The 104,059-nt window shown below is 53.4% G+C and overlaps 18 protein-coding genes across 18 annotated transcripts; 9 read left to right on the plus strand and 9 right to left on the minus strand.

Annotated features, from left to right (window-relative positions):
- Positions 1-10,271: 10,271 nt before the first annotated feature.
- Positions 10,272-16,003, plus strand: GLRG_03945 (uncharacterized protein; the record flags this gene model as incomplete). Its single annotated transcript, XM_008094630.1, has 2 exons — positions 10,272-10,763; positions 10,823-16,003. The coding sequence occupies 2 exons, from the start codon at positions 10,272-10,274 to the stop codon at positions 16,001-16,003; spliced, it is 5,673 nt and encodes a 1,890-aa protein (XP_008092821.1).
- Positions 16,004-19,576: 3,573 nt separating this feature from the next.
- GLRG_03946 (uncharacterized protein) lies at positions 19,577-21,665 on the plus strand (the record flags this gene model as incomplete). Its single annotated transcript, XM_008094631.1, has 2 exons — positions 19,577-20,068; positions 20,121-21,665. The coding sequence occupies 2 exons, from the start codon at positions 19,577-19,579 to the stop codon at positions 21,663-21,665; spliced, it is 2,037 nt and encodes a 678-aa protein (XP_008092822.1).
- A 2,472-nt stretch (positions 21,666-24,137) lies between these two features.
- Positions 24,138-24,904, plus strand: GLRG_03947 (riboflavin synthase; the record flags this gene model as incomplete). Its single annotated transcript, XM_008094632.1, has 2 exons — positions 24,138-24,168; positions 24,237-24,904. 2 exons carry the CDS (start codon positions 24,138-24,140, stop codon positions 24,902-24,904), a joined length of 699 nt encoding a protein of 232 aa, XP_008092823.1.
- Positions 24,905-25,038: 134 nt separating this feature from the next.
- GLRG_03948 (ERCC4 domain-containing protein) lies at positions 25,039-26,805 on the minus strand (the record flags this gene model as incomplete). The annotated part of the gene is made up of 1 exon (XM_008094633.1): positions 25,039-26,805. The coding sequence occupies one exon, from the start codon at positions 26,803-26,805 to the stop codon at positions 25,039-25,041; it is 1,767 nt and encodes a 588-aa protein (XP_008092824.1).
- Positions 26,806-27,671: 866 nt separating this feature from the next.
- On the plus strand, positions 27,672-29,347 carry GLRG_03949 (phosphoglucomutase/phosphomannomutase domain-containing protein; the record flags this gene model as incomplete). Its single annotated transcript, XM_008094634.1, has 2 exons — positions 27,672-28,433; positions 28,487-29,347. The coding sequence occupies 2 exons, from the start codon at positions 27,672-27,674 to the stop codon at positions 29,345-29,347; spliced, it is 1,623 nt and encodes a 540-aa protein (XP_008092825.1).
- A 1,361-nt stretch (positions 29,348-30,708) lies between these two features.
- GLRG_03950 (uncharacterized protein) lies at positions 30,709-34,083 on the minus strand (the record flags this gene model as incomplete). The annotated part of the gene is made up of 2 exons (XM_008094635.1): positions 30,709-33,526; positions 33,632-34,083. The coding sequence occupies 2 exons, from the start codon at positions 34,081-34,083 to the stop codon at positions 30,709-30,711; spliced, it is 3,270 nt and encodes a 1,089-aa protein (XP_008092826.1).
- A 6,770-nt stretch (positions 34,084-40,853) lies between these two features.
- GLRG_03951 (uncharacterized protein) lies at positions 40,854-42,299 on the plus strand (the record flags this gene model as incomplete). The annotated part of the gene is made up of 1 exon (XM_008094636.1): positions 40,854-42,299. One exon carries the CDS (start codon positions 40,854-40,856, stop codon positions 42,297-42,299), a length of 1,446 nt encoding a protein of 481 aa, XP_008092827.1.
- A 1,203-nt stretch (positions 42,300-43,502) lies between these two features.
- On the minus strand, positions 43,503-44,922 carry GLRG_03952 (histone-arginine methyltransferase CARM1; the record flags this gene model as incomplete). Its single annotated transcript, XM_008094637.1, has 6 exons — positions 43,503-43,981; positions 44,044-44,375; positions 44,451-44,560; positions 44,649-44,668; positions 44,743-44,756; positions 44,837-44,922. 6 exons carry the CDS (start codon positions 44,920-44,922, stop codon positions 43,503-43,505), a joined length of 1,041 nt encoding a protein of 346 aa, XP_008092828.1.
- Positions 44,923-45,831: 909 nt separating this feature from the next.
- On the minus strand, positions 45,832-48,291 carry GLRG_03953 (uncharacterized protein; the record flags this gene model as incomplete). The annotated part of the gene is made up of 1 exon (XM_008094638.1): positions 45,832-48,291. The coding sequence occupies one exon, from the start codon at positions 48,289-48,291 to the stop codon at positions 45,832-45,834; it is 2,460 nt and encodes an 819-aa protein (XP_008092829.1).
- A 1,226-nt stretch (positions 48,292-49,517) lies between these two features.
- GLRG_03954 (ammonium transporter) lies at positions 49,518-51,236 on the minus strand (the record flags this gene model as incomplete). The annotated part of the gene is made up of 4 exons (XM_008094639.1): positions 49,518-50,101; positions 50,164-50,924; positions 50,984-51,048; positions 51,123-51,236. 4 exons carry the CDS (start codon positions 51,234-51,236, stop codon positions 49,518-49,520), a joined length of 1,524 nt encoding a protein of 507 aa, XP_008092830.1.
- Positions 51,237-56,958: 5,722 nt separating this feature from the next.
- GLRG_03955 (RNA polymerase II Mediator complex subunit Sin4) lies at positions 56,959-60,226 on the minus strand (the record flags this gene model as incomplete). Its single annotated transcript, XM_008094640.1, has 8 exons — positions 56,959-58,199; positions 58,251-58,364; positions 58,415-58,534; positions 58,588-58,807; positions 58,856-59,295; positions 59,347-59,596; positions 59,647-60,001; positions 60,060-60,226. 8 exons carry the CDS (start codon positions 60,224-60,226, stop codon positions 56,959-56,961), a joined length of 2,907 nt encoding a protein of 968 aa, XP_008092831.1.
- Positions 60,227-62,809: 2,583 nt separating this feature from the next.
- GLRG_03956 (Sir2 family protein) lies at positions 62,810-64,897 on the plus strand (the record flags this gene model as incomplete). Its single annotated transcript, XM_008094641.1, has 1 exon — positions 62,810-64,897. The coding sequence occupies one exon, from the start codon at positions 62,810-62,812 to the stop codon at positions 64,895-64,897; it is 2,088 nt and encodes a 695-aa protein (XP_008092832.1).
- A 1,445-nt stretch (positions 64,898-66,342) lies between these two features.
- On the minus strand, positions 66,343-71,370 carry GLRG_03957 (SNF2 family domain-containing protein; the record flags this gene model as incomplete). Its single annotated transcript, XM_008094642.1, has 5 exons — positions 66,343-66,505; positions 66,554-70,661; positions 70,730-70,817; positions 70,875-70,901; positions 70,957-71,370. 5 exons carry the CDS (start codon positions 71,368-71,370, stop codon positions 66,343-66,345), a joined length of 4,800 nt encoding a protein of 1,599 aa, XP_008092833.1.
- A 2,718-nt stretch (positions 71,371-74,088) lies between these two features.
- GLRG_03958 (ABC transporter) lies at positions 74,089-76,027 on the plus strand (the record flags this gene model as incomplete). Its single annotated transcript, XM_008094643.1, has 3 exons — positions 74,089-74,548; positions 74,608-75,938; positions 75,992-76,027. The coding sequence occupies 3 exons, from the start codon at positions 74,089-74,091 to the stop codon at positions 76,025-76,027; spliced, it is 1,827 nt and encodes a 608-aa protein (XP_008092834.1).
- Positions 76,028-76,856: 829 nt separating this feature from the next.
- On the minus strand, positions 76,857-79,578 carry GLRG_03959 (FF domain-containing protein; the record flags this gene model as incomplete). The annotated part of the gene is made up of 6 exons (XM_008094644.1): positions 76,857-77,090; positions 77,152-77,910; positions 77,965-78,081; positions 78,142-79,186; positions 79,235-79,383; positions 79,438-79,578. 6 exons carry the CDS (start codon positions 79,576-79,578, stop codon positions 76,857-76,859), a joined length of 2,445 nt encoding a protein of 814 aa, XP_008092835.1.
- A 594-nt stretch (positions 79,579-80,172) lies between these two features.
- On the plus strand, positions 80,173-82,120 carry GLRG_03960 (uncharacterized protein; the record flags this gene model as incomplete). The annotated part of the gene is made up of 2 exons (XM_008094645.1): positions 80,173-80,350; positions 80,406-82,120. The coding sequence occupies 2 exons, from the start codon at positions 80,173-80,175 to the stop codon at positions 82,118-82,120; spliced, it is 1,893 nt and encodes a 630-aa protein (XP_008092836.1).
- A 280-nt stretch (positions 82,121-82,400) lies between these two features.
- GLRG_03961 (uncharacterized protein) lies at positions 82,401-85,218 on the minus strand (the record flags this gene model as incomplete). Its single annotated transcript, XM_008094646.1, has 5 exons — positions 82,401-82,981; positions 83,039-83,556; positions 83,605-84,326; positions 84,377-85,123; positions 85,183-85,218. 5 exons carry the CDS (start codon positions 85,216-85,218, stop codon positions 82,401-82,403), a joined length of 2,604 nt encoding a protein of 867 aa, XP_008092837.1.
- A 15,825-nt stretch (positions 85,219-101,043) lies between these two features.
- GLRG_03962 (uncharacterized protein) lies at positions 101,044-101,868 on the plus strand (the record flags this gene model as incomplete). Its single annotated transcript, XM_008094647.1, has 1 exon — positions 101,044-101,868. One exon carries the CDS (start codon positions 101,044-101,046, stop codon positions 101,866-101,868), a length of 825 nt encoding a protein of 274 aa, XP_008092838.1.
- Between the last annotated feature and the right edge of the window lie 2,191 nt (positions 101,869-104,059).

Genomic DNA, 104,059 nt, shown 5'->3' on the forward strand with positions numbered 1-104,059 from the left:
TAGTATAATAATAGTTAAATAAAAAGTTTATAGGCCTTAAGGGAGGTTAATAGTATAAGTAGTCCTATTACTAGTAATAAGGTAAAAAGGGCCTTACTAGCCTTTTTTCTTATACTAAATATAGACTATAGATTAAAGTAGAAAGGCTACTATTATAGTAGTATCTAGGCTATTATATATAGTTACTACCTTATTAACTTACCTTTTTATATAGATTTAGTAAATAGCCTTTATTACTTTTTTTACTACTTTAGCCTTTTTAAGTAAGGTTAGTAAAAGTAGTAATAAGTTAGAGATTTATAAGTAAGCACTAAAGACTAGTAGTATAAGTACTAAGCTATTTAGGCTAGCTATATTATTAATTACTTTAATAGCTAGCTAAAGGGTAACCTTAGGTGTATAGCCCTTACTATAGAGGATATTATATATATATTAAAGAGGTATATAGTATCTTTTAACCTTATTAATACTATTATAGGCTTTAATTAGTATTTCTTTAATATTAATATAAAGTAACCTTACTAACTACTTAAATTTACTAGTATAAAAGTTTAGGCTAGTATTAGTAATAATCTAGTTAGGTAGGCTAAGGTAGACGTTAATCTAGTATATCTAAAGTGCCTCTTATATATACTCTATAGTAATATTTTTAAGTAAATAGGCTACTTAAAAAGATATTATAGTATTAACTATATATAAGGCTAGGTAGTTACTATTAAGGTAGATAATATTAATAATAATCTTATAGTTAAAGTTATATTTATTATTACATAAAGTAAATTTAAAGTAACTAGGCGCCTTTATATTTATTTAGTAGTAGTAGTAGACCTTAGTTAATTTCTCTAAGGCTATAATCTTAACTTTATTACTAAATTATTAGAGGACGTAATAAAGCCTTTTAACTAATAGGTAGCTAAAGTAATAATAAATTTACTATAACTTAATATCTATAAGATAGTAGTAGGTAATACTTTACTTATGTTAATTAAGTAGTATCTATATATAGCCCTATTTATAAATAGTAAGTATAATAGTGTTACCTTAGATTAGCTTATTAGTAAGGTTATTAAATTTAATACTATACTAATCTATATTTATAAAGTAAAGTAGAAATAAGGTGTTTAATAGTATTATATAGAAGGTTAGCGTACTAAAGGGGGTTAGTATATTAATTACCCCTTATAATTTAAAGTAGTTACTACTACTAAAGCAGATTTTTACTTTACCTACTTATAACTTATCTATAGCTAGATTTCCTTTTATTTAGTAGTAAAAGGTAAGATACTACTTATATCTAGCTATTAAATATTTAGCTACACTAGAGTTAAGTATAATACTATAGAATAAGATAGATAAATATTACTTATTAAGGGTAAAGACGTCTATATTAGGTAGCTTATTATTATATAGATTCTTATATAAGGAGTTATCCTTTATAAGAAAATAGGTTATAAATTAGTTATATAGTAATAAAAAAAGAGTAGGCCTATTAATAGTAAATAAGTTAAAGAACGTTATTAACATATAAAACGTAGTGCCTAATTCTTTATCTTTATTACTTTTTATATAGTTACCTTCCTTATCTAAAGTAAATAGCTTATATCCCTTAAAGTTAGTTATAAAGTAGTTAAAGGCTTTAGGTAAAAAGTCTATTAGATACTACTTTTTATACTTATAGTAGGCTTATTACTTTTTATCTTTTAAGTGCCTTATTAACTAATAGTTAGTCTTACTATATATATAACACTTCTTTATAAATAATAATAAAGGTAAAAAAGGTGCTTATTACTATAGATTACTATTAAAAAGGCGCTATAGTGTAAAGTTACTATAGCTATAGTTATATTAGCTAAATTATTAGTAACTTTACTAGCTATTATAGATATAGTTAGTTTAGTATTAATTATTTACTTTTTTAGTTAGGTATTAATATATAGGTTAGTTAAATTATATTATATTACTAATTACTAATTAAAGCTAGCTATATACACTAGTAAACGTTAAAGATAAATTAAAAAAGGTAAGAGAGTATTTTTTTATCTTATAGCAGGAGTTAAGTAATTAGTTATAGAGGGCTACATTAGATAAAGTACTAATCCTTATAACTATTCTTATAAAGGTAGTTACTCTCTTAATAAGTAACTTTAGGCATTTAGCCTTACTTTTATCTAGATTATTTAAGATAGTCCTTATTAAATTAGTCCTTTATAGCTTAGTAAAGTAGGCCTAAAAGGTCTTTTTATTCTTAAAATTACCCCTTATTTATATAACTATAGTAATAAAGTTAGTCTAGTTATAAAAATAGTTAGTATAGTACTTTATAGCCTTACCTTTAAGTATAATAAAGAAGGCGCTTATAAAGTGCTTTTACTAGATCTTAGCCTTTATATAGTAGTTATAAAAGATTATAAGCTTTAATTTAAGTAACTTATATACCCCTTTACTATACTTTATCTTATTAAGGTATAATTTAATAAGGTTAGTAAGCTAGTAAGTTATAAGTAAGGTAGTAGTAACTAATATAACTAATAAGTAAAAGTAAGTATTACTTACTTACTTAAATAGTAAAAGAATAAAATTTAGGTTATTATATAATAAGGCTAGATTAATAGGCCTTTATTAACCTTTTTAAACTTAAGTAACTTATACTAAGGAGGTAATAATATAAAAAAGGCCTAGTTAATTTTATATTAATATTATTTCTAGTAGTAGGTCTATAATATCTTATATAAAGTTAGGTTTATTAATCTTTAAGTAAAAATCCTTACTCCTTTTTTTTTTCTTTAATATCCTTAAGTATCTACGCCTTTAGATTATTAGCCTTAAGAGTATAGTAAATTTATTTAGTAATAGTTAGTAACTTTACTATTAATACCTATACGCCCCTATATATTAAGTAGTCTTTAAATTTAATAATAGTTTTATAGGTAGTACCTTTAAAGGTATTAAGTAACTATTCTTTAAAGTCTTTAGTAGTATATCTTTATAGCTATTAACTATATAGCTATATAAAGCTATATTATATTATTTAAAGTATAATAATAGTACTTAAGGTATTATATTACTTAACTTAGGTAAGGCTATTAGGAATATTAGCTAAATTAGTTATACCCTATAGTTATATAATAATAAAGGGCTAGCTACACTCTAGGATAAGATATAAATCCTTAATATCCTATAGATAGATATACTCTTTTACCCTAGCTAGTACCTATAGTTTACTTTACTTTTTACTTAGTTTTTTTTTTACTATTATTATTCTTTATTAGCCTTACTAACCTCTTAATTATAAGCACTTACTTCTTACCTATAAGGTTAAAGGTAAATCTATATATTAAAGGAATTACTACTATTAGTATAAATAATAATAAAATAAGTAAATAAATAATATAATATAAGGAAGTATAAGTAAGAGATAAGGTAAATAAAGGGATAAAATAATAAATAAATAAATAGTAGCAGATAGCTCTAGGGAGGCCTTACGCTTTAGTAATATAAAGAGATAGCTCTAGAGAGGCCTTACGCTAGATCTTACTTAAAGAACAAGAGGAGATATATACAGACCTTACTTTTTAGTAAGTAGGATACTATAGTTAAAGATTTTTAAAAGAAGAAAAGTAAGGAGTTAAGGTTATATACCTTACTTAAGGGTAAATAATAAGTAGTCTTCTTAGATTAATTAAGATAGTAAAGTTAAGTAAAAGTTATATTAGTTACTAATAATTATACTTTACTTAAAAAAAAAGAGAAAGTAAGAAAGATAGTGTAGTTATTAATAGGTATTTAAAGGATAAAAAAAAGTAAGTAAATTAAGGTAATATAAGTAACTTCTACCTTTTTTACTTTACTTAAAGAATAAAAAAAGATATACTTACTAAAAGTAATAATTAGCTACTAACTATTTAGTTAAGAAAAAAAGTTATAATTACTATAGGCTACACCTAGCTAATAATATAATATTAAAAGTATATAAAGGTAAGGTTAGTAAAAGCTATTTATTTATAAATACTATATTAAAAGTAAATTACTTAAGTAGTTCTTACTTAACTACTTTATAGCTAGTCCTACTAGTAAGATCTTATTTAAATAAGAACTTATAGAAGTCTATTTACTTATAATCTTATATAGGCTATTACTACTATAGTAAGATAAAAACTTAGTAAGATAAAAATCTTAATAATTAAAGGAAAAAAAGGTTAAAAGATAAAAAAAAAAAGAACTTAAAGAAACTTAGGTATAAAAAAAAATAATTATACTAAATACTATAAAAGTTATTAGTAAGTAAGTAGTATATAAAAGAAAAAACTTCTCTAAAAGTAATAAAGTTAATAGTAGTAATAGTAGTTATTATATAGTAAATATAAGGCTTAAAGGGTTATTTACTAGGTATTATAAGATCCTAGGTACTAATAATCTTTAGGCTAGGTAGCACTTTAATACTTTAATTTAAGCTACTATAGTAAGTAAAGTATTATAGCCTCTTCTAATAATCCTTACTAATCTATAGTAGTAGTAACTATAAAGTTAACTACTAATTAGTGTTAGTATTATAGGGATTATAATTAATATAGCTATAATAGTATTAATTAACTATTAGTAGCTAGGTAAAGATAATAATAGAAAAGAGAAGAGGTTACTGCTGTAGGTATTTGTGGTGGTGTAAGTGAGCCGCTGGGGTGAGTCACGTGATGGTAAATCACGTGACCATGGATTGGCTCCACCATTGAACAGTTGAATATCCCGACAGTTGTCTAGGGTTGTAACAAAGAGGGGGCTAAGCCCGGCAGACGACTCTGAGCGCCAGAGCTTCTGGCATGCTCATGCTTTGGTTGGGATGAATGAAAGGCCGTGGAATGTCTCAACGAGCATACGATATTGATAACCCGCACTCGAGCTCTCTCAAGGCTCTAGAACCGCCGAGTTTGGACGAGACTGCGAGAAAGGGTGGGAAAGAGAGGGAAGGAGGGAGAGCGCTTGTGCCTGGGATGAACAAGTTGCCCAAAGCACCCGGCCTAGTCGAGACGGCGTCGATTGTTTGCAGGAAGACCTACTTTTCGATTGATCATCACCAACATCTGGGTGATCTGCCGACTAGAGAGCCGAAGGGATAATCAGTAGCCGGGTGAGACTGGGGGCTCGATTGGCCAGGCCTAACAAACCAGCTGTTTCGCAAGGCGTGAGACGGAGGATGCATGTTCCTTGGACGGGGCAGCTCGCGCGTGCGCAGTGGACAACCCAGTTTGAAGGAAGAACATCGATTCAGTGCCGCTACCTTGCCCGCGAAACTTTGAGGGCTGCTACCGAGCAATTCTGTCATATGTCGACCATTGCTTCAATGGGAAGAGAGGAAGGGACGCCAGCATTCTGGGAGCATGAGGCGTGTTCGAAAGGCAGGGATCATCGGGATGACGAAGAAGCTCGGATGGGCTAGGTAAGACAGCAAAGCAACCGTAACAAGAAATGTGTATTCCGTACCGGTCGACGAAACACAGAAAACAAGGCCAATAACACTGAATAACAGAAGAGACTAAAGCAAAGATGATGTAGGCAGGTGGCATGGGAGTGAGGATGTTGCGCTGCAGCACCCACCCCGCATGGAGAAACTGAGGTGATTCGGTGCTTGGGAATGGATGCACTCGTATGCACACTACCTACATGCTATGTATATCATTGCACTGTGAGAGAGATCCTTGCGGTTTGCCGCCGCCTATTGGATGGTTAGGCCAGGGATGACGGGATTGGCGACATCATGCGGGCGTTTGGAGAGGGGGGGCTTTGGGCTTGGAGTTGATCTCTCAACCTATGCAAATCTGAGTGGGATACACACACGGAGAGCAACTGGATGTGAGTGACGCCTCACTGCCCTGTATACGGTGAGCGTAGCATGGCGGTGGGTGGCCATGACAGATGCGTTTGTCACACCTCACATGGACGGCGTGGGATGGGGGTGCCAGCGGGCTGCTGTCTGCCGTTGCAGTCGAAACGGTTCTCGACGCCTTCAATCGTGCTTTTGGCTAGCTTCAACTCCAGCCTGTCTCGCCCAAGTCTCTCCTGTGGATCATTATCACCCGGAACGGCGTATGGAGCACGTTTTCCTTACCATTGTCCTGGAGGCTTCGGGACCATGATGCCCATCCCCCCCCCTTTTGCTCCGCTGACAACTCACATACCGTTCCACGACATGCAAGGCGTTCTCGATGACACCCTTGAGCTTACATAGCAGTCGTCGACGGCCGGCTGCGTTTCCGCGCGGTACTACGAAGCACATGCCATCATCTCTGGCACCCTAGACTATGGCTTGTGACTTACGCATATGTGGGAAGGTCCCTGTTCAACTCACTGCAAAGAGTGGGCAGAGTCAGTAGGCAGAATACCGGTGAACAGATGCAGGAGAGAATGCAGCTGCAGGCCGGAGCATGTTACATAAAAAGTTGTACGGGAGGGTTGCTAAGCCGCTGTCCTGTGGTTATATTAGCCATGAAGCAATAATGTACCCATGATGTTGTGTGTGGTATCCGTATGCGGTGGTGTATGCATCTATCGACAAGCTAACTAGCAGCGAGAAAACGCAAGCCTTCGCTGAGGCTTGCGAGTCCCTCCAAAGCCGGCGAGAGGTTGAATGAACGATACAAGTGACATGAAGGAATCAACCAAGAAGGCATGATACTATTTATACATCACGAAGCGATTCTCGGCTTGTCAAGAGGCTTAGCCAATGCCGGTTGACGTAAGTTGGGTGACTGACCAAGGGTAGCGGGTGAGTCTCGTTTCCAAAGATCTTGAACCTCGGGCCCGGCGCGTGTGTCTTTGGTTGACAACTGACAATCGAAAGGTACGCGTTGAACCCCACACTCGCCCTCAGCTCTGTCGGAGCCAGTCTGGCCAATTGGTTATACTCTAGGACGCGCCTCCAACATCTCTGCCGCCTTTTCTTTAATAAACGAGACCTTTCGGTCTCGGACTGAGGAGGCCGGCTCAATGCAGATCAACGCAGTGCTTAGTGGCCGCCTGAGCCAAGTCGTTTGCATTCTCGAAGGGACCGGTCTGGGATGATCCCATCGGCGATCTGCCCATCCCTCACAGGGATCCGCAGCCCTCCGCAAGACGAAGGAGGGGGTGCCGACTTGGACGTGGGCGGCGGTGATCCAGGAGCAGGAGCCCCGCGGGCTGCATGCACTACATTTACGTTGACTGAACGCGTAGCCTGCTAGCAGGTACTGTGGATATCTTTCTGGCTTCATCCTTAGGTCGGGCCCAACAGGCAGAGGTGCCGTTGTGCCGCGGATGCGACAGTATATTTCGAGTAGGGCGCACGAAGAGGCCGTTGTGTGTTGCGATAGGGCCAGAGCAAAGCCACATACCCAGGTTGCGTTGCGGCCAGGGTGGTGGGTGTCGAGAGGAGAGCCCCCCCTGACCACAGAAGAACGGCCTTGGATTGGGAGACCACCTGATGGTGTCTTACTACGGGAGGACCCAATGCAAGTGTCACCTAGCCGGCATGTTAGTTAGTCCTCTTGGGGACTGGGCTGGCATGCAGCGCCTCAACATGCTGCTGCCCCAGCTGGTGCTCAGGTAGGTCTCGTAGGGGAGACTTGGATAATACAGATGGCGGCTAGGTGGATTGACGACAGGCAAGCGATCGATCCATGGCAGACGAGGAGCCGTGGATGGTTTTTCTTTGTCGGTCTAGAGGGCTGGTCTTGACTCTGTGTGTGTGTGTGCGTGTGTGTGAAAGAGGAAGATAGAGGAGGCCTACGTTTTTGAGAAGAAGCTGTTGTCAACTCTGGAGGCGTAAAGGAATGTGACCTTGGCTTTGGCGTCGGCAGACCGGATTGAAGTGGTTGAAGTGCATGAGCCCAAGGATAGGATATCCGTGTTTGCAGAATGGCATTTGGCATCTGGACCCTTGAAGAGGGCCCAGTTATGTAGTCAAGTGAATCTCCGAGCCCGCAGCGAGCGGGCACGGATGGTATTTTGCAGGTAGCAGGCATGTTGAACTAGCACGACTGAGGCGAAGGGGCAAAGTTTCCCATGTGGCCGTGTCAAACTTTGTGGTGTTGTTTCTGCTTTTCTCCCTTGGCGTCAAGACACTGGGGTCGCCCGCATTTGATTATGTACCGCGTATGTATCATGCGTTAGATGTAAAGGCAAAGCCGAAGCACCTGGGAGACGAAAACATTCGATTGCCCATTATATGTACTGTATGTATGTATCGGTTGTGTGCCGATTGTTGGTATGAGCGACGGAAAAGGGGGGAGTGGAACGAATGGCACGAGAAAGCAAGAAAGCAAGACCGGACCCGAGGCAAATACAAAAGGTATGAGCCCAGATGAGGCAATGGTGGTGAGGAAAGGGACCGGATGCATGATTGTGCGTCCCTGACGCACGATTTCTTGCGTGGTCGTTGTTGATCTACGTCCTGTTCCTTGGAAAGTAAGAGACAGAACCTCGTTTGTTTGCTGTTGTCGTTTTCTTCTTCCTTCCATCCCCTCCCGTGCAGTGTTTGCCTGAAACGTTAGGTATCCAGACAAATAAGGCGGGCTCTTGAGGAAGGGAAGTGAATTCATACCACCTACCTACCTAAGCAATAGTGATATGTAATAGTATGTATCCGTACTATGACCTACCTAGTTACCTTAGGTAATGTATGTCTATGTAGGTACCTAGACAGCACCATCCATACCAAAAGACGTGCCGCCGGTTTGAATAAACAGGTAAAGACGGAAGATAAAAAGTACAGAAAGGAGTCCAGATCGAAGCAAGCAATGGCTTGGCAGCTTTTGCCTAGTCGGCGGTCTAGGTGGTATGTTTCCACGGACAAAAAACCTCCGAGTGGCCCCATGATTAGCTGCCTACTAGCAAGTCCCTTTCAGCAAGGCGTGATCAAATGCCCCCAAGTGCCCCCCCCCCCCAAGCGGGATGGCCAGTGTCCAGTCCGTCCCGTCTCATCCAATATTCAATGTGCTACCTGGTACAGATACTGCCTTGAATGTTGATGGGACTGGCTGCTTGAAGCCCCTCTCCGCTTTCTCCTTCTCCTTGCTCTTTCCCCTCTGGACTGCCGCCTCTCCTCCCCCCCTCTCCTCTCCCTCCCAAAAAAACAAACAAAGTCACACCCAACTCCCAGACTTCTCGCTCGTGTTTTAGCGAGCAACCTAACTCCGAAAGGGCACTAGACTGCTTTGAGTGTAGGTACGCTGCCTTGCACCCAGATTTGGCGTGTCATGCATGTATATAGACTAGGTCCCTCCTAGCGAATCCTTGCATGATTGGTCATAGAGGACCCCTTCCCCGCTTAATCCGTCCACCACGACCGCTCAAGTGCGCTGGGTGTCCCATAATTAGTAGGACGCGACCACTGCTCAATCGTGGATGCTTTTCCTCTCTGCTATGGGCGGGCCGCCGACGACTACTAACTCTTGCTCTGTACCTTCCAAGTACCTACCTTAGCGTCGCTCTGATAGCAGTGGTGCTGAGTGCTAACGCAGAAGGCAGAGGGCAAGGACGGTAATGTGTGACTGACACCATCATCACAAAGGGCCACCCTGCGCCGTGAACTTTGCCTGTGCTGTTCCCTTGGCTCTCTATTTTTTTTCCGTTTCTCTCTCTCTCTCTCTCCTTTTCTCTCCTCTCTCTTTCCTGTTTGTCTGACGACGATACGCAAGGTCCCAGGACGGCCATCGAAAACGGAATCGCGAGCTCCTGTTCCAAACGGACACGCCAATCCTCGCGTGCGCTCTCCCCTATCGTCGACCCCTTCCTGTCACGTTCCAGCTTCGACTAGACACGGAGGCTGTCAAGCGTCCGACCCAGGTTGGCAGCACTATCTGCACTCGATCACTCCTTTCCAGGTCACCTCGAGTGCGCCGCCTTTCCGAAACCCCGTACTCTCCTGTTCGACTCAAACGCCTCACTCGCTCGCTGCCAAACACCTTGGACGTCGTCTTCCGAACCTCCACAGCACAGTGGGCGGCGCCTTGTGGTCGATCACCAGGGCCCTCTCACTTGCCTTTCGCACTTCGAAAACAGCCGACTTAAGTACCCGTCATGTCTGGTGGTTTGGCTTGCCTGTAGTCTTGGCCCTTTGCCAGACAACCTGGCTTCCGCTCGGTTTTCTCCCGAGCTGAACCAATTCGCGACTTGCACAAGCCGCAACATTCTTGCGTGCGAACCCGAACAAACGCCATTCAGACAGTCCTCGCTCGCCGAGACGAATCACGTCGGCCAATGGTATCGCCACAACCGGGGATTTCACCCGCCTTCCTCCCACAATGGAACCACCACAACCCAACATGTTGGCGCCCCCGGCCGTGACCGCCCTTCGGACACAGGCCGGCGTCATGGAGCGTTCTCTAAGCGAAGATATCCGAGAAGAAAGAGAAGAATTGCGAGAGGCTGCCGAGCAGACGCTGAATGTCATTGTCGATCTCAATCTCGACGGCACCATCCGCTGGGTCAGCCCGTCGTGGGCCGATGTGATTGGCACTCAGCCCGATTCTGTGAAAGGTACTGCGATAGCCGACCTGATTGTCAGCGACAACAAGACGGTTTTTGCCGATACCGTGGAATCGATGAAGACAGACGACTCCCGGAGCCAGAGAGTCCGCTTCGCAGTAGCGATGGGCCCATTGTCCAGGTTATTGCCCATCGACATTGTTCAGGACGAGGATCTCGATGGAGCCGAGAAGCCCGCCCTCGAGGCTATCGATCTGGAAGCCCAGGGTATCATGGTCTACGACGGAGTCTCGGGAGGAGAGAGCCACGTAAGTGCAGATGCCATTATTCGTAACCGTGTCCGTTTGCTAAATGTTGGACGTATCAGACAATGTGGATGATTCGGCCCTATATCGCGCCTAGAGAGATCAAGATTGACCTTCCCGCTGTCATTGTTGACTCTCTTGGGTCTGGCGCCGAAGTCCTTGCGAGCTACCTTACGCAGCTGGCCGAGTCCGGCATCGACGATCCCCAAAACCACCCTCCGCCACTGCCCGTCTTGTGCCGAATTTGCGAGCGGCAAATCTCGCCTTGGTGGTTTGAAAAGCACACCGATTTGTGTCTGCAGGAGCACAGGGCGGAGATGGATGTGCAGATGGCACAAGACAGTTTGACCGATCACCGACACTCCATTGTCAAGGTTCTCGATGCCCTCGAAGCAAGAAAAAGCAGACCACTGCCAGGGGATCAGCTCTCCGGCCCAGCTGCCGAGTACAAGGGCCTGCCGATCGGCCCACCCCTATCGGCCCAATCATCTCCCGGGAACTCGGTGTCACAGTCTCGGGAAAGGTCAGGCGGTTTCGGACACTCACGAGCTCGTTCTTTTGCCATTCGACGTCCCCAGGCAAGAATTGTGGAGTTGCTCCTTGACCTCTGTGATACTGCGATTGAGATTAGTACCCCGGCGGTGAAGGAGGTTTCTTCGCAGAACCCTGGCGAGATCAGGACCCAATCTCCCCAGTCCGAGTCTCGCATCTCACAGGTTATGCAATGGCAGTCACCTAGCACTAACACGCTGGAACAGGAGCAGGGTCTTGCTCTGCTATGCGCTGACACCGAAAAAGCCGCCAAGACGAAGGTGGAAGCTGTCTTCAGACATCGCAAGATCATTGAATATGCTGAGCGCATCAGGATCGAGTTCGCCGTCATCGTTCAGGATTGCATCGATGAGGCAATGCGGAAAGCGGCTCGGATTGCTGCCGGACGTCTTAGCGACTCCACCGAGGAGGAGGAGGAGGAGGAAGAAGAAGACGAGGAGGCCACGCCCGCACACGAGGAACTGTTCTTCCAGGGTTCCTTCGATAACCCTTCGGCCCTCGCAGTTGCGCTACAGAATGTCGGTCTCAACGATACCACGGACAGAATCCGGCCCACCTCTTTTGTGGGATCGGCACGGTCGAGCAGCCCGAGAGAGTGCCTGACGCCGAGATCTAATTTGGGTGGCATCAACCCAGCGGCGCCTGCTCGTGAGTCCAGGCGAGAATCGTTACTCTTCGAGAGTGACAATGGAGATAGCGATGGAAGTATCCGTTCATCTTCCGTAACCTCGCGCCAGCCACCCCGTACTGATTCCCCGATATCCGAGTTTGGTGACCTCCGCCGAGCGGCAAGCTCCAGACAACACCATCGTCGGAGCATCATCTTGCCCGGTGCATCATCGCCCCGAAGGCAAGAATCGCCCTCGCGCCTCAACCAGCCATCATCTCCACTCCGTATCATCAAGCCGCGCAACTTCCCGTTCCCCCAAGACGGCGTCACGTCTCCTGAAGCATCGCCGCTGCTACCCGGAAGCGACTTCAGCTCGCCAGCTCATTTGCCGGTGAGCCACCACCGCCGACAGTCCTCGACAGCGATGTCTGAGTTCGTGATGAAGGGCCCCCCATCCCCAAGAATGGTAGCCCACCAGCCTCCGCCGCAAGCACGACCGTCGCCTCCGTCGATCAAGGATTTCGAGATCATCAAGCCGATTAGCAAAGGAGCCTTTGGCAGTGTTTACCTATCAAAGAAGAAGTCCACGGGAGAGTATTTTGCTATCAAGGTCCTGAAAAAGGCCGACATGGTTGCCAAGAACCAGGTTGGTAATGTCAAGGCTGAACGCGCCATCATGATGTGGCAAGGCCAGAGCGAATTTGTCGCCAAGCTTTATTGGACTTTCTCCAGCAAGGATTACCTCTATCTCGTCATGGAATACCTCAATGGCGGCGACTGTGCATCCCTCATCAAGGTGCTCGGCGGTCTTCCGGAAGAGTGGGTTAAGAAATACCTAGGGGAAGTGGTTCTCGGCGTGGAACATCTTCATAGCCGGGGCATCATCCATCGCGACTTGAAGCCAGATAACTTGCTCATCGATCAGAAAGGCCACTTGAAGCTTACTGATTTCGGCTTGTCACGCATGGGCTTGGTCGGAAGACAAAAGCGGGCGCTTGACAGCCAAAACTTGGATCCCACGCCTGATCTTCTCAAGCAGGGCCCATTCGCACGTTCGTCGTCGTTGGCATCATCCCGCTCCACCTCGCTGGATCTTCACGGCCATGCCCACTCGCCTAGCACGACGCCGCAGATGACACCTGATACTGGCTCCAGTGGCGGGCAGCCCTCATACTTCGCCCTGGGAGGTCCGGAGGCCCGACGTCTCTCGAGCCATCGTAGCGATAGTGGCGGCAGCGAGACCCTTGCGCGCATGCTCAACAACTTTTCGCTGAACGACCAAGAGCACAACCCGCCAACCCAAAGTTCGCACCCAGTCCCGGAAGATGCAAATGACAGCGCTGGCCAGGCCTCTCCAGATATGGCGGTACTCCATCACGCCAGTACCCAATCCAGCGTCGACTTCCTGGGCAAGAGCACACCTCCTCAGTCATCCATGATGCCGCCTCCGATGGCTCTATTCAATCCGGAAGACACCAACCGCCGTTTCGTTGGAACACCTGACTACTTGGCCCCCGAGACAATCAAGGGCGAAAAGCAGGATGAGACGAGCGATTGGTGGTCTGTTGGATGCATCATGTTTGAGTTCCTCTACGGCTTTCCGCCCTTCCACGCCGATGAAGCAGAAGAAGTATTTGAGAACATTCTCGCACGCAAGATCCAGTGGCCCGATGAGAATGAGTGCGAACCCATCTCCGACGAGGCAAAGGATCTCATCAACAAATTGCTCTGCATGGAACCCCAGTCACGACTTGGGGCCAACCGAGAGGATAAGTTCCCCTGCGGCGGTGATGAGATCCGCAGTCACCCTTGGTTCGAGGCTATCAACTGGGAGACTTTGCTCCAGGACGAAGCGCAGTTCGTGCCACAGCTCGAGCACCCTGAAGACACCGAATATTTCGATGCCCGCGGAGCCGTCCTGCAGTCCTTTGCCGAAGAGATGGAAGATCAGCTGTCGCCGCCTGTTTCTGGTACAGGCTCCGACTACCACGATCGACCGCACGATGCTCTATCTCGTGTCCGATCCCAGGTCAACTCGATCAAACGCAACCTGATGCCACTTCACATCCCTCCGCACGTAAGGGACTTGAAGAGCAGGCGGCTCAGTGAGCCAGTCGTAGCAGATGACTTCGGCAGTTTCACATTCAAGAATCTTCCAGTGCTGGAGAAGGCCAACAAGGATGTGATTCAAAAACTCCGCGCAGAAGCGTTGGCGTCCCAGAACAAGCCGACCGTCATCAGCCCCGGCGGGAGCGTCACCTCGCCCGGTGCCAACCTTGAGGGCAGCCCAGTGCTGTCTAATCCGGTCCAGCGTACGATTTCGAATGCGAAAAACCGGCCACAATCACCTTCTGGGTTGAGCCACGCCAACTCGTCCCCTAGCAGGGCTTCTCAACCCTCGTCACCCTTGCTCGTCTCCTTTGTTGCTGGCCAAGGCAGTGAAGGAAGACGCAAGGTATCCAGCAACTCCTCGAGTCTCTCGCAACAATCCGGTGTGTCTCATCAGCCTACGTCCCTTGACATACCGCGGGTTCCACCCAGCTTGCAGAAGGCGGCGACGAGTGCGGCTGCTTCTCCGGTAAAGGGGCGTGGCTCAGGGCCTCCGCCGCCGTTGGCCCTTTCGCCTCAGAAATTGGTATCGACACCCAGACAAGCATCGAGCAGTCGATCAAGGTCCTTGACTGTGGGTTCCCAAGAAGGCAGCCCAATCGCTTCGGATGTGCTCTCGCACCACCGCAATCGTCGTAGCCAGGTATTTGACATGTCTCCTTCTTCATCCGATAACGAGGGCGACAAACATAATGCGCTTCTTCGGGTGCAGCGGCGCCGCCAGAGCTCGCGCCGCCTCTCTCAAATCGCCTTTGACGGCGGCCCAATGTTCCGGCCATTGGACGTTTTGATCTGTGAGGACCATCCGGTGTCTCGCATGGTCATGGAAAAACTGCTTGAGAAGTTGCGTTGTCGGACAATTTCAGTGGCCAATGGGTCCGAGGCCGTAAGATACGCTATGAGCGAGATCAAATTCGACATCATCTTCTTGGAGTATAGGTTGCCTCAGATCAACGGCGCTGATGTGGCTCGGATGATTCGGGAGACCAAGAACACTAATTCCCATACGCCAATTGTCGCTATCACGGCCTACCTGAAAGAGCTGCAAGCACCTCATTACTTCGACTCCCTGGTTGAGAAGCCGATCTCGAGTTCTAAGTTGACCGAGGTACTTAAGAATCTCTGCCAGTGGAAACCAGAGTCGCCCGGCATCAACTACTCGATGTCCTTGGGGCACTCACAACCCGTTCCATCCGGTCTTCGTCAGACTAGTTGTCGAGCGGACGACAGCCCGACTTCAAGCTCGTCTTTGTACGCTGGACGGCCGGGCAGCAGTCTGGTAACTTCGAGCAGAGAGGACTCTATCAGCTCCAGCCTTTTCGGAGACTCTGAGTCGGTGTCAACTGATGATGTGCCGGTGGTCATCAGTCGAAAGGCCACCGGCGACTGGAACGAAGGTGGACTGGGCATTACCCAGGACGAGAGCGCGCCCCCAGTGAAGTCACCCAAGTCTCTGCCACCACTTGTCACACAGCAGTCCGCACCGGGACAACTGGAGCACACCCGGAGATCAGTACCGCAGCACTCTGTGGAAAAGCTGAAGGCAAGGAAAGAGCACATAGAGAAGCGCCTCGCCGAGGGAACAGATTCGGCCGACGATGAGGACGAAGAGCTCGGCCTCGGTCGAGATAAGCTATTCCGGGGCAAGCCGCTCCTGCCTAGTTCAAAGCTTGGAATTGAGATGATGAGGGCCGATAGCCACGACAGTGTCACGATTGGATCGGAAAGCACTCCGGAGCCCATTACTCAAGTTGTCACACCCTCGAAGGAAATTGACATGCCTTCGTACGAGACGTTACGGGATGCATCCACGCGGACGCCTCCGGACAGCGGTGTCAACGCGGAAGAAAAGTCTAATGCCCCTGACGTCGACGAGACGCCGAGACCGCAACCGACCAACCGAGAAGATGTTGCGGATGAGGAGCCAACACCGCGGCCCTTGGAAAGGTCAGGCTTGTTGGGGTACCAGTAGAACGAGATTGCACGGGGCCGAGCGCCGCCGAAGCCCACGACGGTTAGGGCGTTTCCAAAACAAGATGGATCATTGTCTTTTCCCCTTCTTTGTCCTTTATTTTTTATTTTTTTTATCCAGTTGTTTTCCCGACAGCGAGGCGTTTAGCGGGGACAACAGCGACACGCAGACTGCATCGTTTCCTTGAGTTTTAGTTCGAAAGGGTTTGGCGTTTATGGGTTCAACTGGAATGGCTCAGCCCGGAGGCCCTCGGGGGAAGGGGGTAGAGTCACACGACGGGGGGAGGGGGGGTTCTATTTCAGTGTTTGCATTTTGCGACGTTGGGCAGACGCGAGGATGTTGCCTTGCCTTGCGTGTGCCGACTTTCATTCTTCTGCACACAATTTTTTCTTCGCTTGGCGATGACCTTGCTCACACACAACCACCACACCACTCTGGAACCTTTTTTCGCCTTTTCCTTATCTATATTGTTCTGTGTCTACACAATTTAGGCTCTTTCTTACAAACTGCATCTGGGTCATGAAAAGGAATGGGCAGGATCAGGGGGTCCTTGGCGCGGCGGGGTAGAGTTACAGCAACTTAACCTTTTGATACACAAGATGCAAACTGAGCAAGTATGGCTTAGTTGACAAGCATCTCGAAGTAGTATCATTGCGCCGAGCAAAAGGAGGGCCCCTGAGCCGATTTTTTTGCGTTTAGTCATTTGTACTTTGGTCCGACGAAGTGACGGCTAAAAAAGTCGGGGAGGTCATGGCTGATACGGAAAAAGAAACGGAAAAAAAAGGCCCTAGAAAACAAGACTGAATACAATCATTCTCAGATTGCACAAAGTATGGCTTGAGCAGGAATTCAAATGCCTTGGCGATGATGATGACGATGGAGTCGCTGCCAGTCACTGGGTCTGACGTTTGACGTCTTGTCTCTGTCCCGACGCATTATGCCAAGAGGTCATCACAAGTTCCCAGTGAGGCGACGCATACTTGGCGACGGTTTGATATGTTGTCTCGATTCCAGCTGCTCCACGCCCGCGAAGTCACCCACACGCAGCAGCGGGAGGCTACGGATGATGGATCAAAACGCACGGGCGATGACGGTAACGTTGATATGAGCTGTCTCATGGCTGGGTAACGTCACGGGTCAAAAAAAAAAAGAAAAAAGGCCCTCGGACCGTCGAGGTCGGCCGGCGGCGGCGACGAATGCTCGCCCGCAGCTGGCAAGTGGCAATACACAGGCGCGGGTGTAGTTTGTCGCCGTAACAAGGTTCGCTCAACGAGGATGGAATATAATAATAGTTGGGAGCAGGCACGTACAATAGGCATAGGTAAGTCGGCATTGAGTGTGGTTGACATCTTGGACCAGGTTGGTTTTTAGTTGAAGATGGGACTCCGTGATTGCCTTATTATTTGGATGATGAAAAGGAAGGGCAAGGAGTACGTAGGGTTAATGGTGGTAGTAATAGTAGCGCTATTGTCGGGAGTAGAAGCGCGGAGGTACGGTCGGTTCACCCGCCCACGCACGCATTGGTTCGGATGGCGACGACGAAGAAAGGACATTGCTCTATCTATAAGTTGACCATGTGACTTGAAATACGAGTGCTCCTTGCCCCTTTCGTTTGGTTTTTTCGAGGACAATAAAAATGTATTCAATTGATCAAAATGATTGAATCATGATTTATAACGGTGGAAGCTTGGTCTTTCCAGGAGCCAGTCTTGAGAGGATAAGTGCAAAGAAGCTTTGCCAATGTGCGTGGCAGGCATGGGGCGGTATGGACTTGGCAGCTTGGCGACGCAAATATGAAGGGAGGGCACGAGGGCGACGAGAGGAAGGGGAAGGCGAGCACACGAGCAGTTTCTTGAAGGCGGCTAGCACACGATGGTAAGGAGACGATGGAGGCTTGGCGAGGCATGCGGGGGGGAATAGACCACCAAGTTACCGTACGATTGTCCATCTGGCACCGAGAATTTTCTGCGCTCCCGTCCCGGGTGGTAATGATAAGAGGAGCGCCGTGCATAAAAAAGAGGAGCCATGCCGAAAGTGCGGGTTTGCCGGGAGTCAATCGATCTGGCACGTTTTCCTTTGCGGGCATATGATTGGTCCATCTGTGCAGGTCTCGGTTCGGCGGGTTCCTGGGACGTCATTCCATTAAGCTCGTCGGCCGCGGCGTGCATGGAAGGCGGAGGATGGGCTTAGCAGCGGTGTCTTCTTTTTTTTTCTCTTTTTTTTTTTTTTTTTTTTTTTTTTTTACTATGGGGAACGGGGCGGATGAGAGGCGGGAAGGCGAGATTGGTCCGACGATCTATCCGTACAAGTACATACATAGTATCTGTCTGTTCCACCAACTGTCGCCTTCTTCTTCGTCCTCCCCCTGTCGATTTCCTCTCCATTTGCTCGCCCTTCCTGCTGCAGGAAGGGCTCGCTCTGCATCGGCAAATGGCGGGGGCGAGTCAGCAGGGCATGAAGAAACGCCTCGACTTTCTATCTGCATATCTCCCTTTTCCCCACCACCTACATAGTGTACACTGCAGACAGGCAGAAGACGGCTTTCATAAGTCGACAATTTTGATCTCGGCCGAGAGGGGACTTGTTTGCACTGTAAAAGACATTTGGGGAAAATGTGGTGACGAGGGTGGGATTCTCCCCCCCAAAAAAAAAGGGTCAACTACATACCTGGTCCAAGTGGGCAGGGTGGCCACACACACACACACACACACATCGGCCCTAGTCTGCTAGCCGTCTTCTGGTTTGTCGCATCCGAGCCACACCGTGGACGTGCTCATACCGGCAGGTTTTACATCTCGTCATTTTGGTTACTGATTACTGCTTTGCCTCTGCTTGCTGCCCCGAACCATTGGTCCCTCAATTGTTTCGTCTTCCTAATCTCTTATCGTTAGCTTCCTTTTTGCCCTCAGTCTATCTGTGTGTGACCTTAAGAGAGACCGGGCCGCTCTGGATATGTACCTTTGATCACTCAACTCGGCAAAAGCTTCGAGACTATCCGTACCCTGTCTACGGATACACTAACCAGGGGACCGTTCCGCACATAGCAGAATCGTTGGCCCGCCGCTGAAGCAGCTCAGCCTGCCACGGGATTCAATCCTCGACTGGCACTGGTCCAGAGTCGACCTGGTTCAACGTCTCCACGCGCTTCGACCGATTCCACTTCCCTATCCCCCCAGTTTGCCCACTCGAGCCATCCACCACCACCCCATCCCAGTATTAACTTTGCTTATATCTGCTCCCTTCCCTCTTGGCCTGATCGTGTCTCCTCTACTTTCACTTCTTTCCCCGTGGCCAACATCAAACCCTCCATCCTCCCTCACCTGCTCTCGCCAGGGTGAAAGTCAGGAACCGCATCATCGAGTGAACCTTGTCCTCGGGTACCGTCCGATCGTCCCAAGGTTCAGCTTTGGTCTCCCCACGGCACACCCGACGAGATATACTTCTAATCACCACCCGCCGCCCTCCCTTCGTCATCTACGCGCGGGCCACCCCAGGTGATCTTTGTTCGGTTTCCTTCTCCACTGACGACACGAGAAAGTTTTCCGCGCACCTTGGTCGACTTTTTTAAACACAATGGCGACCCATCGCCATTCTGCCCCCATCGGCGTCCTTCCCGTGCCTCACGGCCCCGAGACGGGCGATGACTACCCCACGGAGCATACCACCGAATACGAACGCCAGATTTTCGGCCATGTCACGCGCCCCGACGACTCGTATACCCCCGACGGCGTTTATTGGGCCGACCTGCCCTGGTGGAAACGCGTCAACTTCGTTAGCAAGGTCGACCGCGATGAGGCCCTCAAGGAGCTCAGGGCCACCGCAGCCATGATGAAGAAAGACCCTCTGTCGCCCGTCTCCTGGTATTTCCGCAACGCCGTTCTCCCTGGTGCCGGTCTCGGTCTCGAGGGCTACGTCTTGTTCTCCATCGGTAACTTGGAGCCGCTCTTCGCTGCCGTCTGGCCCGAATGCTGGGGAAAGTCGCACACCGTCTGTACCCAGAACTGGGTTGCCTCCGTTACCTACCTCGAGATTGTCGGTATCATGATTGGCCAAGCTGCCATTGGTGTAAGTGCTGGCATCACCCGCTGTGAGAGCACAGTTTCTGACCCTGTCGCAGGTTATCGGTGACTGGATTGGTCGTCGCTACGGTCTCATTCAGGACGCCGCCATCATGTTCATCGGTCTGCTGCTCTTGACCGGCAGCTGGGCCGCCTCCCTCCAGGGTTGGGTCATTTTCTACGCCTGGTCCCTCTTCTTCTACGGCTTTGGCGTCGGGGGCGAATATCCCATCACCGCCACCTCCTCCATGGAGAACGCGGTGGCGGCCGGCCGCATGTCTACGCGCGATGACCGCCTGCACCGCGGCCGCAAGGTCACCATGGCTTTCTTGATGCAGGGCTGGGGCCAGTTCGTCAACCAGGTCGTCCTCATCGTTCTGCTCGTCATCTTCAACCGCGGCTACGGCGACGGCCCGTACTCCGTCGCCGCCGCCCAGTACACCTTCCGCATCTCGTTCGCTCTGCCCGCCATTGGCACCCTGTGGCTCGTCTACTACCGTATCTGGAAGATGCCGCGCGCGAACCAGCAGCTCGCCCTTGCCAAGAAGAAGCAGGGCGTCACAGGCTACGACATCAACGCTCTCAAGTACTGCTGCCAGCACTTTGGCGGCCGTCTCCTCGCCACCGCCGGCACCTGGTTCTGCAACGACGTCTTCTTCTACGGCAACAAGCTTTTCCAGGGCCAGTTCATCTCCATCATCTCCAGCAACCCCGACTCCCTCCTGACCAAGTGGACCTGGAGTCTGATCAACGTCGTTGTCTCCCTTTGCGGCTACTACCTCGCCTCCATGCTCATCGACAACAAGCTCTACGGCCGCAAGATGATGCAGCAGGTTGGTTTTCTGATGTGCTTCATCATGTTCGTCATCCCGGCCTTCAACTTCGACTACTACGTCAGTCCCGCCGGCGTCCACGCTTTCCAGGCCATGTACTTCCTCAGCTCCTTCTTTAACCAGTTCGGCCCCAACTCGGTCACCTTCCTCGTCGCCGGCGAGGTTTTCCCAACCCCCATCCGCGCCACAGCCCATGGATTTTCCGCTTGTATTGGAAAGGCCGGTGCCCTCCTCGCCTCCGTCCTGTACAATTACATCGACACCCAGACCAAGTTCTACGTCGTTCCGTGGTTCGGTCTTGCCGGAATGCTCCTCACCTGGCTCTTCCTGCCCGACACCACTGGCCTGGACCTCAAGGAGCAAGAGCGCCGCTGGACCTACATCCGCAATGGCAAGGAGGCCGAGTACCACGGCGTCGCCGTACACCCCACCCATCTCAGCGTCTGGGAGCGTCTCCGCGGCGTCGGAAAATACTACGACGCCGAGAAGGACCACAAGGCGCAGATCGAGGACATGCGCAAGGAGTGGGAGGAGAGGCAGGCGATGCAGGGCGAGAAGGAGCCCGAGGTATGGGAGGACCCGGACATGTTCTCTGAGGCGATGCACGGCTACTTCAAGGACCAGTACAAGGGCAAGAGCTCCAACGGCGTCATGACCGACGCCGCCGAAGCGTCTTCGTCGTCGTCTGCAAGGGAGAAGGAGGCGGGTGACCAGATCCAGCCCAGCCCCGTCATTGAAGCGAGGACGGATGTGGATGAGAAGCGGGCCTAAAGGATGGATTGCACGGAAGTTTTGCATCATGGAGTACCAAAAATGGGTTTATAGTTTTTAATCAGGGTGAAGGCGGGCTGCCTTACATGAGACCACGAGGTTGTCTCCTCTTTTGAATGAATGGAAGATACCACAAGCATGGCGTAACCGCCTGAATTTATATTATATTACGATTGTCATTATCTATCCTCCACATTCCTCTTTGGGTGGATTCTACTCCTATATCGAGATCTCGCCATTCCTCGCGTTAACTCGTGGACCGGAAGCCGGACATATCCAAGACGAGGGTTCAATCTAGAGTGAGTTGATGCTGCATCATGACCTTGTAAACGTATTAGCAAGAAATATCAATAGCTGCCTGGGATGCGCTTGTTACCGAGAGGCCGACAGTAGAATCGTAAGCTCTTCGCTCTCGCCGGCACGTACACACTCACAAACACATACACAGTGCAAGCAGGAGGTATCTGCCACTCAGGGGCCTAAAGGGCATGGGGAAACCTTATCTGCAGCTCACATGTAGCTATGGGCAAAAGGAGGGGAGAGGGATAGTCGGCGCGGAGGCGGTATTCACGGCCATGCGCAACGATCCGGTTGGTCGGCGACTACATGCTCGCCCGGGGGGGGGCGCACCCCGTGGTACCGTAGTCTTGGCCTTTGTGTGCCGGCAGGCATCATTTACAAGGTCTGAATGTGTTGAGCAAGAAACGCAAGGTGGAGGACTCTGCTGGGAGAAGCAACGACCCATGGGCTACAAGTATCGTGGAACGTTGCTTCCGGCGTCTTGTCCGCGTGAGCCACGTGCGAACCGATTCACGGCCTGCATGGCTTCAACGTGCCGTTCTCAAAAGCTGACACGCCAAGTGGATTGGTTGTTAAAGTGTTTGAAACCCATGTCCCTGTACACAGGACGCAAAGACTTAGCTGGCATTCAACGGCCTGGTATGCATATTGTGAGTCAACAACCGTGCCGCCTACTTACGCCATGGCGTGTCTGCGTTGGACAACATCTCAGAATCCACGCCCCCGGCTTCACGGGTAGTCTACACAGAGAGCGGGCGGCCCGAAACAACAGGTGCCTATTCCACACTTCCGGACGGGGTATTCACTACCACTTTAGGACGGATCAGTTCAACTCGGATAGCTCTACCGTGGCACCGAAGAAGCGTTCATTCCGTAGAGATACCCACCCAAGTCCATCGAGATACGCAGAGCATCTTGGGCCCAGAGCGCGACAAGCAAGCCCCGAACGCATTCTCGAAGCACCGACTGGGCCGTCAGCTTATTGAGGCCGTTGTCAAAAGCACATCTCCGTTCCATTTGAGAGACCTTGGAAAGTGCCTAGTTAGCTTTCAGGCTGGCGACAGTCAGCCGATGGCAGGTTGTTGCTAAACTTGGAGACGTCTACGGCGAGTATAAGGTTGACCTCGTGCTGGTTCGTTTACTCGAAACCATCATTTTTTTACATGGGAACAATAGCTCCTACGCCATGTAATCTTGCACTCATCCTAGCCTTGTCATTGCTCTTTGCCCATCCCGTCCTTCAGTTCTACACGTTATGGACTGTTCGCGCCGCTGTTCAACTTTGAACACTTTGTTTGCCTCGGCATCCGCAGCAAAGAGAGACATAACCGCGATGTCCAAGGTCATGACTGGACCATGTCAGTAGGGTACACTTATAGCGAGCCGAGGCCTTATCAGAAATTATACCATTGGCGAAAACGTTGGCGGCAAACCAACCATATCACCGGGTGAACAAACGTTGACTTCAACGGGGGATGTCTTGGGCCTGCCAACAAGCGTTGGCAGGCATAACGAACTCGAACGGCACATGAACACGAGCCTCTTGGATCACAAGTAATACGCCCGTAATTCCGAGGTTCCGAGGAAGACTTGAGATTACGCGCATCGTGCAAGAGGGAAAAGGTCCCATCAACCATATTCCTTCCGAGTCCGTTGTCTGATGTGATGATGCTTACATATATCCCCTCCCCCCCCCCCACCCCAACCGATCCCTGAAGCGCTATCGACAGCGGCCAAACATGCTGACTAAACCGTGCTAAGCCATTTCGAATGCCCTGGAAGGATAGACGCCAGCGCGAGGTGACTGCCAGGAACGAACGAAGGAACCAGTCCACAGCGGGGGAAAGGCACCGCGATGCTCGGACAGAGCAAATGTGGCAGGGGAATTGCGAATTCCACGGGCAACAAGGCGGTGCACGGCTGGAATGTTACTGTTTCTTGTTAGTGGGCGTCGGCCATCTGTTCGTTGCAGAAAGTGGGGAGAGGGGTTAATTTTTTGGAGGGGTCACCGATCTGGTACCTATAGCTTCCGAAGGGCCTGGACGACCTCTCATCCCACTCACTCACTCTCTCACTCGGCCGCCCATCCTCCAGATCTTGATCTTTACAGCTCCAATATAATTGAGGAAATAAACACCATACCCTTAGCCAGGCAAGACACAAAAGACAGCCATGTTCACAGGCATCGTCGAAGACATTGGAGGTCCGATGCCCCATCAGCCCCCCCCCTGACTCACCTCGCCATCGCCACTCAACTAACACATTCCCTAGTCGTTTCCGAACTCAACCCCAACGATGAGACCGGCGGCACCTCCCTCACAATCACTCTGCCCGAGTCCTCCACGCTCCTCTCGGACTGCCACCTCGGCGACTCCATCGCCATCAACGGCGTCTGCCTCACCGTCACCCACTTCGAGACCTCCCCGCCGTCCTTCCGCGTAGGCGTCGCCCCGGAGACCCTTCGCATCACCAATCTGGGCTCCCTGTCCCAGGGCTCCCGCGTTAACCTCGAGCGCGCCGTCCGTGCCGACACCCGCATGGGCGGGCACTTTGTCCAGGGCCACGTCGACACCACCGCCGCCATCCTCGCCGTCACGCCCGACGGCAACGCGCTGACCTTCCGCTTCGCGCCGCGCGACAAAGCCGTTTTACGCTACGTCGTCTACAAGGGCTACGTCGCCCTTGACGGCACCAGTCTCACCGTCACCCAGGTCAACGACGACGAGGGCTGGTGGGAGGTCATGCTCATCAGCTACACCCAGGAGAAGGTGGTCGTCGCGGGGAAGAAGCCCGGCGACACGGTCAATGTCGAGGTCGACATGATGGCCAAGTACGCCGAGAAGAGCCTGACGAGCTATCTCGGCGGCGCGGGCAGTGCTCCGCTGGAGAAAATGGTGGAGCGCATCGTCGCTCAGGGGTTGGCCGGAAAGTCTTCGTAGCGCTCTGGGGATTTCTTTGTTCTCTTTGCCCCATCACACCTTTTGGTTTTGCATCTCAAGTTTGCTATAAAGTCGGTTTATCCTAATCTGCGTTGTTGGTATGACATGTCCCACGCCATCCGGATATCTCATGCTCAAGCATCGCCCCAGACTTCCGCCAGTCGCTGACTGACGGCCTTGGCAATCTTCTTGCGACCCACGAGGTTAGGCAAGCCATTGATAACCATCTCTCGTTTCCTCTTGAGCCCCTGCTCACCCGAGCCGCACTCTTGGTATGCTTTGATAAAGTCATGTGGTGTCTTCCACCGCTTCTGAATCTCCAATGCCTTCTCTCCTGTTATACCCCTCGTTGTCATGAGCATCTTGAGAAAAACGTCTCGCAACGTCATCATGTCCGACTTGGACGCCAACGATGCGAACGCCGGATAGGTGATGTAGTAGCCCGTCAACGGCTCTTTTTCTCGCAGGTGTTCCAACAGCGGCAGATAGTTCTGCGCCGTCAGAGCCGGCGTCGGGATAACGTGAAGAGGCTTGTTTTCATACATCTTCTTGAGCATAAACGTCATGCGCGCGAGGTACCGGATTGTGTCGTCCATTTTCTGGGTCTTCTTCAGGAAGTAGCCGTTAACTACTTGAGTGGAAGCGGTGGCCGACTGGATCATCTCCTCGATCTTGGAGTAGTAGCCCGAGTCCATCGAAATCTCTTCAACGATGTACACAACGTGTTTGACGCCGGATTTGCGAAGCCGGAACTTCTGCTCGTGAAAACGACCATCCTTGATACTGCTGACCAAGTCGTCAAGTCGTTTTCGCTCGACGATCCAGTCCAGGACGACTTCGTCTCCTTCTGCACCATGACGGGACAGGGCGGTGGAATCGTGGCATTTGGCGATCCACTGCGCGTCGCCGATTTCCAACGCCCGCATGAGGGGTTTGACCCCCTTTTTGGTGAGTTCATCTTGCATGTAATCGCGGTCTTTTACCGCTCGAACTTCGCGGATATCCAACGCGAGATGGACTGTGAACGACCCCGGCGCAAGCCGTATTGGAGTGAATGTTGGCAACGAAGCATCATCCGAGACTGTTGGGCCATTTGCGACGACGCCTTCGTATACCGACTTGGGCTTTGCCTGTTCCACGGGCTCGACTGACAATGAAGCGCTTCTTCCCAATGCTGCTGTGGCCGCATCCGGTCTCGTTTCAAGCTCAGGACGGGTGCTGGGGCCTGCCACGGAGGCATCGGCCCTTGAGCTCGATTCTGTTGTCTTCTTGATGCGCCTGGCAACCTCCCACCCTTCTTCCGTAAGCGAATAACGCCTCTGTGGGCGGCCCTTCTCGCAGACGAGATCTTTATCTATGAGAGTCTTCATCGAGTTCCAGGCCGTATAGAACTTGGTGGGGTCACTAGGCGCACTGAATGACGAGTCACAGTGTTCCTGTGCTAGCTCGATGAGATTGGCCTTTGTCATTCCCAGTTGCGCCTCCTCGTCCAATGCCGATAGAGCCAGCAGAAGGGCATAGGGGCCGGATCGATAGGTCGGAACATAGGGCTTTGCTTTCCGCGTCTTCTTAGGAGGTGGGGGTTCGTCATCTTCAGCGGCCCCACCGAGGAGTTGGCGACTTTCCTTGGATAAGCGCGGATTCGTAGGCATAGGCAGACCGTTGGCCTCGCAGTGTTCCTTCAGCTTATCTGTGAGGCGAGAGGAGAGCTTGTCTCCAAAACCTTTGAGCTGAGTGAGCTGGCGCGGGTGCTTGAAGGTGATGGGGCATGCTTTGAGAGACTCGTAGGCGTTTCTGTAGGTAGAGGCGCTTTTCATGTTACGCTCCCTCGCGGTGTCGAGCCACTCTTTGACCCAGTCAAGAAGCAAGGGGTTTGCGTATTGCTCATGTTCGCCAGCCATTGTGCTGACGTGATGCAGGTATTCTTGGCTGAGTCTTCAAAGTCATCACCAAGAGTGGCGTGCTGAAAATAGCATTTTTGCGAAGGAATTCGAGGCGCGGATGTTGAGCTGAAAACGACGTTGAAACAGCCATCGATCAACGCGTTGGCTCTCGGCGCAGGACTGGGGCCAAGAATCAGGATCGGAGAAAAGGCTAGGAGTCGAAAGGAAGGAGGCAACGAGACGCGCAGGACGCACAAAGCGACTTTTGGCCTGGGCTTCGAGTCCAATCACGAAACCACGTGACTCTTGTCTAGGGAAGCGTGCGAGCCATGGAGTGTTCTGAGAGCGCTAATTTAGCTGCTGGATGCCCCCCCCCCTCAGCAGGTGCGCTCAACTCGGCTGTGTTGGTGTGGAGGGGCTTTCCGGGACTGCGCCCCCACCCTCCTCTTTCCACTTGCGGTGAGGTGCCCTGCATCCATCTGACTTGCAGGATTGCATCACGGCCAGTGTCAGCTGGCGGGGCCCGCCGTGTTGAGGTTGGTTGCTGCTACTGCTGCTGCTATCACTACTAACGCTACTGCTGCTATTTTTGCACCAGGTGATAATTAACACTGGGGAGCTAGGAGGTAAGGTGAGTGAGTGGAGGAATAAGAAAAAGGAGGACACAGGAATGGCGGCCTCCACGCCCGTCCAGCAAGCCAACTGCCGCCCGCCATTTCCTCTCCACTGTTTTCTCGTAAACATCCCCAGATCTGCTTCTTCCTCCTTCTCTAACTTCCGCCCCGTCAATCGCTCTAGCTCGTAAAACCCCCCTTCCGAACTCTTTTGTGCCTCTGTCTACGAACACCCGCATCCCAAACTCGTCTTTTATACTAACGCCCGCCATGTCGGACGAGAAGATCATCGCCGCTTCCCAGAAGCACCCCATCGTGCCGAATCACATCTTCAAGTATGGCACTGCGGGGTTTCGGATGAAGGCCGATCTCCTCGACGGTGTCACTTTCCGTGTCGGTCTGCTCTCCGGCCTGCGTAGTCGCAAGCTCGGTGGCCAGGCCATTGGTGTTATGATCACGGCTAGCCACAACCCCGCTGTCGACAATGGCGTCAAGATTGTCGACCCCATGGGTGACATGCTCGAGCAGGAGTGGGAGTCGTACGCTACGAAGCTTGTCAACAGCTCCTCGGACCAGGAGCTCGTTGACAACTACAAGGCTTTGGCCTCCCAGCTCCGCATCGATCTCTCGGCCCCCGCCCGCGTCATTTACGGTCGAGACACCCGTCCTTCGGGCCACAAGCTCGTTGCAGCTCTTGCCGACTCCTTCGAGGCCACCGGTGTCGAGTACGTCGATTACAAGATCCTCACCACTCCCCAGCTGCACTACCTTACCCGATGCATCAACACCGAGGGCACCCCCCAGTCATACGGCAAGGTCAGCGAAACGGGCTATTACGAGAAGTTTGCCGATGCCTTCGTCAAGGCTCTCAAGGGTCGCAAAATCGAAGGCCAATTGACCGTCGACTGCTCCAACGGCGTCGGTGGCCCCAAGCTCACCGAGTTCCTGAAGCACGTCCCCAAGGACGTGACCGGCTTCGACGTCAAGGTCGTCAACGACGACGTCCTTCGCCCCGAGGTCCTCAACCTCGACGTAAGTTTTATTACATCACAGCCGTGTCGATTGCTCGAGCTGACAGTTACTAGTGCGGAGCAGACTTCGTCAAGACTAAGCAGCGTGCCCCTGCTTCTCCCAAGCCCATTCCTGGCGCCCGCTATTGTTCTTTTGACGGGGATGCCGACCGCCTGATCTACTACTACACCGACCCGGATACCGGCTTCTTCATGCTGGACGGCGACCGGATATCCACATTGGCTGCTTCCTTTATCGGTGACCTCGTCCGTTCCGCTGGCCTCGAGAATGACCTCCGTATCGGCGTTGTTCAGACAGCCTATGCTAACGGTGCAAGCACCAACTACATTGAGAAGCACCTCGGATTGCCCGTTGTGTGCACGCCTACCGGCGTCAAGCACTTGCACCACGCCGCCCTCAAGTTCGACATCGGCCCCTATTTCGAGGCCAACGGCCACGGCACCGTCCTATTCAGCCAGGACGCCATGCGTGCTTTCCGCGAGACGAAGCCCCAGTCCCCTGCCCAGAAGGACGCCCTCGAGACTCTTGCCGCAGTTGGCAACCTCGTCAACCAGACGGTCGGCGATGCCCTGTCGGACATGTTGATGGTCGAGGTGATCCTCGCCCACAAGGGCTGGACTCTCAAGGACTGGGCCTCGACATACTCGGACCTCCCCAACCGCCTTGTTCGCGTTGAGGTTGGCAACAAGGACGCTTTTCAGACAACTGACGCCGAACGCCGCCTCAGCCACCCTGAAGGTGCCCAGGACGAGATCGACCAGTGTGTTAGGAAGTACACCAGTGCTCGTTCGTTTGCTCGGGCCAGTGGTACAGAGAACGCGTGCCGCGTGTACGCCGAGGCAGCCACCCGTTCCGAGGCTGATGAGCTTGCGAACAAGGTTGCAGGGATCGTGAAGCGGTACGGTGGATTGTAAGGCCGAGTCACAGCTGGAACCCAAAGAATAACAGTGCAACACTTGGCTTGGACGATGAAGAGTGACGGGTGAGTCGTCTCACCGGGAGTCGCGACACGAAAATTACGGCGTTGTTTTAAAAGCTAGAGCGGATTTGGTTGTTGCAAGGAGGGGGACTTGCCCACCGAATTACGAGATGAACAAGACACGAGACATTTGATATCCATAACCGTTCCCCTCGGTGACAAGGTGCGCAGCGCACTGCACTGAACCTTGAAGAAGATTGGCAGAGGCAAGAGTTTCTCTTTATCCGTCCGTACCCATGGCTATACTCAGGGAAAGAATAACTGCGCCTATTCAAGGTCCCACATTGCTGTGCCGTGGAGGCCAGTGCAAATTTTGACAGTCATGCGAACGGCTGGTCAGGACCAGCCCTCCATCCTAGCAGACCCCTCCTCCCCGCGGCGGTCCAAAAGTGATTCTCGCGGCCCGCCGTTTGGGGCGCGGCGGGCCCGTGACGCCTCGACGAATCCAAGAAGTAGCCTAGTTGAACACAAAACCAGTCAATACTGGGTGGGTATCGTAGTTTTTCTCCAAGTGTGGTTCAAGTCATCAATTCTTCTAACATACACATCTTCCCTTTGGTCCTCCTCATCCGACGCTTGCCCACCCCGAGTCGAACCTTGACAACTTGGCCAGATCCCATATCTTTGCCTTTTCTTCCATCGCCTTTTCTCCTGCACATATGCCCCCTTTACCGTGCATGCTTCTTATTTGTACAACTCACGTCCCCTACAACTCGTCCTATGAACTTCCTACAACAGGAAGTTCTGAGGATAGCGGCGAGGGGGCGAATAACAACTAGATAACACATTATGCAAACACCTTCAGTGTTTGCCCGCCCACTAAGTATATATAAAGAGGTATAAGAGTCTGCAGACTAGCAGAAGACAGAAAATCATGTGCTGTAGGTAGTTTTTCCGGCCGTCCAAGGTGCTGTTTGTAACACCACAAAAGCCGATCTGTGGGGATCCGGGCACGCTGCCTTATCCCAAAAGTGGCAGAAATACTCCGATACCCAAAAAGAAAGAAAAAAACATTAATAGAAATCAGAAACAGTGATGGCATGCGCCCTTTGGTTTCCCAACGCATGGCTTGCCAGTGCAATGAACCAGCACCGCCACCTTCCTGGTGGATTTGAATGACAGAATCCCGATGGTGTGACTCCAAGTGAAGCGTGGACGTTGGTTGTCAAGGATGTGACCTGGCCCCAGTGCTCATCTTGAAACAAGGCGCGCCGCATGCTGATGACGGGGTATATGAGGTTGCGTTATGTCTTAGTGCAAGCGCCCCTATTCGAGCCAAAACGGTCGCTCTTTAAATCACTGATTAGTGCCGCCAAGCGACTTGAAGCGATCCTCGAAGGACTTCATTCTCTCATTCTCCAGCTCCTGCTGGAGACGTCTGGTCTCCCGCCTTGCGGCCTCACGCTCCTCCTGCAAGGTCAAGACTTCGATTTGCGCCGTACTCATGCGGGCAACGACGTCCTGCATTTCCGAGTCGGCGTTCGTGAGCGCCGTCTCCAGCTCGACGACTTTAGCGCGCAACATGTCGATCTGGATGTCGTCCTCAACAGACTGCTTCGGCATGGAGCGCGGCGATCGAGGGAACATGGGTGAGGGCATGGGGCTTAAACTGGGCTTGCGCGGAGAGCGGAAGCTGCCGCCGATGGGGGACGGGCTCATCCGAACGAGTTGAGCGCTCTGGGCGTCCTTCAGCTCCCTCAGCTGCTCCTCGTGCCGAGCGACACGCTCCTCGGAGGCGATCTGGGCAGATTGAAGCTGCTCTTCCAGGTGCTTGAGGCGGCTCTGCAACCGAGTGATGCGGTCGGCGTTTGCTTTGCGGTCGGCGTCCCCGCGAGCAATGGCGTCCGCGAGACGTTGGCGAAGTTCCGAGTTCACGGAGAGCTGTTTCTGAACCTGCGAGGCGAGTTCCTCGACGCGCTGGGCAGAAATGCGGAGTTCGTCGGCAAGCGCACGCTCGCTTTCCAGGTGAGCGACCTCACTGCCGGCAAGACTTTCCAGTTGGTCCTTGTAAGCCGAAGCCTCCTCTCTCGCTGCATCACGTTCATAGACGGCAGTCGTGAGAGATTGCTCAAGCCGCTGGAGGGCCAGCTGAGTGGCCTCATCTCCGGTAAGTACGGCACCGCGACTTTCCAACTCCTTGATCTTGAGCAGAGAGTCTTTGTAAGCAAGTTGGAGATCCTTGAAGGCGCCTTCGAGGGATTCTGAAGTGACGGGCACTGTTGAGGCTGGCTCGTACGTACTCGATCGTGCCATTGACGGGGGAATGAGGATATCCTTCTCCTTCAGCAGATCACGAAGGGCGGCGACTTCTCCCTCGGCACGGTCGAGGTCCATCTTAAGACCGGCAAGACCCTTCTCCACCTGCCACTTCTGTTCGGCCGCCTCATCGGCGCGTCGACGGAGCACATTGATCTCCACACGCAAGCTGGATATTTCTCTTTCGAAGCCGGCCTTGCGCGGGGAGGCCGACATCAGCCGCTCACGCTCCACCTCTAGAGCCGTGATCTTCTTCTCGTTCTCTCGGTTTTGGAACTCCTGCCTCTCGAGCAGGCTCTTCAACGCATTATGCAGGGCATCTCTCTGTGCCTCGACATCCTTTAGGCGCTCCGACAATTGCTCACGCGACTCAGTCACGCCAGACTTGACAGTGTTAGACCTGGTCAGCCCGAGCCCTGTGGGAGCCTTCTGCAGGACAAAGGGCGCAGCGGTGACGGAGCTGGATCGAGCGAGACGGGAAGTGGAGCTTCGGGGACGGGTCTCTGGCTGAGGCTGTTGTCCTGAAGCCTTGAGCGCTTGGTTTTCTTGCCTGAGGACTTCCAACTCCTGCTGCATCTTGGACGACTCGTAAGTGAGGTTGACGTACTCGGAAGCCTCGGCCTCGAGCCCATCAAGCTTTGCCTTGAGTTGCGGCACGATTTCATCGCGGAGGTTGTCGCGCTCATTGGTAGCGCTTTGGAGCTCGACCTTGAGGACGGACAGCAGGTCTTCGAAATTGGACCTGACCTGGACTTCCTCGCCCAGCCTCCGTCGTAGATCTTCGCAAGTATGTTCTAGGTCTCGGAGGCGGCTGTTGGCGTCGTCACTATTGATCTGCGCCACGTCGACTTGGGAAGCTTTCTCAGCCAGCTCCCTGATTTGCTGATCAAGCTCAGCTCTCCGTGATCGTTCCTCTTGGAGCTTGTTGGTCAACTCCAGGCGCATGGAGGCCTTCTCTTGCTCGGCACGGCGCTGAATCTTCTCAATCTCTTCTTTGTTCTGGTCGTACTCGCTGAACTTGGTAGAGCTGTAGCCCGAGTCGGAAAAGTAGTCACTGGTTCTCCTGCCGGACGCTTGGGGGTTGTTGATCTCGGACTGTAGTCTGTCGACAAGGTCCTCCAGGTCCATTTCACGACGAATGGACGAGGCCAGCTCGGAGCTGATGGCCTTGAGCTCGTCCTCCATCTCTTCGATTTGGAGTGATGGGGCTAGGGAGGAAGGCGGTGGCGTGTACAGGTTTGATTCGCAATATCCAAGAGCGTTTGTAGGTGTAGCATTCCCTTTTCTCGGTTCCGGCTGCAATGACGGTACTCCGGTCGTGAGAGGGGTGTCATCTGTCAGCGTGATGCGTCGTGGTGATCCTAGGGGTGAAGAGAGAGAGGAGAACTCTGTCGTCGAAGGCGACGGCGAAGATCCCCAGGAGAAGAAGTTGGCTATCTTGGAAGAGCCCGGTGACTTAGGCAGAGGCTTATCGAGGGAGGGCGTTTGTGTTGATGTACTCGGCGAAACGGCCTGACTGGCTTCCAATACGGTAGTGGTGGTTTGAGGTGATTCGTCTCGATGGCCGTTGAGGTTCAGATGAGGAGGAGTAGGTTTGGAGGTGGGTATGGACATGATAGAGTTCTCATTAGTGTTGTGACTGTAAGTCGAGTCGGAGTCAGAGTCTGTGTCCTCCTCAATGATGGGCTCAGGTGGCGGTTTCGGTAACCTAGGGGAGAAGGTTGGGGTGACGTCGGCAGGCCAGCAGGCAGATTCCAACAGGCCGTCTGAAGGTCCTGTTTGAGGGAAGACCAGGTTGGTGCTTGGTCTGTTTCGTGAGGAAGAGGCCGCGTCGTGCACGGCACCCGCGGGCGTGGGTCTGCTTGTGAGAAGAAGAATGACAGGTTAGCATTACCCTCTATGGAGTAGCCTTACTGCAAGGCGGGATCTCGCATGACAGATGTCGGGCAATGTTGGGACTCACTGGGAGTTGTTTTTCTGATGCGCAGCTGGTGGCGCGAACAGAGGGCGGACGCTGTTCTCGGGGTACTCGTAGAGAGTCGGGCTGTCGACAGAGTAGGACCTCGAGAAGCGCGTGTCGGGTGCAGCAAAGTCGGAAGGCGACAGAATAGAGGGAGTTGTCGGGCCGGAGCCGTAGCTGGCGGCCAACTGGGAGGCGGTGGAGGAGAGAGGCTTTCGCTTGATTGCCTTGGTGGTGTTGAAGGTAGGCGTTACCACGGGCAAGGTCTGCGATCTGCTATGTCCAGGCGAGGGCGAAGGGGAGGCTGCAGGGCGGTGGGAATTGCGGATGGGCGAACGGCCCCGGAGTACATCAGATGAAGCGTTAGGAGTCTCAGAAGAACATGGAGGGTCCTCGGGGGCTTCCGGTGGGTGATGGAGGTTGAGATGAGGTGGACGAGGGTCGCGGGCGGCCATGGTTAAAGACGGGATCTGGGCGGCGGTGGCTGTCTCTAATCATGCGGATCTGGGTCAGGAATGTCTCACCAAAGTGACAGCAGAACCAAGGTGCAATTCAAGACTCCAAGATGACGGTCCATTTAGAAGGAAATGGGAGGGCAAAAAAAAAGAGGAAAATGAGCCAGCGTTTGGAGGATTTTGGGAAGCGATTGATCAAAGTGGGATTGCAGACGGCGACTGGCCTGAAAGGGGCCATGCTCAAGGTCCCCCTGGAGAAGGAGGAGTGGAGGCAATGGTTGCAGTGTAGCGCTTCTGATTTGGGGCCGTTTCCCTTTTGGGCGCTTAGTGGTGGTTCCCCTAAGCAACCCCTGGGAGCCACTCACGTTGGAGCTGTGCCTGACACCCTTGATACGACACGACATGTGCGCCGGGGGTCGAGACTCGCGTCTCGTTGTCGATGGACCGAGAGCCGATCTGGAGGAAAAGCTTGAGGCAAGTTGGCGATGCGCTGGATGGATTGAGTTCTCATCTGTACGGATAACATTCCCGCTATAGGTAGGACGCTCGCTATGTGCGTGGCGTCCGGACGAAGGACTCTGACCACCTGGTCACTCCTTGGCATGACAACCCCCAAATGGCAACTCAAGGAGATCCGGGATTGCCTCCCTACCTAGGTAGCAAATGAACCTTCTACCCGCCGCAGTGAGATAAGGTAGGGAGGCACTGCTAGGTATGCTTAGGTAGGTGGAAGGTAAAGTAGTACGAAGGCATCCTGAGAAACAGAGGCCTCCTCCAATGAGAGTCATTGGTTGCCGGATTGTATTCCAACGTGGATGGGTGGGGGACAAAGAACAAGGGGCACGGTCGGTCGATTGTACCTTGCTCTAGTCGCATAGCGCCCCCTTCCTCCCCGCCCCTGACCGGCGGCAGGGGTGAGACAACCGTTTTTCGACAGATTTAAACAGGCGCAATCTTAACCTCCTGCCACAAGTCCCGCCCAATCAGGCGGGTAAATAAATACGTACCGATCTTGCCGCTGCCCTTTTCCACCTTCCAGTTCCTGTGGTATCCCCCACACACGCGCGCGCATACACGCCCGCACATACACACGCACGCACAAACCCAAGCCCACCCTTCCGGGCCAGACGAGGCTCTGCCACCCACACAACACCACATCGGGGCTTCTGCTCGCCTTGCCTCCCCTCTGCATGTCCTTGTCAGGTTACTCAGGGCGTCTGTCATCTTTCGACCACAAGGCCGCGTACCTCGCTGTTCCTGTGAGAACCTTCTTCTTTTCTTGCTTGCTTGCTTCCTTCCTTCTTCCTGTAACAGTTTTCGGGTAGCCGGTGTACCATGCAAATGACTGCCTACCGTGTCTTATTCATTGGGATGTTTCCTTCTCACATGTCGTATCATTGTCTTGATTGAGCCCCACCTGTACAATCACTTTGTCCTCACACCATAACTCGAGAGCATACCTACCTTGCGGATGGCTCCCTTTATACATCACTGCATCTAGAAAGCTCTCAGGTTTGGTCCATTGCGGGCGACCCGCGAGTTACCAAGGTGGCTTGATTCGAGCAGCCGACATGGACTGTCGACGGAATCCAAACTAATGGTGACAGAGACATTGATGTTTCTGGCCTTGTGCCCCCACCCCTGTTGATAGGTGAACTATCCATTCAGAGAGTACCTAGTAGTAGTTTACACTTCCTGATGTGACTACACAGACATACTCCGGTTATCCGGACACGTGCCACACCTCGCTTTCAGCTCCAGATAGCTTATATCGTATAATAGGTGGTCTACGGACACACCCAAACCACCTTTTTAAACAGTTGAGCCGACCTAAACTGCACCAGCGGCTTAGCAAGCTTTCCATCAATTACACCTTGGGTAAATATACTTTCAGCATGCCCCGCCCACCCCTCTTGAAATTAGAGACATCAAGGCGAGACGCCAGCACTTTGGCTGTGCACCTGGTGGGCCCTCACCCAACGTGCCGGCGTTACCATCCGGGCCGTGAAGCAATAGAAAAGCTGTTTCTACCCGTTCCGTCTACGCAAAGCTGCTATGCAAGGCAATGCAACTATGGCAAGTGCTAGTGGCCTGGTTATTATTTTTGGCCGTGTGGCTGCCGTATCAGTTCCGTGGAAGATCATGGTTAAAGAAAGCCCTATGGCATGTGCCGATACGATGCTGCAATAGGGTTTCGGACCGAAAGGCTCATTCCCCGAGCGGCTATGATTTCCATCTCGTTATTGGTCGTCTGTTCAAAAAGGAGCTACTTGGAAAACGGCCTGTCACCAGGGTCACACATCTGGACTACTGCGTAGTAGGGAATCAAATTATTTGCTTCCTCCCATTCTCCCATAAGAGGAAGGGGCGTGGTTGAAAAGGACCTAGGATGGCCAGCAGCGCTTCAAGAGGTATCAGCGGCACGCAAATGACCATTCGATGAGGGCCCTGTCGAGAGTGAATCCGGTCAGAGAAAGATACTCAGTCGCACGCTATTTTCGTTTCGACCGGTATTGCCGTCTCCCCTATTCGTATATACATGGAAAAGCATAAAGATGCTCCCAACTAGGTTCACTATTCTGCCTGGGCAAATTTCCCCGCAGAAGCAGGCGGCCAACGCTCCCTTGCCTAGGTGGCTATCCACCAAACCACCACTTTGCACAGACGAGGGACACCAACTTATTAATGGTAAAGTGCCCTGTAGATCGCGTTCTTGACAGCAAGGGGGATACTGCTACTCAGTGCCCACGACGGTTGGTCAAGGATAGGTATGTTTTCTTCAGTCGAAGATCACCGGGCCTCTTTCCTTTCGTGCTACCTACTGAAGGCCGAGTGGTAGATCAGGCGATACTAATATTCCCCGCTCCAACTTACATTTCCGGTGTGGCGGGGGACAAAATGAACCCCAGATAACCCTCGAAACGTCGTCCATTGACTACTGTTTCCACCGCAATCTTGGCAACTTTGTACGCTTGTCTCGATGTCGCGCGCATCCTGGACGCTACCGCTTTGGATACAATGCGCAGCTCGAAGCCTACCTAATCCGTTAAATGACATGCAATGCATGCCTGTTTCGCCAGCCAATATTGAGGTGGGAGGCACTGCCTCACTGGACCCTCCATGCCGGAGATGGTCTGAAATTGCGACCCGGATTCCCAACCTAAATACGCACCACTGCATACGAGGCATGAAAGGAAATGGGCTCGGACTGGACACGGAAGAAGCAGTCTTCATCTCGCACCCGTCCGTATTACTCCGGACGACACGGCCGACGTCCAGGCGTGCTGAATTGACTCTGTCCGACAATGTCCCTGTTTCATGCCACAGGCCTGGATCGACCCACGGGGTTCAGACGCTGTCGCTCACAGCATGTGGGGGTCATCGCTTTCGACGAAGCCTCGGACCGAGCCTGCTTCTGGCTTACCCGGTACGGCGGCTGGGGACGCCATCAAGCAAATATCGAGGAGGCGTATGTGGTCGCCTGCTGATTTCCATGTCTCTGTCGGCCTGTTATTGGCCGAGAACCTGCTGAGTGCGGTAGGTCAGCTTTTACCTCGATTTTCAAGCCATGCTACTAGAACTTGCGAGTCTTGGGAGTTCGATCAAGCCGTGCGAGGAGGTTGAAGATCCGATGTGCTCCGGAAGCCCCCACTCTGAAAGCGACAGCTCCGTCGATTTGGGCTCATGGTTTATGCGATGCCAAACAACCTTTCGGGCCCAAGTTCTGCGGGTGGCGCCCTGTGTCCGGAAAGCTTTTCTTGTGTTTAGAGCCAAGTGCTTGGGACTCTAGATTTTCTGTGGATGGAACGGTCCCATGTGCGAGGGTTTCCGTACCCGCGGGCCGTCCGCACGGAAGAAGAATGCCCTGTACACGGATACGCATGCCACTTGAACAGAGGGACTGGACCGGCTTCGAGCAAAGAGTTTCGGAATAAACCGAGGTTCTCGCAAAACCAGGCTGGCCGCAGGTAGTTTTTAGAGGCGTCGCAGGATGGACCCGGGGGATGCAATAACCCCGGCCACAGCTGAAAGCAGACCAACAACCCGAAATCTAGCTGAAAATGTTGTCGACCTAAACAGAACGAGATCAGCGCAGCTTTGTTGCGGGATTGAAATCCAACGTCGAGACCACCACTACAAACAAACAGTGTTCTTTTATTCTAAACATAGTAATTCATACCACTGCGGCAACTCAGGTACTCGGACTGCATGGCTCTAAGCAGGGGCGGCTAGCGGTAACATGATCGCGGGGGTTTCGTTCCTTCAAGTGGTTAACGATGATCAATGGCGCCATAATCGCCGCCATTTTTTTTACGAACCAGCCAACTAGGTCTCGACAAGATCGGACTTGGGCCCCCTAGATATGGCTGCTGGGACATTTTGAGGTTGAATTTGGAATTCGGGTGGCCAGAGGCGCGTTAGTCAGCAGTCACACTCAGCACACTGCTGAAGACCCGACAGCAGATTTCTTGATTTTAATTCTGCTGCCTGTTCGTGCAAGCACTGCACTGCTTGTTCGCGGAGCGTCCTGCCTGGGCACCAGGGTGGAATACGAGATTGGCAGCGCGCGCGGCGTCGAAAAGCGAGAGTGGCGGCTGGCGACCGGGAAACGAGACTCGTCCTAGCTCGAATAGCCTCAACCATGCCACATTCCCCCGTGTTCAGTGAAGCCATGAACCGATTCGGCCTTGGTTGTCGCCGATGGTATCCACGCGATGTTGCTTGGTCACCGACAGGTCTGCCAACGACGTCAGCTTGCAGGATGCGAGGACAGTGAGAGGCACTGCGACGAGGGTTCCAGGTTGAGGAGATGCAGTGGACCAAGCCGTCGAGCCCCCCCCTCCTCCCCCTCTCTCCCATTCAGTCATCGCACGCCAGGTAGTTCCACAGTTCTTTCTGCAAGACACTATGAACCGACGGGGGCACTCGGGGGACAAAAAAGACCGCCGGTTTCCCCCTACACAACAGCCACCCTCACCACCAGTACTACAGCTCCTGCAATAGGCAATGCAGCTTTTTACATGCTAAAAATATACATTTGTGAGGACTCCTAAGACGAGAAAGTCTATAAAGTGTATGAAAGTATACATCTTACCTACATCGTACTTTCTGGTATCTAAAAGCAATAGCGCCATAAGATAAGGTTCTTCAAAACCAGCGGTCTTTTTTGTCCCCCGAGTGGGGGGAACAAGCAGGAGGCCCCTAATGATCTCCAAGATCATGCTTTCGTAAGGCTGAGAGTATCTAAGTGGTAAGACGGTTCCGGGGTGCTTACGGCATGCTTGAGGAAGGGTGACAGACTGATTATGTGACGCAATGGCTTGATTGTGTAATCCCGGGGAGAGCGCCAGACCGCACATCCACCCACGTCCGCAGACACGAGGTCTGCCCTCCCGTTCGCTGTGCCAGAGACTGGGGCTGCCATTTTGGTACTGGCGTCGGAGGAAAGTGGTGATGGATGCGTCTACTTCTAAGCATTTGTCTATGCCGATAAGCTGTGAGCAGTCACGAGGTGTTATGAGGCAAAGCGGAACAGCGGCACGCATCTGGGGCATCGTTAGGGACTATCTGGATGAATAATTGCCCATTTAGGAAAACAGTCCACGCACAGTACTCCGCACTGTCTTGTCTCTAGACCGTAGAGGCTATAGGGAGATCCTGTTTGGGAAGAGGCGTGACACCGGGGACAACGAGGAACGATGCAGAACAACTCAAATTCATCCACATGTCTCCATCGCCCCAGATCTTGCGTAACGGTACCACGGTATCCGTAGTTAGCTGACATAGCACCAGACCGAGCACCCAAATGCCACCCACTTGGCCAGGGTGGGCACTCTCTTGATTCAAGGGCAACTCGTCCCGCACACAAACAACGGTATCGGGCCGCCATTATCGATGTGTTACTTATTGTTTCTCTTCTGCCTCGTCAAGCCAGGGCATGTCCCATCTTCAGTCACTCCTTATGTGTACGCTTACTCACGGGCGACTCTGGATGACCTAACCAGCAAGACCAGGCCCTTGGTGCTAGCGTTCTGAACAACTGGTTACCTGGACTGGATCGGGCGACGATCGTGTCTTCTCGGTTCGTCCAGCTCAATCCACCCCCTCCCTTGGTGTGTGTCTCGTATGGGCGAAACCTCGTGAGGGAAAACGTTGCAGCCTGCTACCCATATAAAGGACGAGGCGCCGGCGCCGGCCCCAGGAGACATTGAGTTTACCTGATCATGTCCAACGGGCAACTACGGAGCACCGCCCAACCCGAAAAGAATAGACGGCCGATCGCTACTGTGCCACGCCCCTCGGAAAACCCAGCAACGCGGAAAGCCGTTGCCCGCAGCGGAGTTCCACTCACCCAAGGCGGAGAGCCGCAACCACTTCCGCTCCGTACCGGTGGTCACTACTCCGCCCACACGGCACCAGAAACTCCCATAGGGGAGCTGGTAAGGCCTTTGTACGCTTGTGTCGTCCGTGGCAAAGTCGGGCCAAGCAAGAGGGCGGACATCTTGGGCGGACTGCCCGCGCTGTTTCATTCCCCTTTACCGCTGTGAGCGTAGTTTGGTCTGCAAAGCTTGAGCATCCCGACGATACGGTCACACACACACACACACACACACGCACACACATACACACAATCACACTGTAGCCCGGACTTTCATACGGCCAACGCATACACTCCCACCCCCCCTTGGCGTCACCCTAGCCAGCAAGCCTAAAACCTCCTTAGAGGCATCACGCTACCAACCGCCCATCGGGCTGCGGACTCGACCAACATGTCGGCCCCGTCGAGCTCCTCGTCACCCCTCATATCGACTCGGCGCCGCGCCTGCACTGCGTGTCAGCAGGCGAAGCGTCGATGCGACCAGCGCCTGCCCCGATGCGGCCGGTGCACCCAGAAGGGGTTGGACGACTGCAACTACCCTTCGCTCGAGGCCGCCGTTGCTGCCGCCGACTTCAACTTCTTCACCGACGTCCTCAACGGCTCTGCGGGCACCCCGAACGACTCCCTCCACAACATCCTGCCCGTTCCCGTCGTGCCAGAGACGGAGACCTCGTGGTCCCTGTTCTACGGAAACGCCGGCGTCACCGGTGTGCCGACCCCCTCACCCGCCGTCATGGCAGCGCCTCCTACCAGCGAATCGATCCCGAGAGATGCGGTGCTCTACTGCAACGAGCAGTTTAAGTGCCTCCCGCGGCGCTGGGTGAGCCAGAACGGCGTCGCCCCTTTTATCCACCCGGCGCTCTACCTACCCACCACCAACGGCGCCGACGGCCTGCCCCCCGTGCTCCAGGACTGCTTCTGTGCGTGCGCGGCGTACGCGGCCAAGAACGAAGAGAACTCGGCGCTTGTCCTCGGCGTTGTGGAGGCCAAGGCCACGGCCCTGCTCTACGTGACCGAGCAGGCGACCTGGACCCTTCCGCAACAGGTCGCCGCCCTGCAAGCGTTGGTCATGTACCAAATCATTCGCTGGTTCGACGGCGACATCCGTCAGCGCGTGCTGGCCGACTCGGCTGAGCCCATTCTCGCGGCGTGGACGTCCGCCCTACAGTCCCGCGTAGGCGCCGCTGTCTTCGTCGAGGAGGCGATACCCCCCTCCACCATCGCGGAAGCGGCGACACACGTCCCGCCGCCGCAGCAGTCTTCATCGTCGGCGTCGTCTTACACGCAGCAGCACGACATGTCGCCGGACAACTCGCGCTCCAACACCCCAGGCGGCGGCGGCGGCGGCGGCGGCGGCCGACCGACGAAAGAGGAGCTCAAGGCCGCGTGGCGGCGGTGGCTGATGGCCGAATCAATCCGCCGCGTGCTCACCATGGCACACCTCGTTCGTGCCATCTACGCCGCGGCGAAGCAGGGCGCGGGGTACGGCAAGCTCGGGGGTAATGGAGCAGGAGGTGGTGGCGGTGGAGGTGTCGGGCAACACCACGGCGGCAGCGGAGGACACCCGCACCCGCATCATCATCACCACCACGCCCTAAGGCTCTCGGACATGTGCTTCACTGCGCAGACGCGGTTGTGGGCCGCCACAACGGCGGAGCGGTGGAACCGATCCCGCGAAGGGGACACGGCGTGGTGGGTCAGCCGGATGGACTTCTCGAGCTTGCTCGCGCTCGCGGACCCGAGGGAGGTGGACGAGTTCACCGTCATGCTCGGCGTCGTATTCCGGGGCAAGGACACGGTTGAGGATTGGATGACGCATGGGCCGGGGCAGATGTGAGCGGACGAGGCAAGGGAGAAAGGGGCGCCGGTTGTTTGACATATACCCTGAACGATTACAGTTCCTTTTTGGTCCCGACTGGAACCGAGGTACAAAAGCGGGGGGAAGACGACGAAGCGTATGGGAGGAAGACGGCGGGCTTGGGGAGTAGGCGGCCTTTACAGCCTATTCTCTTATTTTACGTTGCATCACGAGATATAAAGCATTAGCAAGGACTGGCGTTCAGGGCAGGAAAAGACAAGCGTGGGGCATTTTCAATCAGCATGGGCGGCAACGTTCGCGTGGACGCGGCAATAGGGAAGAAAAAGAAGGTGAGAAGAGGAGCGGGTCGGTCTTGTCTGCTTTTCCTCTTTTTTTCTTTCTTCTTTTTGGGCCCAAGGAAAACAAGTCGAGACGAGGACCAGTAGGAGAAGTACTGCGGGAAGGGCGGGGTGAATGAGAGTATAGATAGCATAGCGTTTACTTCAGACCGGCACGTGGGCAAGACGACTGACTAGATTTCACGGCCTTAGGAGACGAGGATGATAGACGAGAAGAGACGACTCAACATAGAATAATAAGAAACCATAGGTTCGGAGACGTCCCCCTTACGGGCCAACTGGTTCACGGCACGGAAGAAGCAAATATTCGGGAGGTTCATGTCTGATTCATTAGTCATGATCTATTGTAGCAGGTCGAAGACTGCGTTATGCCTTTTGGTTTCTATGTCTTCATCTTTCTCCCTCTCTCGTTTGTCTTCCGCTCTTCTCTTCCCCTCACGTTCCTTCTCCTCCGTCACGACATGCAAGCTCATGAGCGGCAAGACTTGTATCGTTTAAAACCAGAACAGGCCAAAAAACCAAAAAAAAGGAGGGGATATCTCGAAAATGGGAAGGAGGCCGCGCCATGCCCCCTCGCCGGCGCAGGTTACGCAGCCAGGCTGGATTCCCTCTCCTCTTTCTTTTTTAACAAAATAAAAAACTTGAACTTTTTGGGCGCAAACAAATAGCAGGCAGGCTCGTCCCCCGAGGGGAGCAGAAGCTGGATTATCTCGGCGGTTTTCCCCATCGTGATTTGACGGACAAGTCCGTTTCCTTGGGTAAAACACACTCCGCTTCTCGCGAAGCCTTGCTGTGGTTGGGTACTGGCCTCTCTTCCAAGGTCAACCGCCCAAGGGGCGGGAGAGGGGAGAGGGCACATGCCGGGTCCATGATATTGGTGCGCTTAGCACATCTTGTACTCGCAGACGCCCTCGGCGGCACGGGTAGGGTCCTCGGTCAGGAACTTGTACTCGATCTTGATGTCGAGGTCACGGCGGTTCCTATCATTGGGCTTAACGTGCAGGGTTGCGTCGACCTCCTCGCCGGCGGTCATGGTGAGCATGTCCTTAAGGTAGAAGACGGTCTGCTTCCAGTGGGTGTACTTGGTGTGGGGGCCGGTGGAGAAGCGGATGGGCTTGTGAGCGGCAGTGAAGTCAATATCGAACCAGGCGACGAGGGCGTGAATGAAGTCATCACGGCGGGCAGACAGGCGGAAGGGGGTGGTGAAGGCAAGGTCAGACACCTGGCACTTGTAGAGGTCCAGGGTCAGGACGGCGGTGGGGTCAGTAACGACAGCCTTGATCTCGACCGTGTCGACGAGAGGCTCGGACAGGGCCGTGGCCTTGAGCGGGCTATAGTCGAAGCCGTACACGTTGTCCCAGACTATTGGGTTAGGTCAGCGTCTGTTCAGGTGTGCCGGAGCAGGGGTGGCGATCAAAACTAACATCCAATCTTCTCGTCCTTGTAGTCGCCGTCCTCGATACCAGCAATGAAGATGGTGGCCTTGTCAGGGAAAATGAGACCGTCGGGGTTCAGGTAGCGGTCACGAGCGTACAGGACAGTGTCCAGCATGGACTCGTAAAGGAGGAAGTAACCCATCCACTCAGAGATGATGATGTCGACCTTGGGGAAGGGAAGCTCGACTTCCTCCATCTTGCCCTGAATCAGGGTGATCTTGTCGGACATGCCGTTCACCTTGACGATCTCACGCGCCTTGAAGATGATGGTGGACATGTCGACACCAATAACGTGCTTCGCACCGGCCTTGACAGCGAACCTGCGCAAGAGCAAACATGGTCAGTCCAACTGGCTCTCTCTGTTGTATTTGATACAGGGTGTGTGGTTTGCATACATGGAAAGGATGGCGGTGCCGCAGCCGACGTCGAGAACGACCTTGTCCTTAAACAGGTGCTTGTTCTGGACGATAGCATTCATGTAGGAGCGCGTGCGGACCTCGTCTTTCTGCGGAACGACATGGTTAGCAAGGCTATTCAGAGATGACAGTTGCGGGCAGACAGCTGCGTGCGCACAAGGGGGTGAGGCGACATACCAACATCTCCTCGTGGATACCTGATTCACATCTCACCCGGTTAGACATCAAGATTCTTCTATTGTACTCATTCGGATCGCGAGACGGCACTTACCATGGTGGTCATAACTAGACGCGGCAGCATTAGCAACGGATCTTGCTTCCTGCGAAGTTTCCTCCATATAAACTGGGAGGGATCTCCAACGTACCTCTTGAAGTAATGCTGCTCAGAGTGCTCCATGCCCTTGAGCTTCTGCTCGGCGGCGTCAACCTCCATATGCGTGTCGTTGCCCATGTTGAGTTTATTTATTGCTTCGCGACGAAACTTTTTTCGGCCGAGCTCTGCGTTGTGGACGGCGTTACAAGAAAGCAGGAGGAAGGAAGGTTTACGTAGTAGCGGATCGATTTCGAGAGACAGAACCAAAACACAAGGTTGAAGAAAAGGACGGACGAAATTTCTGGAGGGAGAAAAAACACAGATAAGTCAAGGCGGCGCGGTGAAGAAAGGGAAAAGGGTCGGCGGGGCTATGGGTGCAGGAAACTGGGGGACCTTTTCGACATGATCGGGCCCGGCAGAATTGGGGACCTGTCAGAGACTGGAGAGGAGGGGCGGCGGGACAGCACACGGCAAAAAAAATAAAATAAAAAAAATCAATCCTGATTGCGCCGTTCAATGCTCGTCACCGCCTGCACCCTGTACCGGCCGGAGCGCCCCGCTTCCACATCCCACTTTATTCCAGAACCAAGACACGTTCCTTCCCAAGCTGTAAGTTTTTTCCCCAATGGGAAGGAGTTTTTTCTCTCTCTCTCTCTGTACTTTGGGGGTAGCTACAGCTGGCAGACCCCTATTGTCGGCCCGTCGCACGCCACTACACTACGCTCACAGGTTTGCCGTACTGGGTCTCCGACATGGGGTCCTGCAGTATAAACTAGCCTCCCTGGATCGTGTGAGCACTAAATTGAGGGACTCTGCGTTTTCCCTTGCCGTTGACTAGGCAGTTGGAACTGTTTCAAAGGAGCAATCCACGTTGGTCCGGTGAGCTTCATAAGAGCTTCACAAAAAAGGGATGGAAGGGAAGCCAAGCTTTCTTGAATTGGAAACTTCGGAGGTAGTCAACAGGGAGGAGCACTAAAGCAACACAAAAGAGCTTATCCAACGCCACGCTATGCTAGGTACCAGTACAACAACATCTCTCGGCTTTTCTTAACACCACCTCTCATGGGGCTCTCTCCACTTGACCCCCAAGATCTCAAAGATCCTTCTCTCATCCTGTCCCTCGACCAACTCGCCCTCAGTCAGCTTCACGCGCCCAGGGCCCCTCATCACATCTTTGTAAAGACCCTTCTGATTGAGCCGCATCCCCTTCTTCGATGCCAGCAGCCGGATGCTCCGGTTGAAGATGTCGTTGCCCGTGAAGTAGATCAGCGCTGCGCCAATCTCGGTCTCCGGGACTACGAGGAAGTCCACACGTCGCCAGACACGACGATAGTTCTCGTCGTTGACGCCCCTGATCTTGGGCAAGACGCAGCATCCGTGCCACTTGCTGCCATCGGTCTCGTCTCTGGATCCAGCAAGCCTCGCGACGAGGAAGTTCTGAGTCTCGAGCGTCTTTACCAGCTTATGCAAGAATGGTGTAAGATCAGATGTTGCTCTTGCCCCCTTCTTGGTGATGATGAAATCAACATCGCCGCTGTCCAAGGCGCCGCGGCGATAACTGCCTCCAATGATAAGTTGAACTGATGGGTCTAGCTTCGCAGCCTCGGATCTGACCACTGCTCCTAGAAGCTTCACCTCGGAGCGAGGGATGCGCGTGTTTAGGTCGTCATAGTGATCGATGCCGATTCGCTGGTTCGGGGTGAGCTTCGCTTTCTCCTTTAGGTCCTCTAGCGTCCGGAACCCCTGCGAGACGAAATGGCTTGCTTGTACACTGCCCACGCCGTAGATGTTGAGAAACATCTGTAAAACCTTGTCCATTGGCTCTTGCTCCGCACTCTCCAGCCGTTGAAGCCGGTTCGTCGTGACGATTTCCTCAATCTTGTCAGCCAATCGTTGACCCACCCCAGGCAGCCGGATCGCCTCTTCGGCTGTAGATATCTTGCTTGGTTGTCGCTTTAGTTGCGTAATGGCTTTTCTGTAAGCAATGGGTCGCCAGGTATCGTTGACACGCTCATAGTAATTGCACATTTGCTGCAAAATCTCAATTGTACGGCCGTTCGGATTCGTTTGGCCGCCTCCGTTAGTACCCCCTCTGTGGCACGCGAACTTGTCTTCCCACGCCATGTCTTTGCGGCCCCGACTCCGGGTGGCCACTTTCTTCTTTCTCAGCCGCTCATCTTCGGAGCCTTCAACGTCAAAAGCTTCGTCCGGTGACTGCATCGAGACTGCCATGTCGTCGTCATCATGTTCCAGAGGCAGATCCCTAAACTCTTGCATCTGAGAAATGACATCCTCGAGTTCGTCCTCGAGACCAAGTGTCTGCTTCTCGATGGTCGCAGGCATTTCATCATCATCGTCGTCGTCGTCATCGATGCTTTGGCTACTGCCTCCAGGAATGCTTGATGGCAGCACAATCTCTGTGATGTCTCTAAGGGCCGATGGTGATGTGGCATTCGCGTCTTTTCCTTTTGTCATTCCAGAGGATCTCAGGCTTCTGAGTGGAGTCGATGGCTGTACGTAGTCTCGTTGCTTCGGATTTACCTGACGGGGCTCGAGTGGCGAATCTTGCGAGGTTGGTGCTAATGGTTGACCAACTTGGGACCCGATCTGGGGTTCGGCTGGGGCAGCAGATAGCTCTGGGGACCCAGGAACCCGATACTGCTTCTGATTTGCATTGAGTAGAGTTTTGAACTTCAGGCAGTCCAAAGGATACTCTTCGTTGAGAACCAGATAAGATGCTGCGCCATTCGTCGGGCGAACAATAGACTCGATGCTTTTCCAGTTTAGATTTCTGTCAACTATGACGTGACTTGCAGTTTTCAACGATCTTACCCAAGACGCGCCGAACTCTTGCGCCTTCCGGATACGAACCTTCCTTGCCGGCGCAATGTCGTCGTTGGGAATGAAGTAAAATCGTAGCCCGCGAAAGACCTGCTGCTCCTCAGGCACAGTTTTGATGGGAGGATCTCTCTTTCTCTTCTTCATCGCGGCGACAGAGGGGGAATTGTCAACCAGGCGGGGCAGTATGTGCTTGGTGGCGGGAAGAGGTGTAGTGACTCTTTTAGTAAGAGTCGAAATAGGCAGGAGCGGTGGCCTGATTGAAGAATCTGGAACGGGCGTGTCCTCAATGAAGCTGTCGGCAGCAGGAGCGTCCTTCCTTCCGGGACCCTTGATCTCGGCAAGAGGGGTCCGTTCAATGACTTTCTTCTGTCTAAGGTCTGTGAATGAGCTCGGGACTGGGACTGGAATCGACGACGTCCCTCTGAGGTCCGAAATCAGCTGTTGGGGAGTCGACGACTGCGACTGCAGCTGCGGCTCTTGTTGTGCCCTCTCTTGGAGTGTTTGACGGGGTTGCACCGCAGCTTGAAAGGCCTTCAGTTGTTGTCTGTGACGCAGCTCGGCATCTTGAAACTCGTCGCTGTCGATGTCATCATTTTGTCTCCCCAGCGATTCTAGCTGCCGGAAAAATCGCGCTTTGTCTCGAAAGGATGTGTTTGTATCGGCCATGGTGGTTTGCTGGTTGTCAAAGAGGCGTGCAGTAACCTTTTACTGATGTCGATCGAACCAACGTCATGGCGGTGGTTCGGTGGTGCCTGGAACCATGAGACGATGGTAACAGTGATGAAGGAGGATAAGATGCAAGTAAGGGTGCGCGAGTGTGGCATACACACAAGATGGTCAACGATGGTAAGTTGTCATTTGACAAGGTCGTCGATGGAAGGGATGGATACATTTGAGAGACCCCTGGAACAGAGATGCTCGATTCGGCTAGATCTGGTGCACATGCATGGGGAAGATACCATATTTGTGCTGTGGCTGCCTGCAAGACATCCAATCAAAGTTGCACTAAGCATTGACAGCTCCCCACTGGATGATAGGGCTTTGGAGCTACTAGTGCCCGATAGGCTCTTCCCAAGAGGTTGGCACCAGGTTGCATTGGATCGACAGAACCAAGGTGAGCGTTCTTCAGTAGCATCCGGGTGACAAAAATGATGGCCGGTTGCCATGCGGTCATAGTAAGGAAAAGCGGCCATCTTTTTTGTCACCCGGGTGAGTAGGTAGGTAGGACCTGGTCAGCATAGGTAGGGGCTCTTGTGATCGCGAGCTTCATCAAATTCTACTGGGCGTCAACGTCAGCTACCGCTACGTAGCATTATCCAGTTCCCTAGAGAACGATAATGAAAAGCAGCGTAAACGTTCGAATAACCCAGCAGAAAATACGTGTAAGGGGGTCAAGAAAAGAGAAGAGGGGGTCGGTCATTTGCACCACGACATTGACCCATCAAGTTGAACAAAGAAATTCCGTTTCTGGTCTATATTATCCAAAAGGAATGACCCTATGTCGTCAAGGGTCTTGCTTTTTTTATTTAATTACATATACAGCGGTCAGGAAGGGACTGATTTAATCTCCACTTTCCTTGCTATCACCGTAGACTTTTTGGGGTGGGGGAATCCAACTATGTTTACAAATCAAAGACGTTGCTCGTTTCCTCATTCTTCCACACCGAGAGGTCGGTATGATAGGTCATTGCATCCTACAGCTGCCCTCGGCTCGCATGTGTTGGTGACGACTCTTCCTAGTTGGGCCAGCGACAATGCCGTGCGCTGCATCTGGTATAGTAAATAAATAGCAGCCGATCATGTCGAACTAGAGGTCTGTCGCGGTTTCTCGGGAGCCCGAGATTTAGCTTCATGCACCAGGTTGTGCAATGGAAACCTCTGCCCCCTCTGCTTCACTGAGCGTGACCGAACTGTGGTTGGTATTGTGATGATCCAGCAAAGTTGCGGGCATCCATCAAGGGAATACTGTTGTTCTTCTCTATAGGCTGGAATGAGCCTATGTCATTCGAATACCGGCTGGCCGCCTCGTTATCCATGTCGTTGAGCACCTCTCTAGTGAGTTCCACATAGTCGTAGGCAAACTCGCCGATCTCGGCGTCATCAATACCAAGGATCTCAGCCTCCTCGGTGGCACGTAGGCGGAGACCAGGGATCATGTTCATAACGAAGAGGATGATACAGGTGCCAAAAAACGAGTACGCACCGCCGCTGAACGAATCGGCAAGCTGGTACCCAAGCTGGATCCAGTTGTGGTTAATCCAGCCGCCGTCAATCTCGGTAACACCATCAAGGCGAGCAATGTAGTTGGCGGCAAAAAAAGCAGTGCAGATATTGCCAACGAGACCGCCGATTCCGTGGACGGCGAAGATGTCAAGGGCGTCGTCGATTCTGAGGATGAACTTGAGCTTTGTGGCGTAGTTGGCAAACGCAGCCCCAAGAATGCCGAAAGGTACGGCAGCCCAAACGGGGACGTATCCTATGATGGGTCAGGCCACGGTTTCCCATAAATAGTGGGATCCGAGATGTTCAAGTACTTACCAGAACCAGGTGTGATGGAGACCAGGCCAGCAACAACCCCAGAACAGAAGCCGACGGTGGACCACTTGCGCTCTAGTCTGTAGTCCAACACGCACCAAGTTATACCGCCAACGCAGGCTGCCAAGTTAGTGACAACAGCGGCGATAACAGCACGCATATTGGCAGACAAAGCCGAACCGGCGTTGAAACCGAACCAACCGACCCAAAGGAAGACGGTGCCGATGACAATATGTGTCACGTTGTGTGGTCGGTAGTTGAGCTCGTGCGTGCCGTGGCCACGACGCTTGCCCAGCATCATCGAGTATGCTAGAGCAGCGGTGCCGGAGGCGATGTGCACTGGCGTTCCTCCCGCAAAATCGAGACCGCCCATCTTGTTGGACCAGCCACTGGTGTTCCATGTCCAACAAGCGATCGGGTCGTAGATGACGGTGGCCCAGATGAACATGAAGATTACGCAGGGCAGCATGCGTCCACGCTCAGCCACAGCACCTGTGGCGAGAGCGACTGTGATGCAGGAGAACATGCCCTGGTAGACAGCGAAAAGAAGATCGGGAAGGCGGTCAGAGCCAACGGACGGACGGGCGAGGACGTCCCTGAAGCCGAAATTCGAAAGATCGCCAATGAAGGCGCCAGCGGTGTGTGAAAATGTCAGAGAATAGCCCCAGAAGAACCATTGGAAGCTGGTGACGGCTGCCGACATGACCGAGAGCCAGATGAGAGACAGGGCCGATTTCCTCCTTGCTAATCCTGAGTAGAAGAAACTACAGAGGGGTTTGTCAGTGACCAGGCCCAGGTTCAACACTGCTTGAATATTACTCACCCGACACCGGGAACCATCAGCAATACTAACGCTGTGGCCGTGATCATCCAGCCTACGTCGCCAGTCTACAGGTCTCGGTATCAGCGTTCTGTACACATGACTCCAAGGCATGCAGTTGCGTGTCGAGTGACGGCCTTACCTCGTACCAAATGTTCAGATTCTCCGTCAGAGAGTCGCCCCCCGTGGGACCGGAGCCATTGTAAGGTACCAGCTGCACATAGTTGAGGTTGTCGAGGTTGAGAGGGGACGCCATTGTGTAGGGGGCTTTGTTATCTAATCGCCGAATGGGGCCAGGGCGCAAGCCAGGATATGTCGACGGCACTAGAGCCTCGATGACGGGAGTCGTCGATTGACAATTGATTAATTCAGAAGAGAAACAAAACAACAAGGGCCTGTCTGTCGGCAGAGCTCTTGGGTGAGCGAAGGCTCGTAGATGAGCGCGAAGGGCTGTCGCGGGGTCGTCGAAAGGGACAGCAATTGGGTGAGACGAACGAGAGCAGGCAGAACGGGCACGGGAGGCGCGATGCTTATGAATGCTGATGCCCCCGGCGCCCGGACAAGTCGTCAGAGAGTTCGTTGCGGGCGTTGCGGGCGACATGGCGACTAGCCCTGAAAGTGGCGGGCAAACTAGACGGGTACGGCAGGAGTCGCCCGACGGCTTCGGTGGCAGAAACAGAGGTAGCGGCCGCGGCAGCAGCAAACAGGCAGGCAGACCACACCAGTCGTTGGACAGAGTGATAGTCGCTTGCGGGTCGTAGCATTGCTGGGCTGTCCCACCTGGAGACCCCTGCCCTGGACTGACTGACTGTCCGCCCTGGAGCCAAGACCACACCGGCTAGGGATGAGGGAAGGTAGGGGCAGGGGCTGTGTGGCCAAGGTTTCTCGGGTTCTCGGGGATGTGTGTGGGATGCCGTGGGAGGCCTTGTGAGAATGAGGCAGGGGTTCCCACCACCTCGACCACGGCCAATCGGTATACACAAGGACGCTGGCCGCACTGTAAGTGCACTATCCGTAGGTACCTTGAGTGCCCAAGTAGGTACTATATAGGTAGGTTAGCAGGTTATGTAGTTTAGGTAGGGGTGGTAGCATGTGGGCGGAGGCTTTATCGGTTGCGCGACGCAGATCCATAGGTTGGTTAACTTATGTGCGCTGTTCACCGGGGTGGATGGCCTGACACTGTAACGGATATGGCACTTGCATATCCAACACACAAGTGCAGCTCGGGAAAAAGAAACAATGTCGGTGCGATGGAGAGACAACGGGAAACACCAAAGGTGAGTGAAAAAGTAAGAAGAGGGCCGGATTTCAATGCCTCTGACCAAAAGATGGCTGGGCGGGCTGATGAGACGGCCTCAAGACACAACGCCTATGAGAGGGGCTAGTGAGAAGTACGGATACTGTAGCAATAACTCACATGGTCCATTCTGTACTTTGGAATTATCCCCCGTTCCATTCCCAAACATTGCTGGCTTTTCTTGTTCGGTGTCCAGCTCGCTTCTGGACGGTGCACTCTGAGCGTAAGCCAATCACGTTGCTGGTGGTGCCCCAAGGTCCTCATCCATCTAGCATATCCGTACAGTTGTCAAAGTCATCTTTCTCCTTATCCACTTGGATGAAAGTCGCAACAGGAAAATGCCATGTGCCTATTTGCTCCGGCCACGCCCTCCCATGTCCTACCAGGGTGAACGGCGAAGGATGAACGGGGAAGAGAATCCGAGGGTCTCATAATTCGAACAGGAAGTTAGCGCGCCATGAGATAACGGTTGTAATTGACACCGCCACCAATTACCTCCTGCAACCATCAGGGAGGCCAAGGAACGGAAAGCACCATACGCATCTTGTCAAGATGACATTTTGGAGCGGCGGCACCCCCGGCTATGGTATCACTTGGTACTACACATCCGTACTTGGTGCTGGCACAATAAATGGATGAGTATAGCCTCCCCCAAGCATTACGGTCCGGACGCCAAGCGATTGCTCGTGAGCCATCGAGGCAGTCGGTCTGTTTCGCTGCTCAGTTCTCACCTCCTTTTGTCTCTAACTGGCTCATTGTTCCCAACATCCTGGCCTCTACGATCGATCCTCCGAGGATGCGAGAAACGACGGAACCCGCACAGCTCGAACTTCCGGAAGATTCAAGGGGTAACGGGCCGTCTTGATAGGGTCAAGGCAGTTTGCGTGATGCAGGTCACTCAGCAGAACGATCTAACCAGCAGAGCGCATAAGGTGGAAGCGGCCATGAAGCATGCCAGATGCCGCCAGGAACAGCCGCATGCATGCCGGCGACTGGCGGATGAAGCTCTTTGCAGGCGACAGTGCCGACTTTGTCATCGCACAATAATAACATAGGTCCCCGGCAGCGAAAGCGGGAATAAGTTCAAAATGTTTGTTATCCGACTGTGTAGGAGAGGCGTGGCAAATGCGCTTGTCATGTCGCGTCGGGTCTTGGTGCTAGGAAATGGTGGCCATGTAGCCGTCATCTTAGGTCTCGATGAAACGGACTGAATTTGAGCTGATGAATTCTTGCGACAGGACGAGCACTCAAATTGTGCACTGTCTGCGACGCTCAAGCAGATAGACTTTAGGAAAAAGCCCACACGGTTGGCGAGTTCCTTCCATCGAGCAAGATGAAGAAAGCAATAGGTACCATGTAGGTAACAGAACGGAGATGAATACGTACCTCATGCTTGGTTGCTTGCTCAAGCGGCTCGATCGGGCCTTTGCATTAAGGCAGTGTACATAGTACGTCGTCTCGTTGGCCGTGAGCTGTAATTACGATGATGATGGATGAGCCAGACGGCTTCGACGTGGACGGCAACATAAACGTATGCTCCCATCTCACAGAGCTTGGGGGCGGTATCAAACGCGACCAACACCGCATTGGGCAGGCAGTCCCGCCTCTACCATCCTTACCAGTTTATACGTACGTATGGGCAGGAAAAGGCAAGGGAGAGCCACCGAGTAACTGGCCTTGGTCACGATAAGCCTTTGCGTGATGATTGGCCGACCTTCCACCCTGGTGAGGCCAGAGCCTACCTATCTGTAGGTAGGTGGCTACTTTGGGCAGTCTATGTACCAAGGTACCTACCTACAGGTAGTGATGCAAGGTGGGGGCGCAGTTCGCATTTCGAACCTTCTTTGCTCTTTCTAGACGACCCCTGCTGCCAATCTCAATTCATCAACCCTCCTTTCCATCAGGGACCGCCGCCTTTTCAACGTCGTATCGTGTTCCACGGGCCAATACCGACTGTTAAATGGCCATTGCCGAGACGAGATCGTTGAGCTCAAATTACCTCTCGGTCTCTCGAATAATTTGACGGCCACTCGCCCAGCCAACTTCATATCCGTATATCAAGTGTATTGTTTCTTGAACCAATGAATACCCCCATGCGTAAGCCCTACAAGGGCTCGTCATCGAACCGAACCACCAGTACTTCATCTCGGGTCTGCAGGGTGGGAGGGACTCCGGCATGCCTTACCACTTAGCTCACATCAACTCATGGGCCATCGGCTGCACCAAGCCTTGCGGATGGCACCTAAGTCGGCTAATCAGTTTCATTCAAGAGCCGGCGTCTTGGCCAGCATGCCATGCCATCGGCTCGCCATCCTTTAGCAACAACCACTTTCTTTAGTGTATAGCGTCGTGCCTGGTAATTACCAGAACCGTTAAGATGTGGCGGTGGAGATGTGGCGCACCCATCTCAGGGACCCTTGGTTGGTTGGTGCCAGCTTATCCCTACGCCGACGGTCAGTGTTTCTATCTTCACAGCGGTTGACAAGGCAGTGGAATCATTCACAGCCCCATGGCCAGGGATGTTGAGCGGTTTCCAGCCCTGAAGAATACTTATTGCTACACGAATCATCTTCCAGGATACAAACCTCCCCCGGATTAAAAGGGGTTCAAATGGCACACTCCAGGAATCACGTCCGACCTACGCGTCACGTCATTCGTTCATGGCCCATATGATCCGCGCCAGGACATATACTTGAGCTCCGCCTCCATGCTGTTTGGCTACCTAAACCCGTCTGCGGGTTATTTCACCTATGGGACCGGCGCTTAGGCATCTTGCCAGCAATGATGTTGCCGACGGGGACTGTACGAATCCATGCATCCACAGCTCTTTGGCCAGGAACGACTGTGTCTGCTATCTGTGGAGGTTGTGTTACGGACGTCGAAATATCCTTAGGAGGCTCACTACGGACTGGGCCTTTGGGGCAACGGCAGAGACAACACAGCCATTTCGATCTAGTGCCTAGCAAAAGCAAAGAAGTGTCTTGGGGGGGAAGGGGGGTGGATACTCAACGCTTTCTACACTGGCCGTGCTTAGAAGTCGCATGGACCACACGCCTGAACATGCGGCAGCAAGGCCTGCAGCACACGGTGAAGCCTTCAGGGAGGAAGCCTCACAACACCGACCCGCTGGCTATCTTTGACATAGGTGAGGTGACATGAGAAAGCAATCACCTTCTCGTTCGGGAGAAACAGGCATCCGCTTCTCGTCCCATGGCGAACCACTGGACAACGGTCACTTGGTACCGAGGGATCCTAGGCGTGGTTCATGGGCTGAAGATGCAGCCTGGCCATCTCCTTACCAACATTGATGACCACCGAATACCAGAAGTTTGCGATTGTTCCAGAAACGCCTCCTTGATCTTGCTTACATCTACCGATGCTCTCAACCCGGGATCTAGAACATTCTCAGAGATAAGGCATGTCGAGGCAATCTCTTTTATCGACAGATCAGTTCCCCCCCCCGAAGACTCGAACCAAATGACATGAGAGCCGATACGGACCAAAAAAACCCCTGGTCCTTTGACAGTCTGGACAGACCTTCCAAACCTACCATCGTGTAGTTTCTGGTTGTACCCTGTGACGATGGAAATGCCGATTCAAAGAAGCTGTACGCCTTCACAATCCTACACAATGGTGATGTGCCGACGACGTCGAGGGTTTTGATACTCTTATCACTCACCGCTGGGAATAGACCACGATGTCGAGCTCGGCCGCAAAGCCCAAGGCGTAGGCTCCATTGAATGCCCAAAGTATCACGAAACGGCACACGAACCAACAATGGGGAATGGCTGGTTCCAAGGGGTCTTCAAAGCCTCGAGTCAACGCTGAAACCGAGGAATCGCACTCACTGGCCAGAAATTCCCCTTTCATCCCCCCTTCCCCCTCCCCTCTTCTCCCTGCCCCCTTAGGCCCCCGATCCCGTTTTCTCCCGTCTGGGGGGAGCAACGCACAGTCTCCGACCAGGACTCCTATCACGAGCCTAGTCTCCAACGCTATTGCGAAGGCCTTCAGGCTTCGACGCGACTTCCGCCAGCTACCACAACCTCCCGCCGCGGCTTCCTGCTGCCGAAAGTCACCTTTCATTCGGGAAAACGTGAATGATGGTGGTCCGGCATAGACCTTAGCGCCCAACTCATAGCTGCTTCCAAAGAGAGGCCCCGCCATCGCCTGAGAGTACCACCAAGACCCGCCTCTCACTAGTTCGCCATGACCTTGGTGGGAGATGACTGTATTATATGCCTGTAGGCACGACCCGACTTTGCATTTGTGTGCACGGCGGCTAAGGGCAAAAATAAGATCGTGCTTGACACAAAACGGCCGACATTCTCTCGAGCAATTTCCTCAGCACGATCATGGCATTCCATGCTTCACTCAGCGCCAAATCACCCTTCAGCGGTTTGTCTTGTCGATCTGCTACTCTGCGTGTTCCTGTTAGTCGCAGTCCTTTTGTCTTTCACAGGCGTTGGAAAACTAGAAAGTTGTCGGACTTATGTCTGATTAAACCCGATAAATGGGTGTAAACATATCCAACTTGCGAATGGCGGGTCATCTTATACTTCTCTATTCACATGCCCTGGCTATAGCTGGGTTCAGTACCCCTAGTTCTCGAAATAATTACCCGAGGTCTTTCCAACAAATCTGTTCAATCCTCCTTGGTATCCTGCTACGTCTATCGACTGTTTCAGATTATGAGAGCTCCCTTGGGCAGGAGACCCCAGTGGCCACCGCAGGAGCACTTCCTCTGCTGAGCCAGGACGAATGTGAAGCCTGGCCTAGAGCCAAACACATCCTCCATGATCGCCGAGCACCGGACACACCGCCGCCATTGCGCCATTTTAGCCTCGTCGCCCTCCTTCGTGCCGCGGGCCGGCGGCGCGGCTAGCTCGATGCGCTTGAAGACGTCGATATACCGCCCCTTGGCCTTACGCGTCGCCAGCGTGCGGCGATCGTCGTCGATCTCGAGGAGGTCAAAGTCGGCGAAGAAGAGCTTGGAGGGATCGGCCTGGGCGCGGTACGCCTTGAGATCCGAGTTGAAGAACTTAAGGAGGACGTGATGAAAAGCCGGCGGCGGCGACGACGCGAGCAGCATGTTGAGCTCGCAGTGGATCTGGGCATTCTTAATTTGTGCGTCAATCGCTTTCTGACCGCCGGGGCCGGGGGGGTTCTTGGCCGCTAGGGATGCGAGTGAGCTCTGGTATGCGGAGCGGATGTCGTTGTTGAGAACCGTGAGGAGACGGTCAAACTCTTGCACCTTGATCAGGCTGCCCGAGGTGACGCGCTGCATCTTCTGGTAAGCCTTATAGAGGACGACATGCGGACCCTTGGCCTGTGCAGATGGGTCAGTGGCGTTCTGCATGGCGGCCCGGCGCTCGTAGAACTCAATGGCACGATTTGAGAGGATCTCGAGGTGTAAGATACGGCGGCATACGGCAGAGAGAAAGCCGCGTGTTGAGGAGCACAGGAGCAGGTGGAGGGAGACATCGGAGCGGGATTGTAGGTAGGTGCTCATTTCGGAGAAGCGCTGTGGCGTGAGGAGGGCAAGAAATTGCGGGTCATCGAGGAGGGCGAAGAGAGAATCTGTGAGCCAGGACAGAAGGTCGAGAGACCATTTTGCGCAGCCAGCGAGCGCTTCAACAACCTCGTGCTCGTCGAGAGGGCTGAGCTTTTCTCGGATGTTGACGGGGGTGTTGCTCGCGATTGTGATGAGAATGACGACGTTGCGCGCATTGAGCGCCAGCATAGCGAACTTGCTGCCAAAGGAACGAGGCTGGAACATGCCTTTGTAGCCAAGGTGGTTTAGGATGCTCAAGCACATCTGCAAAGAGCTGTTTCTAACGAGACTATCGTGGTGGGTATCCTCGGAGTAGTCGACGGGAACCTTGAGCATGCGCACGATCTCGTTGATCCAATCGAATGTGAAACCTACAAGGGGTCAGCTATCGCAGTCGATGAGCGCTAATCAAGCAAACGTACGCTTCTTGTCTGCGTATGGTCGGGCGACAGCCAGGATATCGTCGTAGTTTATGTTATTGAACGTTGCTGTCGAGGCAGCTACTGTCAATGCTGCCAATGTGGCGGCATATGGTGCTGTTCAATGTCAGCATGGTTACGGAGAGACTGGACAATCAAAATATTACCGTCTTGGCTGGAGTTGCCAATGTCACCCAAGGGATAATGTAGCTTGCTCCACTTGGCCTTGCCATCGTCCTGTATCTTGACAACGGAACAGTTGGTTGGGGAAAATGCCATCTGCAGACCTAAGCAGCCGGTGAGTCGAAGCACGAACGTAAAGCACCAAAGTTTGACATACAAGGCGATTCATCCTGGAAGGTGAAGCCCACCTGGTTCAGTGTCATGACTCTATCAAGATTGATCTCGTTGTAGATCTCCTGTAGGGTGAACCTGTCGCGGTATTCTACTGAACCATCACTGAAGGCTAAGCAAATGACCCTGCCAAACTGAAGAGTGTGAACGCCAATGATGACCTTGTTGACGATGACGGGGTCGTGCTTTTTGAGTCGGGATGTGGGCTTTGACTGTTAGACCCAACTCTTTGTCAACAGGATGGACTAACTTACAGCTGGGCCCGCACCTGTGCTGTTTCTGCGACTTCCCAATTGCTCGAACGCCGGATGAAGGCTCTGTGCTTGGTCATTGAGAACCTCCCACTTGTCGATAATGCTTTGTGTTTCCTGGTAGGGAGTGTTGGGTGTTGGCAAGTAAGTGCGAACTGCGAGGATGATGAGAGGAGCCCAGCCCTGGCCTGTGTGGTCCAGAGTTGACGGTAGGATCTCCAGGTGGGTTAGTTGGTTTGCGGCAGAGTCGATTGGTGTGGTAGACGAGCCACTGGGCAGCCAGCTAGTGATTGCAACATGCTTCTCTTGCAGGGTTGGGTTGAGCGCCTGGCTACCCGGGGGCGGCTTGTTGTCGGATTGAGACTGCGGCAAGCCCCAATTGATGCCAACTCGCACAAGGCGCAATTGTTTTGAGGTTGTCGCCAGGGCAATCCATAGGTTACCTAGAGCTTGTCAGAGAATCTCGCCACCAAAGGACCATACTTGGTGCCTACTCTTATCGCTGTGCAGCGCTGCATGCGTAATCAAATCATCCGAAGAATTGACACTTTCGAGTTCAAGCGTGGTTTCCTCAATCTTGTTGTTGTTCTGAGCCCAGAACATCTTGAGATGGCCGTTTGTGGTGACGCATAGGAGAGCGCTCTTGGAGGTATTAGGATGCCAGGGGCCGTAGGCATGCACGAAAGAGCTTTCGTACCGGTACTGGTTGCCATCCTTGACGGCCGGTCCATGGCTCACATAGTACTGAACAGTCAGTTGCGTGAAGGAGTGACGGGGGTCTGATGGGAGGTTACCTGTTTGGCCTGGGGTGCAAGTGGAAGCCAGTAGCTGCCGACAATGGCGTGGAGATCATCACTCGGATCATGATCCCACTTTCGCGTCGCAAAGGGGCGATTCAATGTGATGGAGTAAGTTAAGATGGCAACTCGACCAGTCGCATCGATGACGGCAAGCTCGGGGTTCGCTGTTGAAGCCCAAGCCAAGTGCACTATGGGGCTAGAGGCGTTGATGGAGATGAGGTCAACCTTTGTAGGTTCGCTGAGACCCCAATTACCATCATCGGGATGAGAGCGGAGAAACCTGGCTTCCAAGGTCTTTCCGTCAGGGGAAATGGAGGCGATGGCGCCGGATTTCGACCATGCTACTCCCCTATATAGGTAGTGTGAGTGAACGACAAGGTCCGCTGATGGAAGGAGTGGCTTCTCACTGGCAGCAACCGCGAGTCCGCAGCTCATCTATCCTCTGGCGTAAATGCTTGGTAGGAGGGCGGGCGGTATGGAGGGACAGACCAACGCCGTCGCCGAAGAGGTCATCGACGTCGAGCTGGTCGACCTGCATAGGCCCGTTCATGCCGCTTTCGAGAATGAGGGGCATCTTCGATTCGGCCATCGGCATCGATTCGGGGACTTGATGTCTATTGCGCGAGTGTATCCATAAGTGACCACCGCGGCGAATAGACGAGGCTAGAGTGATTGTTTCAAGGCAGCAGTTCTGACAGCCGGCAGAAGCTCATTTTAAGATCAGATTGAACGAAGTCTGTGACAGATCATGCGATGAGCCAGGCGCGGCACTTCTTACAGAACACTGCAACTACGAGATGATGTCGTTCTGGTGTGGTGGCCTTGATGAGGCTTGATGGCACGATGCGAGGATAATTGAAAGGTGATGCGAAGTGTGGCTGGAGTGTGGAAGGATGCATCCCATTCCAGACGTTAACATTGACTTGTTAGGTGGACCGCGAATCTTAACCAGGTGTAACGGACCAATGGAGACGGGGCTGAACAATGAAGGAGCCCCATTCGACCCACCTCTACCTCAGCCTCAACTTCGCCCAAGGCTCGAGGCGGGGTGGAGACTGACTCTTCCAAGCTAAGCCTAGTTTGGAGGGGGTCGGTGACAAGTTGAGCCACACTGAGGCTGGCTTGTGAGTACACTATCTTAGGTGCTGTGGTTGATGTAAGTTTGCAGGCGCAAGTTGTGTTCGTGGGGAAGGAAGGGACCTGTGACGTCCATCCGATGACCCCTGCATCTCAAGCCAAGCACCCCGTCGATTGTGACAGGGGTGGACGACAACACAACACTGAACAAATAGGGCAGAATCCGAGGTGTTTCCGGGCAACGGGTGAGTGTCCACTCCGTCCGACTCTTCCACCTTGTGACCCATGTGTTGTATGTGGTGTTTTTGTCACTTTTGGCCCCCGAGACTCTCGGCCGCCTTGCTTTGCCGTGGACCGACGCCATTGTTGACGGCAAAGACACCAGGATAAACAACAGACTTTTGCTCAAGCCTTCAATATCGAGCCACCTAGACGGGACAAAGGCACCCGCCCAGCTCGATAAAACCATCAATGCCCGATCTTAAGTCCCCCCCTTCTTCTTTTTCTGTTGGGGTGTCTTCAGCTCGTCCGCTTATTGACGTCGTGTTTGCCAACTCTGGTTTCTGTGGCGAGATGAGATGGTAGTTGCAGACCGCACGAGCCGTAACAGCGACGGCGATGGGTAACTGCAGTCGCACCCGACATTTGGCAGTCGTGGAGACGGGCCCCGCATGGAGACTTAAGGGCGAGTTGAATCGTTGCTGTCGTGTTGCATCTTACTGCAGCTCACCGCTGGATCGACAGGCCACACTCACCGTTGTTGGATGGATAGCCGCCGTAAGCTTATTCCAACCCGCAACTCGGCCATGTAGCCTTTGATCTTTGATCACCTTTTCCAGGCATTGCCTCCTGTTCAAGAACACAACTCCACCCCGAGGCATTGCAGTTCAAAACTCTGGGAACAATGTTTTTGTCTTTTGTCCAGACGCGGGGGGGACAGGGACTCGATGTAGGGTTTGGTCCGTGAAAATCATGTCCAGAAGACGGGCCAGGTGCGGGATAAAGGAACATTGTTCCCGAGGCACATGCCGAGTCATTTTCTTGTTAGTGTAGTAAAGTAACGGGCTGACCGTCATCACCCTAGAGGTTGCATGGCTCAAAGGACGAGAGAGAGAGAGAGAGAGAGAGAGAGAGAGAGAGAGAGAGAGACAGAGAGAGGGAGGGAGACGACGGGATGCATAGGGGAGTCGAAGAAGAGGGGAAATGGAAAGACAAGAAGATGAGGGGAGGCCAGAGAACAGACGGAAGGTCGGGGATCAATGTATCTTTTCTGCAAATTGAGGCGGACATGTACATTCAGTGGGGCTAACCCGTCAACTGTTAAAAGCTAGAACTCCCTACAGCCGAATAGGAGAGAAGAGAAACCCAAGACCTAACGTGAGATTAGGTGGGCGACTCTCTGCTTTGGAAAAGTCGGAACCAAAACACAGAGGAGCGCGTGCGCACGAACCCAGAAGTTAGCAGCATCAGCATCAGTACCAGCTCATCAGAGCGCGACAGCGAAGCACTAACCGCCGCCGCGTCCCCTACCCTTTCTTTCTTTCTTTCTCCCGTCTCTCTGTCTCTCTCCCTCTCTCCCTCCCACACCTACCCACCCACCACCCGCATTCTTTGCTGCCGCGCCGGCCCTGACAGGATCCATACCAATCTGATCTCGCACTGCTGCTGGTCGGGCTTATCCCGACTTGTGTTGACGGCACCTCAGGCTTTTCCACCCCGTCTCGCTTTTGGCGTGTGTTCCAAGTCACGTCCGCTCCCACATCCACCTTCCGCCCCCCATTCTTCCTCCGTGCTCCCCCCAATCCATGTACGTCTGCAAGCAAATGCTACGGTTATGTACTTGTTAAGGTACCCTCGCCCGTCCGCTCTCCACACTTCGTCTTTCTTCAACGACACTTCTTCTCACCTTCCTGCCAACAACGAAAACCCTTTCATACAATTTTCGGAGAAAGGACCTCACAACCCCGTAAAGCGTCGAACAATCGCCATGGTATAGGACGTTTCGCCGATGTACCTGCGCCTCGTCTCTTGGTTGTTTTGTTCGTCCTCCTCCCCTTCCTCCCCGACCGCTCACCTCAAAATGGACACAACGCCTTCCGCCTCCTCGGATATGGACGTCGACGCGCACCATCAGATCTCTTCTCCCTCGGGTTCCACTCTCTCCTCGCCCCTCTCAGTTCTGTCAAAGTCCCCATCAATACCCTCGTCGCCCGAAGTCGCTCTTGACGCGTCAAAACGATACCCCTCGCCCACGTCCTCCATGCCCTCCGGAGCCCAATCACCAATCAAGCTGGAGCTTGCTGACGACTCCGTGCCCGCCATCAAGCTCGACGACGCTGCCGATTCAATCAACGTCAACGCCGACGATGCCCCTGATGGCCAGCCTCCCCGAAAGCGGCGCAAGGTAACACCGCCCAAGGAGCGTACTACGGAGCATCTCAACCTGGATGAATGCGATGTGGATGACAGAAACCTGGCCCGCCTCGTCTCTGCCCTAAAGAAACGGAAGAAGATCGTCGTAATTGCGGGTGCTGGCATTTCTGTTTCTGCCGGCATTCCTGATTTTCGGTCCAAAACGGGCCTTTTCGCGACACTCCCTAATGAGCACAAAATGAAAGGCTCGGGCAAACACTTGTTCGACGCCTCAGTCTACAAGCACGACTCCTCCACCGAGAAATTCCACAAAATGATTTGCGACCTGGCTACCATGGTCAAGGCGGCCAAGCCCACCAAATTTCACCACCTACTGGCGTCGCTTGCCGCAGAGAACCGACTCCTACGCCTTTATAGCCAAAACGTCGACTGCATCGACACGAACATGGAGCCATTGAAGACCAATGTTCCCCTCAATGTCAAGGGCCCATGGCCCAAAACAATTCAGCTCCACGGGAGCGTCGAGCACATGGTCTGCTCGAAATGCACCGATATCCGACCGCTAAAGACGGAGCTTTTCGTGGGCCACGAGGCTCCGCTGTGTGAGGAGTGCAAAACAATCGACGAACTTCGAACCCAGTACGAGCAAAGACGGAGTCACGGCATTGGTCGCCTGCGCCCCAGGATGGTGCTCTACAATGAGTTCAATCCGGACGAAGAGGCCATTGGGAGAGTGTCGAGCGTGGACCTCAAGTCGCGTCCCGACGCGGTCATTGTTGTCGGAACAAGCTTGAAAATCCCAGGCGTTCGAAGGCTCGTAAAGGAGCTCTGCCAGGTCACGCGCAGTCGTCGGGACGGTTTCACCGCCTGGATCAACACGGATTCAGAACCGCAGCACAATGACTTCAAGGACTGCTGGGACCTCGTGGTTCGTGGAAAATGTGACGATGTTGCTCACTGGGCCGCTCTGCCTCGCTTCGACGAGCCTCGCGGTGACCAATCCGCGTACCTCAGCGAGGGAGAGGATCAGCGGCGCCGGGACAGACTTGTCAGGGACAACCTCGAAGTGCAGCTTATTTCACCCACGCCAGGCTCGCCTACCAAGTCTGATTCTAGCACTGCATCAGAGACAATGAAGCGCAAGCTTGTTGACCCCGTCCAGAGCATTCCAACGCCCACGGCAAGCCCCAAAATCAAGGCCGCAGAGGCCTCGAAGAAGGCCGCCAAGCCCAAGCAAAGTAAGCTTTCTTTTGTTGGCCAGGAAGCTTCGGTTGCTTCCGCAGGCGACGCGTCGGCAAAGAAACCCAAGAGGGCGCCCACCAAGAAGCCCCGAAAGACCAACAAGAAGCCAACTGAGCCGCCCAAGAACAGCGTCGCTCAGACGTTCAAGACCCAGAAGAACCGCGAGCTTGCCGATATGCCCCAGGAAACATTGGCTGGCAAGTTGGACAACCAGCATTACAAATACGTTGAAGACAAACTCGAGTCCCAGCTCCTCCCGCCTCTGCGACCCATCCAGAAGCCCATTCAAAGCTCCGTCTACAAGCGTGCTGAGAATATGGTCACCAAGGCGCAGGAGGATGACGCCTCCCTGCCTGCGAGACCTTTTGAAAAGATGTCAAAACCGTCTCTGTCGGAAAGGCCGAAATCATTACCGCACGCCAGTGTCACGATTGACGGAGGCAATAACAACAACGAAGGACGCCCCACAACGCCTATGCATGAAAGACGGCGGTCCGCTGAGACGATATCCCCTGGGTCAATTCCTCAAGGGATGGAGACCCTGATAGACTGAGCACGATTCAAAGAGGGGTTTTCGTTACGTGACTACTTGGCGTTTATCATTTTTTTTTTTTTTACCTAGGTATTCATAGAAAGGCATCGGCCTGCCGGGACCGAAGAGTTCGGGCCCCAAGTTTTGGTCTACAGGAGGTATTTCACGTACGGAGTTGGCCGGGATCACGTCGCATCAGTATCATGTATATAAATATCACCTGCCCTTCTGTATAAAACGGCCTCGTCCTGAATATGGAAACTCCATCACACGTCTCACAATGTAGGCTACCGCAAGCGAGGGCTTCATTACGCCGGGCACCACACGCGTGCGCGCGCACACACGCTGCCCCAGAAACGCCCGAGGGGGCTGGAGTGCTGACAGATAGAGGCGTCCCACGCCCTGACACGGAACGATCCATAGCGTTAATGTACCTACCTACAACTAATCGCAAGATGACATGGCAGTCTCAACTCGTCTGGCGTTCAACGTGATGTCGTCTTTCCGAGAGTTCGGGCCATAATTGTCCCAAAGACGGCCGGCTGCCAGGCGCCCTCGGTTAATACTCTGGCCCTTAGAATTTTGACAGGCTTTGACAGCGGATTCAGGCCCATGACACCGCCAGACATTCGCCCACCGTTTTTCTGCGACCTGCACCGGTATGTAAAACCCGGTATATGGCTTCAGGCACCAATGCAATCACGGGACAAGAAATATTGAATCGATAAGCAGAACGGTATATCTTCCGCAGCCTCTTCATGATGCTGTTTGCGCCGTGACATATCCGGTGGATGGGCTTTCTCTAGACCCTCCCTGCGCGCTCGCACCATGCTCATGAATCAGGCCTCTTCCCACCGGCCCCAAAACAAAACCTAGACACATGCAGGTTCCCGTTGTTTTTCAGTGTGTGCGCGCGCGTCAACTCCCTTCTCGCTGCTTGCAAATATTTAACATGAGTGACAGGGTCTCTCTCTCCACTAGGGGCGCTGAAACGCGACCCTCTCCCTTTCGCTGTTTGCCAGTACCGATGTGAGCCAACGCCGTGGGCATAGACGGTCCATGCCCACTTGCGTCGCGGCCGACAAGGCTACGCTCCTTGGGACATTCGCAAGGCTAACGTCATGTGACCGGCCGCTGCAATGCCGCAAGGCTTGCTTGCCGCCGCCATGTCAACCGTTAAAGTATGCCACACCAGCCTGACCTTCCTTATCTCCACAAGTCTCAACCGCAGGAGATGAAGACATGATGCTTTCGCAAAACTCCAAATCGGGTCGTCCTGTACCATGCAAGTCCGGGTATGTAGTTTATCTTTCATTCCCTCGCCTCGATAAAAAAATCGACTTCCCCTTTAATACCGAAACGCCAGGCCAATGCTGAAATTAGACACGTGTTGAGACTGAATCAAGACTGCGCAAAACAAATGGTCGTGCGTCTCTCCGTTGCTTTTATGATGTTAGACTTTACACCTAGGAGGTGGCTGCCGTGCCATTCGTTGGCGCCGCTGCCGGCTTGCCTCCGTTGTGCTTCTTCACCTCTCTGTCCCGCAGGACTCTATACATGGCGCTCAACCGCTCGCCCGTCACCTCATTACTGGTGCTGTCAACAGGCCATAGGTTCGCCAGGAACTCCCTATGGTCTGGTTAGCTTCTTATCGCCCACAGGATGAACAAGACCTACCAGAAGCGGTTCTTGAGCGCATCGTCTCGCTCTTGAACGAATTCGCGGTCTAGAAAGTTACCGATCACAACCAGCTCCTCGCCAAATATTCTAGCACGCTCTTTGCTGGATTTGATTCTCTCCTTCGTCGTGACAAGAATTGCCTCAAAATTCCCTCGGACGGGCTTCAGGAGATACCACAGCATGGCATCCGCATCCTTCTCTCTCTCCTCCTTGTTGTCTCCCATTTTGCGGAGTTGGTCAAGTCGGCGCAAGGCTTGATTCCGCCGTTCACTATCGGGTTGGCTGGCTCGCGGGGTATTGCTCAAACGACGACGATCGTCTCCATGTCGATGATCTTCCGGGCGGCGGTGCTTGTTGCTGCGCTCGCCTTCATCACGGTGCCGGGGTCGATCAGCCTTCGGAGAGTGCTGCTCATCGCCATTGCTCTTTGTGCGCCGCGTCTCGTCCATTCTCCGATGTTTGGGGATGCGGCCCTCGTCATGACCAGAGTGCTTTCTCTTTGAGTCTGGACGGGGCGTGCTTTTTTCATCGACGTTGCTACGGCTGCGATGATGGTCGGTGTGGCTGCGTTCTCTGTCTCGGTGTGAACCGCTCTTCTTAGGGACCATTGGAGCAGGAGATGCCGCGCCACTGCCAACGTCGTTGCGACGATGTCCGTTCGCCAGCCTCTTGTTATTACGATGGTGATTCTCGACGGCTCTGTGAGCTAGCGGGTCGCCTGAGTGCTTGGCCTGAAGAACAGAGAGCAGATACTCCGAACGACGAACGAGATGGACAGCACCAGGGGAGTTGACCACCTTTTCGGTTCCCTTATTTCGCTCCTCTTTCTTTTCGATACGGTGCTCTTCAAGGAAGAACTTGTCCGACATTTCCAGTTCGTCGTCATCCCGAATTTGTGCCCAAGCGCCGAACCCATACTTGTCGATACCGACAAGCAGCATCCCATCCTCTCGCGCCCCCCATTCACAAGAGTAATGCGCGGCCTTGGTCGCGTCAGCAAGGCGAAATGTCTTGAAATCATCATTCTTCCGAATGGTTTGTCTCAACAGGCGAAGCTGTCGCGGGCGTTCGACAGCTGTCTCGGCATTCATCTTCCGCACTTCACCGAAGTCGACCAGAACAGCTTTTTTATCCTTTTTCGTCAATGACTTTCCAAGTTTCCGTTCATCGTCCATAAGACGTGCGTTATTGTCGTTGAGTGCATCTTCGCAAGTCTTTACGAAGTCGTCTAGAATGGATTTGATGTAGTCACGATCGCGTTCGCCAAGTCGGGCTTCTTGGATAATTTCGTCACCGCGGTCCTCCATAGAACCGTAACGAAAAAAGGCTTTGAGAAGGTTCCGCGTTTCTTTCTCGTTCAGTGGGCGTCTAGGATCAGATAGCAGGGCACGTTGTTCTTCAGCTTCCCGGCGTTGCTGTTCCTCCCTCTGTCGCTTCTTCGCAAGGCGGTCGGATCTGTCCGTTTCGTTCCGATTCTTCATTGTCGCCCTACGTGGAGCGCTCTCAGCAGCAACCTTTGCTACGTACTCTTCATTCTTGCGTTGTTCTTCCTCGGCTTTGATGACAGCAAGTTCATCGGCAGGAATGATCTGGTCCCAGTCAAGTGCCAAGTCATCCACCTTGACATCGGTGTATTGCATGAAATTGTCCCAGTCAATGCCGCCACTGCTGAGGTTCATCTTGTCGTCGACCTTTGTCTTCGTGATTTCAGCATTCTCCAAGATTGAATCGATGTCGAGTTGTTCCAGTCGTTCCTGGTTGCCGCTTTGCTCAAACATCTTCTGCGAGCGCATCTTAAGGATCAACTGTATATCCTCGGCGGAGTTCGGTCCGTCGATCCTTAGGCCCTTCTTGTTCATTTCCTCGCGGAATGCCTTACCATCATCAGTAACGCCAGCTTGAATTGTTAGGTACTCAAGCAGAAGCTTGTTGCGAGCTCGCTCCAAAACCTCCTCTTCGACTGTTTCTTTCGACACCAATCGATAGATACTGACAGGCTTTTTCTGCCCGATACGGTGAGCACGTCCCATAGCCTGCAGATCAGCTTGTGGGTTCCAGTCGGAGTCGAAAATAACGACGGTATCGGCTGTCATCAAGTTGATACCCAAGCCACCTGCTCTGGTGGAAAGCAGGAAGCAGAAGTCGTCGCTGTCCTCGGCGTTGAAATGGTTGATTGCCATACGACGAGGGCCCGCAGCGATCGTGCCGTCAAGGCGCTGGAATTTGTAGCCCCTGAGAGCCATGTAGTCGCTGAGGATATCCAGCATCTTGACCATCTGACTGAAAACGAGGACCCTGTGGCCGTCTTTCTTGAGCTTTGTGAGCAGTTGATCGAGGAGCATCATCTTTCCACTGCTAGCAATCAGACCCTTGATTTGGTCCTCCCGACGGGTGCTACCAGCGAGCACTCTGTCTTCGGCACCGGGGAACATATAAGGGTGATTGCTGACTTTCTTCAGCTCCATCATGATGTTCAGCAATGAGTTCTTCTGGCCTGTGGCGTTGGACAGTGCGGCGTAATTCCTGGTGAGAATGTTCTTGTAGTATTCCAATTGAACATCCGAAAGCTCGACACGAATAATCTTCTCGGTCTTGGGTGGAAGATCGGACTCGACAGTCTCCTTTGTGCGACGCAAGATGTAAGGGGCAATTGACTTGTGCAGGTCCTGCAGCTTCTCTTGAGTGTCATTGCCAGCAAGATTCTCCAACTCTTCATCGATGACGACTTTGCCAGGATTGAGGAAGTCCATTAGTGCGGAAAGCTCAGCTAGGTTATTCTGAATGGGTGTGCCGGTGATCAAAATCTTGCAAGGCACACCGAAACTGACAAGTCTCGCATACAGTTGAGACTCCTTATTTTTCAAGCGATGGGCCTCGTCGACAAGCAGAGCCTGCCATTTGATTTGCTGAAGGAACTGCCAATCCTGGAGAATCATCTCGTAAGAGGTGATAAGGGCGTTGAATTTTGGCTTCTTGGGATTGCCATTGACCATCAGCTCGTTGTCACGAATGGTGCTGCGAGATGTCTCATTGCCGAGGTAGACGACATAGTTCATGTCAGGGGACCAGTTGTCGAAGGTATCGCCCCATGCAGGAATGACGCTGAGGGGCGCGACAATGAGGAAGGGGCCCTCCTGCTCGCGCTCGTTGCGCAGCCAACTGAGGAACGACACGCTTTGGACAGTTTTGCCGAGACCCATCTCATCAGCAAGAATGACATTGTTGGCACGAGTCCAGTTGAGACATAAGAAGTTGAGACCTCTGAGCTGGAAAGAGCGCAGTTCGCCGCCTTTGATGTAGTCGGGTTGCGCCTCAAGCTTGGTCATTCTTGTCCGCGTCTCCGGATTCGATTCCTTGCGGTCAGAAACCCATGAGCGTGAAGACCGATCCAAGAATTGGTCAATCTTGTCCTGAAAGTCCGAACTGATGGCAGATGCTGCTTCCCATGTACACTCGTCGTAGTAGCAGCCCTTCCACTTGACGAGGTATTCAGTCTCATCATCGCCATCGCGGACAGCGACGATCCTGTCCACCTTGGTATAGTCTTCCAATGCTTCCTCGGCTCGTTCGCGATCCAGGAAGAACTGTTCTTTGGTCTCGGGAGGGATATCCTCGCCAAAGCGAATCAGAAGCTCATTCTCCACGATGGTTCGAAAGTAGTTCTCGACTCTCCGGTAGCCTCGCATGCCACGCAGAGTGTCCGTCGTCTCCCATGTGTCGTGAAGATGTGACTTTCCTTGCCACTTGATATAGTACTCGAAATCGTTCCTCGTTGAACTCCAACTGAGCTCGAGATCATCCTTGAGCTTGTGTCTAAGAACTTTGTCAATGTATGGGGAGTCGTCAACAACGTCCGCTGCGTAGTAGTTGGGCGTGAGCTCGGATCCGTCTTCCTCGTCATCGACATCGCTCTCTTCGTAGGCACCCTGCTGTACTTGGGCGGCCCGCCTGCTCGACCAGCGTTTCTCGGTGAGAAGGTTCGGCTGGGCCTCACGCTGACGCCGTGCCTTCTTCTGGAGACTCTTTGCGCGGGCACCGCCGTAGTTATCGGAGTCGGAATCAGAATCCGTCGACGGTTGTCGTGCCGGCGTGCCTCGTTTCGAAGCTACAGAAATGGAAGTTAGCATTGATAAAGCCGCTCTCATCGAGTTGCCCAAAGGTGATGGAGCTTACATTGTCTGGGTGTCTCGACGCGTCTTCTTTTGACGGTTCTCCTATTGGTGGGAGCCGCGTCGGATTCGGATTCATCAGTTGAATCGACCTATTATTGCCATGTCATCAGCTATAGTCACTGATAGAAAAATCGAGTCCAACCAACCATTCTACGCTGTTGCGTCGGGCGGGACTACAGAGTGCTGTTAGCTAGTGCAGTAATGTAAGTGAGCGGGCAAAGACCGTACACTCCGTCTCAGTCCGTATAGCTCGGGGTTCGCCTTGATAAAGTCATCCTCTCTAGCGGCAGGTTTCCGCTTCGTGGGCTGCTGGGAGTCGTTGGAGCTGGATTGGACATCACCGGCTCCGTCGCTCTGGACAACGGACGCCACGTCTTCATCCATATCGAAGTCGGCGTCATCAGATGCGTTATTTTCGTCACCAGAGCTTTCCGTTTCAGCAAAGTCAGGGGCGCCATTCATGTAACCGGTCGAGTCGTTGGGGTCCGGCGACGGCGACGATGAAGCGAGACGTGTGGCATTCTCGCGCATATCTGAGAGATCGCTATCGCTCTGGTGCCCGGCAGCGACTATTGGGGAGGGGGAATCGCCCTCCGGCGACCGGTACCCGTTTGTGGGACCGGGTTCGAGGGGGCTAGACATGATGATGGTCTAAGTCAAGGCTGCCTGCTATGGATGACACGGCGTTAGCCCATCGCCTGATCGCTTGGGGGAAGAAGCGCAAAGAACGCGTGATGATTGAGGCCTGGCGACCGAGATAATCATAGAATATACAGTGTAATTCAAATAATAACCAAGTTATCGGCCTCGTCGCATCGCGGGGACGCGGTCGATGGAGACGAGGCTGAAAGTTGATGGCGATGCCATTGTGGCAGTCAGCCGAAGCCAGAAGGCCATGACGATTCACCAGACCATCAGAATCATCAAGCAAAGTCATCTCCATCGACGCGGCGCATCCCATGGATAGCCGAGGTCATACCCGATGGGGATATCAGGATGGGAGCGCGCCGCTACGAGGCTGGGCTTGATGGCTCGTGACGGGAAACTTGCTGACCCTTACAGGGCCAGTAACCAGAGGGCAGGAGAACAACTTACAAGTCATTAACAAATGGCCTCCAGGCAGCAAGTACCATTGATCTTGACCAGAGGAGGTATTGAAGAAAGGAAGTGGACAAGTGACGTGCTGGGTAGTCTAAAGGCCTGGCGGGTGAAGGGTGGTGGTGGATGGAAAATGCACTGGTGGAGAGGCAGGAAAGAATTGAGGTGGATGCACGGGTGAGGTACAGGTGGTTGTAGCGCTAGCCCATACTGAATCACCCCCAAAAAGGTTGAAATGCTGTGGCCTAAGGCAACAATAGACAGCCATACACAACTGTTCTGCTGTCGGTGGTAGGAGGTAGGCACGGGAAATGGACGAATAGGATAGTAGAGAACTGTGCAGAAAGTGGGTCCACTTGCCAGAGCGCACACACCCGCTGAACTCGCTGCGAGCAGGCATTATTTATTCACCGAGACTCGGAACCCCCCGCTGCTTTTGACAACGCAACTTCGAGAGCATCAAAGGGCCGTGTCTTTGGCCTTTACAGTTGCTTTTCATACCACATTCCAACCCACAACTGGATACCTCTGAATAGCTAATCGATACTTGGCTGGGATGGAAAGCTTCGTGAGATATTGCTCTGTTCGGAAGGCTTTGTAAAATTATCTCTAGTGGTGGGTGACATACGATGATGCCGGCGCCGAGACCCTCGCCATGATCTCTCAAGAGGCAAACTGGCGATGTTGAGTCTTGGGCGACTCTAGGATTAACTATTGTCCGCTTGCTGCACGGCGTGGTGTTTCCAAGGCAGTTTGCACCAATCAAAAGCGACAGTGGCTTGTTGATATATAGAGGACAAAGAGTTTATCGCTTGTTTGAAGCCTTTTGTTTTCACTGATGTGCATGGCGGTCAACATGTTTCTTGCTACACATCTTTGAGAAAATTCAGTACAGAGGACCTCAGTCAGGAAGGATTCAACATTGACTTTATAGTCCTAACCCAGCGGTCTGAGGTCAACAACCTTTAGCCTCTCGAAATGCTTGTAGGCGATCACAAACTACTCCTATTGCATCATAACACTGCGAATAGACTTAAACCAAACATTGGATTTACAATGGGGTTTGCCATGTGTTCAACTAGCTTTTGACCGAATGAGTGTGATACTACTTCTCCCAACATTACCTTCTCGTTGGTAACTGTCCTTGGTCACAACGTTGGAATGATACAGTCGATGATGGAATTGGAGTCACCTAGAATAACAGGGAAGCCGGGAGATGAATGAGTATCCAAGAACTGGAAGTGAACGACCCATGTTCCGACTCATTTTGAGCCCGAATGTCGCGAACCTGACAAGCTGTTTAGTCTAGTCGGCTGGTGAGTCGACATTTGAGTGGCGATAATCCGTCCACCTTGAGCGGGCCATCTTAGCGGCAGGTATGTAAATAGAGATGGATCTCCGTTGCCAATACAGTTGGATGGAGCTACTCCTGGAATAGTGGTCACGCTAGCCTGTTGTATGGGCATTGTACAAGCTGAAAGGTAACTGTCGCCCTGACAGACCGGAAGGCACAGGCTCAAGTCGGTGACTTCTCGAGTGAGTGTACAGGCCAAGTTCAGCTGAGACACGTCAAAAACCCTCATTACTGGATTCAGTTCCAATTCTTCAACAGCGAGTACACGCATGGAAGCAAGCCGGCAAAGACTGCTATGGAGACAGAACTGTCACAAAAGGTTAGCCAATCTCCAGCGGTTACACTACAATAAACAAGCAGTGAGGCCAGCAGTTTGGCCTCAATCAGAGCTGTGATGTCAGGTGGCGAGGAGGTATCGATAAGGTACCCATCCCTACTCTCTAGCAGACATAGTACTTTCACAGTACCTGACAACCCTTCCTGGCGGGGTAAACTTGGAAAGTGGTAGGGTAGGGGAGTTGCCCCGCCAAACCTGGCCAATTCACGCACTCACAACCAGTGACGGCGCACACAAATTGGCTGACCGCCGCAATAACTGTATGTGTCTCTCTCCTCGCAAGAAATTGGAAAACCAAAATTCTTTCCCCCCTCCGTCACCCTCAGAAGGCCAGGTTGCGACGCCTCGACAATCTCGCCAATCCTCGCCGAATTACCGTACCGGCCCTGCTGCTTTACCTTTTTCTCTCTTGATCCCGCTTGCCCTGCAACCGCTGCACGACAACTGCTTCTCAACCGCGCGCGGCTCTCCTCTTATTGATTTGTTGTTGTGCCCAATCTGCGCGCACAAATTCCTGCCCCACCATCTCGTCGTTAACCCCGCCTTCGATCAGCCGGGCACCATCATCGCCATGTCGGACAAGCTCACCCGTGTCGCCATTGTCAACAGTGACAAGTGCAAGCCAAAGAAGTGTCGCCAGGAATGCAAGAAGTCATGCCCTGTCGTTCGCTCCGGAAAGCTCTGCATCGAAGTCAGCCCCGAGTCCCGCATCGCCTTCCTCTCCGAGTCACTATGCATTGGTTGTGGTATCTGTCCCAAGAAGTGCCCCTTCAGCGCCATCACCATCATCAACCTGCCCACGAACCTTGAGACCCAGGTCACCCACCGTTACTCTGCCAACAGTTTCAAGCTTCACCGTTTGCCTATGCCCCGTCCCGGTAATGTGCTAGGTCTCGTCGGAACCAACGGTATCGGAAAGAGTACCGCCCTGAAGATTCTCAGCGGCAAGCTCAAGCCTAACTTGGGTCGCTACGACAACCCTCCCGACTGGGAGGATGTCATCAAGCACTTCCGTGGCTCTGAGCTCCAGAGTATGTTTTCCCGACTCTATAATCCTTCGCTCCCCAGTTGACTAACTTGCCACACCAAGACTACTTCACCAAGCTCCTAGAGGATGACCTCAAGGCCGTTGTCAAGCCCCAGTATGTCGACCAGATCCCTCGGGCTGTCAAGGGTCCTCAGAAGAGCGTCCAGCATTTGATTGATGCTGTGAGCACCCTCGGCAACAAGAAGGAGGTCTGTGACACCCTGGAGCTCAACCACATCATGGACCGCGAGATCAACTTTTTGTCCGGTGGAGAGTTGCAGCGTTTCGCTATTGGTACTGTCTGTGTCCGCCAGGCCGACGTGTACATGTTCGACGAGCCGTCTTCCTACCTCGATGTCAAGCAGAGACTCGCGGCTGCCCGTATCATCCGCTCTCTTCTCCGCGATGACGACTACATCATCGTTGTCGAGCACGACTTGTCCGTCCTCGATTACCTCTCCGACTTCATCTGCGTTCTGTACGGCAAGCCAGCCGTCTACGGCGTCGTCACACTGCCCCAGTCTGTCCGTGAAGGTATCAACATCTTCCTCGACGGTCACATCCCCACCGAAAACCTGCGTTTCCGCGACGAGTCCCTTACCTTCAAGCTCTCCGAGGGTGCCGACGAATTCATGAACGACAAGTCTCGTGCCTTCAAGTACCCCAAGATGCAGAAGACCCTGGGTAACTTCAAGTTGAGCATCGATTCTGGCGACTTTACCGACTCCGAGATTATCGTCATGATGGGAGAGAACGGAACCGGAAAGACCACTTTCTGCCGTCTACTTGCCGGTGCACTGAAGCCTGACACCAAGTCCGCCGTCCCTGAGATGAAGATCAGCATGAAGCCCCAGACCATTACCCCCAAGTTTGAGGGCACGGTCCGCCAGCTCTTCTTCAAGAAGATCAGGGCATCTTTCCTGTCGCCCCAGTTCCAGACCGATGTCGTAAAGCCCCTGAAGCTTGACGACTTCATCGACCAGGAAGTCAAGAACTTGTCCGGTGGTGAATTGCAGCGTGTCGCCATCGTCCTAGCTCTCGGTATGCCCGCCGACATCTACCTCATCGACGAGCCCTCGGCCTACCTCGACTCCGAGCAGCGTATTATCGCCTCCCGCGTCATCAAGCGCTTCATCATGCACGCCAAGAAGACTGCTTTCATCGTCGAGCACGACTTCATCATGGCCACCTATCTCGCCGACCGTGTCATTGTCTTCGACGGCCAGCCCGGCATTGACGCTCACGCTAACAAGCCTGAGTCCCTTCTGACCGGCTGCAACACATTCCTCAAGAACCTCGACGTCTCTTTCCGTCGTGACCCTACGAACTACCGCCCTCGTATCAACAAGGCCAACTCTCAGTTGGACCAGGAGCAGAAAGCCAGCGGCAATTTCGTAAGTCACAAGCAACTACCGTCAGCCATGCTCACCTCACTAACTCGCGAAAGTTCTTCCTGGACAACGACGACGACAAGACGAGTTGAAGAGGGCATCCTTAAGGATGTTTTCCCTTGTCATGATGCATTCAACTCAGGCGTTCCGGGCGTTCAAAAGGGGCATAAGCGGCTGCTGGGGATGCGCGCTTCCGGCTGTCAGGATCAGGGTTCCGGTTTAGAGGAGGATGACACGTCCAAGGATGACGACGCCGGCGGATAACAACGGCGACGGCAGTCTATCCCCTGTTGCCTGGTCCTACGGAGATGCATAGTTTTCTTATGGATATGGTGCCCCTCTACCACAAGTTCGATGGGAGGAAAACCGATAATCTGCTACGGGCCATTGGTTTCCATTGGTCTCACCTATTCATATGGGGTCTTGACTAATCTGTAGATTGAGGGGCGATGGAATAAGCAGGATGACTGCCGTCAGTCTCTGTTGCACGTTATGCTGGAGCAAGACTCGTAGATTCACTTGAAGAGACACATAAACACGTCTCATGTAAAGAAACCAAAATACACAGGAACGTTGTTGAAGCAAAGTGACTTTTGTTTTCTTCGTGTTGCTACTGTATACGTAACTAACCATTAGAACATAGCGAGAGTGAAAAACGATACATACGAACTCTGGCCGGCCCTAGGATTACATTCCTATGACGGCCGGCACAGCGGACTTCTGAAGGCCTCGCCTCATAAGGGCATATGCAGGCACCGAGGAAGAAAGGCCGCGAAACGGGGGAGCGATGCCATATAGTCTGTAATGCGCTGCGGTCATCAGGCTCTCAAGTAACGGCTTGGTGATTCCAATACGTACTCAAAAGTCACTCTTCGTGGTCCGCAAGTGCAGTTGTTCCCGAGGCATCGCCGATGAACACGATCAGTCCTCCTCGATCTCGCCTTCTTCAGACCCCGAGTGGACACCAGCGGGGTCTTCCTTCTCCTTCTCCCTCTCCTTTTCCTTTTCCTTCGGGGCGTTCTTGACCGTCGTCGTTTCCTTGTCCTTGGGGGCAACAGCAGAGGGTGCGGTAGCTAGCGGCGGAGTCCTGTTCTTGTGACGCGATATATCACGTTGGGGGGTGCGCTCACGAGGTGTTTTTTCTCTCCTCACTCTCTGTGTTGGTTGTCAGCGGCTTGGTCCGGAAGGGCACGGTGGCCTAGGTGGTGCGTCGTACCTTTGAGTCTCTGGAATCCCGTCGATCATCTTCGTCTTCGTCGCGGCGGCGTCGCGATCCAGACGGGCGCTCATCGCCGTAGGGAAGCTCGTCATAGGAACCCATGCGTCGTCGGTAGAGCCTCTCCCGCTCCTCCTCCCTATCCCGTCGTTCGCGGTCATAATGACTATCGTCGTCGCGACGAGAACGGTGGCGATCATAGTCACGGTCGCGCTCGCGGTCTCTGTCGCGCTCACGCTCCCTCTCACGGCGAGGGGGAGGTGACAGCCGGCGTTCCCGGTCCACGGTGAGAAGGCTCTCGGCCATGGTTGATTTACGGTGGTTACGCTCGCGCTCGGCAATGGCTTTGCGTCTGTCCGCCTCGTACGCGTCCGGCTCCGGGCTACGACTTCGCCTGGTAGCACGGCCACTGCTACGATGAGATCGCTCACCTCTAGACCGGGGTCTTTCGCGGTACAGGTCGCGTTCGCTAGAGTCACGGCCACGTCTGCGCCGACGGTCACGGTCGGCCTCTTCCTCCTTTTCGCGGAGTCTTCTCATGTATCTATCAAAGGTGGCGATGCGAGCATCTTCCGAAGTGACAGCCTGGAAGGCGGGCGTCTCCGCCAGGCGAACCTTGACCTTCTCGTACGTGTCATCCAGGGTTATGGGAGGATCCATACGCTTCAAGTACGCCCGGAGGTCGTCAGCTGCCCTTCGCTGTTGACGTTCAGACTGTCTCTCGTCGTCCGATCTCTTGAGCGACCTCTTTTCCTTGGCCTGTAACGCGTACGTTAGCGACGTTGAATTTGTGATGGGATTTTGGACACGTACTCGTTCGAAGAGAACCAGAAGAATGTCACGATCAATGTTAGCAGTACGTCGACTTTTCTTCATAACGCCATAGAACTCCTCAAACGTAGTCTGGGGTGTGATATCAAATCGCTCATCCTGCATATTGTTAGCATGGTGAAACCACACAGAAAGTCACGGGAAACGGGGTCAACATACGTCAATGACATCGTAGACATCGTTTCTGGCGCCGCGCATCGCTTTCTCCTCTTCTTCGACGAGGTCCCAGAAGAGCTCTTGCGGACCCGAGCCGCCCTGGCCGAGTATGGCCTTGTACCGGTCGTCATTTTCGACGAGGGGGTAAATCTGACGCCACTTTGTGCTGGCGTTGATCTTGCCCTCTTTCCTGAGCTCGGCAAGGAGGGAGATGAAACCGTCACGAGCCTTGCGCTCCTTGCGGAACTTTCTGTTCTTCTGCTCCTGTTTAGAGTCGTTGAAAGCGCGCTCCAAGGCCTTCATATGGTTTTGGAACGCGATCAATATGTCAAACTTGCTCAGGGTCTTGTACTTCTCATCATTCTGAAAGGGCGCCGTGGATGAAATGAGGCTCTGCGCGTCGGACCAGCGCGTATAAGGCTCCAAATTCAACTTCGGAAGGAGATCAATCAGACCGTCCATAGCAGTTTTGCGCATAGCTGCCTGGTTCTCCATGTGGGCCTTCTTGAGCTCAACGATGTACTCCTCGAACAGCTGGCGGCGCTCGGTCTCGTTGTCCGTAGACCTGAATATGGTCTCACCTTCGATCATGGGCCGTGCCGTCTTCCACCTCGTGTAATGCTTGATCTCGGGGTGGCGCTTGAGCATGGTCTCGAAGTCAGTACGCAACTTTGTCAGTCTCTCCTTTGCGCGCTCCTTGTCTTGGACGATCATGTCATGGCAGTACTTCTCGAAAGCTGCTTTTCGGTCCTTCGGGTCTTTGATTGCCCTGTACTGGGGGTCCTTTGCGATGGTTCGCAGCGCCTGCTCCCAGTTCCAGTCAGCTTGTACGCCGCTGCGCTTGAGCAGCTTGTTGAACGCGGCCTCAGCCTCTTCCTGTGTGGCAAACTCAGGCTCGTTGCTCGCGGGGACGAACGCTTTAGCTGTCGTGTCGTTACCAAACGTCAACTGGCGTGACTCGTGGAAAGTATCGCGATGGTCGCGATAAGAATCGTAACGGTCATTGGAGTACCTGTCAGAAGGTGCACCTCGGTCGTACGGCGCAGGCCTGCTGCTGTTAGTCAACGACGGAGATGGAGGAGCACAGGATCCGTACGCAGGTGTGCTTGGGCCGCTGGTGGCGCCCAAAGCCTTCTTGTAGGCATCAGGCATCTCCCAGGAGCTCGTTTTTGTCTCGGTATTGTACCAATACTTGCGACCGCCTTCGGCAGTGTACTCTTTCCATGGCTGGTTGGCGAGGGCTCTCTGTCGTCTCGAATTAGCCAGCGGTTACATAATACTACCAATCTCAACCCATACCTCAGCCGGAGTCATCATTTCTTCTGGCTTGGTCCATTGCGTGACCTTAGTAGCTGCATTGTAGTAGTAGGCTCGGCCATCGGGCGTGCGATGCTCCTGCCACGCAGGAGGCTGGCTGTAAGGGCTGCCGGCACCGTTCATTATGGCTCAGTTTGTTGACCAGTGACTCGTGGTGGAGACGACTATATTCGGAGCGTTCATGCGCTGATGATGACGCTGGCGACGATTGGAAGACGTTGCAGGCGATGGGCTGACGTGGAAGGTCGTCGCGTAGGGGGGACGCGAGAAAAGGTTGCGAATATTTCTGGTCGGAATGAGCAATTTGGCGCTTGGGACACAAACTGGGGTAGCTTGGGATGGACCCATTCTTCGATATGTCAAGCCATGTTAGACTTGCTGAGGTAAGCCTGTCGAGCCAGCCATCGCACTGTGCCAGAGACACTGAGCAAACAGTCCAGCTCAAACTGTCTAACTCCAACCGTTGGCCCTTTCATCGAGCTCTTACCTCTTACTGCATTGTACAACTAAGGAGCGCAAAGCGCTTCATCCCAAGTGCACATTTACGATTGCGAATTTAACACCAGGATTGTATTCATGAGGTGTCGCTGAGACCATTCTCTGCTCGGCATTGAATCCGGCTCAGCGTCGGAGACGGACGCGCATCGTGGAACTGTCCTCCGATTGCTCACAACTGAGATGAGCCGCGATAGCATACGGAACAAGAGGTAGCCCAATATGGCTATAAACGAACAAATACGAGAGCCCACCGCTGTGGCAAATTTCATTGAAAATGCTTTCCTCACATACTTCATCCCGGAGGCAACAAACCTCGATCTCGAAGAAGCATTCAAGGGTGTCGACGACACCAAAGCACTGTTTGAATCCATCAAGCGGAGGGATACACTCTATTTCGGTACCTGGTTATGTCCTAGAGTAATGAGAGACTCTCAATACTAACGATGCTTCAGATGAGACCATCGACGTGCTCCTAGTTCTGAGAGTGCCTCTCGTTGACGAAAAGACGCTGCGTTCCCACTTCAGCAGGCTGGTAATTCAACTAGAGACCCAGATCGTCAACAGCCATGCCTCGGACCGTGAGAAGCCCTCAATGGACATCATCTTCCAGGGAACCGTCAATGACACATCGGACCCCTTCATCGTTGTGGATCAACCCGAAGTCGAGGAGGATGAAGACCCCTCCGCCGAAAAGGACGAGAACGCTGTCAATCGCAACGGCCACAGGAGAGAGCCCCACATGTACGCCGTATGGAAGCTCCCCGTCTTCCTCGCCCGGCCGCGCATCCGTCTTCAGGGTCCCTTTGCTATCTTCACGGCCACCGCCGGGATTAGGCCCGCATCCGCCGGGACCTCGGGCTCTGCCACTCCTCTCTCCCCCAACTTTCCCATTGGCGGCGGCAGCGGCGCGGGCTACCTACAATCCGGCGTGCCCTCGGGCTTGAACCTCCTAGAGCCCTTCACGAACGACCCGGCGCTCGGCGGCGTCGTCCCGCGCCTCTCGGCCCTCCGTGTCTCTCGCGTCGCCCCCATGACCCAATCAAAGGACACCACCCGGCCTCTCCGTGCCCTTTCCCAGCTCCGCGTCCGCATCTACCCTGCCGTACACACGCGCGTCCGCTTCTCTCGCCCAAACACCATGCCCACGAGCCCAGCCCTAGTCGCCCTGCTCGAAATCGACTTCACCCCCTACTTCGAGTGCCCCATTGACCTGACCAGCATTACCCTCTCCATCGCCGACGGCGGCGTCGTCGACGACCTCAGCGGGCCCGCAGGTCTCGCCCTCCCCATGACCTGTGTATCGCACGACCACGTCACATTCCTCTACCGCCTCTCCCCGCAGCAGCTCGATCTTCCTTCCAAAAACCCCAGCCGCGACCTCGACATCCACGTCGAGGCCGTCATCCAGAAGAACCCGGGCATCTGCACCCCGCGCCTCAGCATGACCTGGGCCACCACCCTCGACTTCACCCTCCCCGTTAACCCGGGCTTTAACGCCGCCATGCAGCCGATGCAGCCCATTCAGCGCTCCCACCGTCCCTCGCAGCTCTCCATCAGCGGCATGGAGGCGGCCCAGTCGCTCGTTGCACCCGCCGTCTCCCGACCGGACTCTCTTCCCGCGCTCGAGGCCGCCACCCGCACCGTCGAAGCCCCGCTGCCTGAACTTGGCATTACCATGACCTTCTGCGGTCCGACGGAGCCTGTCTATGCGGGCGAGGTCTTCTCCTGGACCGTCTACGTCGTGAACCGCAGCACGGAGAAGGCCAACAACCCGGGCGTTCCGCCGCGCAAGCTCGCCCTCGTGGCACTCTCGAAGCGTAGGCGCAACGAGGTCCGCCTCATACGGCCGCCCTCGACGAGCGGCAAGGGCAAGACGGCCGCCGATGCCAGGGAGCTTGCCGACGCCGTGCTGGACGAGAACGTCCTGCACGCCATGCAGCACAACTCGGCCGTGGATGCGACCGAGGTCGTCTGCCTGACGGCCGACACGAGGGTCGGACCGCTTGCGCCCGGGGCTTGCCACGTTGTAGACCTCCAGTTCCTTCCCCTGAAGGAAGGCCTCGTCAGCATCGAAGCCGTAAGGGTTATCGACCTGGGTTCACAGGAGCACGTAGACGTCAAGGACCTGCCCGTTATGTTTATAGAAAAGAGACCCGAGGGGCAATAGACAGAATAAAGAGCGACGAGAGTCTGTAAGTGGGCAGGAAGGCCTGCACTTTGAAAACACAATGTATATCTGGAAACGGGTCCTTCATGAACTATGCTACCCCAGGTGCAAAATCTCTGCTCCAAGCGATGCTATTTCATGTTTCATCAATAGTTGTATGTCGCCGTTCCCATCCTCCATGAACCCCAAACAGTCCAAAGTCCAAACCACCTTGGGTATTTGTATGCGAGTTGTTTTAGAAAAGACCCATTCACGCCGTAACAATGCAAACGCAAGATCATTAAAAGTCGTCAAAGTCGTCATCCCATCCGAGTCGTGCGTAAATCGACTCTGCTTGCTCCCTTGGTGGAGACGACGGTGGCGCCGCTGCCGAAGCTGGCTTGCTTGTCGGCGTGGCCGCTACCTCGTCTCCTAACACCTCCACAGCCCGCTGCTTGCAGGGCGTCACCGGCAGGTCCATATCTGATGACTGCGACCGAACGAGTTGAGGCCGTGACCTGATCGTGTTACCGGGTATACTCAGGTGTTGCGCCCGTGCGGGCTTCCTCGCCATCAGGGGCGACGAGGGTGGTATGGCGGGCTCGTCGGTTGGCGAAGGATCCAAGAATGACCCCCCGCGCCTCACAGGAGTAGCTTGGATGGCAGACGATGGCGTGCTGCCAAGGATGTCGATGTGGCCCCTCCGGGGCCCGGTAGATGGAATCCTCGATGCGCTAGACGGCGGTAAACTCGACATTGGAATGGCCATATTACTAGAACCCTTCGACTCTGCAGCCAACGCATCCCGGAACCGGTGGTTGGCTGGCGTAACCTTTACCTGCACCGAGTCAAAGAGGGGGTGTCGAGTCGGTTTCTTGGATTCTGAGGCCATCTGTTAGCAACACGTCGTTCGACATATATGCACAGGACAAACCATACTCTTAATCGAAGAAAGACCACCAGAAGCCCGCTTCTCCGCAGCCTCAACAACGGTCTTGCCCGCCAAATCGCGGTTCGGTTTACGGATGGCCGTGATTGCGTCCTTCAACTCGGCCTCAACAAGGGCCTTCTTCTGCGCCTTGACGTCGTCCAAAGCCGACAGACTGCTGCTCCTTGAAAGTGAGCCTTGTCTGTCTACGGACGACTTCCGGCTGAGATCGCTAGTCTCCCGCTTGAGGCCGGGGATGCTGGCCGAGGTCGCCGATCTTAACAGAGCAATTGCGTTGCTGGGGCCTCTAGAGACACTGCGCCGTGATTGCTCCCTGAACAGCGCCTTCTCGATGTTCTTTGTTGCCGGCTTAATGGGGCGCTTCGCAGCAGCACCAGGCCGTGCGTCAGATTTGCTGGACGACGACGAAGACAACGACTTCGTCTTGGGCTGGGGCGGGGCAATGATAACCGGTCCGCCGAGTTTACGGTTGATCGAGTCACATATCTCAGGCAGCCGAGCGGCGAAGCTTGACGTTGTCAGCAGGAGAGCGGCTAACAGGGCGAGTCAGACTTACAATGGCATAATAATATCGGTGCAAAAGTCCTTGAGAGGGTCTGGGGAGGCCTTCAGTGCCTGCTCCCCGCCCGATGGCGCAGTAACCTGAGAGTCCTCCAACATCCTCAATTCGTCGGAAGCCGTTGACTGCCAGATACACAGTCGGTCGGCGTGCACGTCCGCCAGCACGGGGAAGTTGTGCTTGCTCCGCTTCTTCGGTTGAGTCTCGGCAGCTTTCTCAGCCTCTGGCTCACCAGGGAGACCAGGCAGCTGACTCTCCCCGGCCCCTTCGGCCGTCCGCAGAGGCTCCAGCGCCAGAATCTCCAGGATAAGAATCATCTGCAGTTGCGTCTCGCGAGTCCTCAGCAGAGACACGTGCGACTTGATCTGTGCCGGCGTGATGGGTTTGTCTTCATCGCCAAACTCGGGTTGGTTCAGACTCCACCACTTGCGCACATGGTTGTCTTCCTCGGGGTACATGCCGTCCTTACCCAACTTCATCTTCTTGGATTTCCTCCTCTTGGGCTTGCTACCCTCATCGGAGTTGTCGATGTGCGTCTTCATTTTTGAGATTATGTCAGGTATCGTTTCGCGGTACTTCTTGTCAATCTGGACTGTGGTCATAACAAGACTCTTCAAGAAGTCTATGAGGTCATTCATATTCATGGTGCCGTCGCAGTCAAGATGGAAGGCGGCGCGGGCTCGAGATAGCGGCCCTTTTGCAAAATACGCCAGAGATCCCTATGTGGCGGAGTCAGTTCAGTCCCCTCGGTACGGCGGAGCCGGCCTACCATTGACTTGTAAAGCGCCTCCGTATATTGCATCCTGATGTTGTCCATGATATCGCCAGCCGTCTGCTGAGCATTGGGTTCGGGAACCGGCTGTGGTGTCGGTTCAACAGCGTCCAGATGTGTCTCGATCCACTCCGTCAGCTCGGGCTTCGCTTCGACTGCCTGGTTCGATCCGCTGGGCGTCTGTGGGCGCGAAACGTCGTCGTCAGACCTTGTCCGCTTCTCTGCCCTCGTGTCGTCAAACGTCGAAACTGACTGCGAGCGACCCCTCTTCCTCACGATCGACTGCTGCAGCGCCTCGATCGCCAGCCTCTTCTCCTTGTGTCCTTTGTGCAGGCAAGGCGTCGTCAGCGGCAGCTCCTGCCCCTGCTGAGACACCTTCGTCTCCTCCGCCATCCGCATACGCGCGACATGCTTCCCCGTCACCGTGGCCTGGTCAGATAAGGCCAACAAATCCACCCACGAGCCCAGCTTGCAGACTGTGTACAGGTTGTGCCCAGAGACGGCGGCGCGTTCGAGCGCGTAGACTGACTTGGAGGCGTCGTTGCGCGCGAGAAGCACGCTCGGCTTCTCGGCGATGCGGTCTTCGAGGTCGAGAATCTTGATGTGGGATTCGTAGAAGCGGCTGGAGGGGAGATCGCCCTGTGGAGCGCCGAGGTCAAGGCATGAGAGCGAGAGGTACTCGCGGGGGAGCAGCATGAGAGGCTGCAGTGTGCATGGTTTCGCAAGGATGCTGGAGGGATGCGCCTGCGCAACGGGTCAGTCGTCGGGTACGACGCGACATCATGTTGGATATGGCGACAAACCTTGACGACAATGGCAGCCTTCAATAGGTCTCCCATTGCGTGGGAACCGCTGCGCCGTCTCTGCACCGTGTCGACGGGCGGCGGCAGGGCTGCATTTTTGGAGTTCAGAGAGCCATCGGAGCTGGGCGTGAGGATTCCCGATCTTTGACGCGACGCGTCTGAGTGCGGGAACAGTTTGGTGGAATACATGGATTCATGGGGAGACGGAGAGGAAAGGGAGACTTGAAAAGATTACAAAATGCCAATGTAGGAAAGTATAAAGCTGAGAGAGAGCGTCGAGGACGTACGGGTCGTTTGTCACTCTCGCAATACCCGTCAAACGTGAACAAGGTGCATGGGAAGTGGGATTGCGGGCAAAGCACTTAAAGTGGCACATCTGGGTTAAGCGACGGCGCGGTGATTGATTGGGAATGCTTTTTCCCGGTAGGTACCTAGGGAGTGTATTATGGCGTCACGCGTCGGTGGTCTAGCACATCCTACAGCGTGTTCTTGGGCCCGTGCGGTGGGGCTATTTTGCCGGAACTAGGTAGGGGGACTCGGCGGTTCGGCCGGCCCCACCATCAATATTCAACGTCATTCCGTATTCCGGCTGGGTAAGGCACTTTTGCGAAAGGAGTCGCCTGGCCTCTTTCAAATCAGAGATATGGAGAATCACGTACTTTATAGCCCGTCGTAGAGTGAAGGATCCCCAAATTCGTTCAAGTTTAATGATTCTAGCCGATTGGGTGATTTAATACCTTTCACCGGTCCGAGGAAGCGTGTTGATCCCTATGTATATCATGTTAGTACCAGAAATCAATACATACAACCATACCTACTAGAAAACCCAGGATCCCGTCCGATCTCCTATAGATAAGCTAGCAAGGGCCCGCGAAGCGAAGGGCTACGCGTCGGTACGTGGGCAAGTGATTGGTTCAAACTTGGCTTGGACAGTTTCAGTGGTATTGAGCCATCACAACAATGTTTGGCGCGCAAACAGTAATGCTATTGATCCAAGGAGAAACGAAGGCATGATTCTAATGAGTGCAGATGTGCTTTCAACGTAATCGTTCTATTAATTCATACTGGCTACCGCATTGTCCATGACGAGCCAGATAGCTTATCTGGTTATATCTACTTCTTTAGGTCAGGCGTTTTGGAAGAAAGATCTACGCCGAAAACCCCCTATGCCGATCTTGATGCCAAACTTGTCGGGGTCGAAGCTTAATTTTAAGGTCCCGTCAGCAGACAAGCCAGCGCCCGTTTCCGTACCATTCAAGACGACTGTGAGGCCGCGCCGCCCAACAAACAAGAATTCCACGTCGTCAAGATTTCGTTTACACGCCTTTTGTGTTATGCATCCTTGTCGACCTGCTTCTGGTGGTCCAAGGCCCTGCCATCGCCGGTCAGCGCGGCCATGATGTCGGAGGCGAAAGCGGCCCAGTCCTGGCTGGTGATGTCCCGGCCCTACCAGAAGTCGGCGGGGTCGGGAAAAGGGAGTGACAAGGACGCCGCCCCAGGACCGATATCCAAGCATTAATTGCAGGTCTTAACGAGGATTGGACGTGTTTGTGTGTGTGTGTGTGTGTGTGTGTTGGGTCGCCGATAGTCAGTCCGTCGAAAGAACCTGCTCTGATCCTCAGGTCGAATGACGCGGGGACAGAATGTATATTAGCCAATGTGTTAGTGCTGCCGGCGCCGCCGATGGTCACAACCGTAAGATGTTGTTGGTGGCATTAGTAGAGGGTTGGCCGTGTTGGTTGTGTTGATGACCAGGGCCCTAGTTAGGTATATAACTTTAGTTAGCCGGTGCCTTAGCTATAGGTTTCTTTACTCCCTTAGGCCTACTATGCCTATAGTGCCCAAGTTACTATCCTTAGCTACAAGACCTACTACACTATAGTTTATAAGGACTGGTATGGTAGTTGGGTTAGTGACAAATAGCGAATACCTGGTGTGGTATGTTTTTGTTGTTTCTTCCAGCTCATTCTCTTGTCTTTTCTGCCTCATATCATGCATCATGTCTTGAATCCTATGGCTAATACTACGTGTTTCCTGGCGTCTGATAGCTATTTGATGATTTAGAGAAAACGAGATGTGTAATGAATTCGGTTACTAACTTTCAGAAGCTGAGCCGCATCTCACCATCATCGACTTACACGCATAGCTTGTCGACGACTCGAGATCATGGATTTTCATAAACGTTCCGGAAATAAGCAGCCAGTTAGGTCTCCCTGATGCTCGACATTGGACTTCACCCAGGCCACCGACAAATCTGGCCTCAGTTACCCTCGTAATTAACCTCGCTCGCCTAATCCCTCTGCCCCCTCTTCGATCGCCTATGGAAAATCCTCTTTCTTCCAAGTCTCCCTCTATTTCTCTTCTTATTTTCCTATCCAGATCTCTCGTCTCCATGCCAAGAGCGAGGGTAGTATCTGTTCTCATCGGTCTGACCAACTGGTATACATCCTACAGGGATGCAAAACTGCACTGACGGTAGGCATGTGTTTTTCGAACCGTGGGAGAAGGATCATCCATGTCCATCTCCTTGGCATCCTATTTCTTGATCTGCCCATGAAGTTGTTCGCATAGCGAATACAACCATTAAGGGGTGGTTGAGAAGACATACCCGGGGCAAACATATGTCTTTCCATTATGTTCCTTATATCACACTGCCCCAAAGTGACGCGAAAGTTCCACTCCCCGACTTATTTTATACTCTGCCTCATTATGTATGCTCCGGCTTGCCTGCTGAAGTGAAATTGTTGGTTCTATATCGGTTTACTGCGTAGTGGGCTCGATAGTGGCACAGTTGGCCATACTACAAGAGCACGTGGGTGAATCATGGTAGTTTTCGAGGCCGATTATCCGAGAAAGAACCATCATGCAACAATGTTTTGTGCCCATTCCTGTAAGGGCATTAAGCCATGTTGATACTTCCCGTAATCTATAGGACTAAGGAGTTGCTCTACGTTATCGGGTATTCTGTACCAGATCAAGGGATTTAGATGTGGCAAAGGCCAGAGGTGTTGCGTATTGGGTTGTACGTGTCGTGATATACCGGCTGAACTAGGCTAAACCGCTCATGGGAATCTAGAACGGTTGTGTTCAGTAAATCTTTGAACCAAGCTGCTGCAAGGCCCATCATCTCTCGGCCACAGCTCACCGGTACCTCCTGCCAAGGTTGTGGACATTGCGGTGCTCCCCTCCCACCGAGACCATCAAAGGCGGCAGCGCAGGATCAGCAAAGTTGCACCTTTACCCTGCCGATCAAGCGGTTCCGAAAGAACCAGATCGACCGCCACGACCTGCAAACGCTAAACACCATGGCTATCCTTTCGAATCCCGATCTGCCGACCCCCGGGCCTCGGATATTTGCCTCTTGGCGCAAGCCAGACATGCCGCTCGCCGTTCTCCGACTTCTCCTTGTCTCCGGCGCTAGAGATGTTAGACCCGCCACCTTCTTTTGCCCCGGGACACTCCTCTTCCGGACTCACTGAAACGGCCAGGAGAGAGCATGTGGGCCCAGAAGAATCCAGACGGTTACCCGCCGTGCGCCGGTGCGGAGACACTGCTTAGTTCAAAGCGTGCCGCGGAATGCAAGGAAAGCCATCCTATTGCAACAAGCTTGGTCCTCCTTATGCACCCGCCTGGGACTTGAAGCACGACCAGACAGAATGCCAACAATGAGACCACCACATTGTGGCCCCTGTCTCTACTGATTCATCTAGTCTAGTAGACATATGTCACAGCTGAAAGTCAAACACGAGTGACCTTTAACGGGACTTTGCGAGAGAGGTGTGTGAAACCTGAAGCCGTAGACTTTTCCAACTGCGGAACTGTCGACTTTCTGTAGGTAGTTCCCCTTCTCCCTCCTAGTCTACCACCGTGTGCCGGTCTCCCCGAGAGCCTTCGTCTCTCTGTCTCTCCGTCTCTCTCTGCCACTCGGGGTGATACACTCAGGGCCCTTCGTCTCGACTTGCGAGCCCCTCGGCTCGCTATATGCCATCCACTATCCCTTGTTGGCCGTTACATTTGATCACAGCGAGCCCAAGCCCCTTCGAGATGCGGTTCTCAGACAGCACGACCCGCCCAGGACTGTTTGCACGCGTGCCGAACTTCGGCAGAGAGATCTCATGCCGCTCTATCGCTCACGCATGAGGCAAAGTCTGCTGGATCAGATGGCTCCAAAAAAAAGAAGAAAAGATTGGCACGGTTTTTTTCGTCTACAGTAAAACCCGTTCGTTTTGTCCTATTCTCGTTTTACCCCCTCGAAACCGGTCTGCCCGCCTTGCCTTTCGCTTCGCACGCCTTCTCCTGGACCGGGGAATGCCCTGCGTGCAGCGTAGCCGGCATGGTCTGAACCCACGACCCATGGCCTTCTGTTCGCGAGAACGAGTGGAGGAGAAGAGGTGGCCTGATAGAACAGGCGTTCCGCACAACGATGGGGTCTCCGCGGGTCTGGGTTCAGGCGGAGCTTATGCAGTTCAGTGTAGGTATTCCGCGGCCGCGGCGCAGCAACCTCAAGGCCTATTAAGCGTAAAGGGTCATTCGCTTTTGACTTTGGACAGAAGCCGTTCCAACAGTGAGTTATTTGTTAGCACTAAAATCCAGTCGAAGATACTCAACTCAAGTCATCCTGGAGGGGGGGGGGGCATCCAAGGGAACCCAGTAGAGAGAGCCGAGAGGAGGGAGGGGGTCGTCGATTGGAAGACGTCACCTGAGCGCTTGGTGATCTCTCGTGCTGTCCCAGACAACCATCTCCGGGCTTCTTTCACGTAGGTATCTGGATCGAGGCGCATGTTGGGACGACAACAACACAATCGGAGTGTGTGCGAACCCCCCCCCCCTTGGCTTTGAAACGTCCAGGAGCAGCACAGCGACGACGAGACCATTGTTTCGAACTGCTGGGGCAGATCTGCGAGACTAGGAACCTAAAGTTGGCTTCGGTCCTCTGCTCCCCGCAGTCGCAGAACCTGCATTGCCTGAAGTCCGGGAAAGAAAGAGATGGCCCCCGCACCACACAGAAGTTTCCGTCGGGAGATCGGCACCCTCGGGGAGGACCTGCGTATTGTAAGAAGATCCTTTGGACGACGCGGACCGCGGCTACGGAGCCTCCTCGTCCTCAAAGCAGCCAGGAATATTCTGCGTACATCCATGCCTGCGCTGGTTGGGACCAGATTTGACGAACTCAATGTTCGTCGAGGAAATGCCCAAGGTTGGAGGCAAAATAAGCATCAGGCATCACACGAAGGCCGTTCGGAGTCGCCAACAGTATAGGGGCTCTCAGACCCATCTCGGGGTTATCACTAGACTGCGTAGGCTTCCTCCGGATCACTACGAGCCAGTAGCAAAAGGCACGTATGCTGCTCATCCTTGGGTTAGCTAGAATTCCATTGTGTTGAGCTTCGGGCATGATACTTGTATTGTATTTCTATGATTGTTTATGGTCAATATTGTGTACCTATGTGACCCTACGACCTACGGGGGACCGCCTTGGATCAGTGCCTTGGTTAACTATAATCCGGCAAAGGCCTCACAGAGTCACAATGACCCATCCTCTCAAGTTGATTTGCCCGATAGGCCCCGGGGTGTCGCCCAGAAACCCTATACGGGCCTTCACTGTTCAAGGGTACTCCTGTCCTTCTGAGGGTTTAGAGTTGTGATCCGGGCAGCACCAACTTCTACCCTCGCCCCTGGCCGGAACCAAGGCTAAGTGAACCTGGTCAAAGCACCAGCCTGGAATCTCGCGATAGCTTCGTGCTCGGGGCGGTCTGAAATCAGGGATACCCATGGAAGCATGTCGCAAGCTACCTCTTCGTGGAAGGCCGCTAAGGAAACCTGATTGTCGCAGGGACCTTTGCATGTATCGGGCGATGTCGACGGTATCAAGGCCACCGGCAAACTGGTCAGAGTTCCGTCTGGGAATATCAGGGGAAGAATAAAAAAAGAAAGGGGGGGGGGGAGGGTTGATCGACCCGAACGCTAGTCTGCGCTATACCGTCATCTTGGGGGCCATTCTACACGACGCGTCAAAGCCAAGCTGCATTCTCTCTCACGCAAAGGAGCCCACAAAACTAGCCCTCAGCCGTGCTCAAGAATGGCCCTCGGAGGCGTGGCATGATGGCTACCTAACAGCGTGACATCCGAGGACCTATGGCTGCGACGAAGATGCCGGGTTGCATTCTTGCGTGGCACCAGTCATGTTTCCCTCTCTATCCAGCGGGCTTGTGCGGAAGGCCGTTGTGACGTTGCCCGCTGCAGATGATATGGATGGAGGTAGTAGCATGGCCACTCCCGCTTCGTGTTCACTGCGCTCCTGGACGCAAGCCAAACAACCTGCATCAGGCAGACGTCGTGCTCGACAGTTGTTGGGCCACGAAGGTAGGTATTGTGTTTCCCACCGCGGCCACTGCAGAAGGAAGCCCGGCTGAAACAAGACATCACATGGCAACAACGGTGGAATTGTGGAAACAGGATCGACCGCCTCTCTACGGGGACGGGTATCTTGGTTCCTAGATCTAAAATCATGTGGCGGGTCGTTTGAGAGAAGCATGCAATCTAAACTCTCACCTGCCGGCGGTGAGAGTGTTTAGTCAAAAATATGCACAGAGAGGCTTCCATCGGTCGCTCACTGTGCGTGAGAAAACTCCTATCGGAGGTCAGATTAGCAGACGTGTTGGGGGGGTGAGGACGGATGGCAGAATCAGAAACACCGGACCTTCCGCCAAACCAGCACCACGCGGACGGCCCGTGGTAGTCAAGTCCCTCACAAGAACACCATCGTCGGAAACAAGCACCAGCGGGTTGCGCCGTTGCAAACGCGCCTTGCGGAATGTTCCTCAGCATCCATCTACCTAACGTGATCCAGCTTGGCAGCCCGTATTAACCACCGGCCGGACTCGTCTCGTCTCGCTCTCGGGCCCTCCAAGAACCGGTGAAATGTGCCGCATGACGCAACTTTCGGGCCTCGAAGCTTTCAGAACAGCGGAGAATGTGGCGGGCGATTGGATGCATAGCGTGGAATGCTTCCATAGGCTAGCAACCGTGGCCGTCAGGGACTAACCTGAGATCAAGCTCCCGAGAAGATCATCTGGCGGCCAATTCCGCTGGACAGGGAAGGGTCTGTGAATACTTGACGAAGCCACACAAACGGCTCGCCTCAAAACGAAGGGGTCCAGCACTCTCGGCAATCTATCCAATCGATGCGTAAATTCTTCGTATTATGCTGCGCGGTGAGTGCTGTGTTGAACCGACCTAGGAAGAGCCTCAACGCCGCGAATGCGTGTGGCTGGATGGAGAAGAAGGCGGACCCGCCCTCACGTGTGCTGCAAGTCATTGGGTTACGCCCGATGAGGGGCTGCGATCGTGGCACTACTACCGCATTGCAGGGCGCACCAACACCATCGTGGGGGCTGGGAAACGGCGGCGATTCATGCCTTTCCATGTCCGTTTCCCCTGCAGTAACTCTACGGCATCTTCTCCGTCATCTGGGCCAGACCATGACGACGGCCAGACGAGGGAAGGGGGGAGGAGACTAACGCAGGGAGAAAGGATGCAAGATGCAGTTTGCAACAACGACAGCGAATCGAGGCACGGTGAAAGAGCGGTGAATCGGCGTTATAGCACACCATCATCGTCAGGCTCTCCACCTCTCAAGCCGCAAAATGGTCAGCAGGTGGCACCAAGATCCGCCCAAAGCAACGCCAGGCTCGAGCTGATGTTCCCGCCGGTACCTGACAGCAAGCAGTGTGAGCGCTGGCATGGTCGTTAGTCGTTAGTCGTTACCTAGTATAGTGTAGGTCTAGCTTGGCGTAGTCGGCAAATGGTGTCAAGCCGCCCCCCCCGTCCATTCAACTTATCCATGATGCTGCCTACTAGCGGAAAAATTGCCAGCCCGACACGACATCCATCCACAGCCAGCCGACCTGTGTTCCAGGTTTGAGCCTCCAGCACTCACGACGTGGCTGTGGACACGGGACGGCGAGAAATCGACGCGGGCTCCACAGGTCGTTAACCGAGCAAAGCAGCGTCGATCCCCGCGCGGGTATGGACAGGGCCCTGACATGACGATACCGACGCCGCGGTGGGATCTCCACACGGGGGCCCCCTCTGGAATGAAGGATGATGAACTTGCTTGGATTGCAAGGCAGAGAAAGAAAGCAGATGGCATGTTTCTTAGCATTCAGCAAGCATACGCCGTCTCGGATATGCTTGATTTGGCCTACACGACTTCTTGACCCAAGCTGAGGGGCCGCTTACTGGCCTGGACGCTTCGTCATGCATGCACTTCCTCCGTAACCCTGGGATCGACCGGGTTGCCGCCCCTCATTGCGGTACCCGTCGTCAGCGCGGATAGCCATTATCCGTACTACATAGTACGCCGAGCGGCACACGATCCGCACACGTCTGGGTAGCCCAAGGCTTTGGGAGAAGCCTGGAACACGCAGCTGACTCAAGTAAGCGTGACACTTGTGCTGTCGTCCACCTACCGATTGATCCCTCGACCCGGAATGCGTCGGAATGAAACCTCTGGAGGTGGAAGGGGAGCAAGAATAGAGGGGTACTTGTTAATGGGGCTTTTTTCTTGTCGATAGAGGCCTGGCGGGTGGTAAACCGCAGTGTCGCGGGAGGAGGGGTAGATGCCTTGGCTAGTGTGGGAAAGGGAGCTGAATGTATCCGAAACCTCTCTCGATGGGGAGAAGGGGGGGCCTAGAACTGGTGTCGGCTACGTCTGGCAGGGAATTTCCGCTGTCAGACAACCGGACCAAGCTCGATATAGCCCGACCGGCAGACAAACGACATGACGGTTCGGCCGGGACTGTGATGGCCCGGGTATCAGCTGGGATCCGCCCGGGAGTTGTCCATCAACCATGACGCAGGTCGATAGGTAGTCGACAAAGATACCTATGTCGTCTCGACTAGCTAGGTGGGCGTTGATGGTGGTGGCAAGCGTACCTATGGTACGGTACCTACATACTACACTAGGTAGAGCGAGATGCCACCAGGCAGGCAGGGCTGTTGATCTGTGCTGACTATCGTTCACCGCACCCAAGAGGCATGTCTCTGATGGATGGACGGACAGGATTGCTTGCTTGGGCTTTTCGAGGACGAGGCCGTCCGTCTCAGCGCCACATCAACCCGCCCGCAGGAACATCGCACCAGTACCAACACACCACCGTTGCCGCTGGCCACCTCGATGCGAAGAGGGGGGCGAACCGGAGCTGACTGCCCATCACGCCCTTCTATTCGTGTGGCGTTTGCGGGGTCACGTCAAATGCGGCGTAGCTTTGTCCTATGCCCTAGGTAGCGGCTCCGTCCTCGACGCTGAATGGCTTGATGGACATCATCACCAGACCCTCAATATTCTCCAGTGTATGTGCTAATGTACGATAGTTTCATGTCAAAAAGCGGGCTTGTTTCTCCCAGCTCGGTAGCATCGTGGCGACTGTCTTACCGTCAGGACAGACCGGATCACCTAAAGGGCAGGAGAGACGAAAGAAAAAAAAGACAGAATGACCAAGGGAGAAGGCAGGGAAGGAGAGGAAGAAGAAGGAAAAAAAAAAAAAAAAACTCCCCGCGGCGACGTCAATCGTAAACGGTGCAGAACCAGCCAATGCACTTGCTTAGGTACTTGATGCTGCGGGAAGCCAAAGTGGGTAAAGATCATGGATAGGGACTCGAGGCCTACACATGTACCGGTCAGTGAGGGGTGCATCAACATGCAAGGTACCAGGGGTAAGTGATCAAGACAACGGGTGCGAGGAAATACCCAAGGGTTCCAGAGGTCAGCCGGGTGTCTAGGTGAGTCTCGGTGGAATGTATCAAGATGATGTCGAACAAACATGAGGCGCAGGTGAAGAAGGCGGGGGGGGGGGGGGGGGGGGAAGCTACCTATTACTGAACGATAGTCTATAGTCAGTCACCTGGCTGCTGTCTCAACCATCGCGAACCGGTTCTCACGAGCACGGGCAGGGCAGAGCCGCCATAGCCGTGACTTGTTGTCCAGCCGGGAGCGGTATACCAGGCTGTCCTTGGCTCGCTTACATGCCTAGCTACGGTACCTAGCTACCGGTAGAAAGTATAGCGCACGACCCTCCGTGACCATCAACGGACCGGCCCTGATCCTTCTAGGTAGAGGCGCGCGGCACACGAACCACACTACTGTGTAGTTCCGTTTTTTGATTGACCCTCTTGCTTCTGAACGGGACAATGCTCCGAAGCTCGACAGGGAGCTTTGGAGCAATGATTTGCATCCTTGTTCAGGGCCTCGCGTGCCCACGAGGCCGTGTGTCCATTCCACTACAGTGTATCCGTAATACGGCTGCGTATAGTGAGTCCATCTCGAACGATCAGATGTCCTGGTGTAGAATATGACGACGTTGGGAGGTGCACGGGCGGAAAAGTGATAGATTAACGAGAGCCGTTGGCGACGAGGCCTTGGTGCCGATACCTAATTGATTTCCGCCCCCAGGGTTACACGAGCCACCGTTTGCATACTCACATGATGGAGCTCGAGAGATTAAACAGTTACGTACGGAGTATCCGTAGTGCAGTACGGAGTACACTATGGAAAGCTGGCCGCCGTCATTCCGACGCTTATTCGCTGCAGCATGTACCGACGGCCCTGGCACGCCAGGCGATCCCTGCGAACCACGGAGCCCGTGGCGGAAATGGGACAGCGAGACCATTGCCCGATCGAGACGTCGTCCCGAACAGGGCCGGGTTTCAAACCTCCATCTGCACTAGAGGCTCCAGAGCCCAAGTCAGTCGGGAGGGTTCGGACTCTGTCATACAGACAAAAAAGACCCCTTGCGAGAGGCCATACTACGTAAGCAGCAAGCAGGTTTGGTGCTGAGGCCCCAGCCAATTAATATCAATCACGACGAGGAGCCGAGGGTTGTTTCAGCGCAGGCCGTTGGGGGCGTGGGTGGCATGCTTAATTGGGCTACATATACTACCTAGTAGTAGTACTGTACGGATAGTAGTAAGCCAAAGGAGAAACGAATGACGATCGGGTCCTGTTGGTGGCTTGGGGGGTTCGGGAGGACGAAAGATTCAGACATGCCGTCGTAGGTACGCACCATCATCATCGTTATCATCCTCGCCATCATCACCATTATCATCATCATCCAGGATGCCTGCCATCCCATCCTTGAACCCAGGGTATCCCAAATCTAGGCCCAAGATCCGGGCAACTTTGGTGTGTGTGTGTGTGTGTGTGTGTGTGTGTGTGTGTGTGTGTGTGTGTGTGTGTGTGTGTGTGTGTGTGTGGTGCGGCGGGCTGGGCGTCGCGTGGCCAGCTCGGCAGGGCTTCTTGACTCGCTCACCGCTTCGGGCACGAGACGTGAGACTTGACGAGCCACAAATAGTGACAGGCGGCGTCGACACCCCCTCGGGCGTGGATTCCGACCAGCATGGTGACGGCCTATTGAACGAGTGGCTCCGGGCGTCGGTACCGTTGCTGGCGGTTCATTGGGTTCTTGTGTTCTTAATGCCGAACAACAGCTCGAGCCGTCACTGGCGCCGTGTCCCGTCAGATGGATGTGACGTGGCTGGTGAGTTGCAGAGTCGCAGCTGCACTGGCAAGATAGTGTTGATGTTGTAGTTGGAGTCGGCATTTTTGTGCCATGCGCGTGCGAGCGTATCCGTATAGGTAATAGTTGCTATTCATCGTCCACCTTCTTAGCGTAGGTACGGAGTAGGTAGGTGGGTAAAGTACCTACCTTGGCGTCCGGTCAGTGGCCGGAATGCTCAAAATACCTGGATAGTTACCATGCACACAGACATGGAAGACCTCAGTACCCAAGTACCTAAGTAGCCAAGTAGCCAAGTGCCTAGGTAGGTACTTTGTCCGGTAGGTACTTTGTCCGGTAGGTATTGATATGATATAGAGCCCAAGCGCCTGCCGCAGGAAGAAAGAGACAAAGAAATCATTGAATGATTCCCTCGTCGTGTTCAACGCCGCGTAAGCAAGCTGCTCAGGTACACGCATTGATTGCCATTGCCTTTTGTGCCTCGAGCTTCGCTTGACTTGCCCCGGGTTGCGTTGCCTCGACTTGCCTTGCCTTAGCTGTCTTGACAAACCTTGCGCTTCACCTGGCTCGACGAAATGTTTCAAGAGGCAGTTATAATTGGATTCTGCACCACTGTGGAGTCAGGGTGTGTCCCCGCTGCCCTCTTTTTCGTTGTTCATTCTCGACATGCTTTGCCCCAAGCGGCTGCGTCTCTGCCTGTCTGCCCATCTGCGTGTCTGTCTGTTCGTCCGTCCGTCTGTCCATCTGGCTGTCCATCTGGTACTCGTATCTGTACTGTGAACCCAAATTAGCATCATCCGTTCCCTCCTATCGTCGGACCGAGCGGCGCCCGCAGCAGAGATGGGTCCCAACTCAACTCAGGGGTGGGTGGTGTTGGTTGCCCGATGTTTGCACGTTGCACACACTCACTGCGTGGTCCGTCCTAGTTCCGTGCTGCACCTTAAATTTCAATGGGATCGGGGGTTGGGGGTCGGACTGAGACGGGGTGTGGGTGCCGCCCCCAGAATCCATTCTGATCCCAGCCAAGGCACCCACCACCCAGCCATGGTTTCTTTTCTGCCGTTCCTCAATGTTTCTTCGTCGTTCTTCCTACAGAGTATCCTTACCTACCGGTAGACTCTATCTGTACCTGACAAAGCAACCCAGCATCTGCAGGATGGCGGGTTCCAGGCCACCCATTCGCCCATCTGTTTCAAACACCATCATCCATCTTCCATCCATTACACCGGCCGGCAGGTGCCTTTTCGCTTTTGCTGTTGGTTCCAGGGCTTCGAGCTTGGACAGACAGGGGCGACCTGCGGTCAGAATTACAGCACAGAGCCACATGGCACCAGCCAACGCATCCAATCCGCCCTCGTCCGTCCCAGCTCGGGCAGCATCGCATCCGTCTGCCGACTGGCGCTCCTGATCATTCTCCCTCTTTCTCTTCTGAGAGGTCGTCGAGGAGACACGACAACGTACCTTGCAACTTGGCGTACACGTACAGGCAGGAAGAAATCTCCGACAAATCTGTCTGCGGTGCCGTGTCTTGGCCGTCCCGAACAACAGGCCCCTGTCTGTCTATCTGCCTGCCTGCCTGCCTGCCTGCCTGCCTGCCTGTATGTATGTACATGGTAGTTTACGTCTCGACGTCATGTCATGATTCGCCTGACGGTGGTGAGCGATGTCCCGTTCCGACGATATTGACCTCTCTCCCCCCAAGTACAGGCAGGCACGAGGCGATGCCCGTCGCAGCTTGGGCCCAGTACCTGCTAACGGTAGGTACACAGACAGGTGCGTGAGGTTGGGTAGGGAGGTACCTAGGTGGGCAGGTACGATGTAGGTAGTTACTAGCGTAGTGTCAACGGAGTATCCGTACTCTACCGGCCTACCTCAGTCCTATTCCCGCCCTGATCCTTTCTCTATTCCTGCCCGTCATCACCTTTCACTCCCCTCCCCTCCCCCAGTCCTGCCCAGTCAAATCAAGCCAAGTCGAAAATTAGAAACACCACAACCCTCTTCCCTCCTCCAATGACTGTCCGAATGTGCCTGCTCGCTCAGGCACCGCAAAAGGGCGCCTCCACACACTCATGCTCACCTTCTCACTCGTTCCCTTGATTCGCCCGCTGGGTGCTCAAACACACCCCTCCTTTGCTTCCAACCCCTCCTCCCTGTCCCCTGTTCCTGACCCTGTTCCTGACCGTGTTCCCTCCTCCCATTCATCACCACCACCACCACCACCACCACCACCACCACCACACCCCTCTCCCCCCTGCCACTCGCTCTCGTGCGTGGTGCACCGGTCTTCGTAGTAGTAGTGTAGGTACAGAGTAGTTTACCATGTATCCGTACCTATCTACCTACCTGCACATCCGAAGCCCCACTCGGATCTGTCTCTCTCTCTCTCCACTGTCTTGAACTCGTTGCGTGCTGTGTGTGCAGCACGTCCGGCTCACGTTCGCTTCTCTCCACTCGCCACGGACCGGCTCCACTCGACTAGATGCCAACCACCATCTTCTTCCACATCTGAACTACTCGCTCTCACCTCACCACCTGCTACTATTCTCGCTTCTTATTCCCTCTCACACCCGCACACCACACCGAGGTACCCGACTTTCTCCATCATGGATCTTGGCTGCACACCCCCCCGGAGTGGCCCCACATCCCCCCTGCGGGATTATTCACGAGCCGTCGCTTCCAAGACCGTGCACGGTTGCACACCTTATCCCTCCCCTACCTATGTTCCCACTTCGATCCTCTCTTCGTCTCTGGTGAGATGAGTGTGTGTGTAGTGTGCCTGTGTATCCATCCGTACATCGTATGGCTGCAAAGGTGGTCCAAGGTGCCACCGCCTGCCAATCTTTGCATCGTTCCCATGTCAGTGCAGCTGCAAGTACTGCACCCATGAAGCCAGCGACAATCCACTGCGATTCCCACATCATGCCGGGACCAAGTTTATACATAACCCACCGCACCTGTCCGCATCCTCCGGTCCTGATCTCCGAGAGCCTCTCTCTCTCTCTCTCTCTCTCCCTCCTTCAGCCTTCAGCCTTCCTATTCCCCCTCCATGAAGGCCGCTCACCGGCCCCCAACGTCAATCTCGGAGTCGTGAAACCTGACCTGACCTGACCTGATCGTGGTCCCGAGGTTCAACGCCGCAACTGTTTGTCCCCCATTTCTTCCATCCCCTTGTTTCCTTCTCTATGTTTGTCGGCCTACCAGGTTCCGTCTTCCAAAGAACCTGGGCTTGGCACGGTTTTGAGGGTGTAAGTCACCGCCAATGGTTCCAAGACGTGCTCGAGTACTGGTCCGCAATCCGAGCACCGCGCTGTCTGATATACAACACCATCCCGGGCTGGCCCACACGATCGATCCATCGCATACGAGGAGTAATACCGGACAATGTCGTCAACCAAAATGCTGTTGGCCGTAGCCTGGCTGGCTGGGCCGACAGTTCCAACCCGGGCTTTTGTATTGCGACAGGTCGGCGACGGCGGCCCCGATGCTGGACCCCCAGATGGTGACAGGCAAGGCAAGGGCAAAGGCAAAGGCAAAGGAAAAGGCAAGGATGGTCCTGAGCGAACCCCAGCGACGAATTCCGCCATCGATGCTCGGCCTGGTCTTAGAGACCCATCTCGTACCTGTCATCGTCCCTGAGAGAGTGCATGGCGGCAGAAGTGTCGTCGAGCATCTCGATGATACTCAGCACCGCGGGACGAGAACGGTGTCGACCGGCATAGCCCTTATCACGAAGCACACACCCGTCCGTCTTCTCAGCCCATGAGCCTCCTCTTGCGACTAGGACCTTCCTGCGAGCAAAGCCCTCAAATCCGTTGTCTTGCTTGACACTCGCGGCCATCTCATTTTCATTTTGCTCTTTTATGACTTGTGCACTGGGACTCAAAGCTAACCCAACTACACAGGTGCCCCAAGGCAGGAACAGCCACCTGATCCAGAGAGCCCAATCCTGGCTCCCGCCGCTCCAGACCCTCCGCCTGCCCCGCCGCCGCCATCGCCGGAATCACCTTCACTGCCTTCGTCTTCGCAGACCACAGTACTTGCACCATCTGCAACTTCTTCGGCCCAAGTTGGCCAGCCGACAACCACTTTGCTCTTTGTTCCCGCTTTTACACCTTCTTTTCCGACCCCGGGACCGGCTCCCTCGTTGCCTCCCATCTTTACACAAACGCCCTGGTTTTTCCAGCCATTTCCCAGGCCGAGCTCTTCGTCTAGCCTTCCCCAGTCGAGCTCTTTGGTTCCCGATATCATTGTAACCCAGGTGCCACCAGCTTCCCAGTCGACCGATGCCGGCGGCAGACCCCCGACACTCTCAGTGCCAACTTCTCTGCCAAGACCGGACGGCACTATGGGCGACAACAACAACAACAACAGCACTTCCCACGGCACCGGTGGCAACCGAAGTCTCGTCATCGCTCTGAGCACTGTGCTCTCTCTGCTCGGGGTTGTCATGATCATCGGGGCAATTTACCTCTGTTATCGGTATCGCCGCGGCCGCCTTCCGTTCAGCCGCCGGGGTAACACTCCCATCGACGACGAGGAAATTGAGTCCTGGAAGGCTTGCCGGACGATCGAGAAGTGTACCACCATCGTTGTCGACGAGCAAGATCAGCATGGCTCGGCTGGATCCGTCCAGAAGCCGTCCAGCACGATCGTCTACCAGGACAACAGCCAGCCCCATCCTCGCATGTCGACTGAAACGACTCAACGCTCCCTCTATCACAAGCGGAGCATGGACAAGAAGAGCATTGATATTCCTCAGCCTTCTGTCCTGGCAAGAGCACCCAACGCCCGTGTTGGTCTCACCGATGACGCCATCGAAGGTGACCGTGCCTTCATCCCATCTCCAAAGCGCAGAAACTCGAGGTTATCCAAGCTTCCACCGTTGTCCCCCCGCCATGGTAGGCATCGCAGCTCCCGCAGTAGCGTCAGCATTGGTAGTCTACGGGATCACTGGTACGGTTACCACGTTGATATGGAGCTTTCACCGCGTGCATCCGCCGATCCTTATACCCGCATGCCTTCTTCCGCACACTCGGATGGCAGGCACCGACGTGTTTACTCCTCTTCTGCGAATCCTCCCAGGTTATCACTAGGCGAGGAACCCCAATTGGGCGGCCTTTCTCCGCGCCCGTTATTTCGGCAAGCAGAAATTGGCCTCGCCGTAGGTTGAAGCCCCGAGGGAAAAGGGGGGAAAAACCCCCCCCCCCCCACCCTCCAATATCGAGATTGAGGTCGCACTCTGGTCCGGGAGGGATCGCTGACAACTCATCTTTACACCATTTCTGCATTCATGTTTCGCAACCCCTGCGGATAACAGAATCCGTCATACGCTAAACAAACACACGGGTTTCAGCCCTTGCGCACTTCCCGCTGGCCTGGAGACAGAGTTGTGGGGTGCTGTCTCGTGGGTGCCTGTTTCACATCTCGACGGATGGTAGCTAATTACAACCCCATGTGGCTTAACAACAACATGCCGGAATAGTGGGCGAAGCCAAGCCATATCATTCCCGAACGGAAGCTCGTGGATGCTGGCTTCTTCGCCGCCGCCGCCGTTCGTGTCAAGTACCTCAGCGGTGCGTCCTCTCGGAGGCGCAGAAGACTTTGCGCACACTGTTTATTGCGACTTACCTATCTATCTTGGCGTGAATCTTTAATGTCTGGGACGGAATCTCCCCTTCCCTTACGGTCTTTTGGAATACGGTGTTGGAATACGGATCTTGGAACACCACATTTGAATGGTGAAGGATATACCCACATGATGAGAACGGTCTGCTACAGCTGCCACGCAGCCACTTTTCTTTTACTTCATTTTCTTGAACATTATTGCCGGGCAGTCTTAGTAAGGCCCGCATCGAAGCCGAATAAACTTATATATTGGCAATCAGATGGTTATCTTTGTGATGTTGCTGTCGTGATGTAGGCACGAGTGCAGATGCCGTCAACGAGTTGAAAGCAATAACTACCGGTACCCATGGCCGTGGCAATGGCATTTCACACCTAGCCAGTAAGCTCGTCAGGACGCATGCGATCGGCATGTATCCAGGATGCTGACAGATTCGCCCCCCTGTAAGCTCGCTGGGTGAAACTTGAGGGAAATAGCATCCATGGTCGTGGAGAGTTGGGGTTGGTTGATTGCTGACTTCGCCGACAATCGGGAGGGGCAACCCCCACCACCCCCAAGGTTTTTCCGATGACACTGGTTGGGGGGGGGGGAAGGCCAGGACGCGACACCTGCCATCCCAGGCTGACGGATACGATGACGGGAGAGAAAGCTGAAACGCCGATGAGCCCCTACCCGGCGCTGGGTCGGCGAGTGTTGCCGGGCACGCGGGCAAAGAGGCGCGATGAAGAAGGAGTTTCTTCTTCTGCTTGGACTTTTTAGGCGCGCGAGGGGGGGATGGGATTGTTTCTTTTATTGGTTTCCCCTTCCTCTATTTTCTTCTTTTCTTTTCATCATCTTCTTCATTTCTTGAGTACGGGACGATGATCGTCGACGCCACCTTGCCCATCATTGTTTGTTTACATTTGATGTACCGATATGCCTACGGGGGTTAGATGTGCTAAGGTGTGTTGGAAGAGGAGGGGGTGTGCTTGATCTGTTCCGTGATTGGAACCCCGGTCCGATGCCCGGAACGACGGTCGACTTGGCAGAGTAGTACAAGTGGTTCATTGGAGCCCGTTCCAGGATGGAAGGCTAAACGTAAACGGTACGGCTTGCTCTGGTGTGGAAAAGTTGAGCAGGTCCGAGCCTTGGCTAGACTGAAAGGATGAACGAGGATTACCAGGGGATCTCCCCGTGTGCATACCAAGGACATGTTGGACCTCTCTGAGAAGTTGCTATTGCTTGAACGTATGAGTGAAATGAGCGGGCTGCGGACCCACTCGCACGACAGAGAAAGCTTGAGACAGTGAGTGAGATGAAGGAGAATTTGAAATGCAGATGTTGGGGAATATGAGGATTGAGTCTAGACTCTCCTGAAGCTGTGGAGACCCGACTGAGAGAGAGAGATAGTGCGTATACGAGTCAGAGTATCAGGAAGACTGTGACGGTAGGACTGAAGCGAACGAGATTAGACATGGGAGATGTAACGAGGGACCAAGAGCTCGCTCATGCTTGTAAGCTCGTATCAGAGTAAAAGTAAAAAAGGAGGAAGGAAGGACGCAGCTTAATTAAGTGTTTCGACACCAATACAACATTGTTTACCTAGGTATCCGTAGTGAACAACAACTTGTGTACGTACCCAGATACGTACCGTCCGGAAAGAGGGACGCACTTAACGCGTTGGTGTTTGGAAGTGGATGCATGCCAGAATCGCGACGTGAACGCGCTAGCCGACGACTGACTGACTCCCCGAGCCGCC

Source organism: Colletotrichum graminicola (assembly GCF_000149035.1).
Source record: "Colletotrichum graminicola M1.001 genomic scaffold supercont1.12, whole genome shotgun sequence".
Lineage (NCBI taxonomy): Eukaryota > Fungi > Ascomycota > Sordariomycetes > Glomerellales > Glomerellaceae > Colletotrichum > Colletotrichum graminicola.